Consider the following 144,179-nt stretch of genomic DNA (forward strand, 5'->3'; position numbering starts at 1 on the left):
GAATGAGGGGTTACTGTGGGTGAGGTGGTAATGTGTAAAGATACTTAGCTATTATTCAGATTATCTTCTTTGGCTTGGCTTCGCGGATGAAGATTTATGGAGGGGGTAAATGTCCACGTCAGCTGCAGGCTCGTTTGTGGCTGACAAGTCCGATGCGGGACAGGCAGACATGGTTGCAGCGGTTGCAGGGGAAAATTGGTGGGTTGGGGTTGGGTGTTGGGTTTTTCCTCCTTTGTCTTTTGTCAGTGAGGTGGGCTCTGCGGTCTTCTTCAAAGGAGGTTGCTGCCCGCCGAACTGTGAGGCGCCAAGATGCACGGTTGGAGGCGAGATCAGCCCACTGGCGGTGGTCAATGTGGCAGGCACCAAGAGATTTCTTTAGGCAGTCCTTGTACCTCTTCTTTGGTGCTCCTCTGTCACGGTGGCCAGTGGAGAGCTCGCCATATAACACGATTATATATTCAGATTATATATATTATTTAAACATAATTTACACTTTTGTTCTGAATTTGTAATAACGTTAACACAGCACTGCTCTGAATTTCATGGGGGGTATCAGTATTACAATTTGGCTGTAAATAAATCATTAATACCAAGTCAGCTATATTGGATATGGTCTTCCTCATGTGTATGTCAGGCGGATCAACACTTAGGTAATCTGTTCTTCTACAACATGTGAGTCTCCTTACCTTTAGATTATATAAAATTGTTTTTAAATGTTTCTAAGAATTAAATTGATGGTGTCTAGTGCATTGAAAGGGCAAAGATATTTTTGAGGAAAAAAATGCACAGAGATGAGGAAAAATAGTTTTTCCCAGAGAGTAGTGAATGTTTGGAATTCTCTAACCAGGGAAGTGGTTGAGGCTGCCTCATTAAACATATTTAAAATTCGGTTAGATAATTTTTTACATGATAGAGGAATTAGGGGATATGGGGAGAAGGCAGGTAGGTGGAGTTAGGTCATAAATTAGATCAGCCATGATCGTATTGAATGGCGGAGCAGGCTCGATGGGCCATTTTTGGCCTACTCCTGTTCCTACTTCCTATATTCCTATGTTCCTAATGCCTAGTGTAGCTTTAATAACAAATTACAAAAAAAAGTAGAATTCAAAAACTACCAAGTAAACTTCCCAAATTTATGTCAAGAGTCATGGATTTAAAGTCTTAGAGTCATGCAGCTATTTACAAATTTGCCAATGACGCCATGGTTGTCGGCAGGATCACAGGAGGCAATAAGGAGGGTGATAAATCAGCTTGTTGAGTGGTGTCTCAGCACCAACCTTGCACTCAACATTTGGAAAACCAAGGCGATGTGGACCTCAGGTGAAATTCAGGAGAGCACGAACCAGGCCTCAATGAAGGATCGGCAGTGAAGAGGATTAAGAACTTCAAATCCCTGAGCGTCAACATCTCCGAGGATCTGTCCTGGTCTTGAAGTCTCCATGACGACGCAATCATGAAGAAGGCTTGCCACTGGCTATATTTTGTGAGGAGATTCAATATGTCACCGAAGACTCTTGAAAACTTCTAATGGTGTGACTTGGAGAGCATTCTGTTTAGTTGCATCATTCTTTGGTATGAAGATGCCAATGCTCCGAACAGGAAAAATCTCCAGATGGTTGTTTTTGCAGGCTGCGACATCACGAGCATCAATCTTCACTCCATCAAGGACATCTATAAGAGGTGGTGTCTTAAGAAATCAGCCTCTAACAAAGGTATAACATATATTAAGGACTGTTACACGGAAGGAACTCTTATGTCCTTTGAACAATTAAAACACAAATACGAAGTGGCCAATGGGACCTTCTTCTGTTTTCTCCTGCTTTGATCGTTCTTAAGAGATTGATGGATCCAACGTTTTTTTTTATTTTTTATTTTTCACACTAGAAACCATATTGATCAAGATACATAAATATATAGTGTTGTTTTCTCCCCCCTTCCCTCCTCCCCTCCTTCCCTCCCTCCCTCCCCTCCCATTTATTTAAAGTTCAGAATATAAGATACATTAAACCAGTCAAACAATGTTGTCACTCAATAAAAATAAACAAGAAATTCCACTGAGTCAGTTCTTTTCATTCTCTTCTTCTGTCATTTTAGGTGGTAGATGTCCACGGTAGGTTTTCTCTATTATGTTTCATGTATGGCTCCCATATTTGTTCAAATATTGTAATGTTATTTCTTAAATTATAGGTTATTTTTTCTAATGGAATACATTTATTCATTTCTATATACCATTGTTGTATTCTCAAGTTATCTTCTAATTTCCAGGCTGACATAATACATTTTTTTGCTACAGCTAGGGCTATCATAACAAATCTTTTTTGTGCACCATCCAAATCGAGTCCAAATTCTTTGTTTTTTAATGTTACTTAGGAGGAAGATCTCTGGGTTTTTTGGTATATTGCTTTTTGTGATTTTATTTAATATCTGGTTTAGATCTTCCCAAAATTTTTTCACTTTCTCACATGTCCAAATCGCATGAATTGTTGTTCCCATTTCCTTTTTGCAGCAAAAACATCTGTCAGATACTGTTGGGTCCCATTTATTTAACTTATGAGGTGTAATGTATAGCCTGTGTATCCAGTTATATTGTATCATACGTAACCTCGTGTTTATTGTATTTCTCATAGTTCCTGAGCATAACTTCTCCCATGTTTCATTCTTTATCTTTATGTTTAGATCTTGTTCCCAGTTTTGTTTAGTTTTACCATTTGTTTCCTCATTCTCCTTTTCTTGTAGTTTAATATACATGTTTGTTATAAATTTTTTGATTATCATTGTGTCTGTAATTACATATTCAAAATTACTTCCCTCTGGTAACCTCAGACTGCTTCCCAGTTTGTCCTTCAAGTAGGATTTCAGTTGGTAGTATGCCAACACTGTATCGTGAGTTATATTATATTTATCCTTCATTTGTTCAAAGGATAATAAATTTCCCGAAAAACAATTTTCTATTCTTTTGATCCCCTTTTTCTGCCATTCTCTAAAGGAAAGGTTATCTATTGTAAAAGGGATAAGCTGATTTTGCGTCAGTATTAGTTTTGGTAGTTGGTAATTTGTTTTATTCCTTTCTACATGAATCTTCTTCCAAATGTTGAGCAGATGATGCAATACTGGAGAATTCCTACGTTGTACCAATTTTTCATCCCATTTATAAATGTTCAGGTATCTTCTCCCCTATTTTATCTAGTTCTAATCTAGTCCAATCTGGCTTTTCCCTTGTTTGATAAAAATCTGATAGGTATCTTAATTGTGCGGCTCTATAATAATTTTTAAAGTTTGGTAGTTGTAAGCCTCCTTGTTTATACCATTCTGTTAATTTATCTAGTGCTATCTTCGGTTTCCTCCCTTTCCATAAAAAATTCCTTATTATTTTCTTTAACTCCTTGAAGAATTTCTCTGTTAAGCATATTGGTAATGCCTGAAATAGGTATTGTATCCTTGGGAAAATGTTCATTTTAATACAGTTTATCCTTCCTATCAGTGTTAGTGGTAAGTCTTTCCAATGCTCTAAGTCGTCTTGTAATTTTTTTTCATTAGTGGATAATAATTGAATTTATATAGAGGGCCGAGGTTTTTATTTATTTGTATACCTAGGTATCGCATTGCTTGCGTTTGCCATCTGAATGGTGATTCTTTCTTAAATTTTGAGAAATCTGCATTATTCATTGGCATTGCTTCACTTTTATTTGCGTTAATTTTGTACCCCGACACTTCCCCATATTCCTTCAATTTCCTATGTAATTCCTTTATCAATATTTCTGGTTCTGCTAAGTATACTATAACGTCATCTGCAAATAAACTGATTTTATATATCCCTTTTATTTTATTTTCTGTTCTTATCAGTTGTGCTAGTGGTTTTATAGCTAATGGGAACAATAAGGGAGATCGTGGGCATCCCTGCCTTGTTGATCTGCTTAAGTTAAATTGTTTTGATATATATCTATTTACTGTCACTTTCGCCAATGGCCCCTTATATAATGCTTTAATCCAATTAATATATTTCTCTGGTAAGCTGAATTTTTGTAGTACTTTGAATAAATAATTCCATTCTACTCTGTCAAAGGCCTTCTCTGCGTCTAAAGCAACCGCTACTGTTGGAGCTTTATTTCCTTCTACTGCATGAATTAAGTTAATAAATTTACAGATATTGTCTGTTGTTCATCTTTTTTTAATAAATCCAGTTTGGTCTAGATTTACTATTTTTGGTACATAGTCGGCTAATCTGTTTGCTAATAGTTTAGCTATTATCTTATAATCTATGTTAAGTAAAGATATTGGTCTATATGACGCTGGTGCGAGTGGATCTTTCCCTGTCTTTGGTATTACTGTAATTATTGCTGTTTTTCATGAATCTGGTAAGCTTTGTGTTTTATCAATCTGGTTGATTACTTCCAGAAGGGAAGAATTAATAAATCTTTAAATGTTTTATAGAATTCTATTGGGAATCCATCCTCTCCTGGTGTTTTATTATTCGGTAGTTTTTTTTATTATCTCTTGTATTTCTTCTATTTCAAATGGTTCTGTTAATTTATTTTGTTCCTCCTTTTTTAATTTCGGTAGTTCAATTTTAGTTAAAAATTCATCTATTTTGTCTTCTTTCCCTTCATTTTCAGTTTGATATAATTGTTCGTAGAATTCTCTGAAGTTTTCATTAATCTCCGTTGGATTATATGTGATTTGCTTGTCTTTTTTCCTTAATGCCAATACCATTCTGTTCTGTCTTAAGCTGCCACGCTAGAATTTTGTGTGTTTTTTCTCCTAGTTCATAATATTTCTGTTTTGTCTTCATTATGTTCTTCTCCACCTTATATGTTTGTAGTGTTTCATATTTTATTTTTTTATCTGCCAATTCTCTTCTTTTAGTTGTGTCTTCCTTCATTGCTAATTCTTTTTCTATATTTGCTATTTCCCTTTCCAACTGCTCTGTTTCCTGATTGTAGTCTTTCTTCATCTTAGTTACATAACTTATTATTTGCCCTCTGATGAACGCTTTCATTGGGTCCCATAGTATAAGCTTATCTTTCACTGATTCCGTATTTATTTCAAAGTACATTTTAATTTGTCGTTTAATGAATTCTCTAAAATCCTGCCTTTTAAGTAGCATGGAGTTTAATCTCCATCTATACCTTCTTGGTGGGATGTCCTTTAACTCTATTGTCAATAACAGGGGTGAGTGGTCCGATAATAGTCTAGCTTTATATTCCGTTTTCCTAACTCTGTCTTGCATGTGAGCTGATAACAGGAATAGGTCTATTCTTGAGTATGTTTTATGTCTACCCGAATAATATGAATATTCCTTTTCCTTTGGGTGTTGTTTCCTCCATATATCCAAAAGTTGCATTTCTTCCATCGATTTAATTATAAATTTGGTTACTTTGTTCTTTCTGTTAATTTTTTTCCCAGTTTTATCCATGTTTGAATCCAAATTAAGGTTGAAATTCCTTCCTATTAGTATGTTCCCTTGCGTGTCTGCTATCTTCAAAAAAATATCTTGCATAAATTTTTGATCTTCTTCGTTAGATGAATATATATTGTGTAAATTCCAAAACTCCGAATATATCTGACATTTTATCATTACATATCTCCCTGCTGGATCTATTATTTCCTCTTCTATTTTGATTGGTACATTTTTACTGATTAATATAGCTACTCCTCTAGCTTTTGAATTATATGACGCTGCTGTTACATGTCCTATCCAATCTTTCTTTAATTTCTTGTGTTCCACTTCAGTTAAGTGTGTTTCTTGTACGAATGCTATATCATTTTTTTCTTTTTTTCAGTAAATTTAGCAGTTTCTTCCTTTTGATTTGGTTATGTATTCCATTAATATTTAAGGTCATATAGTTCAACATAGCCATTTCATACTTTGTTTATCTTCCCTTTCCGTTTCCTCATCATCACCTTTCCTTCTTATCCATTTCTGGTTTCTTTTTTTGAACACATTATAAGACAACATTTCTAAAACATAAAACATTTCCCTTATTCTCCTATCTAAAATTCCTTTAACCCCACTATCCCCTCCCCTTCCTGAGTTGCCCTTTGTCCCTTGACGGGCAACCACATCTCCTCTCTCCATTTGGATTTGCGAATTCACTCGCAAGCGTCAACTGATTTCGCAGTGACCGTAACTCTTCCCCACCCAGCCCCCCCAGAAAAGATTTTAATCTTCATATATAACAAAGGTCACTCTCTTAATTCCCCCCATACTTCCTTTCTTCCCTTTCTTTCCTTTCTTAGTTCTTACCTATATTCTATTTTTTTATATATACAAACACACATACATATATATATATATATATATATATATATATATCTTCTTCTTTGGCTTGGCTTCGCGGACGAAGATTTATGGAGGGGTAAAAGTCCACGTCAGCAGCAGGCTCGTTTGTGGCTGACAAGTCCGATGCGGGACAGGCAGACACGGTTGCAGCGGCTGCAGGGGAAAATTGGTTGGTTGGGGTTGGGTGTTGGGTTTTTCCTCCTTTGCCTTTTGTCAGTGAGGTGGGCTCTGCGGTCTTCTTCAAAGGAGGTTGCTGCCCGCCAAACTGTGAGGTGCCAAGATGCACGGTTTGAGGCGATATCAGCCCACTGGCGATGGTCAATGTGGCAGGCACCAAGAGATTTCTTTAGGCAGTCCTTGTACCTTTTCTTTGGTGCACCTCTGTCACGGTGGCCAGTGGAGAGCTCGCCATATAACACGATCTTGGGAAGGCGATGGTCCTCCATTCTGGAGACGTGACCCATCCAGCGCAGCTGGATCTTCAGCAGCGTGGACTCGATGCTGTCGACCTCTGCCATCTCGAGTACTTCGACGTTAGGGATGAAAGCGCTCCAATGGATGTTGAGGATGGAGCGGAGACAACGCTGGTGGAAGCGTTCTAGGAGCCGTAGGTGATGCCTATATACATACATATATACCTACATACACACATACATATAGTTTGTGGTCAGTTTTGTTCTCGTTACATATCTTCCTCTCTCTGTCTGTTTTGTAGTTGTTCTGCAAATTTTCTTGCTTCCTCCAGATCTAAGAATAGTCTGTTTTGCTGCCCTGGAATAACTATTTTAAGTACCGCTGGATACTTTAGCATAAATTTATATCCTTTTTTCCATAGGATCGTTTTTGCTGTATTAAACTCCTTCCTCTTCTTCAGGAGTTCAAAACTTATATCTGGATAGAAAAAAAATTTTGACCTTTGTATTCCAGTGGTTTTTTTGTCTTCTCTTATTTTCCTCATTGCTTTCTCCAATATATTTTCTCTTGTTGCATATCTTAAGAATTTTACTAGAATGGATCTTGGTTTTTGTTGTGGTTGTGGTTTAGGAGCTAATGTTCTGTGTGCCCTTTCTATTTCCATTTCTTCCTGTAATTCTGATCTTCCTAGGACCCTGGGGATCCATTCTTTTATAAATTCTCTCATATTCTTGCCTTCTTCATCTTCCTTAAGGCCCACTATCTTTATATTGTTTCTTCTATTATAATTTTCCATTATATCTATCTTCTGAGCTAACAGCTCTTGTGTCTCTTTAACTTTTTTATCAGATTCTTCTAATTTCTTTTTTAAGTCATCTACTTCCATTTCTACGGCTGTTTCTCGTTCTTCCACCTTGTCTACTCTTTTTCCTATATCTGTCATGATCATCTCTAATCTATTCACTTTTTCTTCTGTACTTTTTATTCTGCTTTTTATTTCACTGAATTCTTGTGACTGCCATTCTTTTACTGATTCCATATATTCTTTAAAAAAAAATATATCCATGTACTTGCCCTTCCCTTCATCTTCCATGTCTCTGTTTTCTTCCTCTTCTTCATCTGAGTCCACTCGAGGATCTGTGTCCTTTACCTCTGTCTCTTCTGGTTTTCTTGCTGGTTTGTTTGTTTTATTTTGTTGCGTATTTTTGGTCTTCTTATTTTTACTAGAAGTGTCTTGATGCTGGTCTTCTTCCTCTGGGTTGGTCATCTGTTGTTTCTTTGATTTCTTTTTACTCTCTTCTTTCTTGTTCTCGTTATTTTCTGTGTTTTCCTCTTGCTGCTTTGTTGTGGTTGTCAATTTCAGCTGTGGAGATTGACTCCTCAGCTGGTCCCCCCTCCCGTCAGTGTTATTTTTGTCTTGCGCATGCGTGGTTGCGCACTTTTGTTTGGCTCCGTGAGCCATTTTTGCAGTCCCGAGTTCAGGGCTTCAACTGACCTTAGGGAGCGGGCTTCTCTGTCCACGGCGGGCCTCCTCGCACAGGTAAGGCCTTCACCTTCTTCTTCCGATGTCCTTTCTTCTTCTCTTTTTCCCGTTGCTTTTGGCTTTTTTTTTGCTGCCATTTTCTCCATACCTTTACTTTCATTTTATTTTGGTTTTAGTGTTTGTGCCTTTGTTTTTTCACTGTCTTTTTTTTTACTTTCCCGGAGAGGGCTGGAGTTCCCCGACCGGCCACTACTCCATCACGTGACTCCTCCGGATCCAACGTTGACCCCACCTGAAATTAGTGAAACTGAACGAACAGTTTGGATGGGGAATGCATCCAAATTTATAACAAAATTGTACTATGCTTTCCAGACTGAAAGTGCAAAACCAGGGTTGCAGAGGTTAAGGGAAAGATGGGAGTCGGACTTGGGTGTGGTGATATCATAAAGAAGCTGGTCAGATTGATGTAAGGTCAGCATGACAAAGTTCCGCACAGGAGGTTAGGAAAAAAGGTGGAAGCATTAGGTATAAATAAGGAGGTAGTGAAATGGATTCAGCAGTGGTTGGATGGAAGGTGTCAGAGAGTAGTGGTAGAAAATTGTTTGTCCAATTGGAGGCCGGTGACTAGTGGAGTTCCTCACGGTTCGGTCCTGGGTCCACTATTATTTGTTATATATATTAACGATCTGGATGTAGGGGTAGAAAATTGGGTAAGCAAGTTTGCGGATGACACAAAGATTGGTGGTGTTGTGGACAGTGAGGTAGATTACCATAGATTAAAAGATGATTTAGGAAGGCTGGAAGTGTGGGCTGAGAAATGGCTGATGGAATTTAATACAGATAAATGTGAGGTGCTGCATTTTCGAAAGGCAAATTTAAATAGGTCATATACATTGAATGGTAGACAATTGAGGAGTGCAGAGCAACAAAGGGATTTAGGAGTGATGGAAAATAGTACTCTCAAGGCTGATACTCAGGTAGATGGTGTCGTGAAGAAGGCATTTGGAATGTTGGCCTTCATAAATCGGAGTATTGAATTCAAGAGTAGGGAGGTTATGATGAAATTGTACAAGGCATTGGTGAGGCCAAATTTGGAGTACTGTGTACAGTTTTGGTCACCAAATTATAGGAAAGATATAAACAAAATAGAGAGAGTGCAGAGAAGGTTCACGAGAATGTTGACAGGATTTCAGGGTCTGAGTTACAGGGAAAGGTTGTGCAGACTGGGGCTTTTTTCTCTGGAGCGTAGAAGATTGAGAGGGGACTTGATAGAGGTGTTTAAGATTTTAAAAGGGACAGACAGAGTAAATGTGGATAGGCTTTTTCAATTAAGAAAGGGGGAGATTCAAACTAGAGGACATGGTTTAAGATTGAAGGGGGAAAATTATAAGGGGAACATGAGGGGAAATTTCTTTACGCAGAGGGTGGTGGGGATGTGGAATGAGCTTCCGGCAGACGTGGTCGAGGCGGGATCATTGGTTACATTTAAGGAAAGACTGGATCGTTACATGGATAGGAGGGGACTAGAGGGGTATGGACCGGGTGCTGGTCAGTGGGAGTAGGAGGGTGGGATTTGCTACGGCATGGACTAGTAGGGCCGAACTGGCCTGTTCTGTGCTGTAAGTGGTTACATGGTTATATGGTTATATGACATCAATTATAAATGCAAGATATGGACTGGTTCAGGATAACTTTTCACACCAATTATTATCTTACCCCACAAAAGTTACATAGATCAAAAGCCGAAATTTCAGAGATGTGTTTCAGATGTGGGACTGAGACAGGAACTTTTCTACATGCCACGTGGTCATGCGTGAAAGTGAGGTTATTTTGGCAAGAAATCGCAGAAAAATTAACCAGGACAACAAGAGTGGCCGTCATGGGCGATCCAGAGCTGTATCTATTAGGTAATTTCATGAAAATAAGCAATAAATTGACCAAATATCAAATCTCATTCATAAAAATAGCACTGGTGGTTGCAAAAAACTGTATCACTTGGAAGGCCGACTCCCCTCTACTTATAGCACGCTGGACTATGAACATGAACAGCTGTATACCTATGGGAAAAAAAATGACACTTTTGTAAAGGTCCGGCAGCTATATCTGGATCACACAGGGGTCCAGTACGGTAATAAAAAGGAACAAAAAAGGGTATAGAAGTAACTATTACATATACAAAAACATAGTTTCCCCAAATGAATGTACTTAAAATGTATGTAAGCTCTGACGGTGGACGGATCTGTATGTATGGAAGGGAGGGAGAGACTGTTTTGTTTTTGTTTGTTGTGTTTGTGAGAAAAAGTTTTAATATATTGTATATTTAAAACGTTACTATGTATAATTTTAGAAAAAAATAAAATATTTTTAAAAATCTGCCTCTATCCTCAAAGACCCCCACCACCACCCAGACCATAGCCTCTTCTCTCTGCTACCCATCGGCAGCCTGAGGACAAGCATTCAGTGGCACAAATAGAGCTTCTTCCCCCTCCGCCATTAGATCCCTAAATGAACTACAGACCCTGCCTCACTTTGTCTTTTTCTTTTCCTTACACCTTTTTTAATTATTTTGAAATGTGATTTATATAAATATTTGCTCTGTGAGGCAACCTCAGAACAACAAATTTCGTGACATGCTTATGACAATAAATTCTGGTTCTGAGAACAGGTCCTTCAGCCCAACGTGTCCATGCTGACCAAGATGACACTCTGGGCTAGTCGCATTTGCCCGCAGTTGGTTCATAATCTTCTGAATCCTTCCTATCCATATAACTGTCTGAATGCCTTTTGAACATTGTACTTGAACCTGCCTCTTTTGCTTTCTTTGGCAGCTCATTCCAGATAGGGACGACCCGCTGAGTGAAAAGGTTGCCACTGCAGCTCCTCATAAATCTCTTGTTCTGGAATCATCTATCCTGGGAAATAGATTGTGAACATTCAGTTTATCCATGCCCTTCATGACACGCCTTTCCAGCCACCCCTCTATAACTGAGAATCTATGAATTCTTTCTGGGGTGGCCACAAGACTTGATATCCACGTCACCTGATTTTTGCAGCCACTGGTTTATTAGCAATTTATTTTTGTTGACATGTTGTGGTTCCTTTTATTAAAAGCTCCTGTTTTAGTAAAATGGGATTATTACTGTAAGGGATAGTATAGACAGGAGGAACTGAATGGTCACAGTTAACATTTAACATTTCACACAAGCACAACACAAGTCACAGCCCAGTGATAATTCGATACATTGGAAGAACTGAGGGAAGGTTTGTCACATTCTGTTCCAGAATTCGATTCATTTACAAAGACATTGTTATTTTGCAAGGGAGAACCATGCTGACGGCTGAAAAGGGAACAGCCGTTTGAAGCAGCTCTTGTGGTCAGTCATTTTTGTGGAATTCTGAGCAAAGCCTGCTCTGTGACTGACTGGGCCTTTTTGGTGGATTGACCTGTGCCAGGAAGATCTTTTTGGGAAGCAAAGTGCTTCATTTTAAGTGTGACTAGCAGTGAAGAGACCAATGCCAGAGTCTTGGTAGCTATGTGGAGGTCTCCCAGTTTGAGTCTTGCCCACAAAAGGACCAGGAGTGTTGTGAACCACAGCTCGGGTGGAAGAACATCTCTTCAAAGGCAATGAAAGAACAATTCGTTAGTCTGTAGCAGCTACAACTGCAGTTTTCCCTTCAGTTAATATTAAATCAAAGGCTGACATTTCAACATTGAATTTGTAAGACTGAACTTTGAAGTAACTGTCTAGATTTTGGCCTGGACTGTAATAGCTTGGGTATATCACACACACACACACACACACACACACACACACACACACACACACACACACACACACACACACACACACACACACACACACACACACACACACACACACACACACACACACACACACACACAATGGACACCTGTGCATAGTTGGGGATAGATTTAGAATTAAGTGTGAAGACTAAAAATTAGTGTTTTAAAATTCAACAGTCTGGTTCATTGCCTATTTCTGCTCGTTACATGCGGTTCGTAACACTTTGTTCACTTGATCATCAAATAAAACAAGATACATGTCAATATTTGTGAGTTTTGATATTTTAAAAATAGCGTAAACCCTACTTCATTTGACACGCACTAGCAAAATTCATAACTATGCCCAGTGCTGCACCTGAGATCATAAAGTTTCCTTACAAGATTGATAGTTTGCATTGGATACATATGTCTTTGAGCGATCAATGTATTGCTGAACAATATTTGAGAAATTGCATTAATTATCTCCTGCTTTCTCTCATCCATTTGTCAAATTTGTTTGAAATTGTGCACAAGATAGTTTCATGCAAAGAACGTTGATACCACTTTATTTTAGTGTTACATGCCATGATTTTGCTGTACATTTAACATTAGAAGGTGTGTGGTTGCACAAGAGATTGCAGATGCTGTAACCTGCCCATGATTTTTCCCTTATGTGATTCGACTTATTCTCTTTCTTTCCCCGCAGATTCCAGCATCTGCTGCCCGTTGTGTCTCCACTAATCACCTTCCTGTCTCTGTCTCTCCCTCCACCCACCATCTGGTCTTGTTTGCCCCTTTTCTGTCACCCATCAGTTGCTTTCTCCCAACTACACCCCTCCATTTTCCCGACCTCATCAGCCCATCATTCCCCTCCTCAACTGGCAATACCTGCCCTTGCCTCACACTTTCCTCTATTTTTTTTTAATTTAGAGATACAACACGGTAACAGGCCCTTCCAGCCCAAGACCCTGTGTCAGCCATGTGACCAATTAAACCACTGACTCTGTATATCATTGGAATGTGGGGGAAACGGAACACTGGAAGGAAACTTATACGGACACAGGGAGAACATACAAGCTCCTTACAGACAGCGACGCATTGAAGCCCGGGCCACTGGTGTGGTAATAGCTTTGCACTAACCGCTACACTAACTGGCTATCTCCCCTCTGCACTCTCAAATGATGCCAGATCTCAACCTGAAATGTCAACTCCCCCTTTCCCTCCACAGATATTGCCTGACCTGCTGAGTTTCTCAACAGCTTATTTTTGTTCCAGTAATAAAAATGACAATTAATTAAATAAAATCATGCACCCTTAGAACATGGTCATTATTAAAATTGTAGAAAAGCTGAGAGGCTTTCCATTCCTTGCACTCTTCAAGTTATTTTTTTCATTTGATATTTTTATCATTGCTTTGGATTCCTTTTTCCTTCATAATGTATGTGTGCGTGTTGTGTGAATTTTTGCATGCAAGCTTGCCTGTGTTATGTGTCTATAGTGTGTGTGTGTGTGTGTGTGTGTGTGTGTGTGTGTGTGTGTGTGTGTGTGTGTGTGTGTGAATGTGCAATGTACCTGTGTGTATCTTGTTTCTTTCTTGCGGTTCTGCTAGTATTAATGTATTTGCCTCAGTATATAGCCACTTTGCAATATCATATTAAATTTCCATCCCAACTCACATTTCACAGCTTTCCACTGTTCAGGTGGCAATCAGATGGTCAAAGGAGAGCTGATACAATTGTGGCATTCATATAATAATTGTCTTTCATTAGCATGGTCCGACAAGTTCACTGGGGTCTCCCTTTCCTCCGTTGATGCCATTTATCAGGAGTGCGGCTGAAGATGCATTTTGAGTTCATCGGGATTCTTCCACCGAGCCTCCCCTGTCTGTTTTCTTGTTTGACTGTTACATTTATGGCTCTGGTCTGCATGTGCCTCATTCAAAGTCACAACAGCTCCCAAAACTGCAGGCCATCATTGGTGAATTTTATCATTACTAATTTCCTGGAGAGAAAAACAAAAGAATACTTCCTATTTTCTCTCTCTGTTGTGTGTCCATGAATCTCTTCATTATGTATTATTAACTCCTTTTAATTTCTGGTACATCCATGCATCCTAGTGTATTCAAGATAACCTCATAGCATAGTTTTTGTTTGTTAACTCTTGGTTACATCTGTACAGAAGAAAGTGGAGATAAGAATTTCCTGATTGATGAAGAGATTGTGCTTCTTTGTGGATTTTCATGCTATTTGAAACCTCCCTGCCATCTCATTTTTGATGCACAAAATGAATTGATGGCATTATGCACATGGAGTTAAACCTGAGATTGATGTTCCATGCCTTCTCATTCTCAACCTTTTTGTTTTGGCTGCACTTCCCTTAGGACTCTGCTCAAAGTTTATGAGCCCCTTCCCTGTGAAGCAGTCAAGATTAGTTGGTTTCTTCTGTACTTCTACCGACTAGGTAAAAAAACAAAGTTATGATTTCAGTCCGTGACCCCCTTAAATGCGTTGTGGCCCCCTTTGAGAATGGCTGTTCTCAACCAAGGGCCCGCACAATCATGGCTACGATTCCGAATATGGAATTTAATTTTGGGGAGAAATTGAACATGAACAGATTGAGGCCTTTTTATTTTACAGTTTCCTTTCAGTTAACCAACTTTGGTACAAGTTTTGAGAGCTCTCAGAGCAGGAAAATAATATAGATATTTAATAAGGTTAACAATTCTTACCCAGTTCACTTTGGAAGAGTCCGGACAGAAAATCCATGTTTGGATTAATCAAATGCTGCCTTTGTCTGCTGTGATTTTAAAGTTTACCTCTGTAATTGCAATAATTTTCACAGAACTGAGTTTGGAGGTGTGTTAAGAGCATTTTTTTTCTGAATCTGATTTTAAAAAAAATCTCTTGGGAAAATAAAATGTGATTTTTAAATCAGCACAATTTCATTTAGACATTCAGCATGGAAACAGGACCTTCCGACCCACAAGCCCCTGCTGCCCTAATTACATCCAATTAATCTCCAACTCCGGAACGTGGGAGGAAACTGGAGCACCCAGAAGAAATCACGTTGACACAGGGAGAATGCACAAACTCCTTACAGACAGTACTGGATTCAAACCTGATATGCTGGAGCTGCCCTAACCACTACACTAACTGCTGCCCATTTTCTTCCCATTGACAGACAGGTGGGGTGGTCAGTTTACCATTTAAGGAGATGAGTACTGTGTACTCTTCAGTGTAAAAGATTAGGAGTGATCATATTGAAGCATGCAACTTTTTTTTAAAGAGGGTTGTCAGGCCAGGCGCAAGAATTATATTTCTCCTGGCAGTATATCTAGAATAAGGAGCCACAGTGTCAAGAAAGGGGTTGGCCATTCAGGACAGAAATGTGAAAAGATATCTTTGCTCCCGGGTTGATGCAAGTGGACAAATGTTGAGTTAGACTTTCATTCAAGAGAAAAATCAATATATTAATTGGCCAATTTGGCCTATCATCACCACTACATTATAATGATGGCTGCCAAAAGATTCAACTGGGGGAGCTTAATGTGAGAGAAGATAAGTTGGAGGGTGTACTACACTCTTGGCTTGGCTTCGCGGATGAAGATTTATGGAGGGGGTAAATGTCCACGTCAGCTGCAGGCTTGTTTGTGGCTGACAAGTCCGATGTGGGACAGGCAGACACGGTTGCAGCGGTTGCAGGGGAAAATTGGTGGGTTGGGGTTGGGTGTTGGGTTTTTCCTCCTTTGCCTTTTGTCAGTGAGGTGCACTACCAGTAACCAAAGACGAGGCAGGGGGAACAATAGGCTTTAATGTACAGAAGAACCTTGCTGGCCCAGATCCAGGTATAGGAATGGCGGGAAGGGAGAGGTGGCTCGACCTTTATGGCCCAGGACCACTGGGGGGTGGAGTCATAGGATATGAGTCATCTGTGGGTGGGCCAGCTCCATATCTACAATAGTCAATCAAAACTATATACAATGGTGGAAACATATCACCAAAGAGGGCTTTAGGGAAATAAACTGGAGAGGGGGAAGATTGTTCTGATGGGGTTGAATGGCCTCCGGTGTTTTTTTTAATTTGCGATTTGCAGCTCATGAAATAAGTGCTATAATGTATAAAGTACATGGGCCCATTTGTGCTCAGGAAGCTCCCACAGATATTGGCCTAATAACGAAAGATGTTTATGAATGTTAATTCCACAATGTGGTGGTACACTGCCAGTCTACTGCAGGGGGCAACCTCTGTACCTGCAGGAGTGTACCACCACCGGCCTACTGCAGGGGGCAACCTCTGTACCTGCAGGAGTGTACCACTACCGGCCTACTGCAGGGGGCAACCTCTGTACCTGCAGGAGTGTACCACCACAGGCCTACTGCAGGGGGCAAACTCTGTACCTGCAGGAGTGTACCACCACCGGCCTACTGCAGGGGGCAACCTCTGTACCTGCAGGAGTGTACCACCGGCCTACTGCAGGGGGCAACCTCTGTACCTGCAGGAGTGTACCGCCGGTCAACTGCAGGGGGCATCCTCTGTACCTGCAGGAGTGTACCACCGGCCTACTGCAGGCGGCAACCTCTGTACCTGCAGGAGTGTACCGCCGGCCTACTGCAGGGGGAAACCTCTGTACCTGCAGGAGTGTACCACCGGCCTACTGCAGGGGGAAACCTTTGTACCTGCAGGAGTGTACCGCCGGCCTACTGCAGGGGGAAACCTTTGTACCTGCAGGAGTGTACCGCCGGCCAACTGCAGGGGGCATCCTCTGTACCTGCAGGAGTGTACCACCGGCCAACTGCAGGGGGCATCCTCTGTACCTGCAGGAGTGTACCACCGGCCTACTGCAGTGGGCACACACCGCAGGAGGCCAGTGGTGGTACACTCCTGCAGGTGTACCACCACTGGCCTCCTGCAGGGGGCAACCTCTCTACCTGCAGGAGTGTACCACCACTGGCCTCCTGCAGGGGGCAACCTCTCTACCTGCAGGAGTGTACCACCACTGGCCTCCTGCAGGGGGCAACCTCTGTACCTGCAGGAGTGTACCACCACTGGCCTCCTGCAGGGGGCAACCTCTGTACCTGCAGGAGTGTATCACCACTGGCCTCCTGCAGGGGGCAACCTCTCTACCTGCAGGAGTGTACCACCACTGGCCTCCTGCAGGGGGCAACCTCTCTACCAGCAGGAGTGTACCACCACTGGCCTCCTGCAGGGGGCAACCTCTGTACCTGCAGGAGTGTACCACCACTGGCCTCCTGCAGGGGGCAACCTCTCTACCTGCAGGAGTGTACCACCACTGGCCTCCTGCAGGGGGCAACCTCTCTACCTGCAGGAGTGTACCACCACTGGCCTCCTGCAGGGGGCAACCTCTCTACCTGCAGGAGTGTACCACCACTGGCCTCCTGCAGGGGGCAACCTCTCTACCTGCAGGAGTGTACCACCACTGGCCTCCTGCAGGGGGCAACCTCTCTACCTGCAGGAGTGTACCACCACTGGCCTCCTGCAGGGGGCAACCTCTCTACCTGCAGGAGTGTACCACCACTGGCCTCCTGCAGGGGGCAACCTCTGTACCTGCAGGAGTGTACTACCACTGGCCTCCTGCAGGGGGCACCCTCTGTACCTGCAGGAGTGTACCACCACTGGCCTCCTACAGGAGGCCGGCGGTGTAGCACCACAACCCAAAACGGTGAAAGGTCTGAGAGGCCGATTTTTAAAAGGAGGTTGCAAACTTATCTCCCACAAGAATCCACAGTGTGCCTTGAAGCCCTTTTTGTGTTTTGCACGCCACCCCAGCACCTGCAGATGGTGGGGGGGTCTTCTTTTTGTTTGTTTAACCGCTGTACCGGGTCGCGCTGCCTCCAGCCGCTTGCTTTCGATTTTGAACTGCGGGGACACCGTAGCGCGGAGCCGCGCCTCGCAGCGCTTGATTGACAGCCGGCTGCAGGCGCCATGGGCTGGTGGTGGTGGTGCGGCGGCGCGGCGCTGGTGTGCGTGCTCATCGCGCGGATCTTCCTCGCGCCAAAGCGAGACGGGACGCGTGAGCGCGCGCCGGGCTCCGCCGACGTGCTGGTGGTCGTCGGCTCTGGTAAGTTTGTTTCAGGCGGCGGCGGCGATGCTCAGACCCGCGCACGGTCCCCGGTTGGGGAAGGAAGGGCAACCCCGGAAGGAGGTGAGGCTCCTTCTGCACTGAATGCACGCTGGCGACGCCGAGGGGAAGGAAATCCCTGGCAGAGCCGCGTTAGCTCATCCGTGGCGAGCAGTAGCCCTTCCCCACTGATCTGGGTGCAGTCAGCGATGAACAGGGTGAAAGGTTTCGCCAGGACACTGCAATCAGGGCACCTGGAATCCATCCAGACCAGCTGACTGCTGTTGGCACGAGCGGCATCAGATGCTGAGTACAGATGACAATCACTGGCAAAACCAGGGTCGGCGCCGGAGGGAGGGGGGAGCATCTGTGGGCATTACCCCCCCCCCCCCCCCACACACATACAGTCGCAGCCATCCTCATTCACCAATGCTGTGTAAGTTGATGCGTGGTGGTGACTTCCCGCCTGCCGCCCCGCTGCGTCTGGCATCGGGAGGAGTCACGTGATGGAGTAGTGGCCGGTAGGAGAATATCAGCCCTCTCCAGAAAATAGGGAAGAAAAGGCAAAGCCCCAGACACACAAATCGCAACAGATTTAAAAAATATAAAGGTGTGGCGGAATTGGCACCAAAGAAAGAAAAGCCAAAAACAACGGGAAGGAAAGACGCCGGAAGTGAGAGGTGAAGGCCTTACCTGTACGAAGAAGCAGGGACCCGCCGTGGAAAGAGGAGCCCGCTCCCTGAGGTCAGTGGGAACCCCGCAGGGTCACGAACCACCGAACGCAGGGCTGCAAGGATGGCTCACAGAGCCAAACAGAGGTGCGCGATGCGCACGACAAAGACAGCACCGACGGGAGGGGGGACCGGCTGTGGAGTGGAACTCCACAGCACGAACAGCTAAGAAAGGCCCGACAGCAGGGCTCCCAACGGGAAGATACAGAAAGTAACGGGAACTGGAGGGATGAGAATGAAAAAAGGAAACCAGAGACGCAACAGATAACCAGCTCAGAAGAAGAGGACCAACATCAAGACACCATAAAAAAAAAACCCAACAATCTGACAAACAACCCAACGAGAAAGTCAGAAGAGACACAGATACAAGGAAGAGAAGTAGAAGACACAAACCATAGAGCAGACAGAAGAAGAAGGAGAACATCAAACTCTGCACAGAGAAATAGAAGATAAAGGGAATGGGCAGTACATAGATTAAAAAAAAATTCAAGAATATATGGAAGCATTAAAAGAATGGCTGACATGAGAATTTAGTGAAATAAAAAGAAGAATGAAAAGTACAGAAGAAACAGTGAGTAGATTAGAGCTGGTCATGACAGAATTAGGGAAAAGAGTAGACAAGGTGGAAGAACGAGAAACAGCCGTAGAAATCGAAGTGGAAAACTTAAAAAGAAAATTGGAAGAAACTGATAAAAAAGTTAAAGAAACACAGGAGTTGTTAGCTCAGAAAATGGATATAATGTAAAACTATAATAGGAGAAACAATATAAAGATAGTGGGCCTTAAGGAAGATGAAGAGGGCAAAGATATGAAAGAATTTATAAAAGAATGGATCCCCAAGGTCCTGGGAATGCCAGAAATGCAGGAAAGAATGGAAATAGAAAGGGCACACAGAACATTCGTCCCGAAACCACAGCCACAACAAAAACCAAGATCCATTTTAGTAAAATTCCTGAGATATACGACAAGAGAAAATATATTGGAGAAGGCAATGAAAAAAATGAGAGAAGACAAAAAGCCGCTGGAATACAAATTTTTTCTACCCAGACTTAAGTTTTGAGCTCCTGAAGAAGAGGAAGGAGTTTTACGTAGCAAAATCGATCCTATGGAAGAAAGGCTATAAATCTATGTTAAGATATCCAGCGGTACTTAAAATAGTTATACCGGGGCAGCAAAGCAGACTGTTCTCGGATCTGGAGAAAGCACGAGAATTTACAGAACGCCTGCAAAACAGAAAGAGAGATGAAGAGATGTAACAAGAACAAGAATGATGACAAACTTCATATAAAGAAGAAAAATAATGTATAAGTAAGAACTAAGGAGGGGAAGAAAAGGGAAGAAAGGAAGTAAGAGGGAAATTAAGAGAGTGAGCTTTGTTATATGTGAAGATAAAAGTCTTTTCTGGAGGGGGTTGGGTGGGAGAGAATAACAGTCACTGCAAAATCAGTTGACGCTTGCGAGCGGGTTCGCAATCCAAATGGAGAGGGGAGTTGTGGTTGCCCGACAAGGGGCAACTCAGAGAGGGGGGTACATTTGGGGTTAAGGGAATTTTAGATGTGGGAACAGTGGAAATATTTTATGTTTTAGAAGTACCTAATGAAGAAGATCAAAAATTTATGCAAGATATCTTTTTGAAGATCGCAGATACGCAAGGGAATATACTAATAGGAGGGGATTTTAACCTTAATTTGGACTCAAACATGGATAAAACTGGAAAAAAAGACTAACAGAAAGAACAAAGTAATCAAATTTATAATTAAATCGATGCAGGAAATACAACTTTTGGATATATGGAGGAAACAACACCCAAAGCAAAAGGAATATTCATATTATTCAAGTAGACATAAAACATACTCAAGGATAGACTTATTCCTGTTATCAGCCCACATTCAAGGAAGAGTTAAGAAAATGGAATATAAAGCTAGATTGTTATCAGATCACTCACCCCTGTTATTGGCAATAGAGCTAGAGGACATCCCACCAAGAATGTATAGATGGAGATTAAACTCCACGCTACTTAAAAGATTTTAGAGAATTCTTTGAGCGACAAATTAAAATGTACTTTGAAATAAATACGGAATCAGTGAAAAATAAATTTATACTATGGGATGCAATGAAAGCATTCATCAGAGGGCAGATAATAAGTTATGTAACTAAGATGAAGAAGGACTACAATCAAGAATTAGAACAGTTGGAAAGGGAAATAACAAATACAGAAAAAGAATTAGCAATAAAGGAAGATACAACTAAAAGAAGAGAATTGACAGACAAGAAAATAAAATATGAAACACTACAAACATATAAGGGGGAGAAGAACATAATGAAGACAAAACAGAAATATTATGAGCTAGGAGAAAAAACACACAAAATACTAGCATGGCAGCTTAAGACAGAACAAACAAAAAGAACGGTATTGGCATCAATGATAAAGGTCAAACAAATTACATATAACCCAACGGAGATCAACGAAAACTTCAGGGAATTCTACGAACAATTATATCAAATTGAAAACGAAGGGAAAGAAGACAAAATAGATGAATTTCTAACTAAAATTGAACTACCAAAATTACAAACAGAGGAGCAAAATAAATTAATAAAACCATTTTAAAAAAATAAATAAATAAAACAGAAATGGATAAAAGAGGAAGCGGTGATGAGGAAGCGGAAATGAGAGGTAAACAAAGTATGAAATGGCCATGTTGAACTATATGACTATAAATATTAACGGAATACATAACCAAATCAAAAGGAAGAGGCTGTTAAATTTACTGAAGAAAGAAAAAATTCATATAGTATTCGTACAGGAAACACATCTAATTGAAGTGGAACACAAAAAATTAAGGAGAGACTGGGTAGGGCACGTAACGGCAGTATCATATAATTCAAAAGCCAGAGGAGTAGCTATATTAATAAAATTGTACCAATCAAAATAGAGGAGGAAATAATAGATCCAGCAGGGAGGTATGTAATGATAAAGTGTCAGATATATTCAGAATTTTGGAATTTGCTCAATGTATGTACACCTAATGAAGAGGATCAAAAATGTATGCAAGATAGCTTTTTGAAGATTACAGATATGCAGGGGAATATACTGATAGGAGGGGACTTTATCTTTAATTTGGACTCAACTATGGATAAAACTGGAAAAAAGACTAGCAGAAAGAACAAATTTATGGTTAAATCGATGCAGGAAATGCAACTTTTGGATATATGGAGGAGACAACACCCAAAGTAGAAGGAATTCTCATATTCAGGTAGACATAAAACATACTCAAGGATAGATCTGTTCCTGTTGTCAGCCCACATTCCAAGGGAGAGTTAGAAAAATGGAATATAAAGCTAGACTGTTAACAGATCACTCACCCCTGTTATTAGCAATAGAGCTGGAGGCTCCACCGAGAACGTATAGATGGAGGTTAAACTCCGTGCTACTTAAAAGACAAGATTTTAGAGAATTCATTGAGTGACAAATTAAAATGTACTTTAAAATAAATACGGAATCAGTGAAAGATAAATTAATACTATGGCATGCAATGAAAGCATTTATCAGAGGGCAGATAATAAGTTATGTAACTAAGATGAAGAAGGACTACAATTGGGAAATAGAACAGCTGGAAAGGGAAATAGCAAGTACAGAAAAAGAATTAGCAATAAGGGAAGATACAACAAAAAGAAGAGAATTGGCGGACAAAAAAATAAAATACAAAACACTACAAACGTACAAGGTGGAGAAGAACATATGAAGACAAAACAAGTATTATGAGCTAGGAGAAAAAAACGCACAAAATACTAGCTTGGCAGCTTAAAACAGAACAAACTAAAAGAACGGTATTGGCATCAAGGATAAAGGACAAACAAATTACATATAACTTAACGGAGATCAATGAAAATTTCAAGGAATTCTACGAGCAATTATATCGAACTGAGAACAAAGGGAAAGAAGACAAAATAGATGAGTTTCAAGCTAAACTTGAACTACCGAAATTGCAAGAAGAGGAGCAAAACAAATTAATAAAATCATTTGAAATAGAGGAAATACAGGATATATTAAAAAAACTACCGAACAATAAAATGCCGGGAGAGGACGGACTCCCAATACAATTCTATAAAACATTTAAAGACTTATTAATTCCTCCTCTCCTGGAAGTAATGAACCAGATTGAAGAAATACAGAACATGCCAGATTCATCCAAAACAGCAATAATTACAGTAATACCAAAGATGGGGAAAGATCCACTAACACCAGCATCGTATAGACCAGTATCTCTACTCAACACAGATTATAAGATAATAGCTAAACTATGAGCAAACAGATTGGCCGACTGAGAACCAAAAATAGTAAAACTAGATCAAACTGGATTTATTAAGAAAAGACAAACAACGGACAATATCTGTAAGTTCATTAACTTAATCCATGCAGTACAAGGAAACAAGATGCCAACAATGGCGGTTTCCTTAGATGCAGAGAAAGCCTTTGACAGAGTAGAATGGAATTATTTTTTCAAAGTACTACAGAGGTTCAACCTACCAGAGAAATATATTAATTGGATTAAATCTTTATATAAGGGACCATTGCCAAAGGTGACAGTAAATGGATATATATCAAACCAATTTAAATTAAGCAGGTCAACTAGGCAGGGATGTCCACTATCTCTCTCACTGTTCGTGTTAGCTATAGAACCATTGGCAGAACTGATAAGAACAGAAAATAAATAAGAGGGATATAAATAAAAGAGAAGGAATATAAAATCAGTTTATTTGCAGATGACATCATAGTATACTTAACAGAACCAGAATTATCAATAAAAGAATTACATAAGAAATTGAAGGAATTATGGAGAAGTTTCAGGGTACAAGATCAAAGCAAATAAAAGTGAAATGATGCCAATGAATAATGCGATTTCACAAAGTTTAATAAAGAATCATCATTTAAATGGCAAACACAAGCAATCTGATACCTAGGTATTCAACTAGATAATAATCTAGGCCATCTATACAAATTAAATTATCAGCTATTAATGAAGAAATTACAAGATGGCTTAGAACATTGGAAAGATTTACCACTAACACTGATAGGAAGGGTAAATTGCATTAAAATGAATATCTTCCCAAGGATACAATACCTATTTCAATTGTTACCAATTCACCTAACAGACAAATTCTTCAAGGAACTAAAAATAATAAGGAAATTCATATGGAAAGGGGGGAAACCTAGGATAGCACTAGATAAATTAACAGAATGGTACAAACAAGGGGGCTTACAGCTACCAAACTTTAAAAATTATTATAGAGCAGAACAATTAAGATACCTATCAGATTTTTATCAAACAAGGGAAAAACCAGATTGGACCAGATTAGAGCTAGATAAAATAGGGGAGAAGGTACCTGAACATATACTATATAAGTGGGATGAAAAGCTGGTGCAACAGTGAAATTCACCAGTACTTCACCATCTGCTCAACATTTGGAAGAAGATTCACGTAGAAAGGAAAAAAACAAATTATCAACTACCAAAATTAATATTGATGCAAAATCAAATAATCCCTTTCACAATAGATAACCTTTCCTTTAGAGAAGGGAGAGAAAAGGGATCAAGAGAATAGAAAATTGTTTTTTGGGAAGTAAATTATTATCTTTTGAACAAATGAAGTACAATGTTTGCATACCACCAACTGAAAACCTACTTGAAGGACAAATTGGGAAGCAGGCTGAGGTTACCAAAAGGAAGCAGTTTTTAATATGTGATTACAGACACAATGATAATTAAAAGATTTATAACAAACGTGTACATCAAACTGCAAGAGAAAGAGAATGATGAAATAAGCTGTAAACCCAAACAAAAGTGGGAACAAGATCTAAACATAAATTAAAGAATGAAACATGGGAAAAGCTATGCTCCAGAACTATGAGAAATACAATAAACATGAGGTTACGCATGATACAATATAATTGGTTACACAGGCTATATATCACGCCCCAAAAGTTAAATAAATGCGACCCAACAGTATCAGATAGATGTTTTCGCTGTAAGAAGGAAACGGGAACATCAGTACATGCAATTTGGGCATGTGAGAAAGTGGAAAAGTTTTGGGAAGATCTAAATCAGGTATTAAATAAAATCACAAAAAGCAACATTCCAAAAAATCCAGAGATCTTTCTTCTAAGTAATATAAGAAGTAAAGAACTTGGACTTGATTTGGATGGAGCACAAAAAAGATTTATGATGATAGCCTTAGCTGTAGCAAAAAAAATGTATTATGTCAACCTGAAATTCAGAAGAGAGCCTGAGAGTACAGCAATGGTACATAGAAATGAATAAATGTATTCCATTGGAAAAAATAACATATAATTAAAAAAAATAAAGTCGCAGTATTCAAATAAATTTGGGAACCGTACATGGAACACAACAGAGTGGGCCTACCACAGACCACCACCGCCTAAAATAACAGAAGGAGAAGACGAAATGAACTGACCCAGTGTGTAAAAGTAGATGACACAATTTTCTTGTTTATTTTCATTGTGTGATGACATTGTTCAATGGGTTTAATGTATCATATATGTTGAACGTTGAGTGGGTGGGAAGGAGGGAGGGGGGAAAAGGGGAGAAAATGACACTGTATATTCAAGAGGGAAAGGTTTATGTGTTTTTTGGTCAATATGGCTCATAGTGTGAAAAATTTTAAAAAAAATTTAAAAAGCATCAGTAGCATCTGGTGACACTTGACGTAATAAAAAGAGAGTGTCCTCGTGCCCCAGTTTGGAGGCGTTAATGACAGGTTCCATCCAATACCCCCCACCACCCCGGACTACAGGTCCCTGGCGGAACCCCTTCCCAGGTAAATGAGCCCCCCTCAAAATCACTAATGCCCCCTCCTCTAACATACATTTTGGCGCCGACCCTGTGCAAAACATTTTTAGGTCAGTTGAACTAACACAATGTGTCAACATCATTATGTGATTAAGCATGCTAAATTATAATGTTTCTGACATCGATACAGAAAATCTGAAATTATATTTTTTCTCCATCATCCCGATTATTTTTTTTCTGGAAACAAAACTTTTGGGGAAAAAAGATTGTTGACCAGTGGAATTAGTGCTGACTGGAGCGCTGTTTAAAGTGATTAACTTTTCCCCAGTGAGAAAGTGTAAATGTTTGAGTCCCCAGATGACTGCAGTGGTATGGAGGAGAGTTGCCCACCTCTTTGCAGAATGCAGATTCACTAAGTATGTGTGGAGGAGGGTCCTTGTCGCGGTTCATCTCCAGCAGCAGAGGGACACAGGACTCTGACTTATGAACTGTTGCTAGGAAGCACAGACATCCAGAGCTGCTGGAAGATCATCAACTCGGGGAAAGCCTGAAACCCGTTGGTCTTTCAGCAAGTGGAGATGTTAGTGCCGCCAACTGGCATGTTCCAAGCTGCAAGAATAGGTGCTTAAGGAACGCCCTGAGTCCTGGTGCAGCCAACGTGAGGGGTTTCTGGGGGAAGGAGTCTTTCCGCTCCTGGCTATTAAGGAGCTGAGACCAAGGGGAAGCCCCTCAAACGACGGAGGGTGAGGTAACCCCAAGGGGCCACAGTTGTGGCAATGGTGCTAAATACTATTTGGAAAATGATTGTAACAATGTACAATAATGGAGTGGATGCATACGTTACTAAGACTGTGAAAAAGACTTTGCATGGTTTTCTTTTGTTAATAATTGTGAATAACTTTTTTTTTGGAGGAAAAAAGTCTTGAGTAAAGAATGCGGATGCTATTAGGTATGTCCTGGCCAAAATATCATCAATGTGATTGAAGGTCATGTTTATCTGTTCATTCTTATTGTGGGAACTTGCTTTTTGGGGAAATCTTAATATATTTTTGGAAGGGAGATAATGGACTTTATGAGAAAGTGAGGGAACGAAAAGACAAATGAAAATAAATAATTAAGAAAATTGAAATCAACAAAAAAATGTTGGAGAAATTGATGGGATTGCGAGCTGATAAATTCCCACGGCCTATAAATCTGCAGATCTAAAGATTATGGGGAATGATTCGGTGACTGAGACCCTGGAGACTGGAGGGTGGCAAATGTAACATCCTTTTTTTTAAAAAAAAGGAGGGAGAGAGAATACAAAGAACTTCAGACTGGGTAGATTAATTTAAGTAGGAGTTCTGAGAGGGAAATTTTTTTTACAAACCCATGAAATTTTTTTTGAGGCTGTAAACTGGGAGGATGGATACGGGAGAACCATTGGATGTGGGCAGTTTGGATAATGAAATGTCTCCCTGAAGAAATTCACAAAATTTTGAGATAAACATTTGATCTTGTAGTATTTATGTTAGAAAAGAATAACCAAGAGAACACAAAATGCCAGAAACACATTTAATATTTTTTGTCAAGGATTTACTGTATGGAAAATTACAATGTGAGTGGTTTCCTTGGAGCAGAACCCCTGTAGCAGTGAATGTGCTGCATTTAGGTTTGTCGGCCTTTGATAATGTCAAAGATAAGAGGTTAGTATGCGAAACTGTATGCACTCTGATACAAATTGATATTGGTTAACATAGAGAATATATTAAAGCAGGGGTGGCCAACCTTTTCATTTTTAATTTACTCATGGAGCACAGTAACAGGCCATTCCCCATGAATCTGCATTGCCCAATTAACCTACAACTCTGGTATGTACACGTGAGCCAAAAATGGCCTGTTTCTGTGCTGTATGTCTAAATTAAAAAGTATAGGGGGAAGTTTGCCTTGAGAGGTGAATTGGTCACTGTGGATTATTCCTTAGTGGAGGCGAAGAGTCTATGTGGAATTAATTGATGGAATGTGAGAGAGAATGGGTGACAGGAAAATCAGGTGGAATGGGATTGGTGTTTTGTTTTGCCAGGGACTTCATGAACCCAGTTGGCTGATGTGACGTGGTAAGTAAATTAATGATGTTACAATAAAATGTCAGTCACTATAGATTATAAAACTCTTGGCAAAACTGATAGACTGTGACTTGTTTGGCAGGGGGACACACAACAGAAATTCTCAGGCTGGTCGGGAGCCTCTCTGCATCATATACCCCCAGGCATTACGTCATCGCTGATACGGACAGAATGAGTGAAGACAAGATCTGTGCATTTGAGACTGCCAGAAGTAAAGAGCATTCTGAACCACAGGTTGGTGTGAGAGTGGGTTGGAACCACAGCTGAGCTGACTTGACTGATGTGCATTGTATGAACATGTCCAGCAGAGGCCGCTGGCTGGCAGTCAGTGGAGAGAGTCTGCTTTTTAAAATTCTTAACGCTATAAACATGGTAAAAGGCCCTTCCGGCCCATGAAACCCACACCACCCAGTTGCAGCCTGGATCAGATAACTTCCAGTGAAATGTGTAGCTAAACTACCCTCTCGTGCTTGTTTTTGAGGCAGTCTTCTTTGCTGGAAAAAAAGTATGAAAGGCACTGCGTTTCTGGAACGGGTCACAGTTAATATCATTCTGTGGGATATGCAAGCAGCTGGTTTGTGTTGGGTAGGTTCACTCATTAAGATAATGAACGGATTTCTTTGTCAACTCCATTTCTACTTCCTATCTCAGGAAAGCTGTTAACACGTTAAAGGACCCATCCCATCCCCATCACACTCTCTTCCATTGGTGAATACACCAGTCTCTAGATTCAAAGATAGTTTCTTTCCTGCTTTTATCATCAGGCTCTTGAATACACCTCTCATTGGTTAAAATGTGACACCGTTGCATAGTTTTAATTGTTCCTTTTTATGTCCTTTGCACTCCCTGCACTTTTGTTTTATTATTTCACTACCGGCTGACCTTAAATATGAGTTGACTTGCCTGGATAGTGCAGAAAGGAAAGCTTTTCACTGTGCCTTAGCACTTGTGACAATAAACAATTCAATTTTAAAAATCCATGTCAATGTGTTGGGGGGGGGGTAGAGTGGTAAGAATTAGCTGGGGTGTGTCAATTAGCTGGGGTAAATCCATGTCAATGGGTGAGGGGGGGTAGAGTGGTAACAATTAGCTGGAATATGTCAAGTAGCTGGAATAAATCCATGTCAATGGGTGGGGGTGGGTAGAGTGATAAGAATTAGCTCAGGTATGTCAATTAGCTGGGGTAAATCCATGTCAATGGCTGGGGAGGTAGAGTGGTAAGAATTAGTTGGGGTATCGAGTTGAATATCTCTGCTCTGCTTGTTTACATCGGCTTCCCCACCAAGAACAGAATGGAATATGCTCATTCAAAAGGCAGTACAGTAAAATTCCCATTGTCCGGCATTCAATCAACCAGAAACTCAAACAACCGGCAAGAAAAGATCGAGGAAATAAATAAATAAATAAATAGATAGATTTAAAGATTGATGAAGTTTTGAATAAATTTGCATTTTGCGCTGTCTTTTGTCTTTTAAATGGTGTATTCTTAATGCTGGTGTATTAGTAAGGCAGAAGAGTGAGTCTCAGTCAACTGGAAATATTCGCATATCCTCATAAGTCTGGATAATGGGGATTTTACTGTACCTCCAGTAATGCACCCCTCCCATGGTACTGCACTGGGTCTCTGAGTGGAACCTGAGCCAGCAGCTTTGGGCTTTGCAAGAGTACTGCCTTTCGAACCACAAGAAAACAAGAAGCTGGAAACATCGGGAACTTCGGTTGTGAGTGAAGCTGAAATGAGTTTGAAAGGGAGGGTATCGCTGAAGTTTAAAACGACCAGATAGAGTGACCAGATAATTGAGGTTCTGGAGACTGCAACCAAAACGTAAACTGGCCTGTTGTTTTCCCCTCACACTGACTGGCCTTTCCTTCTGTTTCCAATACTTGCTCTTGTTTTAGATTCCCAGTACCTGCAGTTATAAAGGAACCTGGGTCTTCACAGGATGGCAACAGTCTTGTGTCACGGTGAGCAGTTTGTGACCATGCTCAAATATATTGTAGTTCTCAGGTTCCACATGAACACTGGCAGGATCATTGTTTTTGAAGAAAAGGGGGGGGGGGGGAAAAAAAGAGTTTGGCTCTGCCACCAAATGATGTGGAGTTGTGTGTGAGGCAGGTTAGATTGTAAGGTGCAATCTTGCTAAACTCTCAGTGATGCATCTTGATTGCTTTGGAGTAAAGCTGGACCCTGACGACCTGAGAGGTGCACCCACAGTGGAGTGACCAGTGCAAGCACAGCCATTACTGATGGTTCTAATGCTGAGCATTGCGGCAACACTGGTACATCGCTCATTTTTGCTTGCCCTTAAATCGTGGCTGGCTAGGTGTTTGCTGTCTGGAGGGGTTTCAGAGAGCTGATTCATCAGTTGTAGAAGTAGACACAGGGGATGTTGAATTTATAATGTGAGGGCTGGAGTTTAAAAGTGAGGAAATTTTGTGCAGATGCGTTTGCTAAGACCACATCTGTGTTGGCCTCTGTATCTGAGGAACAATGTGCTGAGCTTGGAATCAAATAGCATCGATTCACTACATTTCAGGGATGATTTTTTTAAAATTGAAATGTAATTTGAAAAAAAAATTTAGACATAGAGCACGGTAACAGGCCATTTCGGCCCATGAGTCCGTGCCACCCATTTTACACCCCATTAACCTACCCCCAGTACGTTTTGAACGGTGGGAGGAAACCGGAGCTTCCGGAGGAAACCCATGCAGACACGGGGAGGACTTGGAAACTCCTTACAGACAGCACAGGATTCGAACGCACCGGCGCAGTAAAGGGATTGCACTAACTGCTACGCCAACCAGGTTGTTCAATGGAGCCAATGAGTTAAATAGGGCTAAGTTCAGATGAATTAGAGGTGATCTCGCTGGGACATTCAAAGAGAGGCAGATGATTAAAATTAGATGACGTGCGATTGCTTCTCACGCAGGAGAATCCAGAACTAGGGGGATGGTCAGAATCAAGTTCCGGAGTAGGATGAGGAAAAATCACACAAAGACTTGTGCATCTCTAATTCTCCATCATTTTTTTTGGATTACTTTATTTATAAGTTTTCAAACTCTAACACTATCAACAATCCATAATAATAAAAATATACATTTTCGAATTACATACAAGCTTCACCGTTGAGTCCAATTTCCGCCCCTCTTGTCACCCCCCTCCCTTATCCCAATTAACATATCTAGGGTCAAAATTAAATAAGCAATCATCCCAAAAAGAGAGACAGCAACAATAAATGAGTCCTCGTCCCCTATTCCTGTAGCATTTTACAGTGTCCCTTCACATTCCGGACATATTAGGGTCATAAGGACAAAAAATAAAACAAAACAATTATACATAAAATATTATTACGAAAAATAATTCTCTCTCATTGATTCTATTGAAGACTGAGGCTAATAGCACAGTCAGAAAGGAAAGGGTAAGAGGGATCAGTGATAAGAGTTGAACAAGGGTTATAATGAGGCAAATAAGGAAACAAAATTTAAAATCAGCAAGAGATGCCACCTCCACTGTTCCAGCTTGAGGAGCCACACCTCATCTTCTTAGGCACATTGGCACCTTTAAAACTCCATTGTAGTGACCCACTTACCAGCAAGCGAACTGGTTCCCAAAATGGCAGACGTGCTGTGGGAAATGTGGGAAATTGACCTGCATCCAACACAGGTTTTTATCTGAGCTGATGACATCACTTCCTGTCCATGTGACTGGAGGTGCCAGTCTTGCACTAGACTCCACAGCGTGTACATAGACTTTCCCGCGTATACATCAGCTCACTGACATCTATAGTAGCTCAGTATAGAATACTTCACTGCACCATCAAATTTAGCAGTTTCAGATAAATGGCTTCTATTTTTTGTTGGTCTGTTCACTTTAAGGTTATCCAGTGATAATATCAGCTCAATTTTTCTCTCCACAGATGATGCCCGACCTTTTTCCCTTCCTTCTTTCCATCCATCCCTTCTCCCACTCTATCTTCAGTGCCCTACAAACATCCTCTCATTATCTCCGGTTCTGACAGCGCACCTTCAACTTGATGCGTTAACTCAGTTTCACTTCCCGCAGATGGTGCCTGATTTGCCCGAATGCATCCAGTATTTTCCACATTTATTGAAGAAACAAAGGATTGGTATAAGAGGGGTGTAAACGGGGGAAGACAGATCACTACATGAAACCATCAATTAAAATGTTGAAATAAAAATGTTGAGGATGTTGATTATCATGAATATCTGCCTCGCCTCTGCTCCAGGAACTTGCTCTGCACAGAAAGACTCCCTCACTTCCTTGGTCTGGAATCACTGATGGCAAGTCCATTGGGGCATCTTTAGGTCACCAAGAACTGTCTACAGTAAAACCCTTGGAGTCAGGAATTCAAGCAACTGGCAGCCACAAGCAACTGGAAAATAAATAAAAATTAAAATAAATCAGAATAAAATAATAGGTAACAAAACAAGTTTACAGTTGCTGCACCTTGCTGTTAATGCACCACTCATGTGCCAGATGGATACGCCACGGTATCCATGTACTAGACCATTCTTGCTTTGGCTTGGCTTCGCGGACGAAAATTTATGGAGGGGTAATGTCCACGTCAGCTGCAGGCTCGTTTGTGGCTGACAAGTCCGATGCGGGACAGGCAGACACGGTTGCAGCGGTTGCAGGGGAAAATTGGTTGGTTGGGGTTGGGTGTTGGGTTTTTCCTCCTTCGTCTTTTGTCAGGAGGTGGGCTCTGCGGTCTTCTTCCAAGGAGGTTGCTGCCCGCCAAACTGTGATGCGCCAAGATGCACGGTTGGAGGCGAGATCAGCCCACTGGCGGTGGTCAATGTGGCAGGCACCAAGAGATTTCTTTCAGCAGTCTTTGTACCTCTTCTTGGGTGCACCTCTGTCTCGGTGGCCAGTGGAGAACTCGCCATAGAACATGATCTATTCTAGTGAGCAGAAATCAGCAGATCACGAGGCAGCAGATGAGTTTTAGTTAAGCATTGAAAGAGTGAGCCTCAAGCATACACTTACCCAGCATCTACCAATACCAGGGGTTTTTGCTGACAAGAGTGAGCCTCAAGCATACACTTACCCAGCATCTACCAATACCAGGGGTTTTTGCTGACAAGAGTGAGCCTCAAGCATACACTTACCCAGCATCTACCAATACCAGGGGTTTTTGCTGACAAGAGTGAGCCTCAAGCATACACTTACCCAGCATCTACCAATACCAGGGGTTTTTGCTGACAAGAGTGAGCCTCAAGCATACACTTATCCAGCAACTACCAATACCAGGGGTTTTTGCTGACAAGAGTGAGCCTCAAGCATACACTTACCCAGCATCTACCAATACCAGGGGTTTTTGCTGACAAGAGTGAGCCTCAAGCATACACTTATCCAGCATCTACCAATACCAGGGGTTTTTGCTGTATTTTCTTCTTTGTCAGCGTCGGGCAAAAGTATGTGAATTTCATGCATGAAGCTTGCATGTGCATATAGGAAGGTAGTTGAAGGAAAGACCTTTGTTCAAGCAACAGCAACTGGATTCACTCCAAAAACAAAGCACTTAAGGTGCTAAAAATCTGCTTTGAAACATGGAGAATATTGGAAATAAATGGGGAAAATAAGTGGATTCTGAACAGAGGTTTAAGGTGAGAGGAGGGAAGATTAGGGCAAATTAAAAAGGGCAAATATTTCACACAGGGGGTGCGGGGTATACTTTAAATTTTTAATTAAATGCTTAAATGTAGACATGCAGCATTAGCCCGTGCCTTCCAATGACACCCAATTGACCTACAACCCCCGTACATTTTGAAGGGTGAGAGGAAAAACTGAGCACCCGGAGGAAACCCACGGAGGCTCAGGGAGAACGTACAAATTCCTTACAGACAGCACTGGATTCAAACTCGGGTTGCGGGGGCTGTAACAGTGTTTGCGCTATCTACTGTGTTAACCGTGCCACCCCATGTATGGACTGAACTACTTGGTACATGGATAGGAGAGATTGAGGGAGACGTGGGCCAAACGCAAGCAAATAAGACCCGCTCAGCTACACATCCTAGGTCGACGTGGGCAAGTTAGGCCGGAGTTGTGCTGTAAAACTCTTTGATTCTATGGTGGAAGAATGAGGAGTGATCAGACTGAAACTTGCAAGATCCTAAGGGGCTTTGACTGGGTAGAGGTTGAGATAGTTCCATAAGTGGGGGAATTTCAAACAAGAGGTTGACGTGGACTGAGAGCCTGTTTCCATACTCCATAACTCTGTGACTTAGTAGGTCAGGCCACTAGGTGTACTGCAGTGACTTACATAAGCTACTCCCTCAACACCTGCAATTTTCCCATCCCTTCCCTCAAGAATGAGAAGGCTTGGGAACGCCACCCATTTTCTGACTCCCTTTCAAGTCACACGCCATTCCAAGTTGGAAATGTGTTGCCAGACCTTCATTATTTTGTATCCGAGAACTCCCAATAGTGTTTAACAAACTCCTTCAAAATGTGGTTCATGAAAGCAGCCAACCTCCTCTGCAGAATGAAGTTCAGAACTAGGATGTGGAAAAATTACACAAAGAACTTTGCATCTCTGTAATTCATTGATTCTATTGAAAACTGGAATGAACAGATTCTTGCATGGTCAGAAAGCAAAGGGTAAGGTGGAATCATGGAATGGACAATGGTCCTGCGCTGGTCTGACATTGCAAAAATAAATTCAAGAAATAATGTTTCTTAAGAGCTGGGATTTGGGTATAGGCAGCTGATGGCAGGAATTCAGACCAACATTAGCAAAATATGGATAACAAGGAGGCTTACAGGACTGGAGGTGAGTGGAGAAATGGTCAGGGTTAGACCACAGAGGCATTTGGAAATTTTGAAACTGACGCATAGCCTGAAAGTGGAACTAGTGTTGCTCAGTAAACAGAGGGTGATAAGTAGCAGAGCTTGGTATTGGCAGCACAGCTTTGGATGACATCAGGCATAAGGAGGCGCACTTGTCGCAGTCCTTGACCTGCGGAAAGACTCCAAGATGGGTGTGTGAATTGCACAGAAATACACTAAAACCCTTGTTTTCTGGGAATTCAATCAACTGGCAGCCTCAAGCAACTGGCAAAAAAAAAAATGGCAGGAAATAAGCAGTAAAAAAATACAGAAGTTTAAAATTGGTGCACCTCACAGTTAGTTCACCAATCACGCAACCCATAATCTCAAGCAACCAGAAAATTCACTTCTTCGATGCCAGATACCAGTGGTATAGTGATGGGAAATAATCCTTTGGGAATGTGAGCATCAGAGTTGCTTTGGATTTAAAATGAGCTGTTTGATGTCGGCTACTTTGCTTTTATGTAATTTTGACAAGAGTGAATGTTGTTCTTGGCCTGATCTGATCAATATGCTCGAGTGATGAAATTGATTGATAGCATAATTGCCTGCCCTTGAAGAGAAAGGTTCCTGCCCCTTGTGTTATGTAATCTTCTCTAAAGTCCCCCAAGAATTGTACAATGGGTGTAAAATTTCCCATGTCTCTTGTTTCTCTCAGCTGCCAGTTTCCAAATTGAGATTGCGAGGAAGAGATGAGTGAGATAAGTAACACAGAGGGAAACTAACCTTTCAAAAATATTTTTTCAGTCGCGTTTAAATATTGCAAGTATCGCAGTGAAGGGTTGATTTCTCTTTGTCTTGCTTCTGTTTAGTCATTTTACTTGGAATAATTTGAGTAAGTGTAGTCTGGGAATGATGAACTGGTGTTTTTCGACGTGAGCAAAATAATTTAAGAAGAAAATGAAGACTTTAGTGCAAATTCTTTGTAATAAGCTTAAGTTTGAAGCTTGTCGTATGATATTCTATTCTTATCGAACATAGGCAGCATAGACTTTGAAAAAGGTAAACTCAGCAGGGTGTGTGCTTGCATGAGAGCCAGATTTCAAGTCCTACTTTGGAGAACTGAGCACGGGTGTGATTGACCCTCCCACATTATGTCCAGACAGAGTGCTCGGTTGTTTTCGTGATGAGGTATTCTCTCAGGCCCTCTCTTCTCATGGCAAACCAGTGTCACATTGAATATTTCTTTCTTTGGCTTGGCTTCGTGGACGAAGATTTATGGAGGGGTATGTCCACGTCTGCTGCAGTCTCGTTGGTGACTGACAAGTCCGACGCGGGACAGGCAGGCACGGTTGCAGCAGTTGCAAGGGAAAATTGGTTGGTTGGGTGTTGGGTTTTTCCTCCTTTGTCTTTTGTCAGTGAGGTGGGCTCTGCGGTCTTTTACAAAGGAGGTTGCTGCCCGCCAAACTGAGGCGCCAAGATGCACGGTTGGAGGCGAGATCAACCCACTGGCGGTGGTCAATGTGGCAGGCACCAAGAGATTTCTTTAGGCAGTCCTTGTACCTCTTCTTTGGCGCACCTCTGTCTCGGTGGCCAGTGGAGAGCTCGCCATAGAACACGATCTTGGGAAGGCGATGGTCCTCCATTCTGGAGACATGACCCACAGTCAACATCAGGGTTAGAGTCTCTGATTATTATGAAGTTGCTGTAAATGAGAGCTTGCTGATCCCTATTGAGCAAAAGCTAATTCATTTTAAGGCCACTTTGTTGGTGGTAAAAGACCATTAAACATCCTGAAAGTAATGGTAAGGTACTATAGTGATGCAATTGATACAGCATGTCTTTTTTATCATGGAGAATAATGCATGTGGCCAAAACTAGAGGACATAGGTTAAGGGTGGAAGGGGAAATGTTTAAATAGAATATTAGGGGAAATTCTTCAAATAGAGAGCAGTGCAAGTGTGGGATGAGCTGCCAGCTGAAGTGGTGAATGTGGTCTCAATGTTGACGTTTAAGAAAAATTTGGATAGGTACGTGGATGGGAGGATATGGTCTTGGTGCAAGTCAGTGATGTAGTGATAGAGTGCTACCACCAGGAGGAGTCAGACTGAGTGTGTAGCATTTGGGGAATGTTGCATCTTGCCAATGTTGTTGCATCGTTATTAGATTCAAGATGGATGGCTTCCCATGAGGTCTGCATGTGTGTGTTTTGTTTTTAGTGTTAATAAATTAACACTAGTTAATTTATCTAGTTATTTAATAAATCTAGTTATTTTAAAAAGAACCCAAGTTTCTTTATTGTAATAAAAGAAACATCACATGGTACCAGGAGTGGAAGAAACAGCCAAGAGTGGAAGAAATAGCGAAATTCTCCTGTGCTCAAGGAAAAAAAATCCACAATGTGCATAGTGAGTAATAGTCAATATCAGCAGAGAAAATATGGAAGGTTTAAAAGCTCCTAACGTAAATTGGACTGGAAATATCAACCAAGCAAAGGTTTATGGTTTACCTGCAAGCAATTGGAATCAATAGCCAACTGAGTACATGGAAGATTGCAATGCTACGTGTTAACAGACTTAAAACTAAAAGCAAGAACATGCAATTTTGGACTGCTGCAAGATTCAATGATCCATGATCAAATTGTGTTTCAGATTATTGATGAGAGAGCGGTTTCCAACTGCGAGACCTGTTTGAAGAACTGCACACTAAAAGTTTGTGTTACATTGTGTAGAATTTTAAATTGAAAGAATGATGTATTAATTGATTAAGCATCTCAAGGATATGGGATATAGTGATAGAGTGATACCAGGAAGAGTTGGAGAAGGAGTGGGTAGCATCTGGGGAATGTTGCATCTTGCCAATGTTGTGCATTTTTAGTAGATTAGTTGTTTTAAAAATGACCCAATTTTCTTTATTGTTAATAAAAAACCTCACACATGGGACTTGGTAGAATAATAGATAGGCCAAAGGGAGAGCTTCTTCACAGTATTGTTCTGCAGTTTTAAAAGTAGTTTTTGGTAATATGCACTCAGTGGAAGAAAGTGTTATTAGATAACTTGACTGAAGCAAGATACATAGGCCAGACCTGCCTCAACCAGCAAGCATTCCTTGACTGGAAACAAAAAGTATATTGAGCTTTTTCTGTTTAGGGACTTAAGACTTTTGGTCGCATGTATATTGTGCACATTTATCTGTAGTTGACAGATGTCTGTTGAAGAAGAACAATGTGGTGACTGTACAGGAACAGGGATGGGACACTGCATAGTTCAGCTAAAATTTTAAATTTAGACATACAGCATGTGGCAGCCCCTTTTGGGCCATGAGCCTGTGCCTCCCAATTACACCTACAGTCCCCACAGGTTTTTGAAGGGTGGGAAGAAACTGGAGCACCCGGAGGAAATCCATGCAGATACGGGGTGTGGGGGGGGAGGGGGAAAACGTATAAACTCCCTACAGACATCACCGGATTCGAGCCTGGATCACTGGCGCTGTAACACCATGGTGCACACCTCTATGCTAATTATACTGCTCATTTGAAGGACATGGTCAGAGAAAGTGGAATTCGAAGCATGTTTCTCTGTGACTTTGGATTAATTCATAAAACACCCAGCAAGAATCAAATCATTGCATTCCCTGTTCCTGTTTGGAACCAGACTGGATAGAACAAGAAATCTACAATTTGGACTCTATGCTCCAAGTCATTTATCCTTGTGTTCTAATACTTCATCGAAAAAGTGCACGGCTTCAATTTCATATTAATCAAATGTGCGCTCATCTTTCCACAACACTTCACTCCTCCTTGCTCCACTTCTTCCCCCCTCTCTTCGTTAATACTGCCTGTCTTCCCCCTCTACTGTCCTGCAGCAAGGTTTTGACTGCTATTTCCCTCTGTGAATGCTGCCGGACTCACCGAAATCTTCCGGCAATGCTGGAGAAGCTCAGCAAGTCATGCTGCGTTCTTTATGTTGCAAAAGTAAAGATCCCTTCGTCAAGGTATGAGCTAAAAGCAGGTGGGCGCCTGAATAAAGTGGTGGTGGAAGGGGCAGGGGGAGGAGCACGGGATCATAGGCAAGAGCTCATGGGTGGACATGGGAGGGAGGGCTGGAGAAAAATAAACTGAGGTGATGGGGAGGGGATAGATTTCTGAACGGAGAGGGAAGGGGTAGAGAGTTCGAGGAAAGGAGACAAAGAGAGGGGGAAAGCTCTCTCCTCCCCCAATTACCTCATCTTTTTAAATTAAGATGTACAGTAACAGGCTGTTTTGGCCCATGTATCCATGCTGCCCAATTACATCCAATCCCACCCATATCCACCCATGACCTCTTGCCTGTGCGCCTGGTCCTTCCCCCCCCCCCCCCCCCCCGCCAACACCATTTAATTAATTGTCAGGGCAACTTTCCCACGCTTGCTATAAACCAGTGGTTTTCAAACTGTCCCCCTAAACTCATATTCCACCTTAAGTATTCTCTATGCCATAAGTGGTCTGTGATTAGTAAAGGATTACTTAAGATGGTATGTGGGTGGAAAGAAAAAGTTTGAAAGCCACTGTTTTAATCGTACAGTTATGTGCACAGTTTCATAACTCCAAAGGAAATGGGACAATGACAACTTGTCTCAAGCAAAATATTTCAGTAACAATTGGGTCTAGAGCAGTGATTCTCAACCTTCCCTTCCCACTCACATACCACCTTAAGAAATCCCTTACCAATCACAGAGCACCTATGGCATAGGGATTACTTAAGGTGGAATGTGAGTTTAGGGAGACAGTTTGAAAACCACTGCTATAAACTGCGCGCGTGTGTGTGTGTGTAATCACCTTTACCATTTTCCCCACGCCTGTCTTTTGTAAGTAAAATCATTTACTACAAAACTGCGTTCAGAGTCCTTGCTTTTGAGACCCATTGAATCTGTTTTATCACTCCTAACACCCACACACATGCCTCCTCCCCTCCCCCAAAAAAATGGAAAGTGAGAGGCTAGGGTGAGGTGTCGGTAATCTTTTTGTAGAAAAACCATTCACTGCCTGCAAGTACGTAATACCTCAGGACACTACTGCTGGAAGTTGGGCTCCCCTTAGCTCCGTGCTACCGGGTTGATAATGTGAAAGGGTGCACAGAATTGGTTTTTCTTAGTTCAGTGTGAACGACCCTACAGGTATTTCAAAACGGGTCGTTCACATGCAAATTTAGCGAGTTGCCAGTGTGAAAAGGCCTTAAGTAAAATCCTTATTTTCTTTTTCACCTAGCGTACATAAATATTTTTTGTGCTTTTTATGTATCAAAAGGAGATGTTAAAGTTTCTGATTTATTTGTATTAAAAGACTAGCTCTCAGCTGGGGCCAGGGAGAGAGAAACCCAAGGTTGCTGGACCATATTCCAGATAAGAGGAGAAACATGCAAAGCTATCTGAATTAATGCTATCTGAATTAAAGCTATCTGAATTAACATGCAAAGCTATCTGAATTTATTACTGCAGCCATTTCCTGGGTAAAGAAGCATTCAAGAGGCCTCACAGACCAGATAATAGCTTACAACACAGAGGCGCTAATGGCTCGCCCCATTCAGTCGAACTGTCAACGTTCAAGCCCATTCATAAAAAGCTTCCCGCGCAAACACATCTGGACAGGTTTCACAACCTGTCAGATTCAATTTGAAATTGTCAATGGCTGTAGAATGCACCCAGTGACTGACGGCGCCAGCCCAACCCCGACTTAATACTGTTTTTGCCCAGAAGTTACGTTCTCCATTGTAAACTTTAATCATTGAAAATGATGGTGAAACAATCCATCTGCATTATGATTATTGAAGACCAGATAACTAACAGAAAACGGATGTCTGGGCATATTAGAAGCAACTCTCCCAGACTACTCTTAATTTTGTGCATAAGAAGGGTATATTTTAATTATGACTTGCACATGTGAATATGTGACTGACGTCAAACCATTTTCCTGTCATTAGAAATGAGATATGCAAGATGTAAAACATAAGCTTGTCACAATGAGTTCAAAGAAATGTTCATCAAATTTGTATGCAAGAATATGCCTTAAATATTGTGCCTTCCCATTGTACAGTCGAATGAAATTCACTAGTGTTAGATAGGTGACTCTGTCTAGCTAGCCTTAATACTACTCATTCCCGCTGGTGTGACTCAAATAACATCTGTCTTGTATTTTGTGGTTCTGCTGTGTATTTTTGTGCCTTCGCAGATGGCATGATTATTACAGAGAGAAGTACGGAAGAAACCAAAACCTGACTGCTTCACAGGGAAATGGGCTCATAAACTTTTAGCCGAGTCCTCGGGGGGGCCATAGCTGAAAAAATATTGAGAATGGCTACTCGATGGTGATGCTCACAACCTCCAAATGTCCCAAAGCACATTATAGCCAGGAAAGAACTTTTGAAGCAATATAAAGAAAAGTTATTGAGAGCAAGCTCCCACAAACAGTAATAGGGTAACATAGCAACGCTGTTACAGCGCCAGCGATCGGGACAGGAGTTCATATCCTGCGCTGTCTGTAAGTTTGTACGTTTTCCCCGTGTCCGCGTGGGTTTCCTCCATTGGAAAAAATGTACTGGGGGGGGTGTGGTTATAGGCCAATTGGGTGTAATTGGAAAAAATGTACTGGGGGGGGGTGGTTATAGGCCAATTGGGTGTAATTGGGTGGCATGGGCTCATGAACTGAAAGGCCCTGTTACCATGCTGTATGTCCAAATTTAAAAATCTTATGTTGGTTGAACTCCAAGAGGACTTTCCTGCTGTCCTTCAAAATAAAGTATGCTTTATTTTTATCTGGCAAGTGACCACTTTAGTGTTAAGAGGGATGGAGATGGAAACGAATATTTTAAGGTGGGATCTCTGAAAAGTGGGACGCAGGTGACTGTCGGTGGATAAGGTCCAAAAAAACTGCAGATCCTCGCGTTTCCTCTGGAATTTTGTGTTTTATTTCGTGCTTACAATGAAGAAACAATTTGGAGTGACCCTTGGCTTGTCTCTGTAAATGACCCTTAGGAAGTCTGGTGGCAGGATAGATAAAGAAACAAAAGTCATCAGGTAAATCAGCAATTCTTTTGCCTCAGAGTTTTGAGGCTCACCACTGCCAACAAGTCTCCTCAACCTCCCCATCCCTATACCCTGCACTAGGACTTGCCACTGGTTACTAGGAACGTGAGATGTGCATTTGACAACTCTGCAGTTCATCACAAAGCACCTGTTTGGGGCACTGAGGGACAGAGAACAGAGGGAGTACATTTTAGAAGCTGGATGGAGAAATCTTGCAAGAATCAGTGGATGCTTTAAAGATGCTTTGCATTCTACTTTAGCGTGACCTGTGATTGTTGATGCTGGAGATGTATCAGTGGCGGTTTCTGCACTGAGTTGAACCTTCAGCTTCCTGCAGCCTGGGACAGGCTGTTCAACTTGCTGGGATGACTTACTTCTTCAGACCCAAACAACATTCAGGCATGGGCCAGTGATTGGCATAATGACCATCTCCAAAGACAAACCTGATTCTGTGAGATTAAATTCACCAATCGGATATAGTCAGCATTCTCAACAGTGGAGAAGGTCAATAACTTCAAATTCCTGGGTATCAACATCTCTGAGGATGTTGATAAAGTTTCCAGGACTGACAATAGTCTGACTATGCAAGGTGATGTTCATATTGTTAATTGTGGCGACTGGTGCAGAGAATAACCTGCAAAAAGTCATATTGCGAAACTAAATTGGCCCCAACTGCAGGTTTACACAGTCAGAGGTGCAGTTTCTTAGTTTGAAAGTGGATGCTTGTCGGCTGAAATCTGTAAAGGCAAGGTAAACAAACTGTGCAAATACAGCAAACATTGTACCTCTTTCCTGATGACAGCATGTCCTGGGTAGTGTGGATCTCTGATGATTACTGCTGCTCTCCGTCAGCATTGTTCCTTGTAGATTTTCTAGATGGTGGTGAGAGTTTTGCCTGTGATGAACTAAGCTGCCTTTTGCAGGGCTTTCAGCTCAGAGGTATTGGTGCCCCCCCTCCACCCAACCAGGCTATGTTGCAGTCAGTCAGCACACTTACCACTACACATCTGAAGAAATTTGCCAAGATTTTTGACGTCATAGCGAACCTCCGCAAGCTCCTGAGAAAGTACAGGCGCTTATGCGTTTTCTTCTCGATGAGATTGCTATGTTGGGTCCAGGAAAGTCCCTCTAAGATGGTGACTCCCAGAAATTTAAATTTGCTCATTCTCCCCACCTTTGATCACTGAATCGCACGTTTCCCTTCCGAAAGTCTACCGTCAGCTCCTTGATTTTGGTGACGTGGAGAGAGAGAGAGGTTATTGTTAGTACATCATTCAGCCAAGTTTTCAATCTTCCTGCTGAATGCTGATTCATTGCCTCCTTTGTTCAGCCCACTTTTATGGTATCCTCAGCAAATTTGTAGATGGTGGTGGTCGAGCCATAGGTGTACAGCAAGTAGAGCGCGGGGGGTTAAGAACTCTGCCCAGTGGTGCTCCTGTGCTAGTGAAGTTTATGGAGGAGATGTTCTTATTATTGAAGGTGAGGAGATTGAGGAGCCAATTACCACATGACACAAGCTTATTTAGAACCAAGAGCAAAATTGGCATAGAGCACAACAGAAAGTTTATTCAATGGAAACACAGTTGGAGGACCATGGTTTTTCCATGGATGATGAGCGGGAACAGCTCCTAGAATATACTGAGCATGACTGTACCTAAAGTGATGTCCAAAATGAGAAGGAAATGCATCACGGTCTGATATGGGGACATCCATAGCCCTGAGCATAAAGCCCTGCAAAAGGTTATGGACACAGCCCAGGACATCACATCCCTCCCCACTATCGAGGACATCTACAAGGAACGAGGCTGTTGAAGAGCAGTAGCAATCATCAAGGATCCACCCCGCTCAGGGCCTGCTCTGTTGTCACTGCTACCATGCGTACAAGTGAAGATATCCCATCACTCTACAAGGTTTGAATTGTCAAAAAAAATGTTTAAAATCAAGCAATTATTTCATGTATTCTTTCAAATGCCCCTGAGTGGTGCAATGTATCTTTGGTTTGAATGGGATAATGGATTAATTAGAGTTGGACAGTTATTCATGGTTCAGTTCGTATTTATTTGAGACTTGTGCAATGTAATGGTGCCAGACATTTATTCACTGTTGTGTATCATCAGATTTCCTGAGGGTAGCTTGCAGGTTGTGTCCGCGTGCTAAAAGAAGCCTTGAGGAAGAATATGTTCCACGGTTCTCTAGCTTAACCATTGAACCATCAACAACCTAGCTAGTTGTTTAAATCCTTTATGAATCCACATCCTCTACTGGTTTCACTCCAGTGGAGCAGTTAATGTGCATTGTCGCTGGTTGGTACAGCCTTCTTCAGAAGAAAGAGTTAAGGCAGTGGTTTTCAAACTTTTTCTTTCTACTCACATGCCCCCTTAAGTAAACCCTATGCCATCAGTGCTCTGTGATTACTAAGGGATTGCTTCAAGTTGTAAGTGAGTGAGCCTTCTTGAAGGACAAATTGGGAAGCAGGCTGAGGTTACCAGAAGGAAGCAGCTTTGAATATGTGATTACAGACACAATAATAATTAAAAGATTTATAAAAAACATGTACATCAAGCTGGAAGAGAAAGAGAATGAGGAAACAAGGTGTAAACCCAAACAAAAGTGGGAACAAGATCTAAACATAAAGATAAAGAATGAAACATGGGAAAAGCTATGATCCGGAACTATGAGAAATACAATAAACACGAGATTACACATGATACAATATAATTGGTTACACAGGCCCCAAAAGTTAAATAAATGGGACTCAACATTATCAGATAGATGTTTTCGCTGAAAGAAGGAAACGGGAACAACAGTACATGCAATTTGGGCATGTGAGAAAGTGAAAAAGTTTTGGGAAGATCTAAATCAGGTATTAAATAAAATCACAAAAAGCAACATAGCAAAAAATCCAGAGATCTTTCTTCTAAGTTATATAAGAAGTGAAGAATTAGGCCTCAAACTGGATGAAGCACAAAAACGATTTATGATGATAGCCTTAGCTGTAGCAAAAAAATGTATAATGTCAACCTGGAAATCAGACGAGAGCCTGAGAGAACAGCAATGGTACATAGAAATAAATAAATATATTCCATTGGAAAAAATAACATACAATTTAAAAAATAACGTCACAGTATTCGAACAAATTTGGGAACCGTACATGGAACACAACAGAGAGGGCCTACCCCACGGACCTCCACCCCCTAAAGTGACAGAACGAGAAGAAGACAAAATAAACTGACCCAGTATGTAAAAGTAGATGACACAATTTTCTTGTTTATTTTCATTGTGTGATGACATTGTTTAATGGATTTTTTTAATTGTATATGTTGAACATTTAGTGGGTAGGGAGGGGGATGGGAAGGGAGAGGGAAAAAGGGGAGAAAATGACACTGTGTATATTCAAGAGGGAAATGTTTGTGTGTATTTTGGTTAATATGGTTCATAGTGTCGAAAAAATTTTTTAAATTTTAAAAAAGGTAAGTGAGTTGGGGAAAAAAAGGTTGAGAACCACTGCTCAAGACCCAATTGTTACTGAAATATTTTGCTCGAGAAAAATTGTCATTGGCCCATTTCCTTTGGAGTTAGGAAACCGTGCACATAACGAATCAATTAGGGACGGTTAAAACAGTGGTTTGCGAGCCTTTTTCTTTCCACCCACATCCCAATTTAATCCTTTACTAATCACAGAGCACCTCTGGCATTGGGATTGCTTAAGGTGGAATCTGAGTGGAAAGAAAAAGTTTGAAAACCACTAAGTTAAGGGGTAGCCACTAAAGTGAAGGACAATGGCAAAAGGCAAATAAAAAAGGCATTTTTTTACTCAGTGAAAGAATGAGAGACAGAAGATCAGGTATCAGGAAAGAAACTCAGCAACGGGGCAGTGATAAAGAAGAGGGTTTTTTCTTGACTGATGTCAGGAGCATCAAAATGTTTACATTAGACAATAACTGCAAGATGCATACCTGAAAAAGTGAATTGAGACTCTATTCCTGAACACTGAATCAATTACTTTCTGAAATATCACAGGAAACAGATGAACCGAGAGGTTGCAAGTTGTTTGGTTCAAGGAACTACTGCAACACATTAGCAGCAAGTGCTCAATTGAGGAGGTTGAACTAACCGGTGGCATTTGTAACGTGAAAAGCCTTCCTTTATTTTCAAAGAGGGAAAGTAGTGTGGAACAAATCCAAAATGATACGTGGTCATATAAAATTTAATAGAGAGATACAGCACAATAACTGGCCCTTCTGGCCCAGAGGCCTGCGCCGCCCAAATAGGCCCATCACTAATTAACGTACTAACCCTGTATATTTTTTGAGTGTGGGAGGAAACTGGAGCACCCAGAGCAAACCCACGTAGACATGGGGAGAACATGGAAACTCCTTACAGACAGCGCCAAATTCAAACTGGGATGCTGGCGCTGTAAGAAAAGTGAAGAAAGTTAATGGCATGTTGGTCATCATAACAAGGGGAGTTGAGTATAGGAGCAAAGGCGTCCTTCTGCAGTTGTACATGGCCTGGTGAGACCATACCTGGAGTATTGTTTGCAGTTTTGGTCTCCAAGTTTGAGGAGACCAAGTTTCTTACTATTGAGGGAGTGCAGTGTAGGTTCACAAGGTTAATTCCCGGGATGGTGGGACTGTTAGAGGTTGAAAGATTGGAGCAACTGGGCTTGTATACACTGGAAATTAGAAGGATGAGAAGGGATCTTATTGAAACATCCAAGATTATTAAGGGATTGGACACACGAGAGGCAGGAAACATGTTCCCGATGTTAGGGGAGTCCAGAACCAGAGGTCACAGTTTAAGAATAAGGGATAGACTATTTAGAACAAAGTTGAGGAAAAGCTTTTTCACCCAGAGAGTTATGGATCTGTGGAATTCTCTGCCTCAGAAGGCAGTGGAGGCCAATTCTCTGGAGGCTCTGGATTATGTTACATTTTATATTATGTACAGATACGTTTATGGAAGATGAATTGTGGGAGTTTTTTTTATAGGGTAGGTCACAAACAAATACAAACACTTCAAAACTCTGGCATTTTAAATGAGATCTGTTCTGAAGTGTTTATATTTGTTTGTGACCTACCCTATAAAAAACACAATTTATCTTCCAAAAACATATGTATACATAATATAAAATATAACATAATCTGTCACATTTTCCCCCTACAAAGGAGTTTTAAATTTTGAGTTAAAATTCAGTTATAACTAAAACTGACTTTTAAAATCACTAAAATGATAACAATGTAAAATATATAACATGTTGTAACAATGTAACCCATTTTGAGAGTATATATTTCTATACATGATCAATTTTAACATCTTGACGAACAATCTGCTATCACATTATTTGTACCTCTGATTTGATTAATTTGCAGATTCTTGAAATATTAAACTCCTGTTTAACAATCTGTTTTAAATTCTTCATTTTATTCAAAAACACCGGAGGATTGTGGTCATTTAATATCACAATTGGTTCATGAGTGGTACTGAGATATACATCAAAATTCTGCAGAGGAAATATTATAGAGAACAGTTCCTTATCAATAGTGGAATAGTTCCTTTGATGAACATTGAATTTTTTTTTGAAAAATTAGGCAACCGGATGGTCAATTTCATCATGTTCTTGTAACAAAACTGCACCTGCTGCTCCCTCACTGGCATCCACTGCTACAGAAAATGGTCTGTGGGGATATGACTTGAAGGGTGAATTGTGAATGAAACCTTATTATGAGGATGAGGGTCGTGGAGAATAGTCTGTATCAGGGGTGTTAGTTGTTGACAGGGTTGAGAAAGTTATGGATCACAAGATTATGGAAACAAAATCTTGTGAGGGTAATCTTAAAGAAACCATGGTTCCTGTGCGCCAATCTAATGCAGCAATTTTGCAAAATCTGGAGGAAAAGTTCGGCCATCTTAAGTCACAAGAACAGATGCAGTTGAAAGAATTAATTTTGAAATATGTAAAGGCACTCGGACCCTGCACTGTCTGGCTTGAGCAGAGCTCTGGCATTTTAAATGAGATCTGTTGTGAAGTGTTTGTATTTGTTTGTAACCTGCACTATTAAAAAAGCCCACAATTTATCTTCCAAAAACATATCTATGCATAATATAAAATATAACATAATCTGTCACACTTTCAAGAAAGAGTTAGATAGAGCTCTTAAAGATAGTGGAGTCAAGGGATATGTGGAGAAGGCAGGAACGGGGTCCTGATTGTGGATAATCATCCAAGATCACAGTGAATGGTGGCGCTGGCTTGAAGGTCCGATTAGCCTCCTCCTGCACCTACTATCTATTGTAATAACTTTGCAATAACTGCTACGCTTACCGTGCTGCTCCAATTATGCCATCATGTATGTCAACAGTGCCAGGCATTAATATACCTTGTATTGAAGTGCACACTATTGTTTTACAACTCCTTTGTCCTATAGATATTAACATGATTAGAATTTATGGACATTACCTCTATAATTCAAAATGCTTAAATATTAATTTACCCTGATTTCCCCGCCCCTCCTCCCCCCCCGCCCCCCGAGGATATTGAGCATCTTTTCCCTTTTCAAATTTGCAATCTTTGACCATTTTTCATGTTATTAGTCAAAGCATTATAGAGATTCTTTATTATGATGTGCATGTGTCTGGATGTGCCAGAATATGATGGGTTCAAGTCTAGTTGTGATCCAGAGCAAGCACAACAAAGGTGAGGAACTAAATTAAAGTTAGATATACAGATATAGCCTTGGTAATATGACAGGACACTGCTTGCTGTATCTGGTGCCAACAACTTCCATTGACAATCTTTTGACTTTTAATGTTTTCTTTTAGTATACTATACATCGGGTTCCACGTAGCCGTGAAGTTCGTCAGTCGTGGACATCTTCAGTGGTTTCAACGTTGCATGCATTGCTATATTCCATTCCTTTGGTCTTCCGGCTGAAACCAGACATGGTATGTATGACCATCCAACAATATTTAAGTATACAAGGTCTTTATCTGATCCTAGAGATGAGGGATGAGGGGGTTAGCCTATGAGGAGAGATTGAATCATCTGGAACTGTACTCGGTGGAATTCTGAACAATGAGAGGTGATCTTTGAGAAAAGTATAAAATTATGAAAGGCATAGATAAGATAGCGGTAGGTAAAGTGGCGGATACTAGAACTAGGGGACATAGCCTCAAGATTCAGGGTAGTATGTATATTTATTGATGATTTTTTTTCTTTTGTTCTTTTCCCAGAGGGTGGTGAATCAATCGAATTCACCCCATTGAATCAGTGGATGTACCTTGGTAAATACATTTAAGATTGGATAGATTTTTACATAGTGTTAGGTCTGCTTTGTTCATGAATGAGTGAGACAAACACCAGACTGAGTCGAAATCAGGGTTCTTTGTTCTTTATTACCGGATTGTAACACTTGCGACTAACAAAGTTAGTCGGAGAATGCATTCTGCCGTTATCAGCAAAATGGTGATTTTTTATACCCTTGGATATGTGCTTAGAACATCATCATATCATTACTTGTCCAATGACTAAAACTGTTGCTATCCTTTCCCTGCTAGCTTCCTGCCTCTCAATCCATCAATGTCTCTCTTATCTTGTAAGTACAAGGATGCATTCACATCTTGTTACAGCCCTGTACATTCCCATCTCATGATGTTTTACCTAACAGGAGTACAAGGACACCTCCCCTTCTTGTTACTGCCCTGTACAGGGTAACTCCCTACACATTCCCATCTCATGATGTTTTACCTTACAATCCCTCCTTTGTCCTCTTTAGAGGACAATCTCGCCCTGACTATGCTACCACCGCGTTACATTAGTTCGCCTATTATTGCCAAGCTCTATACGGGTTCTGTTCACAGGGCAGTTCGGCTGGTGGGCGAGGGCTCCCCCAACCCTCCTTTGCGTACACCCCCCATCCGTCACCCCGATCCCATTGCCCGTTTACAAGTTTCATCCCATTTGCCCCCAAGCAAAAAACTAGCTAACCCCCGTACATTAGTAAATTCCCAAGTTAACATATGGTCTACAATCTAATTCATAATACTTGTTCTACAATCTGATTAATAATGTTTGTGTTACAATCAATGTTATAATATTTGTTCTACAATCAAGGTTATAATATTTAGGTTACAAGCAAGGTTAAAATTATATGTGTAACAATCTAATTCACAATCCCTCCTTCCCATCACATTCCCCTTCAGACTCCAGATCGATCTCAGCAACTTTCTCCGTCTCCTGTAATGTGAGATAGTCTTGCTCCACAGCCTGCACAGCTTGATATTTCGGAGGCAGTTCATCACGGTCAGCAAAGGCTCTCTCTATGGTCCTCGTGACCAGCGTTCGAATGCATGGAATACAACAACAGCCACAAGTGATAAAAATTGATACAGAAATGAACAAACCCAGCAAAAGTTGTCCTAACAATGTGCTCCATCTCCCAAACACTCCCTGTAACCAGGATAAAACAGGATTGGAGACTCCAGACTGGGCTTTTAATTCTTTCGCCAATGCCCTAAGTTTCGTTAACCCCTTAGTGAGTGATCCATCTGGCCCTGTGTTATTAGAGATAGAAGTGCAGCATAGATCTCCAAACATAGCACACACTCCACCTTTCTCTGCCAGGACCATATCAATCGCTATCCTATTCTGAAGTGTCATAAGGGAAGTTTCTGACAGTTGTTGATGTATTGCCTCAACAACGTCCCTGGTCAAATTTGCAAGGCGCTGGACATTATAGTGAATAAGGTTGATCCTATTAACATTTTTATTTACAGTGATGGGAAAAATTGCACTAAAAACAGGAAAGCTTTCAAACCCAGCTGCAATCTCATCGGCTAATTTAAATTCGTCCGGAATATTCCGGGCTTGGCCAATGGCATCAATCCATACCCCATCAGGGTTCCTTCCTCCCGGCCCCAAGAGTCCAACACTCCTCCTTTTTCTCCACAGCCAACTCTCTGTGTGGCGCAATTCTAGGGAATCCTCGTCTCCCTCCTGCCTTTTGACAATCAGCACTGGCGCATTAAGGGTTACTAGAGCACACCGACCATCCCAGTTAGCGGGGAGCCAGTTGTACAGCACTCTTCCTCCACAAAACTCATCTGTGTAGTCATTCAATCTGCTACAAGTCTCCTTAGTTTCAGATTCATTTTTTTGTTATGGGACCTCAAAATCGTCCCCTGTATATGTTCATGATAACCAGTAACCTGTTTGGCTGCCCTGTCAGGCACCCATGTGGCGTTTTCCCTGCTAATAGTAGGTCGTCTACATACTGAATCAGTGTAACATCTTCCGGGAGCTTTAATTTCATTAGGATTTCGCTAAGGGCCTGATTGAACAGTCCTGGACTGTCCTTATAACCCTGAGGTAATCTAGTGTATGTGTACCGATGTGCTTGGTAAGTGAAAGTTAACCAGTCTTGCCATTCCTCAGCTAAATTCAAGCAGAAGAATGCGTTTGCCAGATCAATGACAGTATAGTATTCGTGCTCCGGACTCAGAGCCCTAAGTGCTACATATGGGTCTGGGACTGGTCTCCCGATGGTCTTGGTAGCCAAGTTAATCTCCCGGAGGTCGTGTACCATCCTCCAGTCTTTTCTACCCTGTTTGGGAACAGGCATGATGGGCGTGTTCCACATACTGTCAGGTGCCGCCCTTAAAACCCCTGACTCCATTAACCCTTCTATCGTTCCTTTAATACCCTCCTCCTGACTGGGCGACAAGCGGTATTGTTTTCTCCATATTGGTTTCTGCCCGGGGTTGGCCAATTCTAGAAATACCTCTCCTTTTATTACTCCCACATCATAGGGCCCCGTTGTCCATATATGTGGACTCAGATTAGAAAGATATTTGTCTGAGTCTCTGTGATCAATATTTTCTCCTTCTATGGCTCGGTCTCTTTCTACTTTCTCATTCACAACCTGGTCCCATGCTTCAATATTCAGTCTGACAAATTTTCCTCCCTCCGAGGTGGAATATCCCGGGATTTCTGTCTGCCTGTATTCACACCCTATCGCTTCCTTTACCATCGGACCCAGCTGTCGAGCGTGATGATCTTTGGCAATACCCAAGGTCACATGAGGCACACTTTCCACTCCTAAGCAGAACCACTCCATTGTTCTTCTGTCATGACAACCATAGCAGCTATTCCCTCCTTACCTACAAAGATAAATGGACAATGTATCGTTTCTGTCTTCCCTTCTTTTAGAGAGTCCCACCTCTCCTCATATTCCTGGTCCGGGTGGATGGTGTAGTTTAATGTAACATGCATAGGATCTAGTGGATAATGGTAATCCCCATACCGAGGAATACTGGCCCTCCACTCAAAAAACTGTTTAATCAGCCCTGGGCCTGGTTCATCATACAGTAGCCGACTCCAGAAAATACTAACCTCCACAGAGTCTTCTGAAGCGTTAGATGGGGTCATTACTATAAACTGTCCTCCCCTTCTTATTGTATCCCCTGGGTATGTTAACCGAAGGCCCTTCTCAGAACATTGTATGGTTATTCCTAGTTTGGTAAGAATGTCCCTTGCTAATAAATTAATGGCGCAACTTGGCACAACCAGGACAGGCGTTTTAACCCTTTGTCGTCCAAATGTCATGTCGATGTTATCTGTATAGGGCTGTGTTCCCCTTATCCCGGAGAATCCTATTGTAGATAATGTTTTGCCCGAAAATGTGCTCCCTGGGGGTTTTTTAATCACTGTCGTAACTGCTGCCCCTGTGTCAACCATAAATTCAATTTTTTCTCCATTTACCGTCCCCCAAATTTTTGGTGGCTCCCAGGGAGGCGTGATTTTTGATTCTCCAGGGCACCTTCAATAATCAACTTCAGCACCTTCCTCAATATAGTCATTACACTGAGGTGCCTGGACTTGTTGATCACTCTGCCACCCCCCGATTCTCTGGGGCCCATCAATGTGTCCACCCCTACCCCTTGCTTGTCCTCTTAAGTTTCCTCCTCTTCCCCGATAGCCTCTCATAGAGGGTAATCTTTTTCCCCTTGCTCTCCCAGCCTCCGGACAGTTCCGCTGGTAGTGTCCAGGATTTTGGCAGTACCAGCATACTGCATGTTCCCCTCTATACATTGTACCTAGCTGTCTTTCCCAACCATTTCTTACTTGGGGTCCCGGATTTATCACTGGCCCCATGACCTGTGGGACTATCTGTTGGGCCGCTAATTTAACCCCTATATGTTCTATGGCTCTCACCAATTTATCGGTTGTTTTGTCCACCTCCTTCTGGGACGCACTTTCTGACTTAGCATGCTCTGATTGACGATGTCGTTTGATTGCATGTGTCAGGTGTCTTTTCCACAAATCCTCTGACATTGTCTCTAATCCCACAATGTCCCTTAATTTTGCTTGAACCGTAGCAGGTAGTCCGTTTATTATCCCATTACGAAAGTGAGCCCTTCCTAAGGGGCTGTGGTCGGGTCTTTCTCCAGTCCCTGTTTCCCATAAGTCCCATGCTCGAGTGAAATACTCGTGTGCAGTCTCTCCTTCCTTTAGTTGAAGGGTTACCAAGGCATCCAAACTATAGGGTGTAGGAAATGTTTCTCTAAGTGCTTCCCAAAATTTATTCCGAAGTGGGTTAAATTCTATTTCATCCCCCAATTTACTGCTTCTTACAATTTTCTCTATTTGCTTCAGGGCCCCTTCTGCCTTTAATTTTATCATGATAGTTCTGACATCTGCGAGTGCTAATTGTTCTTGGCAGGTTTCTCGCTCAAAACAAGAAATCCATGGACTAGCCCCATTACTCAACGGAGGTAGTTTTTTCATTAAACTCTCTAAGTCCATTCGTGACCAGGGTACATATTTTTGAGTTCCCCGTCCCGTGATCAGTAATGGGCATTGATATCTCAATTTTGGGGATTTCTGCTCCTTCTTTACTCTTGGCATGCATTTATTTATCCCACCTTGTTCTGACTCTTCTTCGTCACTGTCACTGTCCCTATCAGCTTCCAATGTCTCAGGGTCAAAGGTATATTGGTCACGTTCATCTCTAAGATAATCTTTTCGGCCATAGTTTAGTTGTTTCACATCTTTCTCTTTTGTCCTAACTATGTCCAGGTAGGCATGTCTATTTTTCTCCCTCCCGAGTCTTTTCCTTTTACTTTCCTCCCATGGTGGATCGTACCTCGTTTCCTCATCTGTACTACACTTTTCGTCCTTTACTCCTATTACCATTCCTTCAGCTTTAATTTCTCCTGACAGTGTTGTAGTTATCTTTTCCACTTCCTTAAATACACCTACCATTAATTCTTTTTGATCCTCACTGATCTGCCCCAGCACATTAATATCTCTGTTTAAGTTTTTAATGTTATCCTGAACCTTTTTCATGTTCCATTTCTGTATCTCTAACTCCTTTTCTATTTTCTTGGACTCCAGAGGGGTCTCTACATCTATTACTCCCCCTTCTATTTTTATTAAAGGGGCCTGTACCTCGTCTGATGTGTCCCTATTCCCGTGGTTCTTGTCACACCCCAGTGTCTCAATATCTGGATATAAGGGACGTGACTCCAGTATCCCATCTGGGGTGCCAGAGAGAGAGAGAGAGCATAGCGAGAGAAAGAGATAGAGAGGCAGATACACAGAGCACAAGAGATAGAGAGAGAAAATGCCTTGCACTGGCCCCACTGGGAGAAAAGTCTTCAGATTAACACTTTCGTTTCAAAGGTTTTAAAAGGTTCTCATCCTGTGATCACTGGTCTGGATCAGATTGGGTCTCCCACCACTGGGAACTATCACTCCTTCCTTCCCTCCCACCTCGAGTGAGCTACACGTCAGCCCACAATGTCTGCCCTGATCCCGCAATGGTGGGGGTGCGGGAAAGAGGGAGGGAGAGAGGATAAAACAGGATCCCATTTGATGCGGAGTTGGAATTGTGGGCACAAAATTAAAACCAAATTGTATTTCTCTGCCCTGCCCAACCTGGGGATTTCAGGGCAGCACCGCCACAGATTGGGATTGGGAGGGGGAGTGGGTGAGAGAGGAGGGGGGGGAGAAGAGAGAGAGGGGGAGAGAAGAGAGAGGGGGGGAGAGAAGAGAGAGGGGGGAGGGTGAAAGGAGGGAGGGAGAGAGCAAACCCGGACACTTCGTGGCTGGAAACTGGAAACAGGCACTTTTCCTTTCCCTTCTGTGTTTTGTTTCTTCCAGCTTATCTAAGACACTACGTTTTAAAATTTTTTTTTCCTCACCTGTCAGGAACATCTCAGTGCCCCCGGGTAACCAACCCCTCTTCCTCCAGCGGTCTACACATTTTCGGAGCATTTTTTGTTTTTCCAATGCCGCATTACTGGTATTTCGCTCCTCTAATTCCTGATTAATTTCCTTAATAACTTGGTCAAAAGTCTTAGCAGGCAACTGTACAGCCATAGCTGCGGGACCGCTTTCTAATGCCTGTTTTAATTTAGGTTTTTGTCCGTTTAGGGGATCTATGTCAACGAAAATTGCTTTTAAAAATGTCTCCTTGCAAGCTGGATGACTAATATCTTTTAAAGGAACAGTCTAAGTCTTGTCCTCCAATTGACTTCAGACTGTCCTGTATACTCTGATTGCTCGTTTTCCACTCTCTGTTTTCCCAAAGGGGTCTGAAAGTTAAATTACAACTAGAAAACCAAATATTTGGGCTATACTTTTGTCCTGTTTCCCTGTACCAATCTATGAATTTACGTAACTTTATCTCCTTGGTGATGTTGGGAATACCCTCATTTAACTTATCAAAAGTATTTCGAATAAACTGGGTGTCTCTTAGGAGTTTGTCAACTTTTTCATTAATATCTCCTACCTGATCCGGACACAGCTGTCGCAGCCTTCTGTCGTCGTTCTTGTTCACCAGGCAGGCGTCCCTGAGAACTTTTTTTGTTGTCTCAAGGTCTCTAGTGTCTGCTGTGGTATTCCACCACGGCGAATTGGGGAAATAAATTCTTAACTTCTCAAGTGTACAGACATTATCATACCTACCGGACATTTATAAGTCAGTCTCTCAGATACAATTGAGGCCAATAAGCCTGAACCTTTGTTTTCTTTCAAAGCCCAACCTTCACGTGGGAGATTTCTCCTCTTAATAACCAGTTTAGGGCAGAAAACTCAGGTCCTCAATTGTTTATAGACCACCTTCTCACTCTATTGGACTTTGCAACGACACAATAAAGACTTTTAAACTCTAGTAGTTTCTTGCGAAGCACTTAATAAATGTCATTCAAACACCTTAAGGACTTTTATCTTGTCTGTAATCACTTACGTGTTACAATCCTGGCATGCGACCTTCAATTGTGGTCGTCTAATTTGTCCGATCTCCAGTTCTTACTGACAATCATAAAGATTTTAAAAAAAAAAAGAGAATTTTGTTAAAACAGGCTTCTCTGGACCTTTTTATCAGCCGGCTGAGATGATTGTCAGAAAAAACAGAAACCGTCGTCCAGTGTTCACTCACCCATCACGTCGGGGTCACCAAATTGTTAGGTCTGCTTTGTTCATGAATGAGTGAGACAAACACCAGACTGAGTCGAAATCAGGGTTCTTTGTTCTTTATTACCGGATTGTAACACTTGCGACTAACAAAGTTAGTCGGAGAATGCATTCTGCCGTTATCAGCAAAATGGTGATTTTTTATACCCTTGGATATGTGCTTAGAACATCATCATATCATTACTTGTCCAATGACTAAAACTGTTGCTATCCTTTCCCTGCTAGCTTCCTGCCTCTCAATCCATCAATGTCTCTCTTATCTTGTAAGTACAAGGATGCATTCACATCTTGTTACAGCCCTGTACATTCCCATCTCATGATGTTTTACCTAACAGGAGTACAAGGACACCTCCCCTTCTTGTTACTGCCCTGTACAGGGTAACTCCCTACACATTCCCATCTCATGATGTTTTACCTTACAATAGTAGGGGAATTAAGGGATATGGGGAAAAGGTAGGTAAGTGCAAATGAGCCTACATTAGATCAGCCATGATCTCATTGAATGGCGGAGCAGGCTGAATGGGCCAGATGGCCGACTCCTGATCCTAGTTCTTATGTTCTTCTCTGATTTACAGGCCAGGTATCTTGCTTCTATCTACCTGTATATATTTTCTGGGAGTGTGGAAATTTTAATATTTTTTGGGAGTGTGGAAATTTTAACTTTTTAAAATTAAACATTTTAGTTGTAAAACCTAGAAGAGCTGATCAGCTGTTGATGAACACATTGCTTCTGACTTTCATTATACTGATTTTCATTATTCTCATTTTTTTTGCGTACAACATAGTTAGCAAATTCAGGTCTGTCAATTTCTTCTCCTGTTTTATATGGCTGCACTCACATTTCTGCAGACACACAGGAGACTGGAAGCTGAAGCTAAACACAGTCTGCTGGAAGAACTCAGTGAGTCAAGTAGCATTCGTGAACGAAAGCGCATTTTCATGTGTCTGCCTTTTCTGCCAGTCCACTCTCTCTCTCTCTCCATCAGGTTTCTCCACTGAGGGAGGGATTTGCACTGGTTTTGAAGTAGTCATTGAAAAGAAAACCTACATTAAAAGGTCATGGACCGTAACGTACAGGGGTTGAAGGTCAATTGGGTGCTATTAGGCCTGTTACCGTGCTGTATGCCTAAATTTAAATTTGTTTCTTTTTATTACATTTGTATTAATTTGATACAGAGAAATATTACTTGTATATATAGTTTAGATAGTAATTAATTATATAGCTTTATATAATGCAATGCAGAATGTGTCATATATAAATGATATTGTCATATAATTCTCAAAAAAAGTGAAAAATCCTTGAGAATTTCACCTCATATTCTAATACTGAGATATACACTGTGTTTATCTAAAGTGGCCAATCTCCTCTAGTTATATATAAAAAAGAACAAAAGAAAAAAAATAAGAAATAAATAAACCCATACTAAAGTAACCCCACCCACTAAGCACGGTCACCAGCAAAGAATTGTGGATTGGCTCTAGGCATCGGATAGATGCCTGTCCCACCTCTTCTAGCCTATCCACCTTACACTGGCTTTTCTACTTCACTTAACTAATCTCGTAAAATGGTTTTTATTTAAAACATTAACCATCTTTTTCTCTCACTGATGCTGTTTGACTTTCTGAGTTTGTCCAGCACTCAGATTTCTGCTCTGCACAGCATCTTTTAAAAATTGAATTACTACCCATGTTACAGGTGTGAAACAATTATTTAATTTATTAAATAGCTATTAAGTATTCAGCAAGAAGACTGACCTTGCAGTTAGTTATGCCTTTTTTTCTCAATTCTGCCAGATTTCCCTGTTGGATTTTACTGTTTCATTCCTATGTTAAAGTTAAGTTTTCAAGAATAAATGGGAATGAAATTTGAATACATTAATTTCAGATGAAAATTGGTATGCCATGCTTGATCTGATACTTCATTCTGTGTATGACATTGATTAATACTGTTTAAAGTTATACATAGAATACATTTGTCCAAAGTTAGATTATCTTGTTTTTATCCTGACGTTGATCCACTGTGTGACAAATATAAAATTTTTGAGGCCACTCTGATTCGTATGTTTTGGGAGTGTCCAGAACGACAAGAACATTGGGAACAATTCTTTAAAATTCTATCACAGAATCTTAGGATTCAAATAGAGCAGTGTCCTTTTATTACTTTGGTTATACTCTAGATGAGATGATTTCCTTGAATTCAACTCAAAAAGAATAGTAGTTTTTACTTCATGGATGGCCAGATGAGCAATTTTTGCTCAGACGGAAAGACAGCAGAGCACCAGCTCATATGCACTGGTTACAGGATGTTATGTCTTGCTTTGGAGAAAATTAGATGTAATGTTAAAGAGATCAAGGTTGAATTTGACAAGATAGGGGGCCCATTCATAGATTATTATCATAATTTGATTACTTAGGCAAGGGTGTTCTGGGGGTTTTCTATCCGATGCCTAGAGCCAATCCACAATTCTTTGCTGGTGACCGTGCTTAGTGGGTGGGGTTACTTTAGTATGGGTTTATTTATTTCTTATTTTTTTTCTTTTGTTCTTTTTTATATATAACTAGAGGAGATTGGCCACTTTAGATAAACACAGTGTATATCTCAGTATTAGAATATGAGGTGAAATTCTCAAGGATTTTTCACTTTTTTTGAGAATTATATGACAATATCATTTATATATGACACATTCTGCATTGCATTATATAAAGCTATATAATTAATTACTATCTAAACTATATATACAAGTAATATTTCTCTGTATGAAATTAATACAAATGTAATAAAAAGAAACAAATTTAAATTTAGGCATATAGCACGGTAACAGGCCTAATAGCACCCAATTGACCTTCAACCCCTGTACGTTATGGTCCATGACCTTTTAATGTAGGTTTTCTTTTCAATGACTACTTCAAAACCAGTGCAAATCCCTCCCTCATTTTATTGAAATATTTTACTCATTTCTAAAATTTGCCTTCCAAAAAGATTAGGAGGCCCATTCATAGACTATTATCATAATTTGATTACTACGGCAAGGGTGTTCTGGGGGTTTCTATCCGAAGCCCGAGAGCCAATCTAGAAGGCAAATTCGCCTTCTAAAATGTGCTTTCCAAAAAGATTAGGGGTGGCGCCGTTGGCGTAGCGGTTAGCGCAATACCTTTACAGCGCCAGCAATCGGGACCGGACGAGGATTCGAATCCCGTGCTGCCTATAAGGAGCTTGTAGATTCTCCCCATGTCTGGGTGGGATTTCCCCGGGGGCTCCGGTTTCCTCCCACCATTCAAGACGTACCAGGGGGTGTAGGTTAATGGGGTGTGAATTGGACGGCATGGACTCGTGGGCTGAAATGGCCTGTTACTATGCTGTATGTCTATATTTTAAAAAAATGTTTTAATGTAATACTTAAAAAATTTAAATTAATTAGGAAAAAAAGGTACAAAGATTAGTTTATACTTTTGTTTGTGCATGTGAGTTTTACACCCATAAAATGAGCTGTCTGCAGTTGCTCAAGTCTGCTTGATTCAAGAAGTCAATGAATGACACGACTTCTGTTTGCATGCAGTTCGATGTAGTTCATTGATCAAGCAATAAAAATGACAATTATTGTAACTCGCAGTCTATGGAGCCGTGTGAGTTACAATGCGCCAATGTTTATTTTCTCTTGCCTCTAGAATTCCAGACAAGGAGTTGCATTCATGACCTAATTCTGGGAAAAGAAAACTCACACAAAAGCCACTGTTAAATCCACAAGGTTCATTATTAAAAGGGATGTTTGGGACTGATTAGCTCTGACCTCCTTGTTCTCACGATACTGATAAACTCCACTGCGGGTTATGAGGTTTGCTTGATGGAATCGCTGTCTTGTTGAAGTTTACCAATTTTCCATCACTGCTTCTCTTTGTTTCTAGAAATGAATCTTAGTAAGTATGGATGTTATTGCTCTGTTGTGTCTGTTCTATTTACACTTGGATAGAGGGTATGAGCAAGAAGGAGAGCTTGGACAAACTTGAATTGTTTTTTTCTGGACCAGTGGTTTTCAAACTGCCCCCCCTAATCTCACATTCCACCTTAAACAATCCCTATTCCATAGGTGCTCTGTGATTAGCAAGGGATTACTTAAGGTGCTATGTGAATGGAAAGAAAAAGGTGTGAAAACCTCTGTTTTAATTGTACCTAATCGACTCGTTATGTGCACGGTTTCATAGCTTCAAAGGAAACGGGCCAATGACCATTTTTCTCAAGCAAAATATTTCAGTAACAATTGGGTCTAGAGCAGTGATTCTCAACCTTCCCTTCCCACTTACATACCACCTTAAGCAATCCCTGACTAATCACAGAGCACCGATGGCACAGGGATTGCTTAAGGTGGAACGTGAGTTTGAAAACCACTGCTCTGGAGTGTCAAAGGCTGAGGGGTGACCCGATAGAAGTTTATAAAATGGTGAGAGGTGCTGAAAGAAGAGACGGTCTGAATCTTTTTCCCAGGGTAAAAATATCACACACGAGAGCAGCCAGTCCCAACTTTTTTTGGCTGTGGTTTCCTTAGGTCTCTGTTCAAAGTTTATGGGCCCCCTTCCCTGTAAAGCAGTCAAGTTTTGGTTTCTTCCATATTTCTCTCCTACCAACTACATGAAACAAGCAAAATATTTTATGTGAGATGAAAAGAAAACAAAGCTTTTGCTTAAACATTCTGTGGACCCTGGGGAGGCTGCAGGGCCCTAATTGAGAAGGGCTACGTTATAATACATAAAGAGTTTTAAGTCCTGAGCAGTTTACTGGGAGCATTATCTGAGAGAGGAATTCCAACTTGAGTGCGTCTGCAGTGGGAAATTCCTGATTCTGAATCTCTGCCCCATTCCCCCATAGTTCTCGATTCCCTCCTCAGGGAAATGAGCCCTAACGAGGCCCATCAGAATTGAAAGTTTCTCATTTCTCGGAACATTTACAGGCCCAACCTGCTCAAACTTTCCTCCAGGAATCATTCAAGTGAGCAGTCTCTAAACTACTTCCATTGCAAATACAGAACAACTCCGATTATCCAAAATTGGATTCTCCAAAATCCTCATTTATCTGAATTTTTTTTTAAAATTTCAGATAAATGAGAATATCCAGAGCAAATCAGAAACCTTCGTTTATCTGAAAATTTTTTCAGAGCCAAACTGACCTCACAGGTTGAAAAAAAATTCACTCAACATGAAATCAGAACCTGGTGTTGCTGTTCTGTTTTCCGCTGCCTGCCCCTTTGCCTGTCTGGAGGCCTGAGCACTGAGATGGGCGTATCGCTGCTGTTCTGTTTCCTGCTGCCTTCTCCTTGCACGTCTGGAAGCATCAACGGTGAAGCGAGACTGATGTTCCTCTGCTGTCTCCTTTGTTTAACTCTACTGGCTTGTGAAGAACTTCTGCCATTGTTGCTTTGCTTTTTTGGGCCCATATTGAACTGGGTTTGGCCACTTGTTTTTATTCTGAATGTTCATTGATGCACAGCACTAGAACTAATTGAGGTGTCCCTGGTGCAAGTACTTTTTTTTTTAACTTCATATGACCTTAAAGGTTAAATTCAATGTGGTCATGACATTCAGCATCAAATGCTACCACATTTATAGTAAACAGTAATGCAAATCAGTGCTAGTAAATACTTGTATAATAAACAGTAATGCAGGTCAGTGAATTACTCTTTAAACAACGATTCTGGTAAATCATAACGATCGGTTGGGGGGGTGGTGGTGGAAGGGAGACCCCAATGATCCTCTCTGCCGCATTAATGGTTCTGTGGATTGATCTCTTGTTACGTCATAGACTAGTAGCAATAGAAATTCACCAAGAAAATGGTTTATTCAGAACAATTTTTTATTAATAACTATTAAAAATATAAAATTTTACTTAAATCTAAACTTACACCCAACTATGCGCATATGTGTGTGTGTGTGTGTGTGTGTGTGTGTGTGTGTGTGTGTGTGTGTGTGTGTGTGTGTGTGTGTGTGTGTGTGTGTCTGTTACCCAAACCATTACAGCTTAGGTACAATTCTGAAACGTCCATTCAAAGTTCAAAATCTTGTATGCACTGTTGTTCAGAAATAATGATGAAGTAGTTGAGGCACCAAGTCATCAGGCTTTTCAAAACTCATGAATTCTTGTTGAGTTACTTTCAAAGAAATATTTTTTTCATGTGAATCATTTGTCACAGCTCCCCTCTTCCTTGCGTAAGGGTTATGAGACTTGTGACCTCCACAATGCTTTCAAGGGTCAGACGAAATAGCCATCAAAATGGTCATGATCCAAATACAAGAATGATCTTGCTTTCTTTACCCATATATGGGTCAGTCAAAAGTGATGGCCATAGTATCACTGCTCTCTCTTGACAAGGAGAAGCAGCAGAAGGGACCATCATTCCCGAAGTCACTTTAATTCTGTCCAGATGACTCTGGTTGATGGTACTAAAGGCTGGTTTTTGAAGTGCCTTAATCACATAATTTACATCATCAATACTGGTCTTTAATTTCAAATTCCCAAACACATGAATCATATGGCAGATACTGTTTGAACAGGTGTCCCTTTGGGTAAACATTAATTGTTTTAGGTTTTCAATTGGTTTTATGGCTTTGAATGTAGGTGCCTTTGCATCTCTTAAAAAATATTGTTTTCTTTCCCTGGTCCAACTCCCAAAGTAACTTTACCAAAAAAAATAACACACCAAAGCTAGTAACACACTGATCTGGTGTTCCACAGCAACTGTACCATACCATGATGCAGTTGACTAGTATGCTCTCATAAAAAAACTGACAGAATGGTGGCATGCATACTTGACTGCCTCACCCTTCCAAGGAAGTTCAGCCGTTGTTGCGCCTTCCTGACAAGTGAGGAGATGCATGTGCAGGATTGGTCACCTCTTGAGTGGACTCCGAGGAACTTGGTGATCTCCACTCTCTCCACTACTGAGCTATGTATGTGTAGTGGAGGGTGGTCATCTCTGGTCCTCCTAAAGTCCACAATCATTTCCTTTGCCTTGGCACATTGAGACTCAGGTTGTTCTCTCGTGCCACTTCACAAAATTTTCCACCTCTTCTCTGTGATGTGGCTCATAGTTGCTGATGAGCCCAACTACTGTTGTGTCATCTACAAACTTGACGAGTCTGTTGGAGCTGGTTCTGGGGTTGCAGTCACGGGTCAGTAGCGAGAGCAGGAGCGAGATGTGTACGCAGCCCTGCGTTGGTGCTTGACATTCTGCTACCGACCAGGACAGACTGTGATACTTCCGTGAGGATGTCCAGAATCCAGTCGAGTCCCAGCGAGGACATCTTCTGCCCCCAGCCTCTGGGCTGTGATTGTACTAAATGGCGAGCTGCAGTTAATGAAGAGCAGCTTGGTGTATGAGATGCTGCTCTCCAGATATCAGGACAGAGTGCAGGGTCAAAGCTATAGCATCGTCAGCGGAACGGTTCCGTCTGTAGGCAAACTGAAATGGATCCAGTATCTCTGGGACATCCACTTTGATGTATTGCATCACCATAACAGTGGAGGTCTACCCGTTCCACCAAAATCTTTCTCCTTTCCATTGTCTTGCTGATTTTCTACTGGCTAACAAACCTATTATTGAGACTTTATTAAGTTTATTTAATTATGTCAACATAATTTCTCCTTAACAAATCTATGCTGGCTCATCAATGCAAATCCAATTTCCTCTCAGACTGTCATATCTGGAGTTTCCCCACTGACGTTAGAATGATAAGCCTGGAATTCCCTGGTTCATCTCTTTTCGAACAAGGGTTGCATCATTAACAATCCTAAAGGTCTATGGCCACCACCCCCGAGGGAGGGATAGTTTACAGCCAGCATATTTGTCTCTTCTACCCTTCCTTCCCTCCGGTCCTGTGATATCGACTTCTCCAGTTTCTGCTAGCCTGTTCTCCTTCCCCTCCCTCTGCCTCCTTTCCTCCAGCTCTCCACCCCCTTCTCTCTCCATTCTCAAAATCCCACTCTCCCTCTCTTCTGTTATGCCCTCTCTCCCTTGTACGCCATTTACCACCTGCCTATGGGACTGTGCTCCTCCCCCACCCCAATTTATTCAGACGCCTGCCTACGTTTTGCTCATACGTTGATGAAGGACTCAAGTCTGAAATGTTGGTTAAATGCATCTTTCTCTTTGCTATATAAAGTACACTGGCCTGCTGAGTTTCTCCAGCCTTGAGTTTCTAAAATCCTGCCATTTACATTGATGTGTGGCAGATCTCCTTCCTACATTCTCTCCGAAGATCCCAGAAACGTCCACGTTCTATGGTCAGTTGCTTGGAAAAGTCCCCATTTAGAACCATGATCCACTGGTTCTCCATTTTGATCATTAATTGGTAACTACACTCCTTTAATTGATACCTGTGCCTTAAAGGCTGTTTATAGGCCCTTTCATGGAGCAGCTCTCTAAAAGGCAGATCCTGCGCCACACTGGTGCTGTAGCGTCTTCCATCACAAATACGTGGCAGAGCAATGACCTTCTTCCCCACCCATAATCCTCCACACAGCTGGAACTGCTATGTGTTTCCCAGAACAGTTCCAGCTGTGTGGAAGATTATGGGTAGGAAAGACGGCCATTGCTCTGCCGCGTTTTGAGCCACAGGGAGAGGCCCCGAAGGCCAAAGCAGCCCAGTGAGGTGCCAGACCGGTTGGCGGGGCTGGCGCAGCCCGCACTGGCCGCCCCTGCCCTGACGGCTCCTGCCGGCTGCCCCTGCCCTGATGGTTCCCACCGGCCGCCCCCGCCTTGAGGGGGTCATGGAGGGAGAGGGGTGAGTGGGTGGGAGAGAGTGGGGAGATGGGTTGCGGGCTGACGGCATAATCGCGACTCATCCCTGACCAGCCGCTTGCAGCTCCGCCGATTATCCTTCCCCCAGAGGGATCACATTCGGCGCCTCGGATCCGGCGATGGCGCATTCATAGAGGTAAGTCTCCACCTTTGCAGTCAGGCTTTTTCGCTGCATGAAAGGGCCTTTTGACACCTTTTGAAATGGGTGACAAGAGTCCAGATTATTGGGATTATTTTCCTCTTGAAAAGTGAGGAATTAATATGCAGTGGGTTTTTTTTGCATCATTTCCAATCTTGAAGCAAATTGCAGTTGAAATAACATTGCCTAATGTAGTTTAGACAAGATTGAGGAGTGTGTCACATTATTTATTGCATTAGCGGTGCATTGTAAATTGTAAGTGTTAGCATTAAATATATTGATAATATGATCCCATTTCTTGCATGGTTTTAAATATACACTTGAGAAATCACGTTACCATTAAAAATATGTGAAACGTAGTACTCATTGGAAAATATTAGTCTGGAAAATATCCCTTGAGAGCTTAGGCATTGCCTCCTCAAGAGTACAAATGGAAATGTGGACCACACATGAAACAAAGGTCAGTTTAGATTGCAGTTTGCTGCTTTTCTCGCATCCATGGCACTGTTGATTCTTCCCTGAGTCTTGGTTCCTGAGGCTTCAAGATCAAGTCATCGTTTTACAGCGAAGAAGCAGGCCCTTCAGTGATTCTGGATTAAGTGCAACCAAGTTATCTGTGCACAGCTGATGCCTTCCTAAACCTTTCTTATTCATGTACCTGTGGACATCTTTTAAATGTTAAACCATCGTCTCCAGTTCTATCAGTTCCTCTGGCAGCTTGTTAAACTGTCCTCAATGTAAATAAGGTGTCTCCTGGGTCTTCTCTCTCACTTTTAAGCAATGCCCTTTTATTTTTGGATTCCCCTACCCTGGGAAAAAGACTATGACTACTCAGGGCCATTATTTTGCATGTGGGTCTTTGTAGGTGTGTTGGCAGGTACCCGACTACATGGAGACCCTGTGGCCAACCATGATCCTGTAAACGCATAGTCTGGAGTCATTTTTGAAAGAGTGATCTTGTAACACTCTCTCTGAGGAAAGCATCTGATAATCTATTGATGTTTTGTGAGTCCCAAAAATTAAGTCGCTTGTGCTCAGGCTTCTGCGACATTCTGGCTTTTGGACACAACTCCTAAATAGGGGCCTGTGGAAGAATTTGAGATTTGCTCAGTGAACTCTGAGCTTTGTGTTTTTAAAGACTGAGGCAAAGCCGATGACCGTTTTGTTTAAGGGTTAGAGCTTGCACCAATGTGCCACTGAATGGTGAATCGGTCCAAACCAGTGAGACACCAGGGTTGCATTTGCAGGACACTTCCTTGCTACCTTACAGCTCCTCCTAGGATGCTTTACGTTTCATATGCATCCACTGTTGCGCGGTAGGAAATGCAGCATCCACAGTACCTGAAGAAGGGCCCAGTCCCAAACTGTTGATGACTCTGTACTCCCTCTGGATGCTGCGTGACCTTCTGAGCTTCTCCAGCACCTTTGTGTACCCGCATGACCCCCAGCATCTGCAGACTTTCTTGTTGAACTTCACTGTGATGAGCAACCAAATCTGGTTTTCTGCTGTGGGATGAAATATATATTTGGCAGAGGCTGGGGATAACTCAATTGCTTCTCTTTGCAATAGAGCCAGAAGTCTTTACATCTATCTGCAGTGGTGTATCCAGGTAAAATAGTGCCTTTGGCAAGCGCTGAATTGTGCCCCCCCCCCCCCCCCACCCACCTTTACACACAAAGCTGACAGTTGGGTGATTTTCCCACACAATTGGGCTGTCGCTAACTGCTACACCAACCATATCACCCGACATTTCCTTGTAAATTTCACACATTGCGCTGTAATTTAGTAGAAGTGAACCAGTGGATTCGCTCCCTCCTTCTCTCTCCCCCCCTTCTCTCTCCTCACCCTTCTCTCTCCCCCCCGTCTCTCTCCCCCCGTCTCTCTCCCCCCTTCTCTCTCCCCCTGTCTCTCTCCCCCCTTCTCTCTCCCCTCTTCTCTCTCCCCCCTTCTCTCTCCCCCTTTCTCGCTCTCCCCTTCTCGCACCCCCCCCTCCGTCTCGCCTCATCCCCAAGGAAAAACCAATACAATACCCGCCTGTGGGCATTACTGTGCTCTATCTCTTAATTTTTTTAAAATTGTAACCGCACCTTTGCATTTATATCCACCCATGGTAACCTTACACCCTCTTCTAATTAACTATCTATCTAACTTCACTCCTTCTGCAGAACTTCAAAAAAAGAAAGTTCCAAAGACCTACAGTCATTGAGAGAGGACAAAAAAAATTACCTCTTGCCTTTCTCAAGTGAGCAACCTCTTGTTCTAGATTCCCCCACAACGTCATACATCCTCTCCACATTCCATCCTCATGGGCTGCCTCAGAAACCTGTCCTTTCTCACTCTTCTGACCTTGAATGGATACCATCTTTCCTCGGAGGACAACTCCCTCATTCTGTAAACTTCCAAACTGCTTGCAATTTTGGAATGTTCTGCCATGTATGGGGAAGCCAACACCACCCAGCCCGCCAGGTGTAGTCTCACCACTGCCCTCCACAACAAACAAACCCTCCCCTCTTTGTCTTGGAGCCATGGGTTCTTGAAGCACAGGCCCACAGTCACAGCTTGTCCATGCTGAGCACCATGAATTCCTGCTTTTGTCTTTCGGAAAGGTTGACTTCCCTTTCCTTCTGGTGAGGCTCCTTGGCCTGCTGTGCTACCCCGTCAAGATTGTGTTTTGCTTCCGATCCATGGTGTTTTGTGTCTCCCTGCTACTGTATTCATTTCTCATACAGAGTCATACGTAGCAGAAACAGTTACTGCAATGCTAGCAGCCCAGGTTTGAATCTGTCTATACGAAGTTTGTACGTTCTGCCCGTGAATACTTGGCATCTCTTGTTTTCTCCAACGTTCTAAAGACGAATGGAGTTAAAAGGTTAATTGGTCTCGTGGGTGTATTTGGGGGGGCGCGGGCTTGTGGGTGGGAAGGGCCTGTTACCATTGCTACAGCTTCAAATGTAAATTAAGAAACAGCCCCTTTGGCATCCTCCTTTCATGCTGCCATAAAATGGCCATCGATATATCCCAGCACTCAGTTTATATCCTGCAGTTAAGCGCTTGTTTAGCTAAATGTTGTGAGAGTTTCTGTCTCAACATCATCTCGGACAGTGCATTCCAAACTCCAGTTGACTTTGGGAAGAATTCTTCCTTATATACCCTCTGAATTTTGACTCATTGTGGCATGGTTAGTGTAGCGGTTAGTGCAAAGCCTTTACAGCGCCAGCGATCAGGACCAGGGTTCGAATCCCGCGCTGTCTGTAAGTCCTCACCGTGTCTGTGTGGGGGCTCCAGTTTCCGCCCACTGTTCAAAAAGTACTAGGGGTGTAAGTGAATTGGGTGTAAATTGGGCGGCACGGAGTCATGGGGCGAAATGGCCTGGTCTCCGTGCTGTATGTCTAAATTAAGACTAAATTACTTTAAGCTCTTGCCCTCCAGTTATGGAAACCCATGCCTTGGGGAAACGTTTCTACTATCAACTCTCATCTATGCCCTTCATATACCTCTATCAGGTCCCTCTTTAGCTTATGAGGAAAACAGACTTGCAGTGAACAACAATATACCTTTCCCAATTACGGGACATTGCTGTGGGATCCTTGAGGAGAGCAGCACAAGTAGCTCAGCTGGTTAAGAAGGCTTACAAGGCGGTTGCCTTCAATCACTGGGGCTTAGAATAAAAGAGCATGGGGGATGTGGTGTAACCACTTAAAATTAGTAGATAGGCTACAATGGAAGAGTATTGTGCTGTCTTGGACACTACACTGCAGAACGGATACAGGCTATTGCTCTACCAGGACACAGGTGTGAGATGAGTGAGGGAAAGTTTAAAGAAGCGTAGATAAGATTTTTTTGCGTGGAGTGGTGAACTGGAACCTGTTGCTGGGGGAGGTGACAGCATCCACGATTGAGCTGATAGATGGTCCGGGTGATCACCATGGTCTGGCTACCTGTGCCTGCTGTTCAGTTTGGTTAACGCTATTGGACACTGCAATGTCAACATCCTGGTGATCATGTTTTACGTTTATCATCGTTTATAAATCGTTATTTACATTTCTTTATTTGTTTTCACGAGTATGTTGAGTACAGGTTTTTTTTTGCACTACCCAGAAGTGGTAATTCTGCCTCGCCCGCAGGAAAAAGAATCTCAGGGTTGTATGTAACATCATGTATGTACTCTGACCATTAATCTGAATCATTGTCCAGGCCAGCCACATTTCTGTGGCGAGGAGTGGATTAATGGCTCTGTATCCTGTGATGAATGATTCACTTCCACAAGAATTTTCATAATCTGCAGGGCACAAGTTTGGATATGAGTGAGTGTGCTTGACTTGCCTGAGTCTAGTTCCACCTACACTAAAATAAGCACATCTGGGACAGATTCATTCCCTGAGTCCATGCTGGCAGACGTTGTGCACCATACACATGACGCATTATTGCAGCTCACCAAACCTTCAGCAGTAGCTTCTGAACTTGCTCGTAGAATAAGTGAATCACGTGTTTGGGGGTGCCACCATCCCCAGATCCCCTGTACAGATTGCATACCATCCTGATTTAGAAAAAAAATACTGTTCCTTCATTTTAGAAGGGTCAAAACTCTGGTTACCCCTGCCAGACTGTGCTGTGCGAATTCTTCCTAAATCTGGGCTGGGAAAAAGGCCATCTTTGTGAGCAAAGACTAAATCCCTGGGGTAAGGGACCTGGCACAGTGTGATGGGAGCAGCGCAGGAGATAGAATGATGAGAATCTGGACTCACTTTGTGGGATCCCAGGACTTTTCACTATTTTCCTTAACAGTCACTCACTCAGGTGAGTAAAGAAAGATAACCGAAAGAGTTGCATTATATGATGGAAGTAAAACATGAAAGTCTGCAGACACCATGGATGAAGTAAAAACAAGGCTGGAGAAACTCAAACAGTGTATTTTATAGAGTAAATATAAAGATGCATACACAACATTACAGGTTTGAACCCTTCATCAAGGGATAAGGATATATACTTTGATGAGGGGCTCAAGCCAGAAACGCTCGTTATTTATCTTTAACTTTGCTTGATAAAGTACACTGCTTGATCTTCTGTTTCTCCAGCAATGTGTTATTACTTTTTTGCGCTTATAGCATGGTCCCAAATTGCTCTGCAGCTAATGAGTCGAAATATAAAGTGATGCATAGTCAAATCAGGGCAGTCAACGTGTGCAGAGCAAAGCCCCTGGAGCAGTGTCATCTGCATATTTACTTGACATGGAATGAAGTGCTTTTGCCAGGATATTGGAGAGACACCTTCCTCAGCAGATTGCCAAGGAATCTATTGCAGCCAGTTGACAGATGGAGCCTCAGGTTAAAGACCCATCTGACAGACAGTGCTTCTGACACATGTGCTCTGTTTGGCTCCATGTGGGGGAGGGGATGGGTAATGGTGATGGGAACAACTATGTGCTGTGTTTGGCTCCATGTGGGGGGCGGGTTGGGGAATGGTAGTGCGAACAACTAATAAGGCTGCAGCATTGTCTGTGGATCGTTAGAAATGAATATGGTGTGCGTATGTGTGTTGTGTGTATGTTTTTTGTTTGTGTGTGTGTGTGTGTGTGTGCGTATGTGTGTTGTGTGTATGTTTTTTGTTTGTGTGTGTGTGTGTGTGTGTGTGTGTGTGTGCGCGCACGCGTACGCTTTCACCATCGGAATAGCAGCAGACAAAAGTATCTGCAGCCTATTCTGAGGAGGCTGCAAAACTCCACAGCCCTGACAACGAATCGGGGTAGTGGGGCTGGTGACTGGCCCCCGGAGGTTTGCATTATGTAAGCAGAACAAAAGTGCTGTGTTCACAGGCCACTTTCACAGACCTCTTGGCCAGCTGCCAGCTTCGACTGCAACGGGACCAGGTTTCCCTCTTCCCAGTGGGAAGACTAAGGGCTGAATCAAGATACTGAACACGGAATTGTACTTTTTCCATTCAGCAGCCATTAGTATTTTTTGAGGGTCTTACCCAAGTAAAAGGATGTCATTTACCAGCAAATTCAATTGGTTCCTGTAAGATTAGGGGGAAAGCTCAGAGTATATTTTTGTACGACTCAAAACTACCTATGTTATATTAAAGTTACAGAATTTGTGAATTTGCATTAAATTAAGTTGATGGTTTTGGTCAATTTTGACTGCTAGTGCCCTGATTCAAAGTAGTATTGTTATTAAGGATTTTTTTCTATGAATAGACTGTGAGGAGAATCCATTTCAGCTTCTCTTGGTTGACTGCCATGACAACTCTTTGTTAGCTCTGAGTTCATTAGGTCTGCTAACCTGTTAGTAATGACACCTTGCTTCCTTCTAGTTTTCTGTGCTCCTGGGGTCTGGGCTTGAGTGATCAGGAGTGTTAACTTCACGGCAGGTTTCTACTTTCTTTCGTCTGCAGTCTGTTGGCTTCCTGTGAGTAAGGTTGTTTATGTTTTAGACAGGGGAGCCAATGGTGGGAGAAGTGCACGTCTGCATTGGCTGCATTCCTGTGGAGCCAAAACATCTCTAGGGTATTATAACTAAACTGGGGACACAATGAATTTATAACACAACAGAGCAAAGAATCCACAGTGTTGTTGCACTGTAAGTGGACACCACTTCCTTTGGTGAAATATCTGTTGGTCTCCAAATGAAGATTTATTGGGGTAAGGAGCGGTGTCTCGGGTTTTAAATTTAGACCTACAGCGCAGTAACGGGCCATTTTGCCCACGAGTTTGTTTCACCCAATTTACACCCAATTAACCTGCACCCCCAATATGTTTCAATCAGTGGGAGGAAACCAGAGCCCCTGGAGAAAACCCACACAGACACGGGGAGAACGTACAAACTCTTTACAGACAGTGTGGGATTTGAACTCCGATCCCAATTGCTGCCGCCGTGCCAATTGTGCTGTTTCTTCCTGCTTTGTTGGCTTCACTTTTAGGTTCCTTTCCCATCCTCTCTTTCGTCTTTCACTCTACCCTATCTCTCTCTCTCTCTCTCCCTCTTTCTCTCTCCCTCTTTCTCTCTCCCTCTCTCTCTCTCCCTCTCTCTCTCTCCCTCTCTCTCTCCCTCTCTCTCTCCCTCTCTCTCTCTCCCTCCCTCTCTCTCCCTCTCTCCCTCTCTCTCTCTCTCTCTCTCTCAATAATTACTGCAACTTCCCACTTCCTTACTTCCTTTGCCTGTTTATTTTTCCATCCAAATTCCTGCTCTCATGTTGATGTTTGTTCCAAGTTGATAATATCAGGTCTTAGGGGTTTTGTTTTAATTTTAAATTATTTTCCACATTTCTACCCTTCTTGTCTTGTGGGGCTCCTTTAAATCTTTGCTTTTGACTTTCTATTTTCTCAGCTGGTTCCAGGCCTGCATCTTTTCCTGATTGCCCTCAAATACATTTGAAGCAATAAAAGATGCCCAAATTACTTCTCTTGTTGTCCACCAATTATATAACGTGAATGGCGAATTATTCTGATTAGTGGCACCTTCTTGCCTTTCCCTGTGCCGCTGCCCCATTAAAAAATATTGTGACTGAGCTTTTGGTCTTCAACATGTGGTTCTCCTGCATTTTGTGCCAGACTCAGGCAAATGGATTGAGCCCATGACTCTGTCCCTATGACTGTACCTTCTGTACACAGCTCAGTCTCCAATTTTATCTGCTAGCCATCCTTTGAGTCATGTGACTTGTTATACTGGAGAGTGTTATTAAAGTGAGATGTTAAACTACCTGCCTACTCAGTGATTCTCTCACACTCTTTACCATTTAATATTTATCCTTTCAACATAATTTCCAGTCAATATCCACCTGTTGCCTTTGCTACACACGCATTGGTTGGCATGTTTAAAGAGCGTAGAACAGTACCGCACAGGAGCAGGCCCATTGGCTCATGATGTCTGTACTGAACATGATGCCACCTTGAACAGAATCTCTGATGCCTGCATAAGATACATATCCCTTTATATCCTGCTTATTCAAGCCCTTTAAATGCCACCCATAGTCTCACGTAATGAGACGTTTATCAAAAAGAGTTTCATTCCAGTGAATGTCTTGAAAGAAGGCTTTTTCTCATTTCTCTTCTTGGATCCTCTCTTCCTATATCTCTAAATAAATTAACTAATAATCATGTGGTTTAAATACACTTTGAGAACCTGGATATATTTTAGAAAACATTTTGATTTAATGAGATTTTCTCTCTCGTCCTATTATTTTCTGAGTTATTTCTTTAAACCTTCCATAATTGATGCAACTTTTAAACAATGGTATAGATTGGGCATTAAATGTTTTGAAGATATATTTGTCGAGGGGAGTCTCGCTTCCTTTGAACAACTTTCAGTTAAATACGATCTACCAAATACTCATTTTTTCTGTTATCTACAGATTAGATTTTTTTTTACAGTATCAATTACATACATTTCTTAAGAGGACTGATAAGAATTTAATTGATGTAAATTTTAACTTACAACCTTTCAATAATGGTTCAATATCTAACATTGTTTGGAATAAGAAAGGCTCCCTTAGATAAAATTAAAGAAGCCTGGGAACACGACCTACAGCTTTTAATTTCTGAGGACACTTGGAATGTAATTTTCAAATTGCTTAATATCTCTTTATGTGCCCGCCACTCTCTCCTACAATTTAAAGTAGTCCATCAGGCTCACAGGTCCAAAGTCAAATTAACTCATTTTTACGTGGATGCATCTCCTCGTTGTGATAAATGCATTAAACCAATCCATTAACTATTTTATTTGGTATTGTTGGTTTTGTCTTCTGAGTTGCATGTATTAGTTTTTATTTCTCTTATGGCTAGCGGGCAGTATCACTCAGATGGAGGGACATTACCCCACCTCATCATGCTCAATGACTACGTGACGTGATGTCACGTTTAAATGTAGAGAAGCTTAGATGCTCAATTTCCAATTTGGATTTAAATTTTCAAACACTGTGGGGACACTTTTGAATTTCTTTTATAATCTTTGATATGAAGGTAGAACTGTTGACTAATGAAGTAGTTTATCTCTCTGATGAGAATTCTTTTTTTTTTGGCCAAACAGCTTCTTTCTTGGTAGTGGGTTTAGATTTTCATTTTTTGTAATAAAATATCAATACAGGTACACAATCCTTTATCCAGAACCCTTGGGGGACAGTATGATCCGAATTTCAGATTTTTCCAGATTTCGGAAAGCCCACCCGAATTGTGTTGCCGTATCCACCCCCACCCCCTTCCAGTCGCTTGGCCGTCTCTCCCAACCGCCGGTCGCTTGGCTGTCTCCCCCAACCACTGGTCCCTCAGCCGCTTCCCCCAAGCGCCGACTGCCTCCCCCAAGCGCCGGTCCTGCTGCTGCCTCCCCCAAGCGCCGGTCCTGCTGCTGCCTCCCCCAAGCGCCGGTCCTGCTGCTGCCTCCCCCAAGCGCTGGCCGCCTCCCCCAAGCGCTGGCTGCCTCCCCCAAGCGCTGGCCGCCTCCCCCAAGCGCTGGCCACCTCCCCCAAGCACCGGCCACCTCCCCCAAGCGCTGCCCGCCTAGCTGCCTCCACCAAGCACCGGCCGCCTCTCTCCCCACATACTGGATTTTGGAGCTTTCCGGGTTTTAGATGTCCGGATAAAGGATCATGTACCTGTATATCAATTGTTTGATTAAAATGTGGGGTACCTTGGATGATATGATTTAAGTGTAATATATCTTTTTGAATTTTAACATATGTACTCTATTTTTTATGTGAAATTTAATAAAAAATATTGAAAGAAGTTTTGAAAGAAGGTACGTAAACTCATGCAGTGAAAGACGAAAGTCTGTGGACACTATGATTGTAGTAAAAATACAAAAATGCTAGAGGAACTCAGCAGGTCTCGCAGCATCTGTAAGATGTAAAGATGTATATAGTCGACCTTTCAAGATATCTTGACAAAGGGCTCGGAGCCAAAACATCAGTTATATATCTTTATCTCTTATAGATGCAGCGACGCCTGCTGAGTTCCTCCAGCATTTCAGTGTTTTTTATGTAAATTCTTACCAGCGGCAATTTTCACAGTACAGGTGTTGAGAAGAGCTAGAAATAACAATGACTTCTTAAGGAAATATTTGTTGTCTGAATGTTTAAAGTAGTTTTCCCAACTACTTGCCAATTGACTGTTTTTAAACACCTGCTGTTAAATATTGGCAGTTTACATTCTTCAGGGAAGCAAGAGGCAACCAGTGATGGTTGTGGAGTTGTGTAGGATGTGATGGTGAAGCAGTCACCATCTTCGTCAACCCTTTGTTGGGACAGAACAGAAAAATTAAATTAACCATTGGAGCAAAAAATGCATAAAATATTCAGCATGTCGGGCAGCATATGTGGAGGAATAGAGTGAGAGAGAGAGTGTTATGGAGGTAAACAAGAAAAGCTGCAGATGCTGAGGTCTTGTTCAGTACACAAAAGTGCTGGAGAAACTCAGTAGGTCATGCAGCGTCCATAGGAAGCAAAAGGCAGCCAACGATTCCAGCATCTGCAGTTTAAATTTTTAATGTAGAGAAACAGCAAGATAACATACCCTTCTGGTCCATATACGCCCATGTGACTAATTAACCCACCAACCCTCTACGTCTTTGTAACGTGGAAGGAAACCCATACAGACATGGGGGAGAACTGACAAACTCCTCACAGACAGCGGCAGAGCTGCAAAAGCCCAAAACCCACCATCAAAATAATGTCCAGGGAACGCTGCCATCAGAGAGGCAAGGATCCACACCACCTGGGGTATGCTCTGTTCTCTCTGCTACGATCGGGAAAGAGGTGATGGTGCCACAAGGTTCACACTAACAGGTTCAGGAACAGCTGCTCCCCCTCCACCATCAAACTCTTCAATGACAAACTCAATCAGAGATTCATTTAAGGACTGCCTTTGCACATTATTTATTACTAATTTTTTTTTTGTATTGCAATCAGTTTGCTTCTCATATATACGTATGGTTTTCTTGAGTACAGTTTGCACTTACCGATAGGTAGAAATTCTGTCTGGCCCACAGGAAAAAGAATCTCATTGACAAAAAATTTGAACTTTGGGTCATTAGTGCTGTAACAGCATTGTGCGAACCGCCACCCTAACCATGCAGTCTCTCTTGATAGCCATCTTAACAATATCTTTCCTATAGCTGGGCAACCAGAACTAAACACAATTACTCCAAGTGCATTCTCACCAATATCTTGTACTGTTGGAACATGGTGTTCCTGTACTCCGTGCCCTGACTGATGAAGGCAAGCCTACCAAATGCCTTCTTCACTGGCCTGGCTACCTCTATCGCAATCTCTGAGGAATTGTGTCCTGTATCCCCCAAGTCTTTTGGTAAGTGTTCAATTTGTTCTGAAGGTAGCTGAACTGAACATCTCACCTTCTGCAGCCCGTCTCAGCAAGGTCCTCTCCTGCACTGCACCCATGGGGCTCTTTCAGCCAATAGCTGAAATTTTGCATACAAAGTTATGGTTTTTTCCACAGAGGTTAGGTGAGACAAGAACTGGAGGACATGGGTTAAGGATGGAAGGTGAAATGTTTCAGCTGCAGGTCTCAATAGGATGAGGCAGAGTAATGGTTTGGCAATGTCGAGATGGACCAAAGGGCTTGGTTCTGTGCTGCAGTGCTCAGTGGTTCTGGGAGCGTTGCGGTCACATTCTTGCCTTCGTCGGGAGGAGGAAAGCGAGTGTCAGGATCACCTGCATGGCAGCGAGCCAATGAGAAGGTCAGAGGAGTTTAGGGAGTTGGGGAGTTGAAGAATACAATTTTTGTGGCAAGTGAATAATTTTTTAAAAATTCAACTTCACGGTGTGCTGAAAGAAACAAGTGAGCGTTTGTGAGCTGTGGTGAATCAGTGCCATTACAGGTCTGCAGGAAGCTCAGTGGTGGAAGTGGTCACTGACTTGCACAAAGACAGTCCAGGGATCTGCACACGGTAAGTCACTGGGCAGAAAAGAGCAGATGAGAGTGTGAGAGCACAAGCTGCAGGCACAGATCTTGATGGGGCAGCCTGCAGAAAGTGGCTGATGGGCCTGCATAGTGAAATGTGAGGTTCAGCTTTTGAACATTTGCTAAGATGCCTCTCTTTGTCACAGTCTTCATCAAACAGATAGTGCAAGCTCACTGGTGCCATGACTGGCCGACATCTGTACACCTTCCAGCTTGTAAGATCAGTGCCCTTACTAACACCCCTCCTGATGGGGTGAACAGCACAGCTCAAGTTACAAACATGTCCGCACGCCACAAGCTGCACTGAAAGTGAATTGGCTCCTGCTGAATATCAGTCTTCTCTTCACTCTGAGGGCTGCAGTTCCACTGGATCTCCACTAGAAGGTGAAACTGTGGACCCGCTTCACAGTGATATCAAGCTGCTTTCCCTTGAAGTCCAGGACACGTGACTGTCCAGCCTTGTATCTTACTCACTAAACATGAGGCTTGCCCCAGCCAATCAGTGCCTTCGATAGGGTGCCCTTTTTCCCAAACCGATGTGCTGTTTCTCTGCTGTCTTTGTGGATACTTCAAAGAGAGCTTCAGATCTCTACCATCCCTCTGGGCCAAGAAACATTTAACAGTGTTTCCCCTTAAAAGACTTTCCTTATAGTATGGATTCGCAAGGCCCAAAACCTCACTTTCTTGTCATTTTATTTCCACCTCTCTGGGTTAAATGACACCTGCTCTAATTCCATCATTAAGTGGTTTCCATTGTACCTCTGATGGTCTGGACCTGCCTTTGTAACTTCATTATCAGTATTGACAAGCTATGGGTAATGGCAGCCACTTCACCAGTACCTCCATGCTCCAATCGGTGATCCTGCCAAGGTTTGGAAGGGGCTTCCAACTGCTACTGTATTCACCTGCCTCCAGTTGTGCATGTGCTGCAATTGGCAAAGCATCTACCTCCAGCCTGATCGACTTTTGTGTGTCCTTTTGTTGCTCCTTCATATCAAATAACAGTAATCTTGGGTATATTTGGCTCAGAAAAATTCAATGTCATGTTGGGAAAATAAAGGGAGAAATAATGTTTAATGAATTAAATGTGCTCTCTTTGATCTATGTATATTTTCCACAAACTTCCACTCTAGCAACCTTGTGCAACTACTGAGTATGAACATTATTTGTACAGATCTGTTCCATACCCAAAGATGGAAATGTTCCATTGAATGCCCCTACTCCTAAATTAATACTTGAAGAGTCTCCCATCCACATACCTCTCCACCAGTATTGACGCAGGTACGAACCTCACCTGTGGAATTCATAGCAGAATATAGATGAGACTCTAAAACAGACTGAAGGACATATCTCTGCTACCTGTCACATACTGCATCTAAACTGAGTGGTCTCCAGTGGAACTTGCTTTGCCTCGACCTCTGTAAAGGAGGTCACAGGCAAGTAGGAGCTTGGCATCCGATAGAATTGTCATTGTTGATGTAAGAGGATCCATTGTTATGGTGACAGTGAGATTCCCATTGGCCTGACTTTGTAGATCAATGACTTTCAACCTTTTTCTTTCCACTCACATACCACTTTAAGTAATCCCTATGCTATCGGTGCTCTGTGATTAGTAAGGGATTGCTTAAGGTGGTATGTAAGTGGGAAAGAAAAGTTGAGAATCACTGTTCTAGACTCAATTGTTACTGAAATATTTTGCTTGAGGAAAATTGTAATTGGCCCATTTCCTTTGGAGTTATGAAACCATGCACATAACGAGTCAATTAGGTATGATTAAAACAGTGGTTTTCAAACTTTTTCTTTCTATCCACATACAACCTAAGTAATCCCTTACTAATCACAGAGCACCTATGGCATAGGGAATTGTGCAGAATATAGATATGTTTTTGGGAGATAAATTGGGGCAGGTTTTTCAGTTTAGGTCACATACAAACACTTTAAAACAGATTTTATTGAAAATACTGGAGCTCTGCTCATGTTGGGGCTAACAGTCTTTGCAAAAGTTTTGGAGAGTGCCCAAGAGACTTCACTAATGGAGTGTGGTTTACAAAAAGGCAACAGATGAAAGAACTTGTCAGAGCTGCATTCTGTCTGGAGTGGAACTTGCTGTTCTAGGAGGGTCATGTGGATTTGCAAGCAGAGAGAGTCAAACAGGCTTTCTCTGAGAGTGAGAGTGAGAGTGTGTGTGAGTTCAGTTCTGCAGTTTTACAGTCAGCAGCAGCAGCTGGGACTGGAACAGGATAAGCTGGCAAGCTTGTGGAAAACCCCCATTTGGAAGACAGGTTGTGATTACTTAGTTCAGCCTGATCAAAGCCCTTGTGGTTCATGCAAGAGGAGTGGACTGGCTGTCTAATGTTTCACTTGAAATAAGTGAAACAAAAAGGAATTCTGTGATGACCTGAAAGAAAGAGGTTATCATCTGGAGAACCCTGAGGGGTCAGGTTTCATCAGTAAGACACTGAAGTGGCTGATTTAAAAAGGAATCAATTGTGGGTGTCCTGGAACAACAAATCTCTCTCTGAAAACCGACAAGAACCTTCCTGAGCAATAACTATTTACCTTTCAAGCAGCAAAGCCTGGCGAACTTTATAAATGTTAAATTCTATGCACAGTATAAGAATTCCCTGCAACCAGTGAACTTGGAGGAGTGAGAAGTGAGATTGGACTGTGAACCAAAGAACTTTTCTGAACTTACACATACATCACATACACCTGCACTTAAAATTAGAAGGGGGTTAAGTTAGGTTAGTTAAGTCAATAGTGATGTTAAAGTGTGATTCTGTTTTCATGTTTAACATAACATAACATAACAATTACAGCACGGAAACAGGCCATTAGGCCCTTCTAGTCCGCACCGAACCAAACACCCCTTTCTAGTCCCACCTCCCTGCACAATGCCCATAACCCTCCATCTTTTTCTCATCCATATACCTGTCCAACCTTTTCTTAAATAATACAATTGACTCCGCCGCCACTATTTCTCCCGGAAGATAATTAAAAGCAACTTTTGTTTAAGTAACCTTTGTCTTGGTGAATATCTATTACTGCTGGGTTTTGGGGTCCTCTTGGATCATAACAGAATACTTAAAGTGGTATGTGAGTGGAAAGAAAATGTTTGAAAACCACTGTTATAGATAGGTTGACGTGCAGTATGTAAAAGTTCTGGAGAAACTCAGCAGCTCACGTAGAGTCTATAAGAAGCAAGAGACTATAACCAACATTTTGGGCCTGAGCCCTTCGACAAGGTATGAGCAGAAAGCAGGCAGGCAGCTGAATAAAAAGATAGGGTGAGGAGAGAGGAAGGGGCAGGGGGAGGAGCACAGATTAACAGATAAGAGGGTTGGACATGGGTTGGGGGGGGGCAGAAGAGAAAAAGGCCGAGAAGTAATGGGGAGGAGGTTGCTCCCTCAATAGGGAGGAGAGCCAGAGGAAAGAGAGGGTCAGGGAAAGAGAGAGTTGGGCGGGGTTCAAAGAAAACTGGAGAAGTTGATGCTAATACCATTGATTGACAGTTGCTTTTGTTCTTGCGACAGGAGTAACTGCGACAGGAGTAACTGTGTGCAGGAGAAACTGCGTGCAGCTGCTGAAGATTTGGGCAAACAGTGCCATTTTAACTTGCCAAAAAGGTGATTATTTTCCCTTCCAGTTTCTCCACTGTTCACATCTAAAGCTGGTGACCCGCCTATGGATAGAGTTTCATCGGCAGTGAGAGCCATTTGTAGCTTTCAAGCAGCAAAGCCTGGCGAACTTTATAAATGTTAAATTCTATGCACAGTATAAGAATTCCCTGCAACCAGTGAACTTGGAGGAGTGAGAAGTGAGATTGGACTGTGAACCAAAGAATACATGGTGGGCATGTATATGGTGAGAAAACCAACGTGACAAGGCCTTGAGATGGTGGTGGTTGGGTAGGGAGTTCCAGGATTTACAGCCAGGATCAATGAAGGTTCCTTTCCACTTAAGAAAGGGAGTAATCTGCAGATGCCACTGCTTCTTTGCACCTTTTGTCTTCATCCTTCAAGGTAGGGAGGTCACGGATTTGGGCATCAGGGAGAAATCGGTGATGTGGAATGGTGCGGTTATGAGGGGTTTGGAGGTGCAAGGGAATGCTGGAGTTTGGAATTACTGCTGGAAGACTCCAAGTTTAAAATTATGTGCATTTAGATTATGGAGGCCTGGGATTTTGTTCTGAATCTGGGCTATTGGTCAGGGTCACAGAATTTTCATGAGTTCTGGTAGTACCTCTTGTGAGCCCTGCGCTTTACAAATGTTGAGTGAGGTTATGCACAATTGCCATCTAATCTGAATATGCAAACCTGAACCATTGCCAGTGAGCAGTTACACGGTCGCATATAAAATTAGATTCCCAACAAAGTGGCTGGAAATACCAGCTCTGGGGGGGGCTGTGCCGATGCATTAAAGGAGGTTACTGCCCAGCCCAATCAACTGCCTATTTTCCACCACGTGCACTGATTTTATAAATAAATGTGTTCAAAGAAAATGGACAAATGGATGTACTATTCCTCAACTGCTTTGATTAATCGTTCATTCCGGTGGACTCCCAAGACAACTAATCAGGGCTGAAGTTAATCCAGTTTGGCAATGAGTGGAATAAATAAATTTGGAGGAACTAATTTGAAAATCTAATTGAGGGATTAAATCTCAGGCAGTGCAATGATTTGAAATATGCAAGCTTGATGGAAACCAACATGATATCAAGTTCAACGTTCCTTTGATTGTCACGTAATAGTAAATTTTGTCTGCTGTCTTCCATAAGGCTAAGAGTCGCCATGGGCATTGTCTGAAGCCCCTTTGGAGACTGGCAAGAATGCGCCTGCAGATGCAAAGCTTTGGAATCGTCGTTCAGGTGGCAGCCCTGAAAGTGCTGCACTGTTCACCTGAAAGGGACAGCTGTATGGGAGGCACCTAGGAGCGCATTCCAGCTCCTGTCCACTGTAGTTGTACTCCCGCCCACTGACATGACGTCATTTGAAGCGCAGCAAAGGAGAAGCAGAAGGAACACAGGATTATGGTGGACCCAGAGCAGGCAAGAGAAATACTGATGATGGTTTCAGCCTTTCTCAGTGTTCAGAACACCCTGCCTGCACGCTGTGTTTCCAAATTCGCGCCAAGCATCTTAGGCTGACGACATCACTGCGACAGAGGTGGGAAAACAGAGGTGTGGAAACAGACGGGTAGAAGCAGAGAAGTAAAAACAGAGGGGTAGAAATAGAGGTGGAGAAACAGGTGTGGGAACTGATGGGTGGAATCGGAAGGGTAGAAACAGATGGGTGAAATCAGAGGGGTGCAAAAAGAGGAGTAGAAAGTGCGCCTTGGAGGCGCCTCAAGCTCTTTCAGGTGGGTACCCCGAGAGCCGCATAGGGGTAGAATATGTGGCTTTACATCGGGATATTCTGGCCACCTGAAAGTGCTTAATGAGAGTCTGTGGATTCTCCTCCAGCGCTCCCACACCCACAGTCTCTGCAGCCGTACAGACTCCATTAGCAACCTGAACTCTACATCCAAACTTCCTGAGCAATCAGGAAGCCTTGAGTGCCTAAGGCCCTTTTGGGAGTTCTTCTTACCCTCAGTGCCCTCTCAAATCCCGGTTCTGACACCTGCTTCCTATGAGCTGGTCTCCATCAGCCCGCAGCCTATGTGGGTCTCCCGACTGCGTCACCAACAGCCTGCAGCCAGGGCAGGACTTTCAGCCGCTGAGCCGCTCGCTGGTCCTGTGCGGCATCAGATCTCCCTGGACAGTACTCATTAAGCTGCTTTGAAATAATGAACACCTGTGCCAAGTAATGCGGTTGCTTTGATTTAGGTAGTAGCAAGTCAAACATCATTCTTTAAATTACTCTTGGATTTTAACCGTGAAGGACAGGAGTGAATGTCTAGCATTCTCCAGATTATCTTTCATAGCTTTAGGATATTCTCAAATTGTTTTTTCGATGGTGATTACTGTTGACCTTAGCCTCAACTAAGATTTCCATTGAGCAAGCGCTTTAGTATGGAATGGCTACTCCTTGGCATTGATTCACCACAGCTTACAAACAAATAAAGAATACACTCACTCACTTCTTTCAGCTCACCATGAAATTGACTTTCTTTATTATTCACTTGACACAACATTGCATTCTTCAACTCCCCAAACATGCCCAGCCGAACTCCTTTGACCATCTCATTCGCTCACTGCCACACGGGTGATCCTGACACTCACTTTCCTCCTCCCGTCAAAGGTAATTATGCAACCACCCACCCCTAGCCTCCAAGCCATGCAAGGAAGGCGACTGATTTGGAACTGACCTGCTAGTAATGGTCTGGAGAGCTAACAGTTCGGCCCGACCTTGGACGATAGCGCAAGACAAGCGATGCATGCTCTGAATGGTAAGGGGGCGACCGGTCCTCTGACTCTGGCTCCAACCCAGCACGTGGACTGTCGATATACACTGACTTCAACCTGTCGAGAGAAAACGTGTCAGTTTCTCCATTCCTTTTGATCACAAATGTCTTCAGGTGTAGGCATAAGACCGGAAGAAGACTGTTGTAAATGGGCTGAAATGGTTTGCGAACAGCATCATGCCAGTGGAATAAATGAATCCAGCATTATAAATCATTCGGCACATACACTGCAGGTGACGTCTGCCACGTAGGAGTAGGTTGGAGTAATCTTGCGTTTTCCTGAGGATGTTCAACATAATTAGCTGGATCATGGAGCGTTTTGCTTGGATTTGGATTCACAAACTCGCCTGACAAGGTCAACATAGTGCCATTTACTAGATCTGCCACTGAACATCCAAGGTCTGCCTTAACAGCAGTATGAACTCCAAGGAGAACCAAGAGTAAATGTTCGCTCAACATAGACACATCACTACCTGCTGTTAATGCTGCCTGATTGTTGATGTAAATGCTCAATGAGGCTGTTGGCCTGCAGATTGTAAGTCATCATGCAAATACGGAGAGTGCCAGAAGATCAGTGAGAGCTTGGAACAGTGCCAGCTCGAACTGAGACCCTCGATCCAGAGTAATAGCAAACAGAACACTGAAGGATGGAATCTAATGGTCCACAAAAGTCCTAGCGACAGTCCGGCAGAGATGTCAGTGACAGGAATGGCCTCCTGCCACCTGGTAGTCTGGTCCTCTCCTGTTAGCAGATAAATATATCCCCGAGATGGCAGAAGTGGGCCTACCAGGTCTAGATCAAATCCAGATCAACAAAATCCCCCAGCTTGGATTTTATGTGTGTAGAAACTTTAGAGCAGTGGTTCCCAACCTTTTTCTTTCCACTCACATACCACTTTAAGTACTCCTTATGCCATAGATGTGCTATGATTAGTAAGGGATTTCTTAAAGTGGTATGTGAGTGGAAAGAAAAAGGTTGGGAACCACTGCTTTAGAGCATTGACACAGCAAACAAGTCCTTGCCCTTAATCCAGCTTTCTGTTTAACATGAGGCCAGGTAGCACATTCCTAACTAGTTTGATTAATGCTCTTCTACCAGGACATGATAGATTGTAAAGAGACTCAAATGATTGAGAACAACTGTTCTAGACCTGATTGTTACTGAAATATTTTGCTCGAGAAAAATTGTCCTTGGCCCATTTCCTTTGGAGTTAGGAAACTGTGCACATAACGAGTCAATGAGGGACGATTAAAACAGTGGTTTTCAAACTTTTTCTTTCCACCCACATCCCACCTTAAGCACAGAGCACCTATGGCATAGAGAACACTTAAAGTGGTGGAAAGAAAAAGGTTGAGAACCTCTGGCCTAGGCCTTCCTTCTGAAAAATTGCCAACTAACTTTCCATCAGCAGATCCGAAGGCTGCCTGTTCAAATCACGTCGGGGTCACCACTTGTAACAGCACTGATTTACCACAGCTTACAAACAAATAAAGAATACACTTGTCAGAAACACAAATTCTCACAAATGAGTCTCTTTAAGATCGGTGACACGACAAGCTTTATTCACAAGTCTGCAGAGTTGGACTCAACCGGCTTCTCGCCAAGTCAAGCCCCAATACATACAGTGCGTTGTTTTTTATACAATTTGCTTGTCCTTCGGCATCTCCACTACACTGCTTTAATTGGTTAGTTTTTGCAGAATCATCCTGATTACGCTTGTACTTGTTTAGTATCATGTTAGTCACGCACACCACGATCATTCATGACCTCTGCTCACACAAAATCCTGTTTTTCACTCTTTATCAATCTTTGGCTCCTGCATGTCTCTCTGTAGTTAAATCTGTTGCAAGTCTGTTGTAACATTTTCCAGCTAAACTCTAGTGGTTAGCCCCCTTTTATGACTAATCATCACATTTTAACTTAAACCCTTTTTAACCCAAATTCTCTATCTATAACACACTCACTCGTTTCTTTCAGCTCACCATGAAGTCTACTTTATTATTCACTAGACAGAACATTGCATTCTTCAACTCCCCTAAACTCATCTGACCTTCTCATTGGCTCACTGCCACACGGGTGATCCTGACTCTCACTCTCCTCCTCCCAGTGAAGGTCAGTACGTGTCCGCGACATCCTCTTCCTCAGAAAAAAAAGAGCTGGCACTGCATTGTTGTGCCACCTGAAGTTATGCGCCTCTGAAGTAAGATTGGATTCACAGGGGAACCAACAGCAGGCTGACACTTACCTGATTCTCACTTGCAACTTTCCACCCCCTCTTGATTTGTATCTTTATTTTGATTCCAAGATTCTACCATTTGAAAAAGTGGTACTAAAAAGAGAAAACCGTAACAAGTCATTCAGCATCCACATGGGAAGAGGGACTGTTAACGTGCCAAAGGCCCTGAAAGGTTTCTGTTTTTCTTTCCTCTGGTGTTGCCTTTCTGCTGAAGTTTCTTTCTCCAGAATTTTCTGATTTCAGATTTCCAGTGACTGGAATTTTTGTCTTTAAAAGTTTCATTTACCATGAGAAATATGACGTGTTTGGAGGAATTTGAGAAGCAGGGAGCTGTTGGATGGAGGTGAATCAATTTTATTGTATGAATTATATCTGAGGAGGATATATTGTACATATTGTAGTAAAAGCCGCAACCTATCTTGCCTCTAGCCACCAATCCTGGTTACGTTCTTGTGAATCTTTTCTGCATTCTTTCCAACTGTAACTTTCTTACAGCTGGGTGACCAGAACTCCACACAATACTCCCAAGTGCTGGCTCAACAATATCTTGACCAGGAGCCCCTGCTCCTGTACAAAATAGTCTGACAGATGAAAACAGCCATGCCAGATGCCTTCTTCACCATCCACTTAACTTGGAACCGCTTCCACGAATCAATGCCCCATGGTCCCTTTTTTCTATAAGCTTCTCCAGGTCCCTTCTCTGTCTACATTAAACCTTCCAAAGTGCAACATCTCAATCTTGTCTGGGTTAAATTCCATGTTCCAGTTCAAGCAGATCCTGTCGTAATCGCAGATAACCTTCTTCATTGTCCACTCTGCCACCAGTGTTGGAGTCATCTGCAAATTTACCACCTGTGTCATCAAAGCATTTAATATAGATGACAAACAGTGGACCCAGCACCCTTTCTTGTGGGCCGAAGGCCCTGTTATCGTGCTGTATGTCTATGTCTAAAACACTGTCATTCTAAGTCCTATGAGTTCCAAAGTTCAAATTTATTGTCAGAGTACATACAACCCTGAGATTCTTTTTTCCTGCGGGTCATGCAGACTTTTGAATTACCGGCAACTGTAATCTGTACTCAAGAAAGAAATGTGTACAAAAGAAAGAACTGTAAACAGAAATCATCAAGCCAATGCTGTATCCAGTTGGCCAGCTCACTCTAGCTCCCATTAAATTGAATTTTCCAGGATTAGCCAACCATGCGGAACATGGACTTCATGTAGGCAACATCTACTGCCCCACCCTCATTGGCCTTTTTGGTCACCTCTTCAAATTACGTCTGCAACATTCTATCATTGAAGTGCCAAGTCTGACCACCTCTAAAATTTCCCGAAATGCTCAACATATCAACTGAATAAATCAGTACTAGTTCCATGTTACTGTAATTCCAAACACCAGTTTCCAGACGTTTTATATTTTTCACTACATAGTTTCCTGAGGACATTTCTAAAGCTGTCTGCTTTCCTGTATGCTTTTTTTTTTGTTGGGGGTCATGACACGATCTAGCATTTCAAAATGCTGAGATCACACATAAACATCTTTAAGGAGGTCATGTTAGAGGTTTTTTTTAAGAAAACAGCTTTCAATCGAACCCACCCAAAGCAGTAAAATTGACCAAATTCCTGTTTTTTGCACGGTGCTTTATAGCTGTGTATATTTTAATATCTTAGCTTCAATGAGTTTCGCCAGAAATTTCCTTGCATGTTTTCTTCACTGCTCTCCCCTCACCCCCCCACCTCACCCTTTTAATTTGCTGGAGCCTTTCATTCTGGTGGATCTGGATTGTTTAAAGGTTTAAATTTTGATTGTTTCTGCATACATACAGCCTAAGTGCGTTGGAAGTCTCCCATCTGAAAAACATTAGATTTATTTATTATTGTCACATTTACCAACCTTTTCCTTGCCTCTTCTTAAAGGTTGGCTGTTATATACTAAACCAGCAGCAATGGGAATTACCACAGACAATGGTATTTTTAAAACAATAACTTTATTATTAATAGCATAACACTTATTACTTAAATCTAAATGTAAATCGGACTTAACCACACTATGCACAATGTTGTGTGTGTGTGTGTGTGTGTATGTGGCAAAATCAAAACCATTCAGGTATAATTCTGAAGAGATTATTTTAAAGTTCAGTCTCAGAAAGCTTTTGTGTTGAAGCTCAAGTTCTTTACTGCTGTTCAAAACCAATTATGGAGTAAGGGCAAGGCATCAGACTTCTTTAAAACTCACCACATGTGGAGTTGTTTTCAGAGAATTGTTTCTTCTTACGAATGATTTTCCACAAATTCCCCTCTTTTGCATGGAGGTTTCGGAATTAGTGTTCCACACGATGAATCTGTTCTCTTTTCAAAGAGACGGTGAAGTGGCTATTTTCTTCCACGATTATGTCACAAACCCAGGCAAGAGCTGAATGAAATAACCATCTAAAAATTGTGATGTTTCAAATGCAAGATTACTTTTGATTTCTTAATCAACATCTCAATCTTGTCTGGGTTAAATTCCATGTTCCAGTTCAAGCAGATCCTGTCGTAATCGCAGATAACCTTCTTCATTGTCCACTCTGCCACCAGTGTTGACAGGATTTCAGGGTCTGAGTTACAGGGAAAGGTTGTGCAGACTGGGGCTTTTTTCTCTGGAGCGTAGAAGATTGAGAGGGGACTTGATAGAGGTGTTTAAGATTTTAAAAGGGACAGACAGAGTAAATGTGGATAGGCTTTTTCAATTAAGAAAGGGGGAGATTCAAACTAGAGGACATGGTTTAAGATTGAAGGGGGAAAATTATAAGGGGAACATGAGGGGAAATTTCTTTACGCAGAGGGTGGTGGGGATGTGGAATGAGCTTCCGGCAGATGTGGTCGAGGCGGGATCATTGGTTACATTTAAGGAAAGACTGGATCGTTACATGGATAGGAGGGGACTAGAGGGGTATGGACCGGGTGCTGGTCAGTGGGACTAGGAGGGTGGGGATTTGCTACGGCATGGACTAGTAGGGCCGAAATGGCCTGTTCTGTGCTGTAAGTGGTTATATGTTATATGGTTGGAGTCATCTGCAAATTTACCACCTGTGTCATCAAAACATTTAATATAGATGATAAACAGTGGACCCAGCACCCTTTCATGGATGCAATGAGGCTGTCCTCTTTATCTTAGAGACAATCAGAAGTGGTGTCCCTCCTTCAAAAGCCACTTATTTTGTGTTTTCCTTTGATCAGAAGTTACATGTAAAAGTACCTTTTCTGGCTACTGTATCTTCAATCTGTCTTCCCCACAGGACGGTCAACTTCTGGTTTCAAAATGCCTCTGGTTCAGTAAATGTTTCTTCGAAATCTCTCACAACATGACATCATTTCTGTCTTTGATGTTCATAATACCTTGTTCAAAAGTACGAATCATGAGCCAATGGACTCCGGCCTGTTTACTGGCCATTGAATGAAAAGTCAGCTTTGTTTGCACGGGTACTTCTCCTTAGAAAACACTATTGTTCTAGCAATTGAATGAAGCTTTCAATTCTAATTTTTATTGCTCTTTCAGACTCTTCAACTCCAAAAATGGCTTTCTATCTACCATCTCAAAGAATGTGTCTGTATGTGACCCTATATCCGACCCACAAATTTACTTTACTAAGATATATATATAAAAATAAGGATTATTATCACACATTTGTCACATTAGCAAAGAGCTATCTCGCTGCGGTTTCAGTTTGTATCAAAAAATGAAAAGAAAGAAAGTTCCTTCAGAGACAGTGTGACAAGGATCACACTGATGTTGTTCGCTGGACCCAGACAGCAAATATGAGCCCCCATATCCAACGTCCTGCTCTCCAATGTACCCCTCTCCGCATTCTCAAGCAACTGAATGTTGCCAGTGCCTGCAGTCTCTGAAAGGCCTACCCTCCATCTCACTCCTTGGTCCCTCCCTGTGAATCACTTCTCCTTGAACCTTCAATGGTCACTGGTACTGCTGAAGGATCCTCCCTCCTTTGTAATGAATGTAGCTTTAGAAATAATAATGCAAGAGAAGGAAAAGTAATCTAACAGCCACAGACATCAGATCTATGAATCAAACACACAGTGGAGAACCAGGTCTATGTTCATCTGTAAAAAAAAGTGACAGAATAACATTATTGGATCAGGAGTGGAACAATTAATGGATGAACCATCTGTTATTTGATTGACTGAAACTAAAGGAAACCCTTGCAATATGCAAACTCATAAAACTGTTCACCACTGAACCAGTGAATTTAATCACGAAGATCTGATTTGTCTCTCCTATTTCTTGGCCATCGCTCCATCTGCACATTCCACAGCCCTGTTTGGCCCTCCTTTTGTTTTTTCTCCGCTTTCCAACAGGCTACCTCAGACGATTAATGGCAAAACACTTTAGTATTCTTTGACGCCTTTACCTGTAAAAGCCTTTTCCTGCCTCTTTGTTGCTCCTAGTGTTTGCTGAGGGTGGGTTCACCTCGGAATCGGAAGAGTGTTGCATTCAAATCCAACTCCTGAGAACCGAGCATTAGACCAAGCCTGATGATTTACTGCAGTGCTGGACGGTTGGAGGTGCTGTTGTTCAACTGAAACTATCCCCGACCCCATTAGCCCGCTCAGCTGGAACTTCTGTTGTGCTATTTTAAAAAACAATGGCAGTGGGTGTGGAGTAAAACCCTTGGTATCCGGTACCTGTAGGGATTGGTAGATGCCGGATAAGTGCACTATCTAGTTGCTTGAGAGGTTGCTCTTACAATGCCTAACTAATACACCTGCATTACAAATAAACAGTTTAAAAGACAAAAATGCACTTTTGTATTCACACTGAACAAACTTGCCTTGAATGAATGTGATCAGACTTAAGGCATTTTACTTTATTTTCCGTCACATTCTTTGAAAACATTTAATCATTGCTGCATCTGCAGGTTCCTCCCCTTCCACGAAGCTGCCCAAAGGTAAACAATTACATTGATCATAATTTAACCACCTCACCCCCCTCCAAGTTTTACAAATAAAATCTCTGACCAGGGTGACCCTTACTAAGCAGGGATAAGGAGACCCTTTAAGAGAATTACCCCAAGGTCAAGTGGCATCAACCAGCTCTTCATCCTGGGTGATGCTATTTTATTCAAACACAGCTTTACTCAAACAGCTGCTACGAGCAAAGCATAACCAAGGCACTCCGCTCGCTAAATATTTGCTCCCATCTTCACCAAAGCTTTATGTGTTACTTCAGAGACATTTACTTTTGCAATTTTAAACTTATGTGTTTTTACCTATTATTTTATTCTTATATATTTTAATTTTTTTTAATAAGTTTTCCTCTTTTTTTGCCAGTTGTTTAAGGCTGTCGGTTGCTTGAATTTTGGGTACCAGGGTGTTTTACTTTTCTTTTTAAAATATTTTTATTGATGTTTACACTATGCAAAATTGAACAGTACAGTTATAATTTGTAATGTACAATTCAAAAAAATTAGAAAAAAAAGTTATAATTCAGAACCCCTACCACTGAGCAAGGTTAAAAGCTAACATGTAGGAATCAAGTGACCACACCTGGAGACGGACAGCACAGCACCAAAGCTTCCGAACAACCCAAATTCTTTAGGTTATGAGAATAATCCATAAATGGGCTTTTGGAAGTTAATATTTGACTTTTTAATGGCATATCTTAATTTTTTTCTAAACTTAAACAAGACATAACATTTAACCATTGTGTGTGAGTAGGTGGAGCATTGTCTTTCCATTTAATCAAAATTGCATGTCTGGTTATCAGTGAAGTCAAAGATAAAATTAAGTTTTGAGTTGGAGTCAGTAAAACGTCATCATCTTGAAATGATCCGAATAGAGTAATTAAAGGGCAAGGTTCTAATTTGAACTTAGAATCACTGACAATTTTTGAAAGATATCTTTCCAAAATTTATCTAAACTAGGGCAAATCCAAAACATGTGAAGCAAAGAAGCATCACCAATTTTACATTTGTCACATAGATGATTTATATCTAAATAAAAACGAGACAATTTTTTTTTTTTTTTTTGTTTTCACTCTCCGCGCGTTGGGGCTGCACGTTTGAGAGAGGAGGCGAAGCCCGAGCAGCGCCGTGCACCCACCAGACGGAAAGCAGGAAGTCCGAGACAATTTAACTTGAGACTTGGACCACTTTAAATTGCAACAAGCAGCGTCGTGCACAAAAGGAGGTCGTATTAATCAGATTATAGGAGAAGGCCACTCCGATATAAAACCTACGACCCAAGGACCTCGCTGCCACGTCCCAGCTTGCTTGGCCACGGCACACGAACCATGGGTGTAAAGGGTGGGGCCAGTACTGCGCGCACTGCACTCCACCTAAAAGCTCCTTTGCGCAGGCCCGAGGACAGGTCCACGTCCTCCCCCTCATAGAGTCCCAGACCTCATCTGAGAATGGAAGATCCCAATCCTGTCCCCAATTGTTTTTGATTTTAACTAATGAGGCAATCCTTAAATCAAGAAAAGAGATATTAAACATTTATGAGAAAGTTTTAAATTAAAAAGTATATTAAGGATGTTTGCCTCGGGAATTTGCAGAAAGTCAGGGATCTGAGATTGAACAAAATGTTGAACTTGAAAATATCTAACAAAAAAATTAGTGTTTGGTAAATTAAATTTTACCACCAAATTGTTCAACAAGAAAAATTGTTTTGAATAAAAAGGTCTTTAAAACATTTAATACCCAATCTGTGCCAGTTATTAAAGACAGTATCTTGCGAAGAAGGTTGAAAAAGATGATTAGATATAATAGGGCCACCAAGAGAAAAGCTCTGAAATCCAAAAGAAATCTTCTAAATTGTGCCCACATTCTCAAACTATGTCTAATTATCAGTTTGTTTATATTAAGAAGAGGATAAAAAAAAAGACCCTTAAATTGCCAACATAGAAGAACTTTTAGTAAAATTCAGTTCCATTTCTATGCATGGAGCGTGGTCAAGTAGATTATCGAAGTGTAATAAAAGAAGCAAATTACATATATTGACCACCCAAAAATGAAATCTAAAATTAGGAAATGCCAATCCACTATTCCTTTCAGCTTTTTGAAGATTAGATGTATTTAAGCAGGGGCGTTTTCCTTGCCTTATGTAGGAAGATAGACTCGAATCCAATGAGTCAAAAAAAGGATTTGGCAATAAAAATTGGTATAGATTGGAAAAGGTACAAAATTTAGGTAAAATATTCATTGTAATAGAATTGATATGACCAATCATGGAAGCAGATGAAGATGACCATCTCAATGGTAGTAATTTGACCTGATTAAATAATGTAGAACATTTTTCCTTAAAAACGATTTTAACTCCTAGTCATTGTAATATCAAGATAAGTAAACTGATCCTTCACAATTATAAAAGGAAAATTAGAATGCAGATTCACCCTGGATACCAGAGTATTTTAACTGAACATGGGCAGTAGAACACAGGAACATATTCTTCAGTTTACAGTGTCTGCACCAAACATGATGCCAAATTAAACTTGATCATATGCTTGCATATGATCCAAATCTCTCTATTCCCTGCATAATCATCTGCCTATCTGGAAGTGGGCACTCTCCATTCAGATGTCATTAACATCGACTTTTCTGCTTTCTGATAACCTGCTCTCTTCTTCCCCCTCCTCCTTTCCAGTTCTCCCTCTCTCCTAGCCATCTCTCCTCCCCTTGATCGCTTCTGCCCCCTCCCTCCCTTCTCCACCTATCATCTCCTGCCTTTGCGATCACCCCTTCCCCCACTCTTTTGTTTTGATGCCTGCTGACATTTTTCACACTTCGAAGTGCACACTCAAGCCCAAAATGTTGGTTATATATTTTTGTTTTTGCTACATAAAGGATACTGCTTGACCTGCTGGGTTTCTCCAACTTTGTGTTTTTACTTTTGCCTCTACTATAATGCCTGTTTCCACCGCTACCCCTGGCAGCCCGCTCCAGACACTTGCCATTCTTTGTGTAAAATAATATTCCCCTGCATATCTCCCTCAAACTTTTCCCATTCACCTTAATCAAATGTTCGCTGGCATTTGACATTTTTACCTTGGCAAAAAGATTCTGGCTGTGTACCTTTTATATGTCTTTCATAATTTTATCAGGTCTCACCTCAGCCAACAACTCTGCAGAGAACCAACCCAGGTCTGTCCAACCTCTCCTTAATAGCTCCTCCCCTCTAATCCAGCAAAGTCCTGATAAATCTCTTCTGTATACTTTCCCCTCACCTTTGCATTCCTCCTATAATGGGGCCCCATTTTATATAAATGAAGAGTTACTTTTTCAGATTTACAAGTGCGAGACTACTGCATAATTTTAACTGTTATCTAACCTCTGATTCCAAACTCTAACGTTTGCAGAGACATTTTAGGTCACAGAAAGTGAGGTCCACAGTGAGGAGGGGTTCTATTCCTGCCTATTAGTCAGGGCCATAGTTTCTTATTTCATTCATGTATAAATCTAATTTCAACGATTTGCTCCTAGAACAAAATCACTGGAGTTTATTTTTGAGGAAAATGGCCAGTTTCTTTCTTTTTATCTCTTTGTCTCTCCTTTGTCATTCATTCTGTTTTCCTCAATCTATCCCTGTATGTGTCACTTTCTCACACACACACACACACACACACACTCTCTCTCTCTCTCTCTCTCTCTCTCTCTCTCTCGCTGGACCTCAAGGTGTCCAGTGTTTTACAATTTATCAGCTGATTTTGCAAATCCACTCCTTGGGGAAGGATACACTGGCTTTGGAGGCGACCCAGAGGAGGTTCACCCGGTTGATCCTGGAGATGAGGAGGTTGACCTACGAGGAGAGACTAAATCGTTTGGGATTATACTCTCTTGAATTCAGAAGCATGAGAGGTGATCTTATAGAAACATATTAAACGATGAAGGGGATTGATAAGATAGAACCAGGGAAATTGTTTTCACTGGTAGATGAGACATGAAGATTCAGCAGAGCAGATTGAAGATGGAGATGAGGAAAAACTTTTTCCCAGAGAGCAGTGAATCTGTGGAATTCCCTACCCAGGGAAATAGTTTAGGCTTCTTCATTAAACATATTTAAGATTCAGTTAGATAGATTTTTATATATAAAGGAATTAAAGGATATGTATGGGGAAAAGGCAGGTAGGTGGAGTTAAGTTAATGATCAGATCAGCCATGATTTTATTGAATGGAGGAGCAGGCTTGATGGGCCAGATGGCTGACTCCTTGCTCCTATTTCATATGTTCTTATTTGCACATAGGAAGCTCTCACAAACAGCGGTCAGTTACAGTCCAATAATCTCATTCACTTTAACGGAGGGATAATTATTGAACACAGCTCTTACAAACTGGCAATTATATTTGCAGTTAAATGCATGTTTTTTTCTTCCTGCTCTTTCTCTTTTTTTTGCTGTACATGCTCCAACCTGTACACAGAAATATTTAAGGACACTGTATTTCCCCATTGAGTGAATACATCAACATAAAACAACACATCCTCATCAGGGAGTTTTTCTCTCACTCTTTAAAATAGAGCTGAGGGATTAATTGCAACTGAGTGAAATGGAGTTTAACATTTCATCTAAAACCCAGCAAATCAGTCTCTGCACATCCTCTCAGCTATTTTTGTGTTTAGATCTCTGTGCATAGCCCCAGAGGGACACGAGCTTGCAACTTTCTCCCAGTGGCAAGGCTGATAGCAAAGGGCCACAGCTGAATTTTGGAGCTAAACTGAAGTCAGATCTCCAAATCTAGGGGGAAGATGAGATGCATTTACATTGAGTTTGTAGCACTTAATTATGCTATCAAATAAATGAATCTGATACTATCTTACCAGCAGTTCCATTTTCACTGAAGGAACGGTCAAGCCAGGAACCCAGCAAACATCAAATCCCTTCTGCGAATGACCTACATTAGCTTTTTAAAGTACCAGAAAGGAAGAGTTCACAGTTATGTGGCCTCTTTCATGACCACAAGACTCCCTAAAGAAGCTAAGAGATGGGTAAGTGCACTTGAAGAATAGCTATACTACAGGAAGCTTTAAATCAGGTAAAGCTCCATGTCTTGCTTCTCTTTGACCTTCTGCAGCAACATGAATTGACCATTCCTTTGAGTCCAGTCTCATGTGCTCATCACTTTCCTCGGTTCGTGTTTTCAAGTAAAAATGCATAGAAATGCTTGAGGAACTCAGCCAGTCTCATAGCGTCCATGGGAGGGAAAGATATATAACTAATGTTATATAGGCTTGAGTCCTTCTTCAAGGTGTACCTTGTGTTTTCAGCTCTGGCATTCAGCCCCGAGCCTTTTCACTAAATTGGTCCCCTTTAAGACTCTACTTAAATTCCCTTTTTACATCTCCCTTTCTGACTTCAGCTTGGTGCCTTTTTTTCTTTCCCTTGGGATTTTGTGACGTGAATTGGCTCTGGGATGCAGTTTGTGTGATCCCTGATGTTTGTGGCATATCGACTCTGAGGATGCACCTGCATTGTGTGTTAACATTGCAAAGGCTTTTCACAGCCTGTTGTCCCCCAACATAAAAAGGAGGTTAGCCAGTGCAGAGATCCGCCACCTAAGTTTCCTCCACCAACCTGCCATTCTCATTGATTGACAACTTTGAACAAGAATCTCAGGCTTGTATGTTGTATGTACTCTGACAATAAATCCGAACCACAATCTGCTCAGAAATGTGACTTACTTTTCGTAGTCTTGCACCGTGATTTGAAATAATGGTAGCTCATTCTCACCTGCTACCTTCTTTCTGCCACTTTTGAATACAAATGTGATTTTATTGTCAAAATAATACATATTGTGAGGTTCTAATAATTTGGGTTTTACATAATAGCCACCTTCTGTTCTTTAGTTGGTAAGGATGAGAAAAAAACCGGTGAGTATAAGAATAAATACGCAGTCAATGAAAGATTGATTAGAATGAGATGCAGAATACAAGTAGATCTGGCCTGGTTTACGCAGGCTCAAGCAGTGCTTTTGGCGCAGCACATCAGAAAACAAGGAGAACAACCCCCAACTGAGCAGGAGAAGCGGGGAGACGACCCACAGGACGGTGACCACAATGGCAGACCACTGAGGGTTTCTGCTGCTGAACAAACACACAGGCGGCGGGGACTGTTACCTACTCGAGGCGAGGAATCCATGCAGGCTGCAGGCTGCTGGCAACTGTGGATGAGGGATTCACACCCTGCTGCAGCCTATTAGAGACTGGCTCAAGACTGGCTGAAGAGGTACCAGGTATCAGAACTGGGATGCCAGAGGGTGCCAAGGGCTCTGAAGGGTTCCTGATCGGGTCGGAGGTTCGATTCTGGACCTCGGGCTGCTGATGGTTGGGTCTGGGCTCTGTGTGGCTGTGGGATCGCTGGAGGTGAATCCATGGACACTCTCTTTTGCTTCTCTTTCTCTGACTGTAAGAGGCACTTCAGGCAATTTCTGCCTTATGGTAGACAAAAACAAATTCCATGTGGTATTGCACTGGCTTTAATACATAACAATAAATTAATCTTGAAACTTGTCCCTGGTACCAAATGGTATAAAAACTCACCCTTTTCAACTTCATGATACAGCAGTGCCTCCAAGACTCTGCCCCACAGAGTTGGCACATGTGTGGAGTGTGTAAGCTCAGGTCTGTAGGAATCAGGAATTCAGCACAGGAAGGTTATCAGGTTGCAACCGAAATTGTGACTGGCAGAATAGGAGAGAAACAAAAGAAGGGGTGGGGGGGAAGCCAACTGGGACCAGCACATCATAGCGGGCATGCCATTGTGAAGATGTAGGGCAGGACTATACACCACTAATGTTGGCATCCTTGTTTCCTCTTTTATGCTCCCAATACTTCTTCCCTCTAGCCACAAAGTGGTACACGCAGTTTCCCCAAATATCTTCTGCTGAACATGGCATCAGCAACGTTCTGGGTCAAATCTGTTCATAAATTGCTCTTGGCTGCTATGGACCAGAAAGAACATGCGCACATGCTCACATACTCTCTCACACACACACACACACACACTATCTAGAGATAGTTTGAAAAGTTGTTTTGTTTTCCCTCAGGAATGGAGATGTTTTGTGAAATCTAATGGAAATTTCTAAAATGAGGAAATATGCAGGATGTGTGTGTGGTGTGTGTGTGTTCTTTCAGGTTCATAGCGGCCAAGAGCAATTTATTAACAGATCTGACCCAGAACATTGCTGATGCCATGTTCAGTAGAAGATATTTGGGGAAACTGCATGCACAACTTTGTGGCTAGAGGGAAGAAGTATTGGGAGCATAAAAGAGGAAACAAGGATGCCAACATTAGTGGTGTATAGTCCTGCCCTACATCTTCACAATGGCATGCCCGCTATGATGTGCTGGTCCCAGTCGGATTACCCCCATCCCCACCTTTGCTCCTTTCCTATTCCGCCAGTCACAATTTCGGTTGCAACCTGATAACCCTCCTGTGCTGAATTCCTGATTCCTACAGACCTGAGCTTGCACACTCCACACATGTGCCAACTCTGTGGGGCAAAATCTTTGAGGTACTGCTGTGTCATGAAGCTGAAAAGGATCTGCGTGTGGGTGTGCACGCACGTTCATAAACATGAATCTGCCATTGAGGTCTGGGTTCACTTTCTGCTGTGGGCTTGAGGTTCCGATTTATTGTCCAAGAGCATACACATGCAATCACATACAACCCTGAGATTCTTTTCTGCGGACCAGGCAGTATTTTTAGTTAAGTGGATAGATGGTCAAACAGTGTCCTTTATGTAGCAAAGGATGTTTTGGGCTTGAGCCCTTCATCAAAGTATGAGAAAATGCCAGCAAGCATCCGAAATCAGCATTTTTTGTTTTTTACTTCAACCATGGTGTCTACAGAATTTTGTGATTTACTAGATGGATAGATGAGCTCACATGTAACCAAGGTTCAATCCTGCCCTCCTCTACCTGTCTGCGTGTTACTTTGGACATGCTCCCTGTCACCACATGGGTTTCCCGGGGGCTCCAGTTTCCTTCCACATCCAGATTTGAACTTGATCAATTGCTGATATTACCAGAGCAATTCTGGAGAGCGGAGGGGTGGGGGGGGGGGGGGGCGAGGGGGGGGGGTCTCTTACCAGTTTATGAAATCAGTCATACAAGACTGGAGCTGGCCCTTAGGCACCACTGAGTCTGTGCTGATCATTGCTGCACTAGGAAATAGGTGCTTGCCAGCTGTTCAGGGACTGCCCTTAAGAAGGCTCAGTGAACCTTCTACTCCATCCACTATTGCTCTGAGTGTTTCCTGACTTCTGAAAATCTCAGCAATGAGTCACTTTTTTTTTACACCACAATCTTCTTTTTCTTTTCTTCTTTGGCTTGGCTTCGCGGACGAAGATTTATGGAGGGGGTAAAAAGTCCACGTCAGCTGCAGGCTCGTTTGTGGCTGACAAGTCCGATGCGGGACAGGCAGACACGATTGCAGCGGTTGCAAGGGAAAATTGGTTGGTTGGGGTTGGGTGTTGGGTTTTTCCTCCTTTGCGTTTTGTCAGTGAGGTGGGCTCTGCGGTCTTCTTCAAAGGAGGTTGCTGCCCGCCAAACTGTGAGGCGCCAAGATGCACGGTTTGAGGCGTTATCAGCCCACTGGCGGTGGTCAATGTGGCAGGCACCAAGAGATTTCTTTAGGCAGTCCTTGTACCTTTTCTTTGGTGCACCTCTGTCTCGGTGGCCAGTGGAGAGCTCGCCATATAATACGATCTTGGGAAGGCGATGGTCCTCCATTCTGGAGACGTGACCCATCCAGCGCAGCTGGATCTTCATAAGCGTGGACTCGATGCTGTCGACCTCTGCCATCTCGAGTACTTCGACGTTAGGGGTGTAAGCGCTCCAATGGATGTTGAGGATGGAGCGGAGACAACGCTGGTGGAAGCGTTGGAGCCGTAGGTGGTGCCGGTAGAGGACCCATGATTCGGAGCCAAACAGGAGTGTGGGTATGACAACGGCTCTGTATACGCTTATCTTTGTGATGTTTTTCAGTTGGTTGTTTTTCCAGACTCTTTTGTGTAGTCTTCCAAAGGCGCTATTTGCCTTGGCGAGTCTGTTGTCTATCTCATTGTCGATCCTTGCATCTGATGAAATGGTGCAGCCGAGATAGGTAAACTGGTTGACCGTTTTGAGTTTTGTGTGCCCGATGGAGATGTGGGGGGGCTGGTAGTCATGGTGGGGAGCTGGCTGATGGAGGACCTCAGTTTTCTTCAGGCTGACTTCCAGGCCAAACATTTTGGCAGTTTCCGCAAAGCAGGACGTCAAGCGCTGAAGAGCTGGCTCTGAATGGGCAACTAAAGCGGCATCATCTGCAAAGAGTAGTTCACGGACAAGTTTCTCTTGTGTCTTGGTGTGAGCTTGCAGGCACCTCAGATTGAAGAGACTGCCATCCGTGCGGTACCGGATGTAAACAGCGTCTTAAACCAAATGCACCCAAATTAACCTGCAACCCCATATGTTTTGGAGGGTGGGAGGAAACAGGAGCACCCACAGGAAACCCATGCAGATGTGGGTAAGACGTAGAAACTCCTTACAAACAGTTCCGGATTCGAACCCCGGTCACTGATGCTGTAATAATGTCGCGCATACTATTACACAAACAATGCCGCCAATTGTGCTTCTTCACATCGCTCTGGGAGCTCAGTGAGTCCATCACTGTGATTAATTAAAATTTTATTCATCAGCTATATTTAACGCCGGAGAAATTTTAAAAATTTGGTCTTAGTAAGTTGGATTCTTGTTTCGATTTTTTGCATACTGTTTGGCTTTGTGATCGATTGCAACAGTTTTGGAAAGGTATTCAATCTATTTTTAACAGTTTAGATAATATCCATCTTGTATTAGATCCCGATATATTTTTATTAGGGAACATGCAATCAGTAATTGATTTAGGTTTAGAGGATTATCAGATTTCCTTTATCTATTTAGCTTTAGTCGTGGCTAAGAAATGTATAGCACTTACTTGGAAAGATAGAAATATATTAACTTTAGATAAGTGGTATTTGGAGATGAAATTTTGTTTGACTATGGAAAGGATATCTTTTTCAATTCAGGATAAGATGTCTTTTTATAAGTTAAAGTGGACTCCGTTTGCTAATTATATGCATTTAAGTTTGATTTAAATATATGTTTAAGCGTGATATTTTAGTATTGACAATTTTTTTGTTGTTAGAATTTTTTTTAGGATAAGTTTTATCTCTTTTTTTGTAAGTGGGTATTTTTTTCCCATATATATTGTTAATTTTATTAACTATTCACTCTTTATTTTTGTGGGGGGGAGGGTTGGACTAATTTTAAGTTAGACTATTAATATTGTGTTACAATTAACGGGGGGGGGTTATTTTGTGTAGTTTTCGGATGTAATTTTGTAATCATACCATTTTAATTTTTTTTTTCTTTAAATGTAATTCTCTATTGTATTCATGTTATAAAATTTTAAATAAAGTCTTCAAAAAAAAGTGAGTCCATCACTGGACTGGCTTTCAGAGATCTGGTCACCGAGTGGGCACGTTCCAATCCTACGTTAGCAACTGAGGTCTTAAACTCAAGAAATTAAATGAAAGTATTGTTTGTTTGCATTTTCCTGAGTCTTTGAAAATAAAATATTCAAAAAAAATAGAAAGCCAAGTGCATCACTGCCGTTCATTTCAAGAGGAATAGAATATAAGAGATGTGAGGCTGAGTCTTTATTAGGCACTGGTGAGATCTCCGCTGGGAGTACTGTGAGCAGTTTGAGACTCCTCATTGAAGAAAGGATGTGCTGGCGTTGGAGAGGATTCAGAGAAGGGTAACTTTGGGAATGAAAGGGTTACTTTATGAGGAGATTTTGATAGCTCTTGGCCTGTGCTCGTTGGAATTTAGGAGAATGAGGAGAGATCTCACTGAAATATTTTGAATGATGAAGGTTGCTTCCCATGGTGGGAAAGTCTGGGACAAGAGGGCACAACTTCAGCATTGAAGAGCATCTGCCCAGAATGGAGATGCATAGAAATTTCTTCAGCTAGAAGGTGGTAAATGGAATTTGTTGTCACAGGCGATTTAAGACAGAGATTGATAGGTTCTTGATTAGCCAGGGCATCAAAGATTCTGGGGAGAAGGCCAGGCAATGGGGCTGAGTGGGAAAAATAGATCAGCTCATGATTAAGTGGCAGGACAGACTCGATGGGCTATTTCTGCTCCTATATGAAAACAAAGCAGTGCCAATTCCACGGTCAAACATCCTGGCATAAATTCAAATGTAATGGTTCTCCATTAACTGCAATTTTTTTTGAGTTTTATTGGGAAAAGCTTCCATAATTTCTGTTTCCACAGTTCAGAATTCGAATGTATTGTCATAAACAAGTCATGAAATTTGGTGTTTTGCGGCAGCGTCATGGTGCAACTATTCATATTATAACCATCTTATGACATTACTATAAAAAAAGTGCATGAAGGATGTGAGGGGTTGGAGGGCTATGGGCGGAGAGCAGGAGGGGGAAGCTAGTGGAGTTGTTCAAGTGAACCGCCGCGGACTTGAAGGGCCGACATGGCCTGTTTCCACGCCATAAACTGTTATATGGTTATAGTTATGGTTATGTCATATTGCCTTATGGTCTTAACTTGATACATTAATGAACTTGAGAAGAGATGGGCATCATGATCAACATGAATAAGTTGGCTCAATGGGGCCTTTTCTCCAAGCTGTGGTCTCTTCTACACCCTCTGACTCAATTGAAACAGTTTCGCCACAATATGCCACATTAGTGGATTCTGCAAAATCAACACTAGTAGTCTGCTGAGTGCTGATTATTTTTCGCAAAGGTTCTCCAATCCCAATCCCAAAATTATTGCAGGAAATTCGGATTAGTGTTGGCAGATAAAAGGGGCCAGCACAGTCAAAATGGGCCAAAGGATGCTGGATGATATGATAACTGCAACTGAGAATGGGACGAGAGCATTAGGGAGAGGACAGGATCTTTGAGCAGTCTGAGATGGTTTAGAAGATTGAAGGACTTCAGAAGCAAAAGATAAGGCAAAGAAAGAGGAGATCAGATCGTCGCCAGGGGAATGGTGATGGAGTCCAGTTAAAAGGCTTTACTGCACTCAGTCAGGAAAACCATGAGAGATAGGAAGAGAAAGAGGAAATTCTAGGGCTTTTCATACTTTCTACGATGAGGTCCAGAAGTCGTTTGTGGTTAAGGAGGGATTATGAACAGTGGGTGGAGGGTCAACTAAGGACAGTGTAAGGAGTGGGGGAAGACAATATTTTCATTTGGAATTAATAAATGAATTCTTTGCCATTGATAATCCTGTTCTTCATATTGCTGGTAAAAGATTGTAGCAAAATGAGCTACTGACAATTGGGGGGGGGGGGGGGGGTTAATTTCAAAACATTACTTCATCTTGCACATAATTGAAATAGGATGATTCCTTTACACCATGATATTTGTTTAACAATGCTTTCCTTGGTCAGCGACTAGCTGATTTTGATCATTACCCAGGACCTATAATCAGGCTGTGGGCTAAGCAATTTTTGATACTCTCCCTTGCCCTCTGCGTCCAGAAATTGGCATCTCCAGTTTGGCTGCAGTAGTCTGCAGCTGGCAGGTTTAAGGGACCTTGCCAAGTTTGAATGCTCTCCTCCTCTCTCTGTTATGGGGACATTATAACCCACGGCTAGCTCAGTACCGCAGTCAGACTTGTTTTGTCTTTTCTAGACATCTAATTACGAGAATCTTGCACTAGATAGGAGTAGGAGTACTGGAAAAATATTTTTTCCCTTCTTGAAGCCTCCTCGGACCAGAGGTTCAAACAACTGCCCTTGTGGGCTTTATGACTCAGTATCACGCCATGCATAGTCATGGTGCATCTAATCCTCTCAGTGCAGCTGTCTGATAAAATGTGCGCTAGTCACATTTTGGCAAGGGATTTGTAGAAGATTTCAAACATTAAACCTGTTTCAAAAAATCAGTGGTTCTCACGCTCTCTTATGTCTACACTCTCTTCCCCTCTCCCTGATGTAAGTCCTGATCACCCATCTGTAGTGCAAGCCTTCTGTAGTGAGCACCACTGATACTAGTGGTTTGTCTGTAGTGTGATCTCTCTTCTCCCATAATGCGAGCCATTTCTGCCCCCAACCTCCTCCCCCCTTCAGTGGCATGAGCCCTTTTTCCTATATGGTAGCCAGACAGGAACTTAAGAAAGGACAGGAGAGCTAGAATAGGGCATGAGAAGGTGTAGATTAAGGAAAACCCTAAGGTGTTTTATGCTTGGGTGAAGGTAGATCCGCTTAAAGATAAAGGAAGATATATGTGCCTGGAGGTTGGGTCTTAAGTGAATACTGGGCTTCAACATTCCCCAGAGAAAAGGACCTTAGTCAAGGTGAGGTCAGAATAGAATGGCTGGATGATGTTGAGATTAAGGAATTTATCAGTATTAAACTCCATCTGCCATCTTTCAGCCCACTCTCCTAATTGTCCTATATCCCACTGACCTTCTTCACAGTCCACAACACCACCAACTTTTGAATCATCTGCATACTCACCAATCCAATTTACCACCCTAATGTTTCTGGATCATTAATATATATGACAAACAACAACGGACCCAGTACCGATCCCTGAGGCACTCCGCTCGTCACCAGCCTCCAATTCGACAAACAATTTTCCGCCACTACTCTCTGGCATCTCTCATCTAACTGTTGTTGAATCCATTTCACTACTTCATCATTAATACCTAATGCGTGAACCTTCCTAACTAACTTCTTATGCGGAACCTTGTCAAAGGCCCTATAGACAACATCCACAGTCTTTCCATTAGTAACCTCCTCCAAAAACTCTATGAGTTAAACATGATCTACCATGTACTTCTCTATAGTGTGAGCCTTCTTTCTCTGTGGTGTGAGCCCTCTTGTATTCTGCTGTGAGCACTCTTCTACTATTTGTAGTACATAAATATTTCCTTCTACCCTCTCTCTAGCTTTAGCCCTCTTTCCCCCTCTTTCTAGCCCTTGCCCTCTTCCCTCCCATGTGGTATTTCTGAATTTATATTCTGTCTGGACTAACACGATGAAGACCTTGCATCTAAGTCTAAAATGGCAGCAAGCCGATGACACTGCTGGGCTTGACACCTCCAATCATGCAAGTGTCTCTTTGTGTTTCCACACAGGTTTTGTGCAATGGACCAGGAACGTGCATACCCCTCTGTATATCTGCTCTGTTGCTTGGAATAACTGGAATGAAGAAAGTACTAATCGTTTATATCGAGAGCATCTGCCGTGTGGAAACCTTGTCACTCTCGGGGAAGATACTGTACTATTTGTCGGATTACTTTTTTGTTCAGTGGCCCACACTGCAGGAAAAATATCCCAAAGCAGTGTTTCTTGGTCGACTAGTTTGAACACAGGTTTGGACAATGATTATGTACATCATGTTTGCTCACAGATGGCAGGAAGCAGCTGCAATGCAGAATAAATAATGCTCCAGACGTGGCAAAGAGGAAAATGCATGCTGTAAAGATTGGTGTAAATTTATAATGTTGTTGATTTATTCACGCCATTCCCATTTGTGGCATCAATATTGTCTCCAGGTCAGAGACGAATGTGTCAGCCATGTACATCAAAGTGTGAAGGAGTCAACCTCCAAATAAACAATTTTGTTACATCAAAATGCTGACTGCTTTAACTATGTAAATTCCTTTGTTCCTCCTACTGCTACTGACGTCAAAACAAAAGTTGTGGTCATCAATCCTCCCTGAAGAAAGTTTTTCCGAGCATTTAACATCTAACAAGTCTCGGCATGAAACATTAGTTGTCTACTGTTGTCCACAAGGTCACCTGACCTCTCTAGCGGGAAACAGGTTGGAAGTCAGCTCACCTGCCATTCAAAGTTAGATTCACCCACAAGTGAGGCTACCGCATAATTGGTGCTCATAGGTCACATGGGAACATTTGAGCCACCCCACCCCAGCCAGCTGCAGTATAAAATCCACCACATGGAGTAACTCTTTCTCTTTAGGCCTTGAGACTATCCCTAAGCCCCACTCTAGGTTGAGAGCCATGAACGATGCTGATCGACCGATTATGAGGCGTCTGATCCAGGTTGCGGGGTGACGAAACAATTTGATTACTCTAAATAAAAATAATTTTAATAGATAATAGATCCACCAGAAATAGTCTTCTCATAGTTCATTTAGAGCTGAATAATGCACTCATCCTGGCTCTTATAACCCAGTTAATCCTGCTTAACACATCTTGCAAAAACATCCTTAAGCACGTTAAGAAAGATGACCACTTCATTAACCACCCTGAACATTTTCTCTTTCACTGGCCACAGTGTGTACCATCTGAAAAATGCCTTGTTCAAGTTTTCTGACAGCATTTTACCATCAAGGAAGATATGAGGAGCAGTTGAAAGGAAGTACCACCATCTCCAGGACCCCCCCCTTCCCCACTTGACGTTGCAGTGTCTTGACTTGGAAATGGACTGTTGTTCTTTCTGCCCCTTCCTGGACCTCCCACCCCAACCCCACCTGTTGGCAGTACCTTCATAAAAAGCACTGCAGCAGTTCAAGAAGGTGACTCGTAGGAATGGATAATAAATACCGGCCTCATCAGTAATGCACAAATCTTGAAAATAAGTGAAAAGGAAACAATTTTCAGAAGAAACAACAATAAGTAAAAGTGAGTAAAACACTAAAGTCTGACAACAGTGATTAAAATAAAAACACAATGCTGGAGAAATTCAGGCCAAACTGTACTTAAAGATGCAGCCTGAAACATCTTTATCTTTTCTGTATAAAGTACACTGTTTGACCTGCTGAGTTTTTCCAGCATTGTGGTTTTACCACAAAAAGTAAACATCTGGACTTGTTCCTGAGGTCCTGCGTGTGCATTGGTTGAGAACTATCTCTTGGCGCTAATTCAATGTGTACAGAATGCAACAATAATTCATAGGAAACAGCCAGTTTCTTTCCTCTCAGTCTTGTCATGTTATGGTAATTGTATTCTAAATGAATTGGTGTGTAAATTTCTATACTGATCTCAATGTGTGTGTTTGTTTTATGTCAAATGTAAATTGTATTTATCCGCATTTGGAACTGACAGCCAAGGACTCGAGTTTAAAGAGCGACCTCTCTGCTGCAGAGGGTTCACAAAAGGAAGTTTGTCAACTTATCACTGCTGCAGTCTCAGGCTACTGATCATTTCAGGGTTTAAACGGAAATATATTTTTATCTGTGCTACTGTACTCCTTATTGATGGATTCACTTAAATGTCAATGTTCCTATACAGCCCAAAGACCACGAGGCGATGGCAAATGTGTTGAAAACTAATGAGAAGCTTTGCAGAAATGTTGTGCGTTATCAAGTCTTAAGCAGAAAATTGAGAATTGTAACCAATCAAGTCCAAAGAATTTGCAGGTGATCTGGAATATGTGGCCAAATCCTGCAGGAACTTGAAGCCAATGAGAGAAGGTTTTGACCACTAAACGGCAGGAACAAGAGGGAGGCTAAAAAAAAAATTCCCAAACACAGATATGGGTGCAACTGAGAAGCCATTTTGGATTTCAGGGTCTTTCTCTTGCAAGCCCCATGATATCCAATCACCCCTTTCAACCTTCTTTGCAGGATTCTGCTGTTAATGATTGGGTATTAAAAATGTTAAAGACCTTGTTTTATTGATAACAGTTTTACATCTTCTGAACAATTGGTTGGAAAATTCAATTGATCAAAAGCTCATTTTTTCAGATAATTACAAATCAGTCATTTTATCCAATTTCAGGTCCCTGATTTTCCTGAGGTAAATATTCTTGATATGTTTTTTTCAGATTACAACCTTCCTGTAAAGGTTTAATATCTGTTATTTATGACAAATTGACTGGTTTAAGATATGTCTCTTTAGTCAAAATTAAGAATGCCTGGGAGCAGGATTTGAACCTTTCATTGTCCAATGAGGTTTGGGACTCTATTTTTAAACTGATTAACATTACATCTCTATGTGCTCATTATTGTCTGTTGCAATTCAAAGTTGTAAATAGGGCCCATATGTCTAAAACTAAATTATCTAGTTTTTCATTCAGATATAAATGTAATCATTGAGATAAATGCAAAATAGGTGATGCTTCTTTAATTCATATGTTCTGGATGTGCCCCAGTTTGGAAAAATATTGGAGAGAAGTATTTCAAATACTCAGTGATTCTCAATTTAAAATTAGAACCTAATCCCTTAGTTGCTCTTTTTGGAACACTTGGAGAAGAAGATGTTTTACTAACTCCAATTAAATGTTGCATTTTATCTTTTACTTCGTTGTTGGCCAGAAGTGCTATTTTTGATTAAGTAGAAAGATAATACCCCACCTACTCATGCACAATGGCTAAGGAATGTGATGTCCAGTTTAAATTTAGGGAAAAAAAATTAGATTTGCAATTGATGGAATTAGGGGATATGGAGAGAAGGCAGGTGGTTGGAGTTAGGTCATAAATTAGATCAGCCATGATCATATTGAATGACGGAGCAGGCTTGATGGGCCATTTTGGGCCTACTCCTGTTCCTACTTCCTATGTTCTTATGATGATTCAAAATATTAGATTCCAAATGTTATAGGCCCGTTCATGGACTATTTCCATAATCTCTAGGTTCAATGTTAAAAAAACTTTGGCACTTCTGGAGAGAGCTACTTTGTTTGGGCGTGTAGTAGTGCAGGAGCGGCACTCCAGCACCTCGGGGCCACTCCAGGCATCCCTTGTCGCCGTTTTTGGTGAGCTCCGGCACCTAAAAAAATTAGCGCTGCACCCTGACTTTGTTTCTTCAATGTTAACTTTTAACCTTGTTTAGGGCTAGGGGTTTTGAAAATTTAAATTCTTTATTATTATGGTTGTGCTTTGGGAATTCATATATATTTGATTATTTTTATGGTGTTTTTCTTTAATTTTTTTCTGTAGCACATTCCATAATTATACTGTTCAAATTTATTATTACAGAAAATTAATAAAAATATTCTCAACACAAAGTGAAGAAGTTTAGCCAAAATCCAGAGTTCCATCGGTGATGGCAGCGATTAAGAGGACTACAAAGGAGTCTTTGGATAAAGGTGAGGCTGATGGTGTGGACAAAAGGCCAAAAACACTTTGGAGTGTCGTGTAAGGTTGGAGACCTAATGACCGGCAGGTTGCAGGAGACCTGGAAATGAGCAACACAGATTTACTTGAAGAATACCTGGATGAGAAGATATGATAATAAAAAAATACTCAAAAGGAAGGTGAGCAGAATGGATCAAAGAATTTTAGCAGGGTAAATAAATAAAACTCATTCATTGATAAATCAGTAAAAAGAGGACAAAATGATCATCAAACTAAAGGTTATTAAGGTACTGAATGCAATTGACAGTTGAAATCAGGTGGGGTGTGACCATATGTGGCTTGCAGTGACTTCTGAGTCAATCAAGCATGGATTTAAGATGTGCCTTAGAGATTTGAAGTAATAATCTCACTTGTCACTCAGTCGAGGGTGTGTTGGAGGAGTGGTGCTTTGAACAGGTTATTAAACCGAGGCCCTGCCTGAACTCTCAGAACCCAAGCTACTTTTACAAAGCAGGCTAGAGTGGTGTGGGCAATGAAGTGACGTTGCCAAAACGATACCTGTGCACCTTGATGTGAGATTTTGCTGAAGATAGATTGACCAGTATTTCCTATTTTGCAGGACTTGAATGCACTTTTAAGGTAGATTTTGGCTGTAGACTAGTTTTGACATCCCAAAGTTTGAAAGATATTCTCGATAAATACAGGTTTGTTGTTTCTGTTATTGCAGAATTAAGAAAGACTTGGATAATAATGGAAAAACTGGGACAAGAAAATTTAGACGATTACTGCAATAATCAGTTGCAATCTGAAACAGGTACATGTGAATAGACCTCCTTGTTAAAAGATTCTAAGATTAATCATTGCTATTTAACCGCTTAAAATTCTTTCCGTATTTGCGTGACCAACAAGCGGGCAGGAAGAAACGCAGAATTGTCATCTAGTCTACCGTGTGAACAACTGTTGGAGTAATTCTGTTGGAAGTTACTGTTGAGAGGTCAGGATGGACTTTGCATTTGGAGAAGTTTTTGTACTTAATACTCATATGTTAAATTCTTCTAAAGTACACCAGTGGCATCCCACAAAATAGCAGAGAAGAGTGAAATATGAGCACATTCAAGCACAATTGTGTGTGAAAGTTGCTGATTGGAAGGCACTCCCATTCATGGCATGGTTCCATGAAGGGAAAACCAAATTTCCTCCCCAGACCCATAGTCAAAGGTGCTCACTTTACACAGCCCGCACTAGCGTGGCAAAAAATCCCAAGAGGCTTAAGGTATCAAGTAAATTCATTCTGTGGACTTTTTAAAATTATGATTGTGGCAGCAATCATAGTCTCTTTGGCTTGGCTTCGCGGACAAAGATTAATGGAGGGGTAATGTCCACGTGAGCTGCAGGCTCGTTTGTGGCTGACAAGTCCGATGCGGGACAGGCAGACACGGTTGCAGCGGTTGCAAGGGAAAATTGGATGGTTGGGGTTGGGTGTTGGGTTTTTCCTCCTTTGTCTTTTGTCAGTGAGGTGGGCTCTGCGGTCTTCTTCAAAGGAGGTTGCTGCCCGCCGAACTGTGAGGCGCCAAGATGCACAGTTTGAGGCGAGATCAGCCCACTGGCGGTGGTCAATGGGGCAGGCACCAAGAGATTTCTTTAGGCAGTCCTTGTACCTCTTCTTTGGTGCACCTCTGTCTCAGTGGCCAGTGGAGAGCTCGCCATATAACACGATCTTGGGAAGGCGATGGTCCTCCATTCTGGAGACGTGACCTACCCAGCGCAGTTGGATCTTCAGCAGCGTGGATTCGATGCTGTCGGCCTCTGTCATCTCGAGTACTTCGACGTTGGTGATGAAGTCGCTCCAATGAATGTTGAGGATGGAGCGGAGACAACACTGGTGGAAGCGTTCTAGGAGCCGTAGGTGATGCCGGTAGAGGACCCATGATTCAGAGACGAACAGGAGTGTGGGTATGACAACGGCTCTGTATACGCTAATCTTTGTGAGGTTTTTCAGTTGGTTGTTTTTCCAGACCCTTTTGTGTAGTCTTCCAAAGGCGCTATTTGCCTTGGCGAGTCTGTTGTCTATCTCGTTGTCGATCCTTGCATCCGATGAAATGGTGCAGCCGAGATAGGTAAACTGGTTGACCATTTTGAGTTTTGTGTGCCCGATGGAGATGTGGGGGGGCTGGTAGTCATGGTGGGGAGCTGGCTGATGGAGGACCTCAGTTTTCTTCAGGCTGACTTCCAGGCCAAACATTTTGGCAGTTTCCGCAAAACAGGACGTCAAGCGCTGAAGAGCTGGCTCTGAATGGGCAACGAAAGCGGCATCGTCTGCTCATAGTGCAACATTCATATAAACCACCTTACAAAAATACATTTAAAAAGTAATGCTCAAAAAGTAAGGCAGTACTTTTGGTTAATTGATTATTCAGGAATCTGATGGCGGTGGGGAAGAAGCTGTCCTTGGCCTCATCTTTAGGCTCTTGTATTTTTTCCCCGATGCTAGCTGAGTGAAAAGGGTGGCCTGGGTGGTGGGGGTCCGTGAGAATAGAGGCTGCTTTTTTAAGACCCTGCCTCTTGTAGATGTCCTCAATGGAGTGAAGTCTGGTGCCTGTGATGTCCTAGGCCAAGTTAACAACTCTGAAGTTTTTCTTGTCCTGGGCAATGGCACCTCCATTGTAAACACTGATGCAACCAGCCAGAATGCTCTTTACAGTCCACCTGTGGAAGTTTTCGAGAGTCTTCAGTGACATACTGAATCTCCTCAAACATCTCACGAAGTATAGCCACTGGCGAGCCTTCTTCATGATTGCATTGACACAGAGGGTTCCAGACAGATCCTTGGAGATGTTGGCACCCAGGAATTTGAAGTTCTTGACTCTCTCCACTACTGAGCCCTTGATGAGGACTGTGTTCCCCTGACTTCCTCCTGAAGTCTGCAATCATCTCTTTGGTTTTGCTAACATTGATGCAAGATTGTTGGCATAACAGGAGATCCTTTTGATTGTTTATCAAAATGATATCACGAAGCTACAACATCTTGGAGGAATTGATAATCTTCCAACCACCCTGCCATCAGTGCATACATATCTGTGCTGAAAGTGTGAGTTCCTTGCGCTTGAAGCTGTACCATTATAGTCTACATGTGGGTTTACATGTTCAATTTGGCAGTTTTATGGAAATAATCATGCGGGATACAAACTGTTTCTTCGTCATAGCGAAAATGCCTTGTTGCATGTCATTAAATTTCAGGTCTAGTCCCTCATTAATTTTTTGTAGCAAATGCAAATTTTAAAAAAATCCATCATTTCTCATAATTAAATTCTCGATCTCTTCAGATGATTTTGCTGTTGGTAGCAGATTAATACAATTTTATATTTTCAAATAGAAATCCTGATGATGTAATCAACCAGATATTGCCCCGAATTTCGAGGACTCAATTCTAATCTTATTTAGACATGGAGGAAAGTATTCCTTTTCTCAACATTGTGAAGTTCATTTTGGATCATTTCAATTCAATAAATAATTCTTTGGATTGGGTGGGAATCAGTCCAGAGCAACACAGCCCCTAATGCAGTCACTGAAGAAGTGTGGCTGCATGCTCCAGATCAGTATCTCTCAGCCGGTGGTCTGTGGATCACAGGGGGTCTGGGGAGTCCATTACAGGTGGTTGCAGCAAAAACAAATATTACTGATACAATAAACAAGTAAAACAAGACTGTGAATTTGATGACAAAAAAAATTCTCAAAAGGATTTCCTAGTAAAACAAAACAAAACTCTTGTTGCTGGTCTAGGAAGGAGCCTAAGTTTAAGGCACTTAAACCAGCCCTTTCCCCCACCCTTCACCACTGACCCCAACACTAATTGTCTACAGGAAGTAAAGGAATACTTAAGATAGTCTCTGGGGTGAAAAAAAATTGAGAACCACTGCTCTAGATGGTAGGAAGCTGATATTCCAAAAGCCAGTTCAAGGTGCCATTTTCCATTAATGTGAATGAAACTTCTTCAAACCATGATTTCTGATCTATTTCAGATTTCCAATTTATTGTCAGAGTACTCACATGGATGGCATCATGTACAACCCTGAGATTCCTTTTTCCTGCAGGCGTGGCAGAATTACCACTAATTGGTAGTGCAAAAAATAAACTGTACGCAGTGTAAACATGTCAACAAAGAACTGTTGTAAACAGATAACAAATGTAAGCAAACTGACTGTGCAATTGTAACGTGACTGAATGCAGTCAGAGACATGCAAGGAGTACAAACAGGCTTTTAATAGATTACAATCAATGTCCAGTAGATTCAATAGTCCTCGGGTGAATCTGAGGTAAGGCGGGAAAACCAGGGTTTATTATTGGGGTAGGTGAGAGTGGAGCCAGTCATCTGAACAACACACAGACAGTGAATTCCAGTTCACTGCAGTAATACATGGAGAACAAAAGGAAAATCAATAAAGTGCACAAATAAGAGTCCTGTGGTGATCTCTGTACCTGCAGAAAGACCACCAGAAGACAGACCACACCTGGCCGACTGTCAATCAGCCAACCTGAATAGACCCTTAGGGGGCTAACTCCACCCGGCCAGCTGTCAATCACCCAACCGGGATATAGTCCTTAGCCAGCCTCTCCCGAGCCAATCACTCGGGAGTCACCATCACGGCCACTACTGTAGCAGAGACTTTTAGCCAAATAAAGCCTGTTGTACAGTCTTCAAGTTTGTGTCTGCTCGCTCTGCTGCAGTGCATTACAAGTCCTTAAATGAGTCCCTGATTCAGTTTATTGTTGAGGAGTCTGATGGTAGAGGGGTAGCGGCTATTCCTGAACCTGGTGATGCGAGTCTTGTGGAACTTGTACCTTTTCCCTGATGGCAGTATCAAGAACAGAGTGTGTTGGGTGGTATGGATCCTTGATGATTGCTGCTGCTGTCTGATGGAAGCATTCCGTGTAGATGTGCTCAATGGTGGGGAGATGTTTGCCTCTGATGTCCTGGGCTATATCCACTACCTTTTGAAGAGCTTTATGCTCAAGGGTTTTGGTGTTCCGATACCAGACCGTGATACAGACGGTCAGCACACTTTCCACCACACCTCTGCAGAAATTTGCCAGGGTTTTTTATGTCACACCAAACCTCCGCAAACTCCTGAGGAAGTAGAGGCACTGACATGCTTTCTTCATGATGCGATTGGTGAGTTGGATCCAGGAAATATCCTCCGAGATAGTGACTCGCAAGAACTTAAATTTGCTCACCCTCTCCACCTCGGATCTCCCAATGATCACTGGATTGTCTACCTTTGGTTTTCCTGAAGTAACCAATCAGCTTCTTAGATTTGGTGACATTGAGTGCAAGGTTATTGTTGGTGCACCATTCAGCCAAGTTTTCAGTTTCCATCCTGTGTGCTGACTGTTCCCCTTCCTTCATAACAACCCATTCTTTGGCTTGGCTTCGCGGATGAAGATTTATGGAGGGGGTAAATGTCCACGTCTGCTGCAGGCTCGTTGGTGACTGACAAGTCCAACGCGGGACAGGCAGACACAGTTGCAGCGGTTGCAGGGGAAAATTGGTGGGTTGGGGTTGGGTGTTGGGTTTTTTCCTCCTTTGTCTTTTGTCAGTGAGGTGGGCTCTGCGGTCTTCTTCAAAGGAGGTTGCTGCCCGCCGAACTGTGAGGTGCCAAGATGCACGGTTTGAGGCGTGTGACATCATCAGCAAATTTGCAGATGATTTTTTTATCGTACTGAACCATACAATTTGTTGGTGTGAAGTAAGTAGAGCAGGGGGCGAAGAAAACAGCCCTGTGGTGGTCCAGTAGTGATGGAAATTGTGGAGGAGAAGTTTTTACCAATCTTCACTGATTGTGGTCTGGAGGTGAGGAAATCCATGATCCACAGTGGAGTGTTGAGTCCCAGATCTTGGAGTTTGGTGATTAGTTTTGAGGGGATAATGGTGTTAAATGCCAAACTGTAGTCAATAAAGAAAATCCTGATGTACACATCTTTATTGTCCAGGTGTTCCAGGGCTTTGTGAGGAGCTAGTGAGATGGCATCCGCCATAGGCCTGTTACTACGATAGGCGAGCTAGAATGTATCCATGTCACTGCTCAGACAGAAGCTGATCTGCTTCATCACCAGCCTTCCACAACACGTCATCACTGTTGATGTAAGTGCTACTGATCAATAGTCATTAAGGTAGGTTACTATACTCTTAGGTACAGGTATGATTGAAGCCTGTTTGAAAAGGTGGGTACCACGCCCTGCTGGAGTGAGATATTGAAGATATCCATGAATACTCGGCCAGGTACTCCATCCAGGCTGGATGCTTTCCTCAGATTCACTCTCCTGAAGGCAGCACGCACGCCATCCTTAGATATGAACAGGATGGGATCATCAGGGGGGACGTGGGAGTGTGGAGGAGTGGTTCTTCACTGTTGCAGCCATCAAATCGGGCGTAAAGGCATTGAGTTCCTCTCAGAGAGAGACCCATTAATTACATCAGTTGTTCGTACATATCTCAGCACAGTTTTATATCACTGTGATTGATGTTTCACACTGATGTACATAGTCTTCAGACTTATAGATTAATGAAATATTGCAACAGAAAACTGGCTCCTTTTCAGGACCATATTTATTAGTCATGCTCTTTCTCATTCTGATCACTCATTTGCCCTGGTTTTGATATGCAATGATCTGCACTTACTCAAAAGACTACTGTATGCTGGGTCCTGCTGCCTGATAATGAAATAGACAGGAAGAGCATTCGTGAAGATTGCCAGCTGCTGCAATACTCTGCCTGTTAGTGTTGGCAGCTCTGCAGAATACCATCATAAATTCCAAAGTCACTGAAGCCACGCATTTTTACGGTAATTAAATGCAGCTGGGTAAAACGGAGGATTATTGACTTTGATCTGGCAAAATTCCAGAGTTAAGACACTAATATTTAAGATTACAAGGGACACTGACATGGGTTTGAAATCCTCCAGAGAAAGACATGATGACAAATTAGCTTAATGACTGTACCATTTTAGTCTGAATGAAAGAAATCCTTTTGATATTTACCAAGCCTTTGAAGGTAAGTGCAAAATAGGCCCTATGTGAACTGTCTAATTAGTATGTGAACATTTATAATGGCATCATTCACATTCATTTATACACTTTACAGAAATACTAAATATTGTAGCCGCGTGCTACATGGAGGAATGACACTCACAAGTGTGGTCAGGTTAAACTCTGGTTTATTAGGGCTCAAGCCGGCTTTTATATCATTCAAGTTACCGCCGTTTGCCCCAGTTACTGACGTCACATTCTGCATGACAAAGGCGGGTATTCCTGCACCCTTGCATGACAATACCTTGTTCCCTGCGCGCTACCCCATTTTAGGGTCGCTGACCCTTTAGGCCGCTTTAGCCATTCCTCCGCTGGTTAACTTGCTGGGGCCAGTGCCGCTGAGCGGTCTGCTGGCTTTATGTTGTGCTCATTGACCGGAGCGCTGGCTTTCCCGCTGCAATGGTGGGCTGTCACATGACACCCCCCCAGAACCGGCGGAATTGTCCATGGTGCCCTGAAGCAGAGTCTTTGTAGGTTTCGGCGGCCTGCCTCTTTAACGTGGTGCTGGTGTTTCCACCGGGTCCACCAGGTCCAGGTGTGCCTGTTTCAACCTGTCCATGGTGAAGACCTCGGTCTTGCCTCCAATCTCCAACTCGAATGTGGCCCCATTGTTGCATAAGACCCAGAAAGGACCTTTGTATGGTCTTTGTAGTGGAGAACGATGCGGGCCCCTGCGAATAAAGACATACTCTCAGCCTCACAAGTCCTTGGGTACATTGGTCCTCACAGTGCCGTGTCGGGATGGTGGAGTCGGGGCCAGGTTCCCAATTCTTTCCCTCAGTCTGCGGAGAAGGGCTGGTGCATGTCTTGTTGTCCACTGGGGGCTGGTGCAAATTCTCCTGGGATGACCAGTGGAGCTCCGTAAACAAGTTCGGCTGATGAGGCGTTGATGTTCTCCTTGGGTGCAGTGCACATCCCCAGTTGTAACCACAGTAGCTCGTTTGCCCAGTTGGGTCCGTGGAGTCTGGCCATGAGCACAGCCTTGAGGTGCCTATGGAAGCACTCTACCAGCCCGTTTGTGGATTGTAGGCCATTGTATGGTGTAGCAGGATCAGTCCACAGACTGGAGGTGAACTGATCTCCCTGTCAGATGTGATGAGTGAAGGCAGTCCAAACCATGCCACCCAGGATAAGATGATGGCCCTGGCGCACAAGGTCGTTGAAGTGTCTGTGGGGGACTGCCTCCAGCCACCTGGTGCAATGATCAACCATCGTGAACAAGAAGCATAAACCCTGAGATACTGGCAATTGTCCGACTATGTCCATGTGGTCATGGTCAAACCTTCGCTCAGCTGGCTCAAAGTGCTGCGGTGGGGTCTTGGTCTGTCGCTGTACCTTGCCCATTTGGCACTGTGTGCACGCCTTTGCCCACCCGCTGATCTGCTTCCATAAACCATGTCAAACATACTTGCTGGCCGCCAGCTGGACTGTGGTCCTGATGGAAGGGTGCGCCAGCTCGTGGATGAAGTTAAAAACTGGTCGTCTCCAAGCCACCAGGATGAGGGTCTGACTTGTCCGGTAGCCACGTCGCACAGGAGGGTGAAGTTACCTGTTCCCACTGGGATGTCCTGAATTTGTAGTCCCGATATGGCTGTTCTGTATTGGAACATCTCCTTGTCCTCCTGTGGCACCTCCGCCAATGCCACGAAGTCCACTCCTTTCGACAGCGCGTGGATACTCTGCTGGGACAGTGCATCAGCCACCACGTTGTCTTTTCCCGAGACGTGTCTCAGATCTGTGGTGTACTCGGAAATGTATGAGAGATGACACTGTTGGCGGGCTGACCAGGGGTCCAAAGTCTTGGCCAGGGCAAAAGTTAGGGGTTTGTGTACCGTGAAAGTCCTCAAGGAAGTACCTGAAGTGGCGGATGGCCACTTCATCAAGGTGTATCTTTACCTTTGCTACATAAAGGCACTGTTTGACCTGCTGAGTTTCTCCAGCATTTGTGTGTTTTTTCACTTAACCGCGTTGTCAACAGAATGCTGTGTTATACCCACGTGGTATTACCAGGTGGATTCTGCCGTGATCTGCCGGATCTGAAATTGTGCCTTAGCTTGGTCGAACCAGACACATGGCTGATTAATCCAGAAGGTCGGCAGCTTGAGGGCGACTGCGTGGACTATTGCCGGCTCGCTCATCTTTGGGTTTAGATGCCGTCTGAACCATTGGGGTCACCAATTGTAGCCGTGCGCTACAAGAAAGAATGACTCTCACGTGTGGTCAGGTTAAGCTCTGCTTTATTAAGGATCAAGCCTAACTTTTATATAGTTCAAGTTCCCCTCATTGGCCCCGATTACCGACGGCACACCATGCATGACAAAGGTGGGTTTTCCCACGTGCGGGTACGCCCTTGTGTGATGATACCTTCTTCCCCGCATGCTACCCCGGTCTTTTGGCTGTACAGCGGTGCCAGCACCATTTTAGGGTTGCTGGCCCTTTAGGGCTGCTTTAGGCATTCGTTCGCCAGTTCACTTGCTGGGGCAAGTGCCGCTGCATGGTCTGTTGGCTTTACGTTGCGCTCGCCACCCGGAGCGACGGCTTTCTCACTGCAGCGGCGGGCTGCCACAATATTTTATATATATACATGGGGGCCAGCTATGTCTGCGGGTTATCTTGCCCTCCATTCACATGCTCAGCTTCTCAAGTGTACTTTGTGTGTTTATGTTGGATTCTAGATTTGGCTTCCTTTCTCTTTAAAATCAATCGACCATTTAATCTAATTTCACTCCAAAACTTATTCAAAACACGAAAAAAATGAGCCTTCCAGTTTAGAAATCATTTGCATGCTTCCAGTGTAATAATATTTCAATACCTGCCTCCCCTTCCAATTTTATTTTTACCTTAGTCACCAGTAAGTAAGTGTCTCTGATCCCCAAATTCTTCTGGGTGCTCAAAATGGTCAGGTCCAAGATCGCAATGAAAGAAAATGTCAGTGTTTGGGCTCTTGATGTTTGAGTTGAGTTGAATTTGTTTGTAAGATTGTGGGCCACGGGAAGGGGATAGCAAAGAGCAAAAATGAGTGCATTCAATAGAACAGTGCCGCGCTTCAAATTGCAACTCACGGTGTCCTCAAAATGCTGATGGAAGGAGAATTCAAGCTTAAGTTTGTCATCTCCTTCTGAATTGATACTCTCATTTACTTTGTTCTAGTCTGCGATGGTTTCTTGTATCACCCAGAGCAACAATGATTGGATTGCCTTCTCTTGCATTTGAGCTTCTGGCCTTGGTTACAGTGTAGTTATTCATCAAAGAAGCTATAGCCAAGATTCAGAGTGAAAGCCCCAAACATCGTAAAAAGAAATTCTTGTGTATGCAGTTTGTAATTGAGGTCAAATCACCTTAGATTTGGTGGACATGGTGTTGATTATATATTATGAAGGAGGAGATTCATGAAGGTGGACAAATCCGAGATACCTGATCAAGAGTATCCTGGGGTGCTGAGGAAAGCAAGGAAAGAATTTACTGCAGTGCTGGCAGATATTTTTTTTTGGTATCTTTCTGACCCAGAGCAGATGTCTGAAGGGTGGCTAATGCTGTCTCTTTATTTCAGAAGGGCTGCTCGGAAAAGCCAGGAAACTAAATGTTGGTGAGCCTAGTGTTGGTGGTGGGTAAATTACTGGAGAGGATTCCAAGAGTGGTGAACCTCTGGAATTTGCTGCCACGGACAGCTGTGGAGGCCAGGTCTTGGGCATATTGATGGCAGAGATTGATAGCTATCTGAATAGTCAGGGTGTCAAAGGTTATGATAAGAAGATAGGGGAGCGAAGCTTGAGTGGATCAGCTCATGATGGAATAGCGGAACAGACTCAATGAGCCGAATGACCTACTCCTATATCTTATGGAGACAGGAAATGCAAGGACTGATTATGGATAGTCAGCGTGGCTTTCTATAGGGGAAACTCTATCTCAGAAACAGAACTGAGTTTTTTAAAGAGGTGACCAAATGGTTTGGCAAGAACAGGCTGGTAGATGTTGAGTACAGAAAGGCCGTTGACAAGGTCCTGCATAGTAAACTGTTCTGGAAGGTGAGATATGGCACCCAGGGTGAGACAGTCAATTAGAGACAAAATTGACTTGGTGAAAGGAGAGAGGGTGATAGGATTTCAGACATGGAGGCGGTAACCAGTTGTGTACTGCAGGGATCAGTGCTGGGTCCACTATTGTTTGTTATTTCAGGGATCTATGTGAGGCACTGCCTTATGAAGGCAGCCAACATCACAAAGGACCCTCATCACCCTGGTCGCCACCTCTCCTCACTGCTTCCATCTTGAATCTCCCCTTGGTCCTTACTATAGCAAATCACTTTTTAGGATTACTCTCAATATTTATTATCTAACTTATGTATTTATTGTCTCTTTTAATTTAATTCAATTAGTGTACTATTATATTGCTCAGCAGTGGCAGGTAAGAATTTCAGGCATTTGTACGTTGTACAATGTGTAGGACAATAAACATATATATAACAATTTGGATGAGAATATGATTGACGTCATTAGTACTGTGGTAGACAGTGAAAAAGGCAGCGGGCGTCGCATGTTGGTTAGCGCAACACTATCATGGTGCCAGTTATCTGGGTTCGAATCCAGCATTGTTTGTAAGCAGACCCAATTTTCTCCACATGACTTGCATGGGATTTCTCTGGGTTTTCCAGTGTCCTCGCACCCTCCAAAATGTATGGGGTTGGTAGGTTAATTGAGAGTTATTAGGTACCAGCCCCCCACATCTCCATCGGGCACACAAAACTCAAAACGGTCAACCAGTTGACCTATCTCGGCTGCACCATTTCATCGGATGCAAGGATCGACAACGAGATAGACAACAGACTCACCAAGGCAAATAGTGCCTTTGGAAGACTACACAAAAGAGTCTGGAAAAACAACCAACTGAAAAATCTCACAAAGATTAGCGTATACAGAGCCGTTGTCATACCCACACTCCTGTTCGGCTCCGAATCATGGGTCCTCTACCGGCATCACCTACGGCTCCTAGAACGCTTCCACCAGCGTTGTCTCCGCTCCATCCTCAACATTCATTGGAGCGACTTCATCTCCAACATCGAAGTACTCGAGATGGCAGAGGCTGACAGCATCGAATCCACGCTGCTGAAGATCAAACTGTACTGGGTAGGTCACGTCTCCAGAATGGAGGACCATCGCCTTCCCAAGATCGTGTTATATGGCGAGCTCTCCACTGGCCACCGAGACAGAGGTGCACCAAAGAAGAGGTACAAGGACTGCCTAAAGAAATCTCTTGGTGCCTGCCACATTGACCACCGCCAGTGGGCTGATCTCGCCTCAAACCGTGCATCTTGGCGCCTCACAGTTCGGCGGGCAGCAACCTCCTTTGAAGAAGACCGCAGAGCCCACCTCACTGACAAAAGACAAAGGAGGAAAAACCCAACACCCAACCCCAACCAACCAATTTTCCCTTGCAACCGCTGCAACCATGTCTGCCTGTCCCGCATCGGACTTGTCAGCCACAAACGTGCCTGCAGTTGACGTGGACATTACCCCTCCGTAAATCTTCACCCGCGAAGCCAAGCCAAAGAAAGAAAATTAGGTGGCATGAGTTTAATGGGCTGGAAGTACTTCTACCATGCTGTATCATTAACATTTGTAAAAGAAAGGGTGTCTGAGGTTAGAACATTATCTAGGTTAACATGGAAAGCAGAAAATGGAATAGCAAATGGAATTTAACTCGGACAAATGTAAAATGATGCATTTTAGGACATTAACTCAGACGGGACATATACTGTGAATGGCAGGGCCTTGGGAGTGTTGCAGAACAGAGATGTGGGCGTATCTACACATGGCGGTAGATGCACAAGGTGGTAAAAGAAGGAGTAGGGATACTTGCCTTCATCAGATGGGGCACCAAAGCTGGGACATTATACAAAAACACAACGCTGGAGAAATTCAGCAGGTCAAGCAGCGTTATATAACAAAGACCAACGTTTTATGTTTTGAGCATTTCATCAACAAACTTTGATAAAGGGCTCAAGTCCAAAACATTAGTTTTGTATCTTTATCTTTGCTCTATCTTTGGCTTGGCTTCGCGGACGAAGATTTATGGAGGGGGTAAATGTCCACGTCAGCTGCAGGCTCGTTTGTGGCTGACAAGTCCGATGCGGGACAGGCAGACACGGTTGCAGCGGCTGCAGGGGAAAATTGGTTGGTTGGGGTTTGGTGTTGGGTTTTTCCTCCTTTGCCTTTTGTCAGTGAGGTGGGCTCTGCGGTCTTCTTCAAAGGAGGTTGCTGCCCGCCAAACTGTGAGGCGCCAAGATGCACGGTTTGAGGCGTTATCAGCCCACTGGCGGTGGTCAATGTGGCAGGCACCAAGAGATTTCTTTAGGCAGTCCTTGTACCTCTTCTTTGGTGCACCTCTGTCCAGGACACTGTTTGACCTGCTGAATTTCTCCAGCGTTGTGTTTTTACTTCAGTCATGGTGTTGGGTGACATTCATATTTTACCCCTGGGACATCATGTTACAGTCTTAACAGATGGAGGTGAGATGGCAGTTGGACGGTTGTGTGCAGTTCTTATCACTCTTTGGTAGGAAGAATATGATTAAGCTAGAGAGGGTGCAGAAAAGATTCGTAAGGGTGAGAATCTCTGGAGTTCTGCCTGTGCATTGTGGCAGTGAGGGCAGGGATAGGACGAAATGGCATATGAATGCATTAGCTGAAGAGTTGGTGCAGAGGGCAGGTGTCCAGATTTGTGGATCATTGCTATGACATGTTCAAAAAGGATGGGCTACACCTGAACAGAAGAGGGACCAATATCCTGGCAGGCAGACTTGCTAGACCTGTTGAGCAGGGTTGAAACTAGTTTGGCAGGGAATGGAAACCAGAATGAGAGGGCAGTGTATAGGATGGAAGACCTTCTTCTTTGGCTTGGCTTCGCGGACGAGGATTTAGGGATGGAAGATACACAGGGGGATACCCTGTGTAGCGAGAGTGTGAGAAAGGATAGGCAATCAATAGGGCAAAACTGCAAGTACAAGATGAAGCATTTAACTTGGTGTACTTTGGAAACAAAATTGATAAAGTGATGAATGCAGCATGGAGGTCTTGTATTTGAATGTCTGCTGTATAAGAAATAAGGTTGATAATTGTAGTGAAATTTATATACAGTTCTGTGCTGTTCTGTGTATAAATGACTCAATTCCCTGTAACCCCTCCCCCTGTGACCTAGCCATAAACGTTGACCTCCCTACCCCTTTCCATTCATTTGAGCACATGGCGTTGAGCCAGCTGAAATCTAATGTGTATTAAAGCCTAGCGATACTCCCTCAGTCTTTGGAGTCATTAATAGTGTGGATCAATTTAATACACGCTTTAACTTTCCACATGGGATGGACAAGCTGCTGAGACCCAACAGACTCGAAATCGATCCACAGACGCCCAGAGCTGCTGAACGGTACGAGCAGTGGATCGCCTGCTTCACAAATTTCCTCGAAGTTGCAGCAAGCCTGGTGGACTCTGAAGAGAAGAAGCTCAAGGTCCTGTAAGCTAGAGTGGGCCATCGAGCAAACCTGGCGATCCGGAATTGTATGACCTACCCGGAGGCCATGGCTGAGCTCCGCAACCTCCACCGACTCCAGGTGAATGAAGTATACTCACGGTATCAACTGGCCTCGAGGAGACAGCAACCTGGTGAGTTCATGGACAAGTTCCTCTGAGCACTGTATGACCTGGGGAGCGACTGCTGGGGCACTTCTACAGCCTGTGTGCCTGTAGCCCAGTATGTGGAGGAGCTGGTGTAAGATGCCTGCGTGGCTGAAGTGAGGTCTGACTACATTCATCAATGACTGCTTGAGAAGGACAAGCTACCCCTGAAGAGAGCCTTCAAGCTTGCCAGGACCCTTGACTCGGCCCGATGCAAAGCCAACAAGATCGCTAGTAAGAACGGGGCCTCCACGTGCAGACCGCGGGCCCTGCCATGTTGTGACCCGGCATCATAGACGGTTTCTGTGATAGTGAGCCATGACCCCACCACCGCCGCCGTCACAATCAGACACCCGAGGTGTCACTTCTGCGGCCAGCAGAAGCACCCCCGACGACTCTGTTTGGCTAGGGAGGCAATCTGTTCAGGATGCAGGAAGAAGGGTTGTTACCAGCGTGACTGTAAGTCTAAACCCTCCCGAGCAAGCAGTGTGGTGTGACATCATGTCCGACCCTGAATGGCTCGGCCACGTGTGCGACTCGGGAGTCACCATCTTACTTAGCGTCTTCTTTGCCCTCCTGGATGATGTGATCTCCACCTTCTGCCGCCTGGATGACATCACTTCTTCCTCCTTCCACTAAAGCGACAGCGTGGTCAACATGGAGGTCGCCATCTTAATGGTTGGGCCTCCTCTCCGACAGCGATGATGATTACCCGATCCTGGCTTCCGTGACTCCGAACCAGGGGGCAGCCCTCATCCCACTCGATAATGGAGATCGAGGTAAAGGTAAAGAACAAACTGCCTATTTGACAGCGGGGCCACAGAGAGCTTTATTTACCTGGACATTGCCCAGAAACTCTCTCTCTCTCTCTCTCTCTCTCTCTCTCTCTCTCTCTCTCTCTCTCTCTCTCTCTCTCTCTCTCTCTCTCTCTCTCTCTCTCTCAGACCCACGAGCAGGACCATCTCTGTGAAGGATCAATCCACAGAGATCGGGGGGTACTGTGTAGCATTATTAATGGTGTGGGGGGGGTGAATGCTATGATAATTTTCATTTGCTTGTAATGCCACGGCTCTGTGCAAAATGTGGTGTAGCCAAGTTTGCGGATGACACCAAATTGAGTGGAAGAGCAAATTGTAATGAGGATGTGGAGAGTCTGCAGAGGGATAGAGTTAAGCTGGATGAGTGGGCAAAGGTCTGGCAGATGGAGTACAATGTTAGTAAGTGTGAGGTTATCCACTTTGGCAAGAAAAATAAAAGTGCTGAATATTATTTAAAGGGTGAAAAACTACAGCATGCTGTTGTGCAGAGGGACTTGGGAGTGCTTGTGCAAGAATCGTAAAAAGTTAGGTTGCAGGTACAGCAGGTTATTAGGAAGGCAAATGGAACGTTGGCCTTCATCGCAAGAGGAATTAAATTCAGGAGTAGGGAGGTAATTTTGCAACTGTATAAGGTACTGGTGAGACCGCACCTGGAGTACTGTGTCCAGTTCTGGTCTCCATATTTGAGGAAGGATATACTGGCTTTGGAGACGGTCCAGAGGAGGTTTACTAGGTTGATCCCTGGGATGAAGGGGTTGACTTATGATGAAAGATTACATCGTCTAGGATTGTATTTGCTCGAGTTCAGAAGAATGAGAGGAGATCTTATAGAAACATATAGGATTATGAAGGGTATGGATAGGATAGATGTAGGAAGGTTTTTTGAGCTGGCCGGGGAAACTAAAACGAGAGGACACAGTCTCAAGATTCGGGTGAGTAGATTTAGGACAGAGTTGAGGAAAAATAGTTTTTCCCAGAGAGTAGTGAATGTTTGGAATTCTCTAACAAGGGAAGTGGTTGAGACTGCTTCATTAAACATATTTAAAATTCGGTTAGATAAATTTTTACATGATAGAGAAATTAGGGGATATGGGAAGAATGCAGGTAGGTGGAGTTAGGTCATAAATTAGATCAGCCATGATCTTATTGTATGGCAGAGCAGGCTCGATGGGCCATTTTTGGCCTACTCCTGTTCCTACTTTCTATGTTCCTATGTTCCTATTCTAGGCCTCGACTTCAGAGCCAGTTTCGGAGCATGACGATGGCGTTCAGAGGACCACAACCACCCATAACAGTACACAACCCCCGTCTCATAGCTCTCTTCCCCCGGCTGCAGGCCCCTTCACTCACTGCATATCCCCTCTGTCATTATTTGAGAACCTGACCCCAGACTGCCAGCCCATCGCGACGAAAAGTAGGTGCTATAGCACTGAGGACAGGGCATTTATAAAATCCAAGGTGCAGCGACTCCTGGCGGAGAGGATCATAGCTCCCAGTTCAAGCCCATGGCGAGCTCAAGTTATTGTGGTGAGTGGTGGGAGAAAATCCTGTATGGTGATCGATTACAGCCAGACAGTCAACCGCTTCTCTCAGCTAGATGCTTACCCCCTTCCCCGGATAGCCGACCTGGTCAATAAGATTGTCCAGTACAAAGTGTACTCCACGATTGACCTGAACTTGGCATATCACCAACTCCCATGGACTGCAAATATGCCACCTTCAAAACAGATAGCAGACATTATCACTTCCTCAGGGTGCCTTTCGAAGTCACCAACAAGGTCTCAGTCTTCCAAAAGGAGATGGATCGGATGGTAGACAGGCATAGACTGACAGCGACGTTCCCCTAATTTGACAATGTCACCATCTGCGGCCATGGCCAGCAGGACCACAACACAAACCTGGCAAAATTTCTCCGCACAGCCAAGTCCCTTAATTTGACTTATAACAAGGAGAAGTGTGTGTTTAGCCCTACTTGGATGCGTGGTGGTGCATGGTGTCATTGTCGCCCATTCCGACTGCATACATCCCCTTATAGAGCTCCCGATATCACACAACCTCAAGACGCTGAAACGGTGCCTAGATTTCTTTTCTTACTGTGCCCAATGGGTGCCCAATTATGCTGATAAGGCCTACCCCTTAGTAAGGACAAACAAGCTTCCCCTTATCGGCAGAAGCCCAGGCGGCATTTGACCAAATCAAAGGAGACATCACTAAAGCTACGAAGCAGGCCGTGGACGAATCCATCCCATTCCAGGTAGAGAGCGATGCCTCTGGCTTTGCACTAGCTGCCACTCTCAACCAGGCGGGCAGGCCAGTGGCATTTTTTTCCCGCACCCTGCACAACCCTGAAACATGGCACTCCTCAGTTGAGAAGGAGTCACAGGAAATCGTTGAGGCCGTGTGCCACTGGCATCACTGCCTGGCCGGGAAAAGATTTAACCTGCTGATGGACCAAAGAGCCGTTGCTTTCATGTACAACACAAAACTGTGGGGTATAATCAAAAATGTCCTGAGCTCTCCACCTATAACTACAATATCCTGTACTGGCCAGGCAAACTCAACGACCCCCTAGATGCCACCAAGCGTGCATCTCAACTGCCTCCAGTCCCTCCTCGATGACCTCTGCGACCCTGAGGTCACAAAGTTGTTCCACTTCATAAAAGCCCGGAACCTTCCGTACTCCATTGAAGACATCAGGTCTCTGACCAGACACTGTCGGGTCTGCGTGGAATGTAAACCGCAGTTCTTCAGGCCCATCAAGGCACACCTCATCAAGGCCACATGCCCCTTCGAACTACTGAGTGCCGATTTCAAGGGACCCCTGCCCTCGACCAATAGGAACGTCTATTTCCTTAAATTCATAGACGAGTTATCCAGATTCCTGTTTGCCATCCCTGTCCCAACATAACCTCTGCTATAGTTATCAGGGCATTCCAAAGTGTGTTCACCCTGTTTGGGTATCCGGATTATATCCATAGTGATAGGGGGGGGGCCTCGTTCATGAGTGATGAACTGCAGAAGTATCTCTTGGCTAGAGGCATAGTCACTAGTAGTACCACAAGCTATCTTCTTCTTTGGCTTGGCTTCGCGGACGAAGATTTATGGAGGGGGTAAATGTCCACGTCAGCTGCAGGCTCGTTTGTGGCTGACAAGACCGATGCGGGACAGGCAGATACGGTTGCAGCGGTTGCAGGGGAAAATTGGTTGGTTGGGGTTGGGTGTTGGGTTTTTCCTCCTTTGCCTTTTGTCAGTGAGGTGGGCTCTGCGGTCTTCTTCAAAGGAGGTTGCTGCCCGCCAAACTGTGAGGCGCCAAGATGCACGGTTTGAGGCGATATCAGCCCACTGGCGGTGGTCAATGTGACAGGCACCAAGAGATTTCTTTAGGCAGTCCTTGTACCTTTTCTTTGGTGCACCTCTGTCACGGTGGCTAGTGGAAAACTCGCCATATAACACGATCTTGGGAAGGCGATGGTCCTCCATTCTGGAGACGTGACCCACCCAGCGCAGCTGGATCTTCAGCAGCGTGGACTATAACTCCAGGGGAAACAGCCAGGTGAAACGAGAAAATGCTGCCATTTGAAAGGCGATCTTCTTGGCCCTTAAGTCAAAAGGCCTAGTGGTGTCTCAGTGGCAGGAAGACCTGCCAGAGGCACTCCAAGCCATCCGACCTCTCATATTCACTGCTACAAATATGACTCCATGTAAACACATGTTTTCCTTCCTCAGGAGGTCGGCGACTGGAACCACACTGCCATCCTGGCACTCATCTCCAGGACCTGTCCTGCTGAGGAAACATGCAAGGGGCCATAAGACTGATCTGTTGGTGGAAGAGGTGTAGCTCCTGCACGCCAACCCACAATACACTTACGTCCAGTACCCTGACGGCCATGAGGACACAGTATACAGTCCCTGTCCAGGACCTGGCGCGTGCTGAAGACACCCACCCACCACCACACACATACACATCATCCCCTACAGGGACTTGGGGCAGGCTAGCGACGCCCCCACCAGGCACCCACACCAAATAGCACTAGGCCAGCTGAGACGACCACTATGACCACTCCCACAGACAACCAAACCCCACCCCCTATGGCCACAGCCGTGCATCCATCTGCCTCAGGACACCCAATAGCAACAGAGTCAACCAGTACAACCCCGGCGGAGCTGCGCAGGTCACAGAGGCTGAGGAAGCCACCTGACCGGCTGAACCTTTAGAACTGGGTCTTGTTTTTTTCTAAAGTGGGAGTGAATGTGGTGCTATTTATAAACTGTTCTGTACTGTCCTGTGTATAAGTGCCTGGCCTGCCTACGGATGACTTGATCCCCTGTAATCCTCCCCCTGTGACCTGGCCATATAGGATGACCTCCCTAACTTCTTTCATTCATTCGAGCACATGGAGTTGCACCAGCTGAAAACTAATGTGTATTATTCTTTGTAATGTATGCTTGTTGAGATCCCATCCACACATGCAGCCATTACATCTGTTGACTTGCGAGGAGCACCACGTGTTTTTCGGCGGGGGAGCAAAAAAGCGCTGAATCAATGGGGAATCATAGTAGAGCGACCCCCAAAAAATCCACTAAAATAGTAAGGCCTGAAGGAGCAGAGCCTTGAGGGAGATCGCAGGAGAGCAATCCACAAAAATGAAGTCAAACTCCCGAACGAGCCCTCCGGAGAAAGAGGGGAGCAGTAAAAATTCTGGGACTATCGGTGGGAGGTTCCCGGGTCCCGATGAGGGGAGGCCCTGATGTAGCCCTCCGGAGGCGGAGGTGTACCAGTAAAGGTCCGGGACAACTGGCGGGAGGTTCCCGAGTCCTGATGAGGGGCTGGGGAAAATGCAGGGAGGCAAGAGTCCGAGGAGGAAGGCCTCCAAGAAAAGCCCCCATAGCGCTTCAACAGCGCCAAAAATCCAGCGGGCCTGCCGGGGTGCAGCTGCAAGGCCAATCTACCTCTGTTGGTGGTGGGATCAGGTGACAGAGATCTACCTTCACTGAAGGTGGGGTCCAGGTCTGACTGCACCGACCTGGTTTCATAGAAGTCGCGGTGTCAAAAAGCAAGAAATTATATCATTATGCTGCTGCATGAGGTGAGCTGCATGAGACAATTGGACCTCAGTACATTGAGTGGCAACGAGCCCGCACAAGAACAGGTAGGATCTGAGTCAAGCCTAATATACCCATTTGATGGGTAAGAAAAAAGCCCGAAGAAGGTTGTGGTCTCTGCTCGACGGGCATCCGCTCGATCGGGCCTTAGAGTAAGGTCTGCAAGAGAATAGAAGCTTCGACCAATGACAAATTGGAGGAACTGGTGATGGCCATGGTGAATAAATTTCCTACATTATCAGAGCAGGGGGGGAGGACATTTATGATTATGCATGGGAAGAGGATGAAGGGCCGGTAATGGAGGGTGAGTCACCCAAATCCCCATACACTACTCAGGCCAGCCAGGAGGAGAATATACCGGCTATTGCCTCGGTTTGCAGTACCGAGCAGTATCGGCCAGCCGCTAGAGGATGATATGGTGTTGAATGCTTTTTAGGAGATGGTACTAGAAGAATCCATCAAGAAGTACCCCTGCCCTGTTAACTGCCCGCTGTTGGAGGTGCCTAAGGTAAACCCCGTGATATGGGATAATTTGAAGGTTCTCCCACAAGGTCAAAAAATGTGAAATTGCAAAGACTACAGGGATCAGTGATTATAGGTATCACTGGATTCGCACAAATGCTCTCACACGATTTATCGGAGACTCAACAAGACACCCTGGGGCTGTTATTCCATGCAAACTGTGAAATGAATGCCTTCGGGAAGGAGCTGATTAAGCCCAGCTTAAATGTAAGATATGCTCGTTTGTGCAAACCATCTAACCCTGCAACAAAATTTCTATTTGGTGATGATCTCAGCAAACAGGTGAAAGATTTCAATGAGCCGCAGAAGGCAGCGGCTGGCATGGTCAGAGGTTCAAGAGCACAGGAAAGAAAACCTGTTATGTTTCACCCCTATCATGGGTATGCAGGGGATTTTAAGTGGGTTATCCAAAATGGTTTCCTGCTCCAAGCGGCAACAGCCAGCAGGTCTTTTTTAGGGCAACACCCTCCATGGAGACAACGGCAGCAGAATTTTCCCACTCAAAGTGATTCATGGAGGTGGGCCCAGAATGCACCAGCCCCAGACAAGGCAGGTCGAAGAAGTGAACACTACGCAATTACAGATGAGTACACTAGATAATTACAAGGCTTTAATAGTTGATGGTTGATTAATGCTATTCAATGATAGATGATATTGTATAGATAATGATAATGAATAGATATTACCACTGATGCTTCTATTCGACAGACAGTGAAGGGGTATAAAATCGAATTTGATCCACAGAAAACCCCTTCAATAAGGTGGAAGGGTCTATATACATATATATGCAGACTGCAACTGACAGAGGCTGTACATGCCGAGATCATGGCATTTAAAAGGAAAAATGTTATTGAACGTTGAAGCCATGAAAAACATAAGTTTGTATCAAACATCTTCACGCGACCCAAAAGAAGTGGCGGCACTAGAGTGATACTTGATCTATCGGAACTTAACGAATAGGTCTTGTATAGGCATTTTAAAATGGATAACACATGCTCTGTGATGCCTATGTTACATGAGGGCTATTCTATGGCCTCGATAGATTTGCAAGACGCATACTATTTGGTCGCGATCTGCCCACAGTACAGGAAGCTCTTGAATGTTTCCAGGAAGGGAAAGCTATGGCAGTAGAAGGCTTTGCCAAATGGGCTGAGCTTGGTGGCCAGGGCATTTACCAAGTTACCGAAGCTAGTGTTTGCTAGGCTCAGGAAAGAGGGGCGCATGGTAATGGATTACCTGGATGATACTCTTATCATGGGCAGATTGTTCAAGGAAACAAAAAGGGCAGTAGCAGCCACCTCGAGATTATTAAGCCACGTGGGGTTTCTTATACATCCCGAGAAATCAGTGTCGGTGCCTATTAAGAGGTTAAAATTCCTTGGCCTCATTATTGATAATGAAGACATGGAAGTTACCCTGCCTTAGGATAAAGCAGCAGAGATGCAGAGAACAGGACTGCCTGCAGAGGGCTCATGACATTTTCATCCCTCCATAAGAAAGGTGGCCAGGTTGATTGGGAAACTGGCAGCAGCTTTCTCAGTGGTGCAATATGGCCAGCTAAATTATAGGTTCCTGGAAAGGGACAAAATATCAGCTCCTAAGGCAGCTAGGGGACATTTTGATAGGCCCATGAGGCTAACAAGTGAGTTCAGAACCAACCTGACATGGTGGATCGACTGTATCTCGTGGGCTTGCATGAGGAACGAGCTCAGAAAGGTGGACCTGGAGATCAGGTCAGATGCCAGTGGTGAAGGTTGTGGAGCTGCGAATCTAAAGATCTCTTCTGGAAGTAGATGGATGGACATAGAGCTCAGGGAGGACTCTAAATCAGGCATCGATTATTTGGAAATGCTGACAAGGTTTCGAGCACTAAAGTCTTTCTGTGCGAGGGAAGCTAACGTTCATGTACTCCTGAGATTGGATAACACTTAAGCAGTGGCCTACCTCAATAATAAGGGAGGTCTCAAATCTCTTTCCTGTTACAAGTTAGCCATTGAGACTTGGCACTGGTGCATTCAAAGAAAAATTTGGGTTATTGCCGCCTACCTGCCGGGTCGGATCAACATTCAGGCGGACCTGATATCCAGAAAATTCAATGATAGCATTGAGTGGACTCTGGGTAAGAAATATTTAAATGGCTAGCAGACACCTTTGGCATGCCGGAAATAGATTTGTTTGCATCCAGGCTTAATGCCCAGCTTCCGAGGTTCGTGTCCTGGCTGCCGGACCCCCAAGCAGAGGCCATTGATGCCTTTACCCTAGACTGGTCAAAATATAACTTTTATATGTTTTCCCCCATTCACCTTAGTGGCGAAATGCCTGTAGTGCCTAATTGGCCTTCCCAGTGTTGGTTCCCCATATTCCTTAGGCTTATAGAAGGGAAACCATTAGTATTCACGAAAAGCAGAGGTCTACTAAATCATCTGGTGTCAAAGATATCTCATCCATTGTCTCAAGTCTGTTAGGTGGCAGGATCGGAGAGTGAGGATCGACATAAACATTCTGCAGCCTAGAACTCTGGACATCCTGCAGGCATCTTGGAGAAAGTCTACTCAGAAACAGTATGCCTCCTATGTGGGGAAATGGAAAAAGTACTGTGCCCAAATCAGACTGAATGAACAGTCAGCCTCTATCGGAGGTGTACTGAGTTTTCTAACCAATATGTTCTATGTGTAGGGGACCAGCTACAGCATGGTGAATACAGCAAAGAGTGCACTGGACCTCCAGGACTCTAAGCTCGAGAGGATGAACCACCCCCTGATCAAAAGATTTATGAAAGGAGTGTTCCACTTGCATCCTCCGGTATCCAAATATAAATTTGGGACATATAGATTGTTTTGGACTATTTAAGGCTACTGTCACCAACTTCCAGTTTGGACTTGCGTAGCCTGTCCCATAAGCCGATAATGCTAGTAGGCTTGACATTGGCCCAGAGGGTACAAACTTTGTCTAACATTCATATAGATGATATCCTTTGGGAGGAGGACTGTGTAAGCATTCAAGTTACAAACATTTTGAAACATAACAAGGGAGAATTGCAACAAAATTTTCATTGTATCCATACGGAGAAGATGAAAGATTATAAAAAGATACGCTGTATGTACAAAACATATTAGACTAAATGAGAAATACCTCTTTATATGTTATAAAAAACCGGATCAGTGGGCTACCTCCCAGACATTGGCTGTGGGAGGTCATGAGAGTGGCTGGAGTGGATATTTCTCAGTTTGGATCCTATTCACCTAGGGCGGCAGGCAGGATAGAGGAATGAGAGAACCTTTAATAGGTTCTACAACAAACCTTTAAATTCAGAGGGGCAGAGTTTCACGGCTTCCATCCTACACGTGGCAGATTGAATAAGGCTGCGAAAGGGGGACCCATTGAACTGATTATGGTCTGTCAGATCACCCAAAGGGGATAAGTCACTGAGCTACAAACTCTCACGTTGGCCAACGAATGTACATTGTGAAGAATAATGGAACATTAAACGAGCACTTACCTGCTCCTCACTCAGCCTTTGAGGAGGCTGATAGGGTGTATCAATGATCTAGTAGCCATTGTGATAGGGTGTATCAATGATCTAGTAGCCATTGTGGCCATCATTGAGTTGTGGCTAAAAGAAGACCACAACAGGGAAATAAGTATCCTTGGATACACAATGCATCAACAAGACAGGAAGGAAAAGGAGAATGAGGAAACAAATGGTAAAACTAAACAAAAATGGGAACAAGATTTAAATATAAAGATAAAAAAGGAAACATGGGAGAAATTATGTTCTGGAACGATGAGAAATACAATAAATACGAGGCTGCGTATGATACAATATAATTGGTTACACAGACTATACATTACACCGCAAAAGTTAAATAAATGGGACCCAACAGTATCTGATAGATGTTTTCGATGTAAAAAAGAAAGGGGAACAACAATTCATGCAATCTGGACATGTGAGAGAGTAGAAAAATTTTGGGATGATCTCAATCAGATATTAAATAAAATAACAGAAAACAATATACCAAAGAATCCAGAGATCTTTCTCCGAAGTAACATAAAAAACAAAGAATTTGGAATTGACTTGGAAGATGCACAAAAAAGATTTGTTAAGATAGCCCTAGCCGTAGCAAAAAAATGTATTATGTCAACCTGGAAATTGGAAGATAATTTGAAAATACAACAATGGTATATAGAAATGAATAAATGTATTCCATTAGAAAAAATAACATATAATTTAAGAAATAATATTGAAATATTCGAACAAGTATGGGAGCCTTACATTAAATACAATAGCGAAAACCTACCGGGGACAAACATTACCTAAGTTGATAGAAGGAGAAGGAAAGAAAAGAATGGACTCTGTAGAATTTCTGGTGTATTTTTGTTGAATGACAACATTGTCTGACTGAATTAATGCAACCTAGATTGTATACCTAAAATGGATGAGAGGGGGGGGGGGGGTGGGGGGGTGGCTTGGGAGGAGGGAGGGGGGGGAGAAAAAGTCACTGTATATGTGTGAAAATGAAAAAGTGTATATCATGGCTATTGTGATTTATGGTGTGAAAAATAAAAAATTTAAAAAAAAACAGGACAGGAAGGTAGGCAGAGGGAGAGGGGTAGTTCTACTGGTTAAAAATAGAATTAAATCTTTTAAGAGAGAAGACATTGGATCAGAAGATATAGAATCCCTGTGGGTAGAATTAAGAAACTGTAAGAGTAAAAGGACCCTCATGTGAGTTGTATACAGGCAGTAGCCAGAATGTGACGTGAAAAATACCGAGGGAGCTAGAGAAGTCACGCAAAGAGCAAATCTACATCAGTCATAGGAGATTTCAAAATGCTGATTGATTGGGAAAACCAGGTTGGTACTGCATCCCAAGAGAAGGAATTTATTTAATGGCTTCAAGATGGCTTCTTAGAATAGCATGTGACTGAGTCCACTAGGGAAATCAGATGTGTCAGTATACCAGTGGAATAAAGGGGACTGCAGAGGTCTGAGAGAACTACTGGCAAAAGTTGATTGGAAACGCACACCAGCAGGGAGGATGGCAGAGCAGTATTGGCTGGAGTTTCTGCGAGAAATAAAGAAGATGCAGGACAAATATATTCCTTTCTTTTTAAAATATTTTTCTGGAGTTTAACATAATAATCCATACACATTATTAATATAGCGAAGTAATATGATACCATTTGCATAGCATATAATTGTTGCACCATGCAACAAATTTTAAATTTCATCCCTAATTATTAAATATAATTGTTTGTTAGAATGATTATGTGTATAGATCAGTTAAATATTAAAACAAACCTCTATGTCTAAAAAAAGAGATATCATCTAAGATAATCATAATTAAACCCCATAAATCCATTTATCAAAAAGAAAGAAAAAAAATCCTAAAACTAATACTAATCTAATCCCCCCTCTAATCAAGGTTATAAGAGAAATTCAAGATGGATCAAGAAGTGACCTCCAGAAGATGGGCGGATCAGGACTAGAGCACCCAAATCACCTAAAACTGCCAATATGATAGTATTCTATAAATGGGCCCCATACCTTTTCAAGGGGAAACTTTTTATCTTCTCTAGACTTAGATATGTCATTACATCATGTAGCCATTGTTCATGAGTTAGTGAGAGTCATCTCTCCATTACAATAAAACTGCTCGTCCAGCTGTCAATGTGCTAAAAGACTAATGGACATTTTTTTTTTAGATATTTACAAGTTAGGAATTTTGTCCAGTTTAAATTGAATGCTTTTCCTAGAATAGCAAATTCAAATATTCTTAATACACTTTTTGATCTACAATTTGTTCACAGTGCATTAATATCACGTGTGCGTGCGTGCGTGCGTGCGTGCGTGCGTGCGTGCGTGCGTGCGTGCGTGCGTGCGTGCGTGCGTGCGTGCGTGCGTGCGCGTGTGCGCGGTGTGTGTGTGCGAGCGTGTGTGTGTGGTGTGTGTGTATGTGTGCGTGTGTGTGTGCATGTGTGTGTGCGTGCGTGCGTGTGTGGTGTGTGTGTGTGCGTGATGTGTGCGTGTGTGTGGTGTGTGTGCGTGTGTGTGGTGTGTGTGTGTGCGCGTGTGTGTGTGTGCGTGCGTGTGTGTGTGCGCGCGTGTGTGGTGCGTGCATTTATATATATATAAAGATTAAAAATGATTGGGACTATGATCTTAATATAACTTTTTCAGATGAGGATTGGGATTCCACTCTTAGTTTGATCAATGATTCTTCATTATGTGCAAGGCTTTTTTTTACATTTCTAGGTGGTACACAGAATACACGTCTAAATTCAAATTATCCCATTTCTATGCGGATGTTGATGAATTTTGTGATAAGTGTAATATTTTTGAAGCCTCATTGATTCATATGCTTTTTAAACATTTTTTTTATTTTTCACACTATAAACCACATTGATCAAGATACATACATTTTTCTTTTCAAATATATAGTGTCATTTTCTCCCCCCCTCCCTCTTCCCATCCCACCCTCCCTACCTCCCCTCCCATTCATTTAAAGTACAGAATCTAAGATACATTAAACCAGTCAAACAATGTTGTCACTCAATAAAAATAAACAAGAAATTCCACTGAATCATTTCTTTTCATTTCCTTCTCCTTCTGTCATTTTAGGTGGTAGATGTCCCCGGTAGGTTTTCTCCATTGTGTTTCATGTATGGCTTGATTCATGTGCTTTGGGAATGTCCTAAATTAGGAGGATATTGGCAAAATATTTTTCAGACTTTGTCAATGACTTTTAAGATTAAATTAGATCCATGCCCTTTAATAGCCCTGCTTGGTGTTTCACGTGAACCGGATAAACTTTTATCGGCACCTCATGAGGAGAGGTATATTCCAGAAAGGAAGAAATATTTGAATGGAAAAAAAAATGACATAACAGCGACTGACAAGAGAAATCAAAAACAAAGTTAAAGCGAAAGAAAGGGCATACAAGGAAGCCAAAAAGTAGTGGGAAGGTTTTAAAAGTGCACAGAAGACAACTAAGAAAGTCATTAGGAAAAAAAAAGATAAACTTTGAAGGGAATCTAGCAAATAATATCAAAAAGAATACACAATGTTTTTCTTAAGTATATTAAGAGTTTAAAAAAAGAGGCAAGAGTAGTTATAGGACCAATAGAAAATGACCCTGGAAAAATGATAATGGGAAGCAAGAAGATGACAGAGGAACTGAAGGAGTATTTTGCATCAGTCTTCACTGTGGAAGACATTAGCAGTATACTGGACTTTCAAGGGTGTCAGGGAAGAGAGATGAGTGCTTGGCAAGCTGAATGGTCTAAGGGTAGATAGGTTTCCTGGATCAGATGGAATACAACCTAAGGTTCTGAAAAAAGAAGCTACAGAGAATGTGAAGGCACTCGTAATGATTTTCCAAAAATCAATAAGTTCTGGCATGGTTTCGTAGGAGTGGAAAATTACAAAGGTCACTCTGCTATTTAAAAAGGGAGGGAGGCAGCTGACTGTTAGACAAATATCGGTGGTTGGGAAGGTAATGAAGATGATTGTGCTACAGAGTATATAGAATATATAGATATGTTTTTGGGAGAAAAATTGGGAAAGGTTTAACCATATAACTATAGCCATATAACTGTTCACGGCCCTTCAAGTCCACGCCGGTTCACTTGAACAACTCCACTAGCTTCCCCCTCCTGCTCTCCACCCATAACCCTCCAACCCCTCACATCCTTCATGCACTTTTTTTAATAGTAATGTCATAAGATGATATAAGTCGCATACAAACACTTTAAAATGGATCTTATCTGAAATACTAGAGCTCTGCCCCATGCTAAACATATCGGCTCCACAACCTTTGCAAGAGCTTTGAAGCATGCTCAAGATACTTCACTAATGGATTGTTGTTTACAAAAGGTAACAGAGGAAAGTTCTTGTTGGAGCCGCAGATTGTCTGGAAGAGAACTTGTTCTCAGAATGGTCATGTGGTTTTGCAAGCAGGGAGAGAGAGAGAAAAACAGGCTTTCTCTCAGAGAGAGATAGAGAGAGATAGACACAGAGATCACTTGTACAGTGTTACAGTCGGTAACAGCAGCTGGAACTGGAACAGGACAAGCTGGCAAGCTTGTGGAAAGCCCCATTTTGGAAGACGGCCTGGTCAAAGCCCTTGTGGTCTATGCAAGAGGAGAGGACTGGATGGCTAATGTTTCACTTGGAATAAGTGAAACAGAAAGGAATTCTGTGATGACCTGAAAGAAAGAGATAATCATCTAGAGAACCCTGAAGGGGCACATTTCATCAGCAAGACACTGAAGTGGCTGATTAAAAGAGAACAAAAAATCTCTCTCTGAAAACTGACATGAACCTTCCTGAGTGGTAACCATTTACCTTTCAAGCATCAAAGCCTGGTGAACTTCATAAATGTTAAATTCTGTGCACAGTATAAGAATTACCTGCAACCAGTGAACTTGGAGGAATAAGAAGTGAGATTGGACTGTGAACCAAAGAACTTCTCTGAACTTACATACACATGCGCTTAGAATTAGAAGGGGGTTAAGTTAGGTTAGTTAAGTCAATAGTGATAAGTTAAAATGTTATTCTATTTTCATGTTTAAAGATAATTAAAAGCAACTTTTGTTTAAGTAATCATTTGTCTTAGTGAATATCTATTGCTACTGGGTTTTGGGATCCTCTGGACTCGTAACAATTGTTAAGGATAAGTACCTGGAGGTGCATAACAAAATAGGCCAAAGTCAGTATGACAGTAAATCTTGCTTGACAAACCTACTGTGATTTTTTGAGGAAACCACAAGCAGGATGGACAAAGGAAATGTAGAGGATGTTGTATATTTGGATTTTCAAAAGGCCTTTGACAAACTGTTGCACATGAGGTTGCTTCATAAAGTGAGAGCCCATGGAGTTACAGGAAAGATCCTAGCATGGGTAGAGCATTGGCTGATTGGCAGGAAACAGAGAGAGGGAATAAATGGTTCCTATTCTGGTTTCTACCTGTTACTAGTGGAGTTCTACAGGGGTTGGTGGAGGGCCCTTTTTTTTTTTACGTTGTATGTTAATGATTTGGATTGTAGAATAAATGACTTTGTGGCTAGGTTTGCAGATGATACAAAGTAGGTGGAGGAAATGGAGAGGCTGCAGAGATATTTAGATAGAGAAGGAGAATTGGCAAAGAAGTGGCAAATGAAATTCAATGTAGGAAAGTGTACTTTGGAAGTAGGAATAAAAGGGCCGACTACTATTTGGATGGGGAGAAAATAAAGAATTTGGAGGAGCAAAGGGACTTGGGAGTTCTCGTGCAGGATTCCTAAAATGTTAACCTTTATGTTGAGTCGGTGGTGAAGAAACTGAATGTTATGGTGGCATCCATGTCAAGAGGAATAGGATATGAGAGCTGGGATGTGATGCTGAGGCTTTATAAGATGCTGGTGAGGCCTCACTTGGAGTATGGGGTACAGTTTTGGGTTCCTTATTTAAGAAAGGCTGTGCTGGCATTGGAGAGGGTTCTGAGAAGATTCATAAGAATAGTTCCTAGAATGAAGGGATTAATGTACGAGAAATGTTTGATGGTTCTTGGACTGTATTCCTTGGAGTTCAGAAGAATGACAGGGGAATCTCATAGAAACATTTCAAATATTGAAAGGCCTGAACAGAGTAAATATGGTAAAGTTGTTTCCCTTGGGAGTCTAAAGCAAGAGGGCACAACTTCAGGATTGAAAGGCTCCCATTTAAAACAGAAATTAGGAGGAATTTCTTTAGCAGGAGTGTGGTGAACCTCTGGAATTTGCTAAAATGGATGGCTGTGGAGGCCATGTTTTTGGACGTATTTAAAGCAGAGATGAGTATCTGAATAGTCAGGGTATCAAAAGTTATGGGAAGGAGGATAGCACAGTGGAAGAATGAATCAGCTCATGATGGACATCTGCAGAACATCTGCATAAATTTGCCAAGGTTTCCAATGAGGAAGTAGAAGCCCTGTTGTGCTTTCTTTTGATGCTATTAGTGTGTTGGGATCAGGAAAGATCCTCAGAGATAATGACTTCCAAGAAATGTTCTCACCCTCTCCACCTCTGATCCCCCAATCATCACTGGATTGAACACCTCGGGATTTCTCTTCCTGAAGTCAACAATCAGCTCCTTGGTTTTCATGACATTGAGTGCAAGGTTTTTGTTGATTCACCATTCAGCCAAGTTTTCAATCTCCCTCCTGTATGCTGACTCATTTCCCCTCCTTATACAACCCACTATTCATCAGTGAATTTCTAGATGGTGTTGTTGTCGTACTGTGCCACACAGGTATATACCGACTAGAGCTGAGGACTAAGAATGAAGCCCTATGGGGCTCTGGGACTGATGGAGATTTATTCAGAATAAAACTACAGCATAGAGGTAGATCAATGTTCAGTGGTCCTTCTACAATGTTTCAGTCTAGATTCCTCTTTTCTCATTGAGTCAATGCAATCTCATCAACTCATTCCCCCACATTTTTCTGAAACCCATTCTCTCATGTATTCATACATTTGAGTTGATTTACAGTGGCTATTGAACCTACCAAACACCACATCTTTCAAACATGGGAGTATATTGGAGCACCCAGGTGAAACCCATGGAGGCCACACAGACTGCACCAGATGTCGGAACTGAACCAGGATCTCTGGAGCTGTGAGGTAGCTGCTCGACCTGAAGCGCCATCATTCTGTCTTGGTTACACTCATTTTTCGTCGAATCCTGTTAGTCACCTTTGTGAATGCTTAACTAATTCAATTTTCTACAAGAGGGGTGTATCAAGAAAGCAGCTTCCATCCTTAAGGACCCTCACCACCCAGGCTCTTCCCTCTACTCACTGCTACCATCAGGAAGGAGGTACAGGAGCCTGAAGATGAACACCCAATAGTACAAAAACAGCTTCTTCCCCTCCAGCATCAGATTTCTGATTGGTCAATGAACCTTGTTTTTGTTTTCTTTTGCATTTATGTGTTTATTTTTTTAAATACTGTATTTGGAAATATAATCTTTAGCAATTTTTTGCACATGTAATGCGCAATAATGTTGCCGATAAACAAATTTTGTGGCATATGCTCATGACAATAAATTGTGATTCTGATTCTTACCACATTCACCCTTTCAAATATTATTTTTCAGGACCCCAAACATTGCATGTGCAACAACAATTTACAGATATTTCCCTTGTTACGAGCCCTGAGGAACCCAAAACCCAGCAGCAATAGATATTCACCAAGATAAATGGTCAGTTAAACAAAAGTTGCTTTTAATTATCTTTAAACATGAAAACAGAATAACATTTTAACTTATCACTATTGACTTAACTAACCTAACTTAACCCCCTTCTAATTCTAAGCGCACGTGTATGTAATGTGTGTGAAAATTCAGAAAAGTTCTTTGGTTCACAGTCCAGTCTCACTTCTCATTCCTCCAGGTTCACTGGTTGCAGGTAATTCTTATACTGTGTATAGGATTTAACATTTATAAAGTTTATTAGGCTTTGATATTTGAAAGGTAAATGGTTACCACTCAGGAAAGTTCTTGGCAGTTTTCAGAGAGAGATTTGTTGTTCCAGGACACCCACAACTGATTCCTTTTTAATCAGCCACTTCAGTGTCTTGCCAAAGAAACTTGCCCTCTTAGGGTTCTCCAGATGATAACCTCTTTCTTTCAGGTCACCAGAGTTTCTTTTTGATTCACTTATTTCAAGTGAAACATTAGACAGCCAGTACTCTCCTCTTGCAAGAACCACAATGGCTTTGACTAGGCTGAACCAAGAACTCACAGCCTGTCTTCCAAATGGGGTTTTCCACAAGCTTGCCAGCTTGTCCTGTTCCAGTCCCACCTGTTGTTGCTGACTGTATCACTGTAGAACTGATCCCTCTCTCTTTCTCTCTCTCTCTCTCTCTCTCCCTCTTTCTCTCCCTCTCTCTCTGCTTGACTCTCTCTGCTTGCAAAACCATATGACCCTCTTAGAACAGCAAGTTCCACTCCAGACAGAATGCGGCTCTGGCAAGAACTTTCATCTGTCGCCTTTTTGTAAACAGCAATCCATTAGTGAAGTCTCTTGGGCACTCTCCAAAGCTTTTGCAAAGCCTGTTGGCCCCAACATGTCTAGCATGAGCAGAGCTCCAGTATTTTAAATAAGATCTGTTTTCAAGTGTTTGTCTGTCACCTACACTAAAAGAAAACCTGCCCCAATTTATCTCTTAAAAACATATCTATATTCTGTCACATCCTGCAATTCTGAGACAGTCAGACCTTTGGACTACCAGGGGCTTCTCCTCACCAGGCCAGGATTTACATCGATTTTCCTTTTTGATTTACTTCCACGCTGACTTCTTATGTTCTTAATATTTCTCCCCATAATTCACTCTTCTTGCCTCTATTTTTCATGACATTACTTCATTTTATTTGACATTTTCTAATTGATTTAGTAGGGTGATCTATATGAACCAATAAACAATTTTCACATTTGTCTGGTTCTGCAGAAATAACTGCATAAATATGAAACCCAGTCATGAAAATATTTACATTTAAAAATAAGGTCCATGTAAATTGTGAGTTCTCCCTGGCAGTTTCGTTGCACAGTGTGGTCCTGCAGTAAAGAGCTGGGAGATTTGTTTTATACATGAACCATTCACAATGTCTTCTAACATCCTCTCTGGCAGTCACCACAATTGGGAGGCCGAGATAAACATAGTTGACAAAATACAGGCGTGCTCTTGTTCAATTTTGTTTTTACACAGTTATGGTTATTTCACATTTAGTGTAATTAATCTTACCCAATTTGCAGTTTTTATCTATTCCTTTCAAATGGTGTCACGTAACAATTAGAATTGAAGGATAATTCAACATGGAGGTCATTCACCTTGGGCGTCTGGTAGTTTCTTGCAAAATAATCCAAATCATCTCCAACCAAGACTCATATTAAGGTTGAGATTTTAATCCACTGCTGGTTGCAGAACTGAAAGTACACGGCTCCAGGAGTAAACATGAAACAATTTGAAATACACAGCAGCACGGTTGATGGCACTGTTGGCATAGTAGTTAGCGCAATGCCTTTACAGCGCCAGTGATCGGGACCAGTGCTTGAATCCCACGCTGTCCGTAAAGAGATTGTATGATCTCCCCGTGTCTGTGTAGGTTTTACCTGGGGTCTCTGGTTTCCTCCCACTATTTGAAACATACGTGGGTTGTAGGTTAATTTAGTGTAAATTGGGCAGCATGGACTCATGGGCCAAATGGCCTGTATCATTGCAGTGTGTCCAAATTTAAATTTTAAAATTTAAAACAAATGCAACTGAAAGTGATTTATACTTTCATAATCTGTTGGGAACTAATAGAATTCAACACGGGTGAAATCATCTTAGAAACCAATTTTTTGTTAATTAAAAGAAAAATATCATTAGTGAAAATGTAAATTTTAAAGTAGTAACCGTATATCATGTTTTGATAATACTGGACAACAAAGATTTTGTTTCCTGAACACTTTTGGGTGCATTTTATGGATTTTGGTTTGCTGATCGTGAAAATCATCTTAAAATTTTCCTATCACGGACTGTTTTTATAGATATGACATATTTTTGTGATGTCCTGTCATATTTTAAGTCTACTTCAAGTGTACAAAACCATAAGGTGCAAGATGTCCATGAAAATTTTTTTTCTGCATTCACACTTGGACTTCATCGCTACTGATCTTAGTGCAGGTTAGTGCTGAATACAGTGAAAAGTTTCACCAGGACACTGCGACCATGGAAAAGTGGTATCATGGCAACTAGAACTCATCAATGCTGGATGACTATTGTTGGACACTAACAGGAGAGGCATCAGATGTTGAGTTCAAACAAAAATCAGCGGCAGAAACCTTTTAGGTCAGTTGTATCAGCATCATTAGGCGATTAAACATGTTAAAATCAATAAAAGTTCATTCTGTAGTGGTGCTATGGCAGCACTACAACTCCCAGAAGGCATCGAAACAGCGATATGACGTCAGTCCATGTCAGGCACATGATTCAGGCTTTTAAAAGGTTGTACGGGTTTTGATGAGTAAATCTGTTTGATTCACTCAAAAATGCCTTGCGCGGTTATTTCGTTGTGTCCACTCTGATTCCAGTGGCCACAATTGGTGACCCTGACAAGTCCAAAAACGTATTTTTGGACAAACATGGACTCTGCAGCCATTACTGTGAAGCTGCCCCCTTTCTGGATGGCTGAGTCTGAACTGTGGTTCCTACAGGCTGAAGCACAATTTCACCTTCTCGTCAGTGCCCTGGACTAGGCCGACACTAAGAGGGTTGGCGACTTCCTACGGGATCCACTACATATCAGCGAGCATGATGCTTTAAAAGCACTTTTATTATGGGTATATGGTATACCCTGTAGGGAAAGGGCAGCCAAAGTACTACATTTCAATGGATTGGGAGACTGTGCCCCTTCAGAACTAATGGACGGAATGGTGTTCCTGGCACCTGGTGAAAGTTCCAGTGTGC

The 144,179-nt window shown here is 42.5% G+C and overlaps 1 protein-coding gene and 1 long non-coding RNA gene across 8 annotated transcripts; one reads left to right on the forward strand and one right to left on the reverse strand.

Moving 5' to 3' along the window:
- The first annotated feature begins 17,881 nt into the window (after positions 1-17,881).
- alg14 (ALG14 UDP-N-acetylglucosaminyltransferase subunit) lies at positions 17,882-105,109 on the forward strand. 7 transcript variants are annotated; one of them, XR_011357927.1, is made up of 6 exons: positions 17,882-18,039; positions 27,766-27,917; positions 29,583-29,648; positions 48,355-48,477; positions 80,373-80,465; positions 104,610-104,691. XR_011357927.1 is itself a non-coding variant. In XM_069939079.1 (6 exons), the coding sequence occupies exons 1-5, from the start codon at positions 17,904-17,906 to the stop codon at positions 48,796-48,798; spliced, it is 510 nt and encodes a 169-aa protein (XP_069795180.1). In that variant the 5' UTR covers positions 17,882-17,903; the 3' UTR covers positions 48,799-48,816; positions 104,610-104,695. The 7 variants fall into 7 exon arrangements, 6 of the variants coding, with proteins under 6 accessions (XP_069795180.1, XP_069795175.1, XP_069795176.1 ...); XM_069939079.1 differs by lacking the exon at positions 80,373-80,465 and adding an exon at positions 48,766-48,816 and having other exon boundaries at positions 104,610-104,695; XM_069939076.1 differs by lacking the exon at positions 80,373-80,465 and adding an exon at positions 26,491-26,527 and having other exon boundaries at positions 17,959-18,039; positions 104,610-105,109.
- LOC138762810 (uncharacterized) lies at positions 68,981-78,262 on the reverse strand. Its single transcript, XR_011357164.1, has 3 exons — positions 78,099-78,262; positions 71,213-71,336; positions 68,981-69,213 (listed from the first exon to the last, which is right to left on the reverse strand). It is a non-coding gene; the product is annotated as an uncharacterized lncRNA (long non-coding RNA).
- Positions 105,110-144,179: the final 39,070 nt, after the last annotated feature.

Source organism: Narcine bancroftii, chromosome 5 (assembly GCF_036971445.1).
Source record: "Narcine bancroftii isolate sNarBan1 chromosome 5, sNarBan1.hap1, whole genome shotgun sequence".
Classification (NCBI taxonomy): domain Eukaryota; kingdom Metazoa; phylum Chordata; class Chondrichthyes; order Torpediniformes; family Narcinidae; genus Narcine; species Narcine bancroftii.

Excerpts from the sequence above, each read along its gene's own strand:
- alg14 (XM_069939074.1), top strand. The coding sequence starts at position 17,904 with ATGGGCTGGTGGTGGTGGTGCGGCGGCGCGGCGCTGGTGTGCGTGCTC. Across the intron at positions 18,040-27,765 it reads GCTGGTGGTCGTCGGCTCTG|GGGGACACACAACAGAAATT; the intron begins GTAAGTTTGTTT and ends CTTGTTTGGCAG. Across the intron at positions 27,918-29,582 it reads AAGAGCATTCTGAACCACAG|ATTCCCAGTACCTGCAGTTA; the intron begins GTTGGTGTGAGA and ends CTCTTGTTTTAG.